The sequence below is a fragment of the Guyanagaster necrorhizus genome (genome assembly GCF_019112545.1).
Source record: "Guyanagaster necrorhizus MCA 3950 unplaced genomic scaffold BT62scaffold_20, whole genome shotgun sequence".
Taxonomy (NCBI): domain Eukaryota; kingdom Fungi; phylum Basidiomycota; class Agaricomycetes; order Agaricales; family Physalacriaceae; genus Guyanagaster; species Guyanagaster necrorhizus.
The window spans coordinates 318,874-446,755 of NW_025064899.1; the positions used below are offsets into that span (position 1 = coordinate 318,874).

General features: G+C 47.0%; 44 protein-coding genes across 44 annotated transcripts in view; 23 read left to right on the forward strand and 21 right to left on the reverse strand.

Moving 5' to 3' along the window:
- Positions 1-8,122: 8,122 nt before the first annotated feature.
- On the forward strand, positions 8,123-8,977 carry BT62DRAFT_921547 (uncharacterized protein; the record flags this gene model as incomplete). Its single annotated transcript, XM_043184316.1, has 5 exons — positions 8,123-8,167; positions 8,338-8,408; positions 8,437-8,508; positions 8,589-8,691; positions 8,726-8,977. 5 exons carry the CDS (start codon positions 8,123-8,125, stop codon positions 8,975-8,977), a joined length of 543 nt encoding a protein of 180 aa, XP_043037389.1.
- A 3,691-nt stretch (positions 8,978-12,668) lies between these two features.
- BT62DRAFT_303826 (uncharacterized protein) lies at positions 12,669-13,324 on the reverse strand. Its single transcript, XM_043180435.1, has 2 exons — positions 12,869-13,324; positions 12,669-12,814 (listed from the first exon to the last, which is right to left on the reverse strand). The coding sequence occupies exons 1-2, from the start codon at positions 13,215-13,217 to the stop codon at positions 12,777-12,779; spliced, it is 387 nt and encodes a 128-aa protein (XP_043037390.1). The 5' UTR covers positions 13,218-13,324; the 3' UTR covers positions 12,669-12,776.
- A 1,166-nt stretch (positions 13,325-14,490) lies between these two features.
- On the forward strand, positions 14,491-16,398 carry BT62DRAFT_1008571 (uncharacterized protein; the record flags this gene model as incomplete). Its single annotated transcript, XM_043177458.1, has 8 exons — positions 14,491-14,852; positions 14,907-14,929; positions 14,982-15,090; positions 15,148-15,259; positions 15,319-15,727; positions 15,976-16,025; positions 16,087-16,288; positions 16,340-16,398. 8 exons carry the CDS (start codon positions 14,491-14,493, stop codon positions 16,396-16,398), a joined length of 1,326 nt encoding a protein of 441 aa, XP_043037391.1.
- Positions 16,399-16,701: 303 nt separating this feature from the next.
- On the forward strand, positions 16,702-18,560 carry BT62DRAFT_901367 (WD40 repeat-like protein; the record flags this gene model as incomplete). Its single annotated transcript, XM_043183454.1, has 4 exons — positions 16,702-17,185; positions 17,235-17,932; positions 17,984-18,123; positions 18,173-18,560. The coding sequence occupies 4 exons, from the start codon at positions 16,702-16,704 to the stop codon at positions 18,558-18,560; spliced, it is 1,710 nt and encodes a 569-aa protein (XP_043037392.1).
- A 987-nt stretch (positions 18,561-19,547) lies between these two features.
- On the reverse strand, positions 19,548-21,216 carry BT62DRAFT_1078088 (uncharacterized protein). The gene is made up of 5 exons (XM_043179357.1): positions 20,533-21,216; positions 20,454-20,476; positions 20,293-20,401; positions 20,129-20,240; positions 19,548-20,070 (listed from the first exon to the last, which is right to left on the reverse strand). The coding sequence occupies exons 1-5, from the start codon at positions 20,892-20,894 to the stop codon at positions 19,633-19,635; spliced, it is 1,044 nt and encodes a 347-aa protein (XP_043037393.1). The 5' UTR covers positions 20,895-21,216; the 3' UTR covers positions 19,548-19,632.
- Positions 21,217-24,271: 3,055 nt separating this feature from the next.
- On the forward strand, positions 24,272-25,344 carry BT62DRAFT_303877 (uncharacterized protein). The gene is made up of 4 exons (XM_043180436.1): positions 24,272-24,638; positions 24,696-24,826; positions 24,882-25,026; positions 25,080-25,344. Exons 1-4 carry the CDS (start codon positions 24,522-24,524, stop codon positions 25,272-25,274), a joined length of 588 nt encoding a protein of 195 aa, XP_043037394.1. The 5' UTR covers positions 24,272-24,521; the 3' UTR covers positions 25,275-25,344.
- Positions 25,345-29,517: 4,173 nt separating this feature from the next.
- On the reverse strand, positions 29,518-31,044 carry BT62DRAFT_921553 (alpha/beta-hydrolase; the record flags this gene model as incomplete). The annotated part of the gene is made up of 5 exons (XM_043184317.1): positions 29,518-29,567; positions 29,616-30,098; positions 30,150-30,223; positions 30,255-30,348; positions 30,396-31,044. The coding sequence occupies 5 exons, from the start codon at positions 31,042-31,044 to the stop codon at positions 29,518-29,520; spliced, it is 1,350 nt and encodes a 449-aa protein (XP_043037395.1).
- Positions 31,045-36,148: 5,104 nt separating this feature from the next.
- BT62DRAFT_303987 (uncharacterized protein) lies at positions 36,149-38,536 on the forward strand. The gene is made up of 7 exons (XM_043180437.1): positions 36,149-36,433; positions 36,487-36,630; positions 36,680-37,498; positions 37,556-37,651; positions 37,705-37,833; positions 37,880-37,981; positions 38,033-38,536. The coding sequence occupies exons 1-7, from the start codon at positions 36,218-36,220 to the stop codon at positions 38,417-38,419; spliced, it is 1,893 nt and encodes a 630-aa protein (XP_043037396.1). The 5' UTR covers positions 36,149-36,217; the 3' UTR covers positions 38,420-38,536.
- A 662-nt stretch (positions 38,537-39,198) lies between these two features.
- Positions 39,199-40,105, forward strand: BT62DRAFT_1008579 (uncharacterized protein; the record flags this gene model as incomplete). The annotated part of the gene is made up of 3 exons (XM_043177459.1): positions 39,199-39,481; positions 39,534-39,789; positions 39,847-40,105. The coding sequence occupies 3 exons, from the start codon at positions 39,199-39,201 to the stop codon at positions 40,103-40,105; spliced, it is 798 nt and encodes a 265-aa protein (XP_043037397.1).
- A 220-nt stretch (positions 40,106-40,325) lies between these two features.
- BT62DRAFT_304104 (uncharacterized protein) lies at positions 40,326-41,488 on the forward strand. Its single transcript, XM_043180439.1, has 3 exons — positions 40,326-40,458; positions 40,522-40,964; positions 41,013-41,488. Exons 2-3 carry the CDS (start codon positions 40,679-40,681, stop codon positions 41,402-41,404), a joined length of 678 nt encoding a protein of 225 aa, XP_043037398.1. The 5' UTR covers positions 40,326-40,458; positions 40,522-40,678; the 3' UTR covers positions 41,405-41,488.
- Positions 41,489-42,104: 616 nt separating this feature from the next.
- On the forward strand, positions 42,105-43,270 carry BT62DRAFT_303991 (uncharacterized protein). The gene is made up of 4 exons (XM_043180438.1): positions 42,105-42,668; positions 42,724-42,899; positions 42,954-43,096; positions 43,144-43,270. The coding sequence occupies exons 1-4, from the start codon at positions 42,365-42,367 to the stop codon at positions 43,208-43,210; spliced, it is 690 nt and encodes a 229-aa protein (XP_043037399.1). The 5' UTR covers positions 42,105-42,364; the 3' UTR covers positions 43,211-43,270.
- A 1,842-nt stretch (positions 43,271-45,112) lies between these two features.
- On the forward strand, positions 45,113-46,004 carry BT62DRAFT_934479 (putative thioredoxin). Its single transcript, XM_043186738.1, has 4 exons — positions 45,113-45,298; positions 45,354-45,530; positions 45,584-45,658; positions 45,710-46,004. The coding sequence occupies exons 1-4, from the start codon at positions 45,254-45,256 to the stop codon at positions 45,734-45,736; spliced, it is 324 nt and encodes a 107-aa protein (XP_043037400.1). The 5' UTR covers positions 45,113-45,253; the 3' UTR covers positions 45,737-46,004.
- A 725-nt stretch (positions 46,005-46,729) lies between these two features.
- BT62DRAFT_921557 (lectin) lies at positions 46,730-48,063 on the forward strand (the record flags this gene model as incomplete). Its single annotated transcript, XM_043184318.1, has 5 exons — positions 46,730-46,742; positions 46,784-46,858; positions 46,911-47,103; positions 47,158-47,658; positions 47,712-48,063. The coding sequence occupies 5 exons, from the start codon at positions 46,730-46,732 to the stop codon at positions 48,061-48,063; spliced, it is 1,134 nt and encodes a 377-aa protein (XP_043037401.1).
- Positions 48,064-49,306: 1,243 nt separating this feature from the next.
- On the reverse strand, positions 49,307-51,405 carry BT62DRAFT_934482 (uncharacterized protein). The gene is made up of 3 exons (XM_043186739.1): positions 51,285-51,405; positions 51,189-51,232; positions 49,307-51,127 (listed from the first exon to the last, which is right to left on the reverse strand). Exons 2-3 carry the CDS (start codon positions 51,203-51,205, stop codon positions 49,465-49,467), a joined length of 1,680 nt encoding a protein of 559 aa, XP_043037402.1. The 5' UTR covers positions 51,206-51,232; positions 51,285-51,405; the 3' UTR covers positions 49,307-49,464.
- Positions 51,406-51,691: 286 nt separating this feature from the next.
- Positions 51,692-52,207, reverse strand: BT62DRAFT_971708 (uncharacterized protein; the record flags this gene model as incomplete). Its single annotated transcript, XM_043189036.1, has 3 exons — positions 51,692-51,884; positions 51,945-52,033; positions 52,058-52,207. Coding segments are annotated over 3 exons (432 nt in total), but the record flags the coding sequence as incomplete, so codon positions are not given.
- Positions 52,208-52,523: 316 nt separating this feature from the next.
- On the forward strand, positions 52,524-53,208 carry BT62DRAFT_934484 (uncharacterized protein). Its single transcript, XM_043186740.1, has 4 exons — positions 52,524-52,627; positions 52,738-52,799; positions 52,850-52,887; positions 52,941-53,208. Exons 2-4 carry the CDS (start codon positions 52,775-52,777, stop codon positions 53,085-53,087), a joined length of 210 nt encoding a protein of 69 aa, XP_043037404.1. The 5' UTR covers positions 52,524-52,627; positions 52,738-52,774; the 3' UTR covers positions 53,088-53,208.
- An 818-nt stretch (positions 53,209-54,026) lies between these two features.
- BT62DRAFT_934485 (PLP-dependent transferase) lies at positions 54,027-56,046 on the forward strand. The gene is made up of 8 exons (XM_043186741.1): positions 54,027-54,228; positions 54,290-54,538; positions 54,595-54,941; positions 54,990-55,048; positions 55,107-55,201; positions 55,250-55,437; positions 55,489-55,647; positions 55,699-56,046. The coding sequence occupies exons 1-8, from the start codon at positions 54,105-54,107 to the stop codon at positions 55,774-55,776; spliced, it is 1,299 nt and encodes a 432-aa protein (XP_043037405.1). The 5' UTR covers positions 54,027-54,104; the 3' UTR covers positions 55,777-56,046.
- Positions 56,047-56,190: 144 nt separating this feature from the next.
- BT62DRAFT_934486 (uncharacterized protein) lies at positions 56,191-57,615 on the forward strand. The gene is made up of 2 exons (XM_043186742.1): positions 56,191-56,913; positions 56,971-57,615. Exons 1-2 carry the CDS (start codon positions 56,462-56,464, stop codon positions 57,209-57,211), a joined length of 693 nt encoding a protein of 230 aa, XP_043037406.1. The 5' UTR covers positions 56,191-56,461; the 3' UTR covers positions 57,212-57,615.
- A 568-nt stretch (positions 57,616-58,183) lies between these two features.
- Positions 58,184-59,277, reverse strand: BT62DRAFT_1078097 (uncharacterized protein). Its single transcript, XM_043179358.1, has 4 exons — positions 58,997-59,277; positions 58,876-58,943; positions 58,701-58,819; positions 58,184-58,653 (listed from the first exon to the last, which is right to left on the reverse strand). Exons 1-4 carry the CDS (start codon positions 59,246-59,248, stop codon positions 58,397-58,399), a joined length of 696 nt encoding a protein of 231 aa, XP_043037407.1. The 5' UTR covers positions 59,249-59,277; the 3' UTR covers positions 58,184-58,396.
- A 1,906-nt stretch (positions 59,278-61,183) lies between these two features.
- On the forward strand, positions 61,184-61,444 carry BT62DRAFT_851115 (uncharacterized protein; the record flags this gene model as incomplete). The annotated part of the gene is made up of 1 exon (XM_043182473.1): positions 61,184-61,444. A coding segment is annotated over one exon (261 nt), but the record flags the coding sequence as incomplete, so codon positions are not given.
- Positions 61,445-62,913: 1,469 nt separating this feature from the next.
- Positions 62,914-63,358, forward strand: BT62DRAFT_1008586 (uncharacterized protein; the record flags this gene model as incomplete). Its single annotated transcript, XM_043177460.1, has 2 exons — positions 62,914-62,967; positions 63,020-63,358. 2 exons carry the CDS (start codon positions 62,914-62,916, stop codon positions 63,356-63,358), a joined length of 393 nt encoding a protein of 130 aa, XP_043037409.1.
- Positions 63,359-64,057: 699 nt separating this feature from the next.
- On the reverse strand, positions 64,058-64,570 carry BT62DRAFT_1008587 (uncharacterized protein; the record flags this gene model as incomplete). Its single annotated transcript, XM_043177461.1, has 3 exons — positions 64,058-64,282; positions 64,332-64,376; positions 64,442-64,570. The coding sequence occupies 3 exons, from the start codon at positions 64,568-64,570 to the stop codon at positions 64,058-64,060; spliced, it is 399 nt and encodes a 132-aa protein (XP_043037410.1).
- BT62DRAFT_304441 (uncharacterized protein) lies at positions 64,566-65,674 on the reverse strand. Its single transcript, XM_043180440.1, has 6 exons — positions 65,570-65,674; positions 65,345-65,518; positions 65,197-65,260; positions 65,102-65,136; positions 64,713-65,050; positions 64,566-64,641 (listed from the first exon to the last, which is right to left on the reverse strand). The coding sequence occupies exons 2-5, from the start codon at positions 65,400-65,402 to the stop codon at positions 64,806-64,808; spliced, it is 402 nt and encodes a 133-aa protein (XP_043037411.1). The 5' UTR covers positions 65,403-65,518; positions 65,570-65,674; the 3' UTR covers positions 64,566-64,641; positions 64,713-64,805.
- A 1,780-nt stretch (positions 65,675-67,454) lies between these two features.
- Positions 67,455-69,558, forward strand: BT62DRAFT_304506 (uncharacterized protein). The gene is made up of 15 exons (XM_043180441.1): positions 67,455-67,598; positions 67,658-67,790; positions 67,839-67,891; positions 67,945-67,959; positions 68,021-68,059; positions 68,114-68,156; positions 68,212-68,225; positions 68,289-68,302; positions 68,357-68,367; positions 68,412-68,483; positions 68,546-68,723; positions 68,774-68,944; positions 68,996-69,029; positions 69,084-69,460; positions 69,514-69,558. The coding sequence occupies exons 1-14, from the start codon at positions 67,581-67,583 to the stop codon at positions 69,258-69,260; spliced, it is 972 nt and encodes a 323-aa protein (XP_043037412.1). The 5' UTR covers positions 67,455-67,580; the 3' UTR covers positions 69,261-69,460; positions 69,514-69,558.
- Positions 69,559-69,833: 275 nt separating this feature from the next.
- BT62DRAFT_304616 (uncharacterized protein) lies at positions 69,834-72,080 on the reverse strand. The gene is made up of 17 exons (XM_043180442.1): positions 72,065-72,080; positions 71,821-72,010; positions 71,722-71,760; positions 71,642-71,652; positions 71,525-71,589; positions 71,420-71,474; positions 71,305-71,362; positions 71,201-71,254; positions 71,127-71,152; positions 71,013-71,072; positions 70,949-70,960; positions 70,882-70,897; positions 70,662-70,830; positions 70,550-70,612; positions 70,443-70,500; positions 70,149-70,390; positions 69,834-70,099 (listed from the first exon to the last, which is right to left on the reverse strand). The coding sequence occupies exons 2-17, from the start codon at positions 71,847-71,849 to the stop codon at positions 70,046-70,048; spliced, it is 1,011 nt and encodes a 336-aa protein (XP_043037413.1). The 5' UTR covers positions 71,850-72,010; positions 72,065-72,080; the 3' UTR covers positions 69,834-70,045.
- Positions 72,081-75,289: 3,209 nt separating this feature from the next.
- Positions 75,290-77,608, reverse strand: BT62DRAFT_901451 (cytochrome P450; the record flags this gene model as incomplete). The annotated part of the gene is made up of 14 exons (XM_043183458.1): positions 75,290-75,467; positions 75,519-75,586; positions 75,616-75,724; positions 75,773-75,939; positions 75,996-76,194; positions 76,246-76,312; positions 76,366-76,592; positions 76,638-76,710; positions 76,765-76,870; positions 76,925-77,022; positions 77,081-77,216; positions 77,269-77,328; positions 77,396-77,433; positions 77,491-77,608. 14 exons carry the CDS (start codon positions 77,606-77,608, stop codon positions 75,290-75,292), a joined length of 1,644 nt encoding a protein of 547 aa, XP_043037414.1.
- An 888-nt stretch (positions 77,609-78,496) lies between these two features.
- BT62DRAFT_981859 (uncharacterized protein) lies at positions 78,497-80,362 on the reverse strand (the record flags this gene model as incomplete). The annotated part of the gene is made up of 11 exons (XM_043189637.1): positions 78,497-78,771; positions 78,825-78,848; positions 78,906-79,066; positions 79,130-79,230; positions 79,331-79,383; positions 79,439-79,535; positions 79,658-79,760; positions 79,817-79,908; positions 79,963-79,995; positions 80,111-80,239; positions 80,303-80,362. 11 exons carry the CDS (start codon positions 80,360-80,362, stop codon positions 78,497-78,499), a joined length of 1,128 nt encoding a protein of 375 aa, XP_043037415.1.
- Positions 80,363-82,287: 1,925 nt separating this feature from the next.
- On the forward strand, positions 82,288-82,865 carry BT62DRAFT_304976 (uncharacterized protein). Its single transcript, XM_043180443.1, has 3 exons — positions 82,288-82,463; positions 82,523-82,621; positions 82,685-82,865. The coding sequence occupies exons 1-3, from the start codon at positions 82,432-82,434 to the stop codon at positions 82,812-82,814; spliced, it is 261 nt and encodes an 86-aa protein (XP_043037416.1). The 5' UTR covers positions 82,288-82,431; the 3' UTR covers positions 82,815-82,865.
- A 623-nt stretch (positions 82,866-83,488) lies between these two features.
- On the reverse strand, positions 83,489-85,963 carry BT62DRAFT_988068 (uncharacterized protein). Its single transcript, XM_043190095.1, has 13 exons — positions 85,643-85,963; positions 85,423-85,576; positions 85,275-85,339; positions 85,115-85,206; positions 84,956-85,058; positions 84,888-84,899; positions 84,738-84,834; positions 84,638-84,686; positions 84,580-84,589; positions 84,418-84,524; positions 84,190-84,353; positions 84,107-84,130; positions 83,489-84,037 (listed from the first exon to the last, which is right to left on the reverse strand). The coding sequence occupies exons 1-13, from the start codon at positions 85,766-85,768 to the stop codon at positions 83,745-83,747; spliced, it is 1,296 nt and encodes a 431-aa protein (XP_043037417.1). The 5' UTR covers positions 85,769-85,963; the 3' UTR covers positions 83,489-83,744.
- A 946-nt stretch (positions 85,964-86,909) lies between these two features.
- Positions 86,910-87,516, reverse strand: BT62DRAFT_981862 (uncharacterized protein; the record flags this gene model as incomplete). The annotated part of the gene is made up of 2 exons (XM_043189638.1): positions 86,910-87,364; positions 87,432-87,516. The coding sequence occupies 2 exons, from the start codon at positions 87,514-87,516 to the stop codon at positions 86,910-86,912; spliced, it is 540 nt and encodes a 179-aa protein (XP_043037418.1).
- Positions 87,517-89,047: 1,531 nt separating this feature from the next.
- BT62DRAFT_934502 (cytochrome P450) lies at positions 89,048-92,083 on the reverse strand. Its single transcript, XM_043186743.1, has 17 exons — positions 91,748-92,083; positions 91,623-91,693; positions 91,543-91,572; positions 91,456-91,492; positions 91,344-91,403; positions 91,263-91,275; positions 91,068-91,203; positions 90,613-91,015; positions 90,501-90,556; positions 90,299-90,452; positions 90,214-90,238; positions 90,140-90,154; positions 90,016-90,084; positions 89,904-89,959; positions 89,736-89,851; positions 89,506-89,682; positions 89,048-89,452 (listed from the first exon to the last, which is right to left on the reverse strand). The coding sequence occupies exons 1-17, from the start codon at positions 91,857-91,859 to the stop codon at positions 89,426-89,428; spliced, it is 1,557 nt and encodes a 518-aa protein (XP_043037419.1). The 5' UTR covers positions 91,860-92,083; the 3' UTR covers positions 89,048-89,425.
- A 1,334-nt stretch (positions 92,084-93,417) lies between these two features.
- BT62DRAFT_988070 (uncharacterized protein) lies at positions 93,418-95,117 on the reverse strand (the record flags this gene model as incomplete). Its single annotated transcript, XM_043190096.1, has 8 exons — positions 94,586-95,117; positions 94,440-94,525; positions 94,312-94,384; positions 94,189-94,258; positions 93,927-94,141; positions 93,678-93,871; positions 93,521-93,622; positions 93,418-93,474 (listed from the first exon to the last, which is right to left on the reverse strand). The coding sequence occupies exons 1-8, from the start codon at positions 94,620-94,622 to the stop codon at positions 93,418-93,420; spliced, it is 834 nt and encodes a 277-aa protein (XP_043037420.1). The 5' UTR covers positions 94,623-95,117.
- Positions 95,118-95,268: 151 nt separating this feature from the next.
- Positions 95,269-96,522, forward strand: BT62DRAFT_934504 (uncharacterized protein). Its single transcript, XM_043186744.1, has 4 exons — positions 95,269-95,724; positions 95,779-95,846; positions 95,900-96,018; positions 96,073-96,522. Exons 1-4 carry the CDS (start codon positions 95,473-95,475, stop codon positions 96,327-96,329), a joined length of 696 nt encoding a protein of 231 aa, XP_043037421.1. The 5' UTR covers positions 95,269-95,472; the 3' UTR covers positions 96,330-96,522.
- A 2,016-nt stretch (positions 96,523-98,538) lies between these two features.
- On the forward strand, positions 98,539-101,462 carry BT62DRAFT_305330 (MFS general substrate transporter). Its single transcript, XM_043180444.1, has 21 exons — positions 98,539-98,746; positions 98,804-99,023; positions 99,077-99,093; positions 99,152-99,162; positions 99,213-99,281; positions 99,329-99,357; positions 99,411-99,448; positions 99,510-99,542; positions 99,594-99,636; positions 99,690-99,739; positions 99,793-99,873; positions 99,924-99,969; positions 100,028-100,058; positions 100,123-100,141; positions 100,196-100,239; positions 100,293-100,453; positions 100,504-100,587; positions 100,638-100,946; positions 101,002-101,060; positions 101,107-101,272; positions 101,325-101,462. Exons 2-21 carry the CDS (start codon positions 98,875-98,877, stop codon positions 101,335-101,337), a joined length of 1,452 nt encoding a protein of 483 aa, XP_043037422.1. The 5' UTR covers positions 98,539-98,746; positions 98,804-98,874; the 3' UTR covers positions 101,338-101,462.
- A 2,052-nt stretch (positions 101,463-103,514) lies between these two features.
- On the reverse strand, positions 103,515-105,023 carry BT62DRAFT_901401 (mitochondrial carrier; the record flags this gene model as incomplete). Its single annotated transcript, XM_043183456.1, has 8 exons — positions 103,515-103,584; positions 103,636-103,864; positions 103,918-104,065; positions 104,114-104,288; positions 104,343-104,479; positions 104,536-104,657; positions 104,708-104,747; positions 104,796-105,023. 8 exons carry the CDS (start codon positions 105,021-105,023, stop codon positions 103,515-103,517), a joined length of 1,149 nt encoding a protein of 382 aa, XP_043037423.1.
- Positions 105,001-106,621, forward strand: BT62DRAFT_995712 (uncharacterized protein). Its single transcript, XM_043190537.1, has 8 exons — positions 105,001-105,107; positions 105,168-105,334; positions 105,390-105,552; positions 105,609-105,939; positions 105,999-106,023; positions 106,086-106,306; positions 106,365-106,419; positions 106,474-106,621. Exons 1-8 carry the CDS (start codon positions 105,037-105,039, stop codon positions 106,518-106,520), a joined length of 1,080 nt encoding a protein of 359 aa, XP_043037424.1. The 5' UTR covers positions 105,001-105,036; the 3' UTR covers positions 106,521-106,621.
- Positions 106,622-106,758: 137 nt separating this feature from the next.
- BT62DRAFT_1078113 (uncharacterized protein) lies at positions 106,759-107,741 on the forward strand. The gene is made up of 3 exons (XM_043179359.1): positions 106,759-106,979; positions 107,034-107,421; positions 107,473-107,741. The coding sequence occupies exons 1-3, from the start codon at positions 106,849-106,851 to the stop codon at positions 107,503-107,505; spliced, it is 552 nt and encodes a 183-aa protein (XP_043037425.1). The 5' UTR covers positions 106,759-106,848; the 3' UTR covers positions 107,506-107,741.
- A 218-nt stretch (positions 107,742-107,959) lies between these two features.
- BT62DRAFT_971744 (uncharacterized protein) lies at positions 107,960-108,902 on the reverse strand. Its single transcript, XM_043189037.1, has 2 exons — positions 108,792-108,902; positions 107,960-108,735 (listed from the first exon to the last, which is right to left on the reverse strand). The coding sequence occupies exon 2, from the start codon at positions 108,673-108,675 to the stop codon at positions 108,037-108,039; it is 639 nt and encodes a 212-aa protein (XP_043037426.1). The 5' UTR covers positions 108,676-108,735; positions 108,792-108,902; the 3' UTR covers positions 107,960-108,036.
- A 109-nt stretch (positions 108,903-109,011) lies between these two features.
- Positions 109,012-112,587, forward strand: BT62DRAFT_934510 (uncharacterized protein). The gene is given in 23 exon segments (XM_043186745.1): positions 109,012-109,457; positions 109,478-109,479; positions 109,510-109,662; positions 109,718-109,871; positions 109,929-110,099; positions 110,159-110,329; positions 110,382-110,422; positions 110,468-110,544; positions 110,593-110,663; positions 110,715-110,729; positions 110,758-110,760; positions 110,790-110,824; positions 110,841-110,844; positions 110,868-110,871; positions 110,896-110,958; positions 110,970-110,976; positions 110,989-111,321; positions 111,376-111,545; positions 111,597-111,956; positions 112,004-112,075; positions 112,134-112,274; positions 112,332-112,349; positions 112,406-112,587. 23 exon segments carry the CDS (start codon positions 109,275-109,277, stop codon positions 112,543-112,545), a joined length of 2,388 nt encoding a protein of 795 aa, XP_043037427.1. The 5' UTR covers positions 109,012-109,274; the 3' UTR covers positions 112,546-112,587.
- A 955-nt stretch (positions 112,588-113,542) lies between these two features.
- Positions 113,543-114,590, forward strand: BT62DRAFT_995715 (uncharacterized protein). Its single transcript, XM_043190538.1, has 3 exons — positions 113,543-113,861; positions 113,931-114,000; positions 114,050-114,590. Exons 1-3 carry the CDS (start codon positions 113,829-113,831, stop codon positions 114,553-114,555), a joined length of 609 nt encoding a protein of 202 aa, XP_043037428.1. The 5' UTR covers positions 113,543-113,828; the 3' UTR covers positions 114,556-114,590.
- Positions 114,591-115,443: 853 nt separating this feature from the next.
- BT62DRAFT_934513 (uncharacterized protein) lies at positions 115,444-116,347 on the reverse strand (the record flags this gene model as incomplete). The annotated part of the gene is made up of 2 exons (XM_043186746.1): positions 116,277-116,347; positions 115,444-116,220 (listed from the first exon to the last, which is right to left on the reverse strand). A coding segment is annotated over exon 2 (460 nt), but the record flags the coding sequence as incomplete, so codon positions are not given.
- Positions 116,348-119,014: 2,667 nt separating this feature from the next.
- Positions 119,015-120,869, reverse strand: BT62DRAFT_305530 (polygalacturonase). The gene is made up of 15 exons (XM_043180445.1): positions 120,777-120,869; positions 120,591-120,717; positions 120,468-120,535; positions 120,344-120,414; positions 120,259-120,292; positions 120,140-120,208; positions 120,040-120,087; positions 119,895-119,989; positions 119,720-119,842; positions 119,605-119,661; positions 119,456-119,548; positions 119,360-119,395; positions 119,248-119,298; positions 119,121-119,190; positions 119,015-119,066 (listed from the first exon to the last, which is right to left on the reverse strand). The coding sequence occupies exons 2-15, from the start codon at positions 120,643-120,645 to the stop codon at positions 119,046-119,048; spliced, it is 891 nt and encodes a 296-aa protein (XP_043037430.1). The 5' UTR covers positions 120,646-120,717; positions 120,777-120,869; the 3' UTR covers positions 119,015-119,045.
- Positions 120,870-124,227: 3,358 nt separating this feature from the next.
- On the reverse strand, positions 124,228-125,800 carry BT62DRAFT_921582 (uncharacterized protein; the record flags this gene model as incomplete). The annotated part of the gene is made up of 9 exons (XM_043184319.1): positions 124,228-124,307; positions 124,384-124,420; positions 124,468-124,500; positions 124,561-124,777; positions 124,990-125,050; positions 125,075-125,144; positions 125,334-125,411; positions 125,478-125,497; positions 125,596-125,800. The coding sequence occupies 9 exons, from the start codon at positions 125,798-125,800 to the stop codon at positions 124,228-124,230; spliced, it is 801 nt and encodes a 266-aa protein (XP_043037431.1).
- Positions 125,801-127,764: 1,964 nt separating this feature from the next.
- BT62DRAFT_1008613 (uncharacterized protein) overlaps positions 127,765-127,882 on the reverse strand; it is a gene marked incomplete at both ends in the record, with an annotated part of 849 nt that continues 731 nt past the window's right edge. Inside the window, one exon of the mRNA XM_043177462.1 lies at positions 127,765-127,882. This exon is cut by the window's right edge and continues 262 nt beyond it. Coding sequence (XP_043037432.1) covers positions 127,765-127,882 — 118 coding nt within the window.

The following is a 127,882-nucleotide window of genomic DNA, read 5'->3' on the forward strand; positions in this document are numbered from 1 at the left end:
CAAGCATTCCAGCATATCCAACAAATTCTATGCAATGTAACCCCCGACCTTCCTTTCCATGACATCCCCCCCTCCACCAGAATGTCCTTCTTCCCACAAGGGGGACCCATACCAGAAACCAGGAATAACGACTCGGATTCGAGGAGCCTTCATGAGGAAGAAGGACCTCAACATCTCTGACGAGACAGCCGAAACCACCACCCTGCTCTCACAGGGTTCCAGAACCCATGGACGATGAACATCGTTCAGGAGCCTGCAGAGGTCTCCAACTACGTCACTCCAGCAACCTCCCCTGAGCATCCTGCCTCCCCAATTCCCTCAGGGATTGGAAACCGTGCTCGGGACTCCCTTGATGCCACTCGGATGGCTACGAGACCCCATGAAAGTCCCGACTCCCCCCAGAACCCCCCCGAGACCCCCACCGAGCCTGACTCTGGCTCCAGCCCATCCGTCAGCAGGCTGGGGATCGACGACCCGCATGGAAGGACCATCCACCCCGACTATGCAAATGCAGAGATTGCCATCTCTGCAGCAGGAGATCCCTTCCGACATCTCCACATGGGGAGCGAGCCTGAGGTCGGAACCGCCAGTGAAAGGGGAAGAGCTGGACGGGACAGAATTATACACCGAATATTCCCAGACTGGGATCTTACCGTTCCCTTCGATTATGACCAGGCAGTACAGCAGCAGCAGCAGAACCAGAACTGAGAAGAAGAAATTAGGCAAACTCAGGAAGAGCTCGCCGACTATGTACGGAAAGAAGCCCGAGAGCAGTACAAGGCGGCAGAATACGACAGGCAAGGAAGGGCACGAAGAAGAAGAGAAGAGATCGAAAGAATGGGGTCAGCCTCCCCTAGGGAGTATGAGCTCCGTACCAATTCAGGATCTCCCTTCAGGGAGCCTGACTCAGAGGACGACCCATGGACAGGACCTGCCAGTGTCGTCAGCTGGAACGAAGCCATCCGACAAGGAAGGGCAGAAGAGCCTCGAACCGTCGACCTCGAATACCCTGCCCGTACTGACACCATCTCCTCAGATGCCGACTCTGTCCTCGGGGCCTACGGGCTCCGAGTACCCGACAATGCCCACGTCCCCGACAGGGCTCTCCAGCGATTCCTGGGCAGCAGGGTCGCTCGGCAGTTTCTTAATCCCGAGTTCCAACGACACTTCAGCCTCTATAGCCGAGAACTGGAGGAGACGAGAGCACACGGAGGGACGCGCTATAGTCGACTCAGGAGCCCTCCCATCGCCCGAACAAGTGACCGAGGGGATGCCGGACCCAGCACTCAAATTAATGGAAGGGTCCTCGACGACCCTTCGACCAGTCGTACCGTCCATCTACGACCAGCCCGCCCGTTTCCTCCTCGAGGAAGGGGACAGTGGGGACAAGGGCGACGAGGAGGACAACGACAGTGACGACCCATATCGACAATGACTGGAATGAGCAGGGGAGGACACAGACGAAGAGGCCTTGAAAGAAGAGATAGGAAGAGCAAGGGACAGGGAGTATCAGGAGCTGTACGAGCAGGAGAGAAACTTTTTATGGCAGGATGCGCACTGGCAAGCGACATCATTAGGACTGGAATATCGGTATGCAGGAGATACTGAAAAAAGACGTATTCTACAGTATGCGGTGACAGAGTATGCATGGAAAGAGTATGGCCGGCGGCATCCAGAAGACCCGCTCATGCCGATACCCCCATATCACTCCCCTCACGAGCCAGAGATGCCGGCACCAATGCCGCGTACCCCCCCCTGTACCACCGAAACGAGCCACCTATATCGCACCCTCGATCCGAAGCCAGGCCGACATTAATCCGTCAATCTGAAGCACGGCTTCACGGCTTGTCCAAACCAGAAACCGGCCGGCATGGCAATCTGCCAAGGTTCAAAACCCCTGGACTGGCAGGGGAAGTCGACTTCTTAGAGGGCAACCACCTCCGGATCAGGCAGAAACAAGTGGGAAGGACCCTGTTCGGGACGACCCCGAAGCGGTCCACCTCGGATTCACAGTACAGAACAGGGTCATCGTCCGAATAGTCACCCTGAAGGGAAGCCCAGTCACCGACAACAATTCGCTACACTCCTTCCCTGGACCACCGGCCGAATGGCATCAACCACCATTTGACGGCTGGCCCAACCCGATGGGCCTGCTACCGCATAATGCTAACATTCTACAATGTCACCCCGACCTTCTCCGAAAACCTCGCCCCTTTAAAGAGGCCTCTGATGACATCGACCGATTCCTGGTTGACTGCGAACAGTATTTCGAAGTCTACATAGGGTATATCAGGACTGACATGAACAAAGTCGCATTCGCCACCTCGTACCTGGAAGACAAGGCCAAAACGTGGTGGATCCTAATTTTCCCTAACTTTCGATCCTCCACCAGGGAGCACTATCGTTATCCCTCATGGCCGGTATTCAAGCGGATGCTCAACGACAAATTCATTGACCCGGCGGTCCAGGAAGTACATAAACAAAAGATCAAGGAATACAAGATGGGGGACAAGGCAGCCACCGATTACTTCAACGAGTTGGAACGACTCGCCAAACTCGTGGGAATCCGAGATGACACTGCAAACGATGGAAGGATGGTGGAGGCACTCAAGCGAGGGGTCCCCTCCTCGTACCTCACGATGATTTCGGCCATGGGCATCAAAATGCTGATGCCGGTGGGATACGATGAATGGAAAGAATGAATCATTGAGATGTACAAGGAGCGACAAAGGCAGAAAGTGGAGGCGACAACGCTACAAGAATATTCTAAAAAGCCAGCCCCGCCAACCCCGAACAAGCCAGGGCAAACTGCCGGAAAACCATTGGGCTCCTCAGCAACCAGCACTCCATCATACAGCGCACAGAAGACCGGGACTGGCACAACCTACACTGGGACCGGAAAACCAATGGACATCGACTGCATGAAGAAGGAAGGAAAATGCTTCAATTGCGGACAGAAGAGGCACATGGCGAAGGATTGCCCGAAGAAGAAAAGAACCTGAGAAGACATACGGGCGCAGATCGCCGAACTTCAGAAGGAGGAAGAAGATCTCGGAAAGGAAACCAAAGTTGAGGAGGTAAAAGACGGGGCCAGCCAGTGAGCGATTCCACTGAACTGGCCAAAGAACTTGATGGTGTGTCAACAGTAGCCACTAGTCGGACTGATAGTACTCCTGTAGCTACATCTATGCATTTGAATATACTCAGGTCACTTGAAGAACACACCATTGAATCGCAAGAAAAAACTCAAACGCCTACGGGCCGAACAGGGACAGAGAGTCCCACCACGTGGCTCAAACCATTCGACACCGAATGGACATGGAGAGCCATCAGGGATGCCAAGGACGAAGCAGTGGCAAAAGCTGTGCTTCGAAACTGGATCCACCGGGCAAGGGCTGAAGAAGTGGTGGATGAGTTGGTTGAGGGGATCAAGAAGGCCGAATGCTATCGCGCCCTCGAGTGGCTAGACGAACTCCATGGACCAAAAAAATACATCCTACGAACTAAAACCCCTGGACGAGATCTAACCACAAAAGGACAAATCGAGGTACTAACCTCCTGGGCCACATACCAAGTAACCGCCCTGATCGACAGCGGCTGTACAGGGAGCTCAATTAACCGAGCCTTCGTCGACAAATATCAGCTCCCGACCAGAGCAACGGCGGCCCCAATACCAGTATACAATGCCGATGGAACAAAGAATCAGGCCGGTTCCATCACGGAGTTCGTCGAACTCAGACTGACCATCAGAGATCACTCCAAGCGAATCGACCTGGCAGTAACAGATCTCAGGACAAAAGAGCTCTTCCTCAGCCATGATTGGCTGATCCGCCACAACCCGTTGATCAATTGGAAGACCGGTCGGGTCACCTTTGCCAGATGCAGATGCAGAAAAACTCCATTCAAACTATCAGATGAGGACCCTGAAGACCGGTGGGATGAGGAGATGGAAGACGGGGAAACCATACTCGCGGTAGATCTCCAGAAGGAAATCCACATATGGGCCATTCACCATGTGAATGACTTGGCCACTAAGGCGAACCAAGGGAAGGGCAAGAGGACGTTTGAGGAGATGGTACCCGAGTGGGCAAGAGACTATAGGGATCTCTTTGAAAAAGAGAGCTTCGACGAATTGCCCACTCCAAAACCCTGGGATCACGCAATCGAACTAATCCCCAACACCAATGCCAATTTAGATTGCAAGACTTATCCACTCGGCCACTACGAGCAGCAGGAACTTGACAAGTTCCTGGATGAAAACCTATCCAGCGGCAGAATCCGTCCCTCGAAATCCCCCATGGCTTCTCCCTTCTTCTTCGTCAAAAAGAAGGATGGAAAACTCCGACCAGTCCAAGATTACCGAAAGCTCAACAAGATGACCATCAAGAATCGGTATCCACTGCCCTTAATCTCGGAGCTGATGGACAAACTCCGAGGCGCCAAATACTACACAAAACTTGACGTACGATGGGGATACAATAATGTCCGAATCAAGGAGGGGGACGAATGGAAGGCTGCATTCCGCACCAATCGGGGACTATTCGAACCAATGGTCATGTTCTTCGGACTCACAAACTCCCCTGCTACCTTCCAATGGATGATGAACGATATCTTTAAAGACCTCATCTCCACTGGGAAGGTAACGATCTACCTCGACGACATCTTAATCATATCCAAAACAAAGGAGGAACATCAGGGTCTAGTACGGAAAGTGTTGTCCCTGATGAGGAGGCACAAACTATTTCTCAAAGCAGAAAAGTGTGAATTCGAGGTACTGGAAACAGAATACCTTGGGGTGATCATCAGTGAAGGAAGCATCCGAATGAATCCGATAAAAGTAGCAGGGGTCACCGAGTGGCTGGAACCCAGCAAAAAAAAGGAATTACAGTCATTCCTTGGGTTCACAAACTTTTACCGATGATTCATTCACGATTACAGCAAGATCATCTGCCCAATGACACAATTAACAGGCAATGCCCCCTGGGGATGGGGGCTCCCTCAAAAAACCGCTTTCAACAACCTCAAACAACGACTAGTGGAAGACGTTGTACTGGCCATCCCAACCCAGAAAGGAAAATTCAGGGTAGAAGCCGATTCCAGTGAGGGGGCAATAGGAGCCATTCTCTCTCAGGAACAGGGTGGGAAATGGCGCCCCGTAGCCTTCCTCTCCAAGGCCTTAACCATCACGGAACAGAACTACGAGATCTACAACAAAGAATTGCTCACCATCATGCTTGCTCTAGAAGAATGGCGACATTATCTCATCAGAGCCGAGGAAATATTCGAGGTCTGGACAGACCATCAAAACCTACGATATTTCCGGCAGCCGCAGAAACTCAATCGACGACAAGCCTGCTGGGTAACAGAGCTCAGCCAATACCAATACACCCTACATCACAAAGCAGGAATGGCAAACAAGAAAGCCGACCTGTTGAGCCGATGATCGGACCACAATCAGGGGGGAACAGACAACAAAGGAGTAACATTATTAAGGCTGGAACATTTCCGAGCCATGATAATGCCAACAGAGGAAGATATACATGAACGGATCAAAAGTGCAATGTGAGACAGTCACAAGTGGGATCAACGGATGGCCCCTTCACTCAACCATGAATGAGGAATGACAAAGGAAGGAGGTTTAATCTGCTATGACGGATGCATCTATATTCCCCATGACCAACAACTGCGTGGTGAGATCATCGCCACCTGCCATGATCACATAACGGCAGGCCACCTGGGCATTGCCAAAACCAAAGAACTTGTCCTACGAGAGTACTGGTGGCCGAAAATGGGAAACAACATAGCGACATATGTAAAGGCTTGCGAAGCCTGTCAACGGGAAAAGTCCTCGACACAAGCCTGAGCAGCGCCTCTACACCCTAATGAGGTACCCTCTCTCCCGTGGACACATATTTCAGTCGATATGATCACTGGCCTGCCCGAATGTAATGGCTACGATGCAATTCTCGTCATAGTAGATCGATTCTCCAAGGCGATCATCCCAATCCCATGTTCCACGGAATTAAACTCGGAAGGATGGGCCAAAATCCTACGAGACGAAGTATATGCCAAACATGGCATGCCCCAAGTCATCATCTCAGACAGGGGTCTCCAATTCGTTTCAAAATTTATCACCGACTTGTACCGCATTCTAAACATCAAACAGAACGCGTCCACTGCCTATCACCCTCAAACAGACAGGCAAACGGAACGCGTTAACCAGGAAGTCGAAAAATACTTACGGCTTTTCATCAATTACCATCAAGACGATTGGATGGAATGGCTTGTGCTCGCAGCCTTTCAGCATAACAACCGCGTACACTCCGCGACAGGGAAGACACCATTCTTCATAAATCATGGTTGTCACCCATACATAACTCGATCAAATCATCTCCGAACGACTACACCTGCGTCATCTGATTTTGCAGCCAACATGGAAAAAATCCATAATGAAACAAAGGCAGCGCTGGAAAAGGCCAGCACAACAATGAAGAAGAACTACGATAAACATCGATGGCCCAGCCATACATACCAACCAAACGATAAAGTATGGTTGGACACAATAAACCTTCACTTACCATGTCCAAAAAAGAAACTCGACGACAAGCAAACAGGCCCCTTCACAGTCATAAAAACCGTCGGTCTAAGCACATACAAACTGCGCTTACCACAAACTTGGAAAATCCATGATGTCTTCAATGAAACGCTGTTACATCCTTACATAGTGCCAGCCTTCCCTAACCAGGAACAACCACCTCCCCCGCCACCAGATTTAATCGACGACGAGGAACACTTCAAAATTGATCATGTCCTAGACCACAAACTCCATCGGGTCAAAGCAAAAGGGGGCGGAATGACAACAACGGTCGACTATCTGGTCAGCTGGAAGGGATATGGCCCAGAATCTAATCAGTGGGTCAACGAAAAATATATGAACGTGGAGGCAGCCATACACGAGTATGAATTATCCCTTAATTAAGCCATCGGGACGATGGTCTTAACGAGGGGGTAATGTTACGATTTTTACTACTTTTCTCACTTTAAACCCCTATCTGTGCTTAGTCACGGCGCTAAGACAAGCGTTTAGGATCATGGGGATCTAGTCAGCACCACTAGCCATATCCACCATTGTCTTTCGACAAAGAGACAGCACTCGACAACGCACAACGAACCTTTTATGTATGGTAGTAATGCCCTAGGACAATGGGCACAAAGGACACAGCAACACACAATAAGTAGTTGTATATATTTAGACATTATCCAGTAGTATTTAAGGAGGTCAGCTCTCGCTGGTAATCCCCAGCTTCGAGCTAAAGTTTATCCATACCACTTTCACTCTCGAGCCTACTTGTCTTAAAAAGCCTTGACAGCACTTCCATTGATATCTGTGGACTTGATCGTTATACCCAAATACGAGGTAGCAATCATTTATCATGTGTTATTAGTCACGTGCAACTGAGGTCAAACAGAGAAAGCAATCATCTCTGCACCTGGCAAGTGATTAAGTAAGTCATATCATTAGGTATGGGTTATGGTCCTGGAGCTGTATTCATAGGAAGGTGATGCTTTTCAGTGGCATAAGCTGCTGAAGACATTTCTATATGAATGGCTTCTGCTTTGACAATGGTGTAGCAATAAGTTCATACAAGAAGCAATAGCTGACATTGTACATATCTGAGTGGAGTTCATCTAGTCACAAAGCTGAAGAGACAGAGAGTAGCTCACATCATCACCACTTGATGTTGATCCACTAGATAACAGAAACAAAAACTACACATTAGAGAGCTCTAACTGAGCATTCTACATTGTAAGTGATGGACAAGACTGCAAAACCAAAAAGCAAGAAGCTCACTTACCTTGACTCCCACATTTGGACATGAGCTACTCCCCTCAAAATGTCCACCACCATGACATAGGAAAGACCTCAATCTGTCCAGTTTTAAAAACAAAATATACACAATCTAAAATGCAGAATGCTAGTTGTAGGAGGAGATAGCCATATCTTGTTTTCCAACTGTGCAAAAACAAAACAAAGAGAGAGGCATTCAGAGCTGGTTATTTGTCATCCACCATTGCCACACAATTTGAGATCTTGCTTTCAAGGTTTATGAGACTCCAAGCTATGCCAGTAGAAGATATAGAACTTGACTACATGGAAAGATCCTCAGTGAGTACATCATTTTATTGTTGAAAGGAATGTGGAACTCAATAAGAGCAGGTGAACTGCACTGTGTATAAGCCACTCCATGAAACATCTTTTCATAACATCTTCAACCTGTCACAGTCCCTTCCACATATGAATGGTGTTGCTGATCTGATTCATGACACTCTTGACAGCTTCATAGCATAGATGGCCTCACATCCAAGTTAGAATTTGGAGAAGTTATACCAGAACACCCTGCACCATGGTAACTCTGTCAAGTTTGATCTCTTTAGTCTCAAAGAGGAGGCTGGTAACACAGAGGCTCACTGGCAGCAACACAGACTCTGGAGCAAAGATTCCACCAGGTACATCTACTAACAATCAGAGCATCAGCTGTACAAATATGAATATGTCCCACACTATGATGTCTCTGGTGAGTTTAAAGCTTGGATAATGTATCTCCTGGAGCAGAAGAGAGTCAATGGTGCAGAGTATTACTGGAAGTCAATGGTGCTTTCATGTGTGGACATACCCAAAGATCCCATCAGGTTTGACTGCTGGTTTGACTCTCTTGTGTTGAAGGCTGACAAGACCCTCCATTGCAGCACTGTTCACAATGAACAAACCAACAACACATTCATAGATGCACTATCAGCCAGTCCATTAGGGTCAATGATGGTGATGATAGGATATCTATACCCTCAGCACAATCTCTTATGGCATCCACCTCCACCAGTCCTCTATGCTCCTATTTCCAAAGTCATCATCATGGTGCCCAGCTGGCTTGGTGAAGAGTCATCATTCATGCTTGTGCCTCATGCACATGTATCATAATCAACCATGGGAAGTGTGCAAGGAATATCTACAAAATTCTGTTTTATTTCTTTTCAGAATGAGAACAGCATTCCAAACTCACTTCTAAGATCAAGAAGAACTGAAGATATGATTGACTGACTACTAGGCTCAACAATATTTTGCTGCTGGCTTCCTTGAGATCAACAGTTCTTCATTGGTGAGCAGGAGAAGAGCAGTTCAGTAGAAATGGTGAGGTGATAGAGAATGCTGTTGCTAATGGTGATGGTGGAAGAAAAGAAAGACAGGAAGGTATAGAGTGGTGCAGGAAGGATAACCATCATGGCCCCATCATGACCTGTTCACCTTCAACCCCTTCAACTTTGAGCTTGACATCCATGATGGTGTAATTCCTTCTATGAGTTTCTTCCTCTCTTTTAATGGGTTCACCTCTTTCAGCTAGTAGTGCACAGGCTTGATCTCAAAGGAACTGCCTGTGTATCATTTGATCCATTCTTATTGCTCTTTGTACTGACTGAGGAAACTACAGAGTTTCTTCTTCATGGCCATATTTCATTCTCTAATGCAACTGATTCACCCATACATCTCTGAATTGAAAGGGACACAAGCTATGGCTGTGGAATGTCCTTCTATATGTCCTCAACACTGAATTGTGTTCTCACTCACTGTCAGATGCCACAAATTCTGTGAGGATGCATCTATCTCATGATGGATGACAGCTATACTGTGCCAGTCACACTATGAATGCTTGCTCATCAATTTGGATAAATGCCATTCCAAGTAGTGTTGATGAGAGGAGGTGGAGAGTTATGTTCCTTTTTGTTTCCATCTTATGCAGTGACATGCCTGTGTGCCATCAAGGCTATGGCTGCCCTTGCTAATGTCTTGCTGCAGTGGAGGATTGTGCTTTTCCATCTTCCTCCCAAGGAGAGATAAGCATTGGGCTTGCAAGACAAGACTGATAATGTCTGGCAGTGAGTGTAGTGCACCAATCAACATGCTAGAGTGTACACTTGTATGTATGGAGAGGATAGTGTATCATTCAAAGTATCCAACAGAGAGTCAGTTGTGCAGATAAATGTGATGAATTCATCTTGACTGTTACTTTCATTATGCACATTTTTATCTCCAATCTGAATGTGCCTTTCTCTGCAGCTGACAGAAAGGCCATTAAATTTGTACCCTAGCTCCATTTCAACTGGTCAGGCCTGGTACCACTGTTGAATGCCAGAATGACAGCACACAGAATCCTCATTTGGAAGTACTCCTTTTGTTACAGCTCCAAGTCTTGTTATTGCCTCCAAGTTACTTGGGATGTGGAATCAATCTTAGATACAAATGAGAATTTTATCTGAGTTTACAATGCAATAAAATAGGGTTGTTCATTTCATATACTTTGTCTTATATATATGCTGTTTGCTTGATTTAGGTGTCTACTATGTATTCTGGATTCAAGTCCTGGTGACAGGCTTAAGTAGGGGAGTGTTTATATTTCCTCAAATATTGCAGTCTAGCAGGTGCATTTTTGCAGTGTTGGATTGCAGTAGTATGCTTTGAGGTAATGGGACATACATGGCATTCATTGAAGACATGAATGTTGACTGATGCCCTGCAGAAGATCTCAGAGGAATACTTGTCAATATTACCTCATTATAATGACAATAACCTTGCAAGACAATGTATCCAACAGAGCATCCCCATTGACATGAATGATTGTGCCCTTCTCTGTGATTAAATGTTTACCCTAGCTCCATCTCAACAGCTCTGGTGTGGTACCACTGTTGAATGCCAAAATGACAGCATGCAGATTTCTTGTTTGGAAGTTTTCTTTTCATTACAACTCCAAGTCTCATTGCTGCTTCCAAGTTACTTGGGATCTGGACATGAACAAGGTCTTTATCTGAGCTTACAATAAACACAGTTGTTCAGTTCATATACTGTCTTAACTGTTGCTGTGTGGCTTAGATGTCCACAAATAATTCCGGGTTCAAGCCCTGGTGGTAGCCTTCTTTGTGGGAGTTAGTTGTTTTTCTTGAACAGTGCAGTCTAGGGAGTACATTTTTGCAGAATTCAATTGCTGTGTTATGCTCGATGTATCTAACTTTCTAAAGTTAGATCTTGAATTTGGATGTAAAATGTGTTGAGGGATCTCATCTGATGCAATATTGATTTATTCATTGTATATCTATAAAGCCACACTGCATAGAAATGGGGACAATTTTGGTCAACCGAGGCCAGTTAAATGGACAGATGATAAATCAAGTCTACTCTACTGATGTTGAACCCCAAATCTTGGTGTCAATAAACAGGTCACTGCTGCCCTCCAAAGCTTTGAGGAACAAATCGAATGCCTATGAAAAATTTGTTTAGCTCATTCAAAGCCTCGTAAGGCATGATTTTATGGATAATGACTCAATACTATTCATTAGATCCAGTAGCATTAATCTGAAAGGCATCAGAATGTACAGATATGGATAGAGCTGCAGTCTAAGTAAGCACATTTACATTGTAGAAACGAAGCCAAGTCTGATCCTATAACAATATCGCCTTTCACTGAGATGACTACTTAGTATTCTAGTTGGTTCCTACCCATCCAAGGTATCAAATCCTGCACCCTCTAGTCGAAAGGATGATCCCACGATAAAGGATTAAAGATCAATCTACCCTGCAGCAGAATTTAGACACCAGTTCTGGCGTCCTGCGGTCTTTCTCTGGGAAGGATGAAAGACGAATCCGGAAGACGAAGTAGCATAACTACGTAGTCACTTCACGATTCGCAGTTGTAAAATCTCATTCGGCATAGCTGATGCTCCAGGGTTCAGAGATGCTTACGGTCAAGCCCGTACGGAATGGACAATGACGACCGTCTTTTTCTTTGTGTCCTCATATCTTTCCGGAAAAAAACCCAGAGAAAATGGATAGATACGAGCGGTGACGTCTGCACCATCTCCAGCTAACACTAAACTCCCTCCTCGTTGTAAGCCCGTCAGGACAACCATTTTTCTCTGTGGACAGACTATGCCTTGGGAACGAATTTGTATATTCTCTAATAACCTGCGATAAAAATGGTTAGACCCAGCACGAATGAGCAGCCCGGAAATCTTACCTTGATCTGGTCTCGTATGAACGACCCGTCCCTCGTCAAAAGTACCCCTCAACTCCTCTCTAGCATCATGAAACCGTAGTGGGAACTTGTTGATGCACATAAATCGAAGCGATTGGAGAGCAGGGACGTGCATTCATATTAATCTTATGAGGACAGTGTAACCGTACGGTGTAGCTATTGTAATCATTAGGCGAATACGTCCTCGTAGGACCTATACCATCTGGAAACGCGAGTCAGTGTAGCAGTGTGATAAGACTAATGGGGATATACAGGAGAGCATCCCTCATGGCTATTGCCTTGGCAATCCAGAGATTCAGATGCAGTAGAGAACGAAATATGGCCAGTACAACGTGCTCGCTCAGTTACAAAAAGCAACAAGAAAGGACCAGAAGATGCATGGGTAGTTCCTTACCAGTCTTCTTTGAATGCAAACCCATACACGGGGAGCTGAAAAAGGCGGTCTCTGTTAGAAGGAATAGATATTGCGTCATTGTTTGAAGGGAGGACGAGGTTGTCACGATGCCGTGATGGTTGTCCATCCGTTAAGGCCTTTCCATCTTTCTTTCCTTCCTTCCACCACCATCCCGGTACTCAGTCCCTAGCAGCAGCATCGTCTATCACCTCGCCATCTCTATCAGATAGTGCAATGTTTATCTTCCGCTCACTGATGAGGAACCACCACTCTCGAGGAAGCCAGCAGCGACATTATCAAGCTCAGCGCTCTGTCAAATGTACCTTTGGTTCTTCTTGGTCTTAGAAGTGAGTTTGGAATGCTGTTCTCATTCTGAAAAGAAATAAAACAGAACCTTGTAGATATGCCTCGATATTCGGACCGCGCTTCCCTTCGTCGACTACAATACATGTGTGAGGCACAAGCATGAACAGTGACCCTCCACCAAGCCAGCTGGGCACCGCGACGATGACTTTGGGAATGGGGGCATAGAGTACTGGTGGAGGTGCATACCATGGGAGGTTGCATTGAAGGTACGAATGTCCCATCATTGCTGTCGTCGACCCCGATGGGCCGGCCGATAGCACATCTATGAATGTGTTGTTGGTTTGTTCATCGCGAACGGCGCCGCGATGGAAGGTCTTGTCGGCCTTCGACACAAGGGAGTCAAACCAGCGGACAAACCCGACGGGATCCTTGGGCATGTCCACACGTGGAAACGCCACTGGTTTCCAGTAGTACCCTGCGACATCGACCGTCTTCCGCTCCAGGAGATGCGTTATCCAAGCCTCGAACTCGCCGGGGACATCGTGGCATGGGACATATTCGTGTTTGTACAGCTGATGCTCTGATTGTTGGTGGATGTACCTGGTAGGATCTTTGCTCCGGAGTCCGGGTCGCTACCAGTGAGCCTCTGCGTTACCGGCCTCCTCCTCTTCCAGACCAAAGGGATCGAACCCGGACGGGATCACTGCGGTGCGGGGTGTTCTGGTATAACTTCTCCGAATTCTGACTTGGATGTGAGGCCATCCATGCCATGAAACTGTCGGGAGTGTCCTGAATCGGATCAGCATTCGTATGCGAGAGGGACTTTGACGGGTCGAAGATGTTATGAAAAGATGTCGCGTGGAGTGGCTCCATACCCCATCGCTTCCCTCTTTCCTTCCTCCATCATCATCATCTTCCGCGTTCGCCTGGAGCAGTGAGCGTGCGACTGTGAAATCGTACCAACCTCATTCCCGGTCTCCGTCACGCGCCCACGCACCTGTCTCCCACCAGCTCTCCCCCAGCGCGAACAACATGCAACCCGTTGAGTTGGGTTGGATGTATGCGGCCTGGGCATGACGTTGATTCTGCACACTTAGCCATATATTCGCGGACCACATACACTCTTTTCGCATCACGTCACTGACATTATTTTCTCCCTTTGACCCGTGGAATAACCGGGCCGCTATGGGCTAATGGGTTCTGACCTGGTCCTTGAAAACAGCTATTCGACAGACAAACCTTGTATCTTTGTGTCCTGACGGATTTGCGAACAGCTTTCGCAGGAGAATCAGTTGCCCGCAATTCTGCTGCCACGAGATCAGCCGACGTCGGGGCTAGCCACCCGCTCGACATCGGATGACTTACATGTTCCTTCGGGCGATGCCGGCCGACAGTTCTGCGATCAACGTCGCGGAAATTTGCATTGTTAGTAACGCGTTAATTATCGGAACGCTCGACTGACTAACGCACCGGTTCTCTACGCACGAATTGACCAATGGGCGTTTCCGAAGCAGCGTGCCTGCGCAGTTTCTGCCTTACTGACAGCGCATCAGATGACTGAAGCATAAGTCCCGCCTGACTCAAACCGCGGCACCAATCATACGCATGACTGACAAACAGAACTTTGATGCCCAGAGCTATAACCGTAGTTGAATAACTACAACTGATATAAAATCAACGCTCCGAAGAGTTTCTAACATCGTCACCATCATGCCTTCATCCCTCGACCTCGGCATTCCATCTTCGCAGTCGATTGCGACTGTCAAAGCCATCAATGTCGGCGGGCCTTCGACGCTTCTTCCCGCAGCGTTCTTTCTTGAACCCGTTCGTCCGGGTTATGAAACAATGACAGCGCCTGTCTACGCTTTCTTTATTGAACATAGCGCTACGGGAAAACGTCTTATGTTCGACTTGGGAATGCGCAAGGACCAGGAGGGTTTCCCCCCCGCGATTCAGCAGATGCTGACGACGTGGAGAGATCTTGGGTTTGGAATAGTAGTTGATAAGGATGTTCCCGAGAAACTCCAGGAGGGCGGTGTCGACCCCGCCACTATCAACGCAGTCATTTGGAGGTAACTTTTTTACTGTTTAAATGTTACAGCTGACTCTCGAATCTCCTTTTCTAGCCATAGCCATCTCGATCATACTGGTATTCCTCTTTAACTCAGATATAAAAGTATGTTGATTAACAGGGTCCGCAGGTGACATGTCCAAGTTTCCGAGCACCACAGAACTTGTCATTGGTCCCGGTATGGATACCCGTACTTTCCCCACCACTCCCGAGTCTCTCCTCCTCGAAAGTGACTTTGTGTTAGATTATCCAATCTCGCTCGTTCTATATCATGGCTGATGTAAATCACATTATAGAGGCCGCAAAGTAACGCAACTTTCCCTGGACAATTTCGTGCTGACTATTGGAGACTACGACGCCCTCGATTACTTCTCCGATGGTAGCCTCTACATTCTCAATTCTCCGGGGGTGAGTACCCTCAAACCCTGCTTTTATAAAATTTTATCATTGACCATACTTATATATAGCACCAATCCGGACACATTACTGTCCTCGCCCGAGTCACTCCTACGACATTCGTGTTATTAGGCGGTGATTCGTGCCATCATATGGGTCAGATCCGCCCCACAGCTGACCTCCACAATCACTTCCCCTGCCCTGGGCGCATCCTCGAGTCCCTCGAAGACCTCTCAGTTTCCTCGCGTACCACCCCTCTACTATCCGTTCCGTCCGGACAATCGGCCTATGCTGATCCGAAGATTGCTACCGAAACAATCACCAAGCTAGGGAAGCTTGACGCGAGCCCGGACATCCTGGTTCTGATTGCACATGACTGTACCGTTCCCGGTGTGATTGACGAGTTCCCTGAGAGCGTGAACGATTGGAAGGCGAAGGGGTGGAAGGAAAAATTGACATGGGCGTTTTTGGAGAAGGACAGTCCGGCGTTTAGATTTGGAAAGACTTGAGGGTTTTTTTTTTGGTTTTATGGGAGTTTATTTATCTTATCTTTGGCGTACCGAATGCATCCACCCAACTTGATCTTATTGCTTGCGTCCGCTCTGGATAACCATTTGGAAATCTGGGGGTCTTGCATCAACCCTGATTTTCTTGAGCTCAAGTCAGGTCCTGTCTAATGCGCGCTCTGACAGGATTCAGATAAATGAGTGGAAGCTAATCAATCCCAGATGTTGTATCAACAAGGGTTCTGACGGCGGAGCGCTCTCGACTGAGGATCGTAAGAAACGATTCCAATCTTCACATGAAACGGGGTAGGAAGGCGTTTGATTCGGGGTCAGGTTACTACTCTTCTCATTTCTCCGTTGATGTTGGATAAGGTCAGAAAAGGAAACCAAATAATCGGTCTTGGCATCCGAACCCTAACCCCAGTTTCCGTTACACTTTCATTTCAACCCTTCACCATCGGCAGGAGGGACTTTACTTTCTTTCCCTCTTCTTCTCGCCTTCGGTGGGCGAAAGGGGTGTATAATAGTTTTCTTGGTAAGATAGTACTCAGAGCGGCGATACTCGGGCTAATGTGACCCTATATAGGTTCCTTCCGTGTCCTCCCTGGCTCCACCATCGTTTTGGGGCGTCCATATACCATCTAATTGCCCACGGATCCCTTTTTATATATCTATCAGTCCAATAGACTTACAGGATACCACTGTTTCCCTCTGTTACAGGGTACCACCAGCTCTTGTTGTCGTCTAGTCGCGGCAAACGATTCCAATAACCCCCGAATTTAATCGCCACGAACGTTTTCTGTACGCCCTTTCTTGATTTGTGGATCAAACTGACTGATAACAGTGGCAGGATTGCTTAAATCGTTTGGCATGGAGTCGAGCAACGACCTATACGATGCAGCCTACTCGGGATTCATGGACAGTCAACCGACGAGTGCGACCCTCTACATGCCTATAGCGTCGCCACCGACACCAGCACCATCGCCTGGACCATCTAACGTTGCGCTTTCCTTGTCCCCGTTTCCACAAACGCCGACTCTCCGCCGCCAATACATATCAGCGCTCCTATCCACCTGCACTCCCACGGAACTGCTGTACATCTCCACGACGATCGCGCCCTTGCTCAAGCGCGATTTTCTCTATTCCCTCCCGCCAGAGCTGGCGCTACACGTTTTGAGCTGGATCGATGACCCGAAAACGCTAGGAAGGGCGTCACAAGTGAGCCGACATTGGAGGACGCTCGTGGAGGATGAGGCTGTGTGGAGGAGGATGTGTAGGCTTTGGGAGTTTGGGTCCCCGGTGCAGAGAGCTTTTCTGGATGATGGGGATGACGATGATGATATATGGGGGCAGGGAAAGAAAAAGCAGAGACATCGTTTCAGCACGTTGCTCTTTTCCTACAAATCCCATTTCAAGTACTCGTACTCGACCAGTGAGTTCGTCTTCCCCTCACGTCTACTGCACAGCTCATAATCATCTAGTGATGAACTGGCGCTATGGCGGCCGCCTGCTTCGTGCCCACCGTGTGCCGGTCGTCAATCCAACGAACGGCGTTATCACCTCCATCGCCTTGGATGATGATTGGGTGGTGGTCGGACTCGCAAATTCGCGAATACATGTGTTCAGTACTCGGACAGGTGTTTTGGCTCGGACTCTTGTGGGCCACGAATCCGGCGTTTGGGGGGTGTGCTTAGTCAGTTGCGGAGGAAGAAGGAGAAAGAGGGAAGAGAGCCTGGGGATGGAGGAGGATGGCGAGGAGTGGAATATTCCTCATTCGCTGCGAGTTGCCCTTGGTTTAGAGGGCGAAACCGACGAGGAGGATGGCGAGGATGACGACACTGAGAACCCCCATTTCGGGATCTGTGGTGCGTCTGAAGGATGGGGCCAGCCGAATTCTCTCGTCGTCAGCGGCGGCTGCGACAAAGTCATACGGGTGTGGGATGCCAAGTCCGGATACTGCATATACGTCTTGCATGGACATACGTCGACGATACGGTGCATCAAGATGCTGCACAATCGACCGATTGCAGTTAGTGGGTCTCGGGATTCGACGTTACGCGTTTGGGACGTACAGAGGGGGAAGATGCTGAGAGTGTTGGCTGGACACCATGATAGTGTGCGGTGTCTGGATGTCTATGAGAATAGGGCGGTCAGTGGGAGCTATGATCATACCTGCCGGGTTTGTACAAAACTACGACTCTCTCGCCTTCCTGTTCTGATTAATATCTAGGTATGGGACGTCGATACGGGCCAGTGCATTCATGTGTTGCGAGGGCACTATCATCAGATATATTCTGTCGCGTTTGATGGTGTGCGTATCGCTTCGGGAGGTCTGGACACCACTGTTCGAGTATGGGATGCTGAGACTGGGTATGTTGACGGCTCCTTCATTGGCAATGACTGACCTGTTCGCGTGCAGCGTCTGCATTGCGCTGTTGCAAGGACACACGGCGCTCGTTTGCCAGCTCCAGCTGTCTCCTACGATCCTCGCGACGGGGGGCTCTGACGGGCGGGTGATTACATTCTCATTGTCGTCGTACGGTGTGCTGCACCGTATCGCTGCGCACGATTCGAGCGTGACGAGTTTGCAGTTCGATGGACGGTGGCTCGTGACGGGTGGGAATGACGGGCGGGTGAAGTTGTTTGAGACTGATACGGGGATTCCTGTGAGGGATCTGACGGAGGCGAGTGAGAGTGTGTGGAAGGTGGCGTATGGGAGGGATAGGGAGACGCTTGCGGTTATGTGCCGGAGGGCGGGGAAGACTGTTATGGAGATTTGGAGTATGAAACCTGGGAAGGATGTTTAGGGCTGGTGCGGTGGTTGGTTGTTTTTTTACGGTTCCCGGCACTGATATGGTAGTTTAATGGTCGTTTATAATGCACGCATTGTGAATACATTCTTTTCATGGTTTGCCGAGAGAGAATAAAGTACATACGGCCTTTGAGTATTGTGCGATCGGGAGATGCTGTTGGGAGATTCATAGAGCAGTTCGTTCAGTATGATTCGAAAGATGTATAATTCGACCAAAGTCTTAGCTTAGCATGAGTGCTGGTGTTACGCTTACGAGGGTCTATTGGGTTTCGGATTGACAAGTAACCGGTGAGCAACGGTACTCGGAACCTCAGGCTGTGGGGGGCATGGGGACTTGTGAGCGATAATTTCACTGTATGATGATCGGCGCGTCAAAAACTATGAAGTGGATTCAGCTGCAGCATAATAAAGTTATCGCGGCAAAAGAACCATGTCCGAGGTGAAAGAGCGAAAGCGCTTGGCTCGGTGTGTCTCCGAAGAGAGCCACTGTTTATTTGCGCGGGTCGAACTCGTGGTCTCTATGAACAAGCGAGCAAGCAGTTCAACTCCTGTACCTTGGAAGTTATATAAGTGATGGGACCCCTGACGCTCAGGGACTAAGCATCTTTCGTGAGAATGCATTCTTTGGATCACTGGCAGGTTATTCTCGCTTTCTTCTGGGTTCTGACGAATTGAAAACCAAGAACGAAGCCAGGAAAGGTGGGCCATATCCTACGTGTTATTACTTTGCTACAGACCGCCGCAGGGGGCCTTTTCTGACCTTATCCTACATCGACGGAGAAGTGAGAAGAGTAGTAACCATTTCATGTGAAGATTTGAATCGTTTCTTACGATCCCCATCGAGAGCGCTCTGCCGTCAGAACCCTTGCTGATACAACAACATCTGGGCTTGGTTAGCTTCCACTCATTTACCTGACTTGAGCTCAAGAAAATCAGACTTGATGCAAGACCCCCAGATTTCCAAATGGTTATCCAGAGCGGACGCAAGCAATAAGATCAAGTTGGGTGGATGCATTCGGTACGCCAAAGATAAGATAAATAAACCCCATAAAACCAAAAAAAAAACCTCAAGTCTTTCCAAATCTAAACGCTAGACTGTCCTTCTCCAAAAACGCCCATGTCAATTTTTCCTTCCACCCCTTCGCCTTCCAATCATTCACGCTCTCAGGGAACTCATCAATCACACCGGGAACGGTACAGTCATGTGCAATCAGAACCAGGATATCCGGGCTCGTGTCAAGTGTGCTTAGCTTAGTGATTGTTTCGCGTGCAATCTCTGGATCAGCATAGGATGATTGTCCAGACGGAACGGATAGTAGAGGGGTGGTACGCGAGGAAACGGAGAGGTCTCCGAGGGACTCGAGGATACGCCCAGGGCAGGGGAAGTGCTTGTAGAGGTCAGCTGTGGGGCGGATCTGACCCATATGATGGCACGAATCACCGCCTAATAACACGAATGTCGTCGGAGTGACTCGGGCGAGGACAGTAATGTGTCCGGATTGGTGCTATATAACAGTATGGTCAATGGTACATTTTATAAAAGCAGTATTTGAGAGTTCTTACCCCCGGAGAATTGAGAATGTAGAGGCTACCGTCGGAGAAGTAATCGAGGGCGTCGTAGTCTCCGATAGTAAGCACGAAATCGTCGAGGGCAAGTTGCGTTACTTTGCGGCCTCTGTGATTTACGTCAGTCATGATATAGAACGAGCGAGATTGGATAATCTAACACAAAGTCACTTTCGAGGAGGGGAGACTCGGGAGTGGTGGGGAAAGTACGGGTATCCATACCGGGACCAATGACAAGTTCTGTGGTACTCGGAAACTTGGACATGTCACCTGTGGACCCTGTTAATCAACATACTTTTACATCTGAGTTAAACAAAAATACCAGTATGATCGAGATGGCTATGGCTAGAAAAGGAGAGTCGAGATTCAGCTGTAATACATTCAAACAACAAAGAAGCTACCTCCAAATGACTGTGCTGATAGTGGCGGGGTCGACACCGCCCTCCTGGAGTTCCTCATAAACATCCTTATCAACAACTATCCCAAACCCAAGATTTCTCCACATCGTCAGCATCTGCTGAATCGCGGGGGGTAAACCCTCCTGGTCCTTGCGCATTCCCAAGTCGAACATAAGGCGCTTCTTCGTTGCCCTATGTTCAATGAAGAAAGCGTAGACAGGCATTGTCATTGTTTCATAGCCCGGAAGAACTGGTTCAAGCACTTGCGCTGCAGGAAGGATCGTCGAAGGCCCGGCGACATTTATGGCTTTGACAGTCACAATCGACTGCGAACATGGGATGCCGAGGTCGAGGGATGAAGACATGATGGGTGGAGTGTTAGGAACTCTTCGAAGGGTCGAATTTATATCCGTGGTAGTTATTCAACTACATCAAAGTCTGGTTTGTTAACGGCAACCCATACGTATGGTAGGTGCCGCGACTTTAGAACTTCAAGCCCACAAACTGCAGAGCCACGCTGCTTCTGAAGTGCCCATTGGTCAATTCGTGCATGTAGAACCGATGTTTTAGTCAGGCGAGCGTTTCGATGATATTGACACGTTAATAGACATGACAATTCCCACGACGTCGATCGCAGAACCGTCGGCCCGCGACGCCCGGAGAACCGAAGGAACGATGAAAGTAACGCTTCAAGCCGATGTCGAGCGGGAAACTAGCTAGAGATCACCATATTGAGTAAGTAAATCTCCACGAAGGCTGTTGGCACATCCGTCAGGACACAAAGATACAAAGTGCGTCTGTCAAATAGCTGCCTTCGAAAAGCCAAGTTAGAACCTGACGTTAGCATATAGCGGCCCGGTTTTTCCACGGGACACTTCACAGTTGAAACTTAAGATATCGATGTGAAGGTGTCTATATGGATCACGAACATATAATCAGTGCGCAGAATCAACCTTGTGACCGCGCCAAATACGCCCGGCCAGTTGAATCGGTTCTCTAGGTGTTAGTCACGTGGGGAGAGAGCTGATGGGGACGCGATGCGACCTGGGAAGGATTGGAGAAGGGCGGAGAGGCAGGTTGGTAAGACTTCACAACGCACTGATGGGAGAAGGAAGAAGGGAGCGATGGGGTATGGTGAGGATCGTGCCTTTTTATACTCGTTGAGTGGTCCTTGCAAGGCCAATTTTTATGACGGTTGACGGCCGTCCTCTATACGGCCGTACACCGTATACGGTACGTCTGCGAAGCCCTATTTGAACTGGGCCGCGGTCCGTCATTTCGTCATATATCAACACCGCGTCATTATCAAGCGGATGACGTCGTCGCTATTGTTGGTAGTACTGGCGGCGTTGCACAGGAAACTCCGAACTAGACACTGCAGAAACTTAAAGTAGTGATGTGCGGGCCGGGCTTGAGCTTAATGGGCTCGGCTTTTGCGGGCTCAGGCTTCGAGAAAGTACGAAGCTCAGTCGGGCACAGCGGTGGTGAAACGGCTGAGGTACATGGTGTGAGAATTCACTTGTCTTCTCCTGTCTCTTCTCCAAATATAATGTGTAAAATATACCAGAGAGAGTTGGGTTTAGAAGCTGGCGAGGCTTCATTAGCCAGCTTACAGCTACTTAAATACAACCAATGTACCTATGGTAATAATTAAGCTGTACGTAGTCCAGGAAATGCATAGCTAGTGATGGCCGTCCATGTGGCAACGTTCCCACTTCTAGTCGCTACGGGGCTATGAATCAATTCCAATTCCAACACACGGGTAGCTACGGTTGGACTATATAGTCGATCGGGAAGGGACAGGAGGCATATGTATATATATGGTAAGTAAGAACGAGTGACGATCGAAAGAGTGATAATCAACGAAGTAAAACACACGGGTATATGGACGGATATCCTCCAACAATAGCATACATATTTGATTCCTCCTAAATCATAGAAAAACACTCAGTAAATGTATGGAAAAACCACATACAAAAATCCCAGGGCTTTGGGCTTTCAAAGCAACGAGCCGAGCCCACCACAGTGGGCTCAGGGCCGGCTTGGGCCCAAGCCAAAGCCCGCACATCACTAACTTAAATAGTGTCATTCCCTTTGTGTGAAATATATGGAAACGGGAGATAAGAGATCCAGGTCGGCGCTAGCGTTCTTCATCTTCTTCAACGTCGGCCTATACATAAAAATTCAGATGTTTCATCCAGAGATAAAGGCGCGATAGGCAAGAGTGAATGCACCCATGATGGCCGGCGTCATGACTGATAACGGATATATCAATCAACCCTTTTTTTTGGAAGGCCTGTACACGAAGATTCAGATGTTGCATCCAGAGATAAAACATACAAATATGCGTGTGACCAGAAGTCCAGGGATGGTCCGACGTGAACAGACTCCTTTTTTGGAAGCGTATGGAATCTTGACAGGTGCGACCACCAACTTTGTTTCCCAACTGGTCATTAACGCGAAATTGCCTTCTTTGATCACTGCAGGCTGCTCACAGCTCTTCGGAGTTCTTCAGAATCAAAAATCAAGATGGCGAGGGGAAATGTGGGCCCGTCTTACGCTGTTAATTATTTAATATTTATTGACAGTACCGAGGACTTCACAGACTGCCGCAGGACTCATGGCCCGTATCAATACCTGCCTCTCCCTTTCACCGTACTATCTCCTCTTTATCACAATCTCTGTTTCACGCTGATGCTCATATTCATCAGCATGACATTAGTATACATCGTCTCCTAATGCTTAATGCTTCTCTATGTTGTCAGTATTGGAATTCTCTCCAGCAATATTCACCTTGCTACTGGTTTAATTCTTCTAAATGCATTCGAAGAGCCCAGTACGCATTATTCATTCACACAAAATCTTCTTCTCTAATTTCAAAGGCTCTTTCCCAATGCATACGTGAGGCAATGGGTGTGATTTTCTCCATAATCCCGGGTACGTGGTAACCGATACTTTATTTCAACACAACTTGGAAATATAATTCCGAGTAATACTTGGCGTGGTAAGGACTCTGTACATCGAACGTTTGCAATCTTGTATTGACGGTTTACTCTTTGGAATCCAGTGAGCATCTCTTTCCGTCGTATCTTCCTAGATACGAGACCATTGAGCTGCGCTATAAAGACGACCGCTTTTAGCCTGTAGATCACATGGGTGATGGCGTTGACCAATATCGACCTCACTCAGTCCGCTCAAAGAGTCTTGAAATGGCAGACCATATCAGAAGCGTCTTCCGATGGGTAGTGATCATATAACTCCGAGAACGTCAATGCCGCAACGTCACATGAACATGAAATGGCGCGCAGCAGTAGTCACGACGTATACTTGCAGCATGCGACTTCCCTTCGTTCTCTTTCTTATATTATTACTTATTGAGGAGATTAACCTCATTGGTTTCCAGAAACGCCGCCTAGAAAATTTTTCCGTGCTGTGCTTCTTACGACATCTCAGTAAGTTTCCGCCATGCTCGGGTTATCATCCCAAACTATACACTCCAAACGGTATTACGCCCGTATGAGCACCCCTGTTCTTTCGATTTCCATGCTGCTGCCATGCAAATCTGTTGCGTTATGTACGGAGGACTCGGCGCCTCTGTTCATCCACAACTTATCCGAGTCCGACTTGAAACGGTCGCAATCAAGCTACCGTCACGACACATACCAATATGTCTGTGGGTCTTCACGATACTGAGTGAAACTTACTATATTGCCGATCTCTGCATTCACAGGCGTATCGATCTCTCGAATGGTGATATTTTCCCACTTGCGCCCAAAGGTATATTGATATGGCCGGAGTTTCACCCCAATAGAGTAACAGAGACAACGTTATCGAATGTATTCCTGTCTCGTCCGCTCCACCACCTGACTATCTCCATGACACCCATGGCTCTTGAGTGGGAATCCCATTGACACTTGTCCCGCACCCAGCCATTATAAGATGGTACATAGATAACTCCCGACAACTTCTACGCGCCTATTCAAAGGAACCACATGCTTAACGAAAGTGCTTTACCCGTTGTAATGAAGATGACTTATATTGCAACACTGACCGCCGCGCCCCGTGGCTTTATCATTTCCCAATTGATAACATTATTCAGATCATTATCAGTGAGCCGCTACTCTACTACCAAGTCTACCGTTTGCTCATCCTTCTCTTCTTACAAGATCGCAATGCGCCGCGTTACTACCCCCCAAGACGTCACCAAATTGTTACTACCAATTACAAACCGCATTCTCATTCATATGTCGCTCCTTTGGTGCTCAAGATATTATACGGACGGCACCTGTATCCAAGTGCACGTATCTATCCTCTTTAGTTTAAAAATCGCCATCGCTCACTTCTTGCCTCAGATCCCTCAAAATTGTGAAAGCAAAAATGTTAGCTGTGAAAAGAGACTTTGGCGGATATAGAAAGCTCACCAAACGCCGGGTCTTTGAAGCTTACCTTCGGGAAATGGCCGAAGACATCAAGGATATGATAGACTCTTTCCTAATAGCAAGACTCCCCTGTCTCCTTCAAACGTTGCGTCAAGCTGATGCGTTTTCTAGGCCTGGACTCGTCACCCAAATGAATGCAGCTTATCGACAATTTGTCTTGAGGAAACGACAATACACAGTCGCGTGTGGGAACTCATGAAGGATTGTACTGTCTCTGAACCAAGGAAACGGCGATCATCATTTATTTCAGAACGGATCACAAATGCTCTACTGCGTAAACGGGGCTATGAGGCACTCGCAGGATAGCGAACCTTCATAACAGAGATATTTAGGTATAAGAATCAAGCTGCAAATGTCTGGAAATCGGAAAGGTGAAATGGTAAATGAGGAGAAGATACGGCGTCACTCGAGCAGTGACTCATCGCGCTTTCTTGAGTACTTCAAGATTATCGATACCATGCCTTTGGCTGATTGCGAAGGAGGAATACTGTGGTCCTTGAAGTTGGACAGATTGGTATTGGGACCGTAAAAGCACCGCTTTCGCATTCTTTATTCCCAGCGACCCTCAGGCCGAATGAGACAATTGTTGCAATATAATGTGCTGTGCCGATGATAATACTGTTAAAGACAAGGATCGAAGGACGATGGTCCGGTTCGGGATCATGTATACGTTCCTGCGTATTGAATACATAGTCAAAATGCTCTTTCTTTGAAAGAAAAAAGAAATATATTTGGAGCTCATACAATTCTCAGAATATAGAATGCTCGCGAATGGTCAACACGCAACCCCGCAGCTTGTAAACGTGGGTAAAATCATATCTAGCCTCTTTGAAGTCTAAGGATTCGGCTCATAGAATCCTCCCCGGATTTCTCGGGTTGCCATTACGCATCAGAAACTCGGCCATAGGATATCAGAGTAGCGAAGCTCGCTCACAAGGCTGCTCCTTGACCTGCAGAATACCTCGCTGCCGCAATCTAGGCATCTGCATTCGAATACTCTCTGCTCGATTCAGGCTCCCAGGCGGGCAGGTTCTACAATGAGAAGGCCACGAACAAAGCGGGCGATACGTCACTTCGAACTAATGCGACTTTGTGAAGGATGTGGCTTCGACTGCTATACAGAAACGAATGAGCTACTAAAGAGCAGGCTCTCAGCGCTGGTGTATCATCGTGATTGAAGCTTATTATGTGCTCCAACAGCTCTTGGTAAAGAACAGGCAACGTCTTGTTGGCGCACATGAGCTTCGCTGTCGGTTCGCAGATGACAAGTGGAAGAGAAAGTCGGTGCCATGTCGACTCGGACTCATATCCGATTGCTTGCTAAATCAGCTTGATATGGGCGTCGATAGGTGCGATATTCCGCAAACCCTTTATCAACGACGTGCTGCAAGCTTGGAAGCATTTCCGCTAGTGATAATTCAGAGAGATTACGAGAAGGCCATAATTCAAATAAGTAACTTCGCAATGCTACCGGTCAGGATGCCTGGCGGCCCGTTGACCCTGGTGGTGACAAGATACCGACACGCAATTACTTATTGGTTGCCCATTCATGAGCCAACAAAGCTCAAGGACCAGTGCCATAATAGCCATCGAGCACGAGACGCATAGCTACGGAATGTCAGTACACTAGGCCGCATCCAGTTTACATTTGTTCCAGACATTCCGAAGGTGCGAAGTGCGAAGGTTCCCGATGGTGGGAATATTGTTGATCGCTCCGAGAGCACCGGTGTAGGTGAAGTTACAGTACACTGGGCGATGTGGATCAGCCAGGGAATTGATGATGAAGTCGGCGACTGTGGCTAGAGTAGCGGGTACCGTCCTGGAAGAGTATCTCAGTAGCCATTGTTCTGCCAATGTGTGGTGCGTCAGCTTCAGAATGACAGAGTTGCAAGAAGTCCTACTAACGAGTAGCAGTCGAGGATTCGGGTATATCTGTTACGAGGAGAAAGAACGATTTGAGATATCGAGGTCGTAAGAAGCAACCGCCTTCCTGGTAGATATATGAAAGAGCAATGTTCACTCGACATAACACGAGGCCTACCGACGAAAAAAGAAGAGAGCAAACGAGGTGCGAAAGTTTCTTGCATCAAGGCTGATCGTCCAGTCACCAACAAGACGTAAAAGCATTGCCACGCTTTTCTATAGTTTATATTGAAACTCTTCCCACAGTTTCTAAAGGAAGCAGGAGAGATAAAACTTCTTGAAAACTGTTTCAGCGTGGCATGCACTTCGGAAGGGGGATCCAAATTATCATGTTGGTTGCGACATACAATTCAACTCTACACGAAGAATGTGCCACGGGAGTGATTCGTAATTAAGATCGGCGGAGATTTTGCAACGTCATTTAGGCAACCATTGATAGTGCTCAGCCTAAGCCTGCGATTAAGGTTGCGCAGTTTATAAGATGAGGCTCAGAACATACTGTTACGTTATTATCTTTCTCCATAGACTACCGATACAGAAGAAGCGAATACGGAGAATGTCGGGACAAGAAAGCGTGTTGGCAGTTTTAATGGTGAGTCTTCCCTTCCTGATAGGCTGACATTTGGCCCCGTAGTCGACGTAAACCTGGAGGGAAAATGGCTTTCCCAAGTCAGCTAATACATTTTCGCCTGCCAGACTTTCTAAAATTCTCACAAATCTTGAGTAGCCGAAGCCATATGGACATTTTCAACGAAGTTTTCTGCTTCTCTATTAGCTTCTTGGATATGATCGAAACTTCTATCCTATCGGTATCATTCGTGAATCGCGATCGCCTCCGATTGACCTGGTGCGTTCCTTCCTGTGAAGAGAATGCATTTCGGGTGCCTCGAAGGACGAGAGACTGGAGAACGTCAGGACATATACGAATGACCGCGTCATAGTATACCTCTCAACAGTATGCCAATAAGATCTGAGAGAAAAGCTATGAAGATAGGGAAAGACAGTTATGATAGACTCACCCTTGTCAATAGTATAAGTGTGAGAGTACCGTCTCGAAAGAAAGGGTGGCGGTAATTTGACACCAATCATTGCTGAAGAAGGAAAATCAAGTCTCGGGTAGTTACTGGCATAAGATCACAACGCACCATAAAGAGTTCAGCTTGAGGACAACTTATTAGCAATGCCGTATTGCCCTACTCCTAGTATATGACACGTTAAAAAGTCGGTGTCGCATACGAAGATATATGCAAGCAACATCGTGCGGGAAGCTTGATATGCATCCTTGATTTTAGGAAGGCGATATGGATTCGGGAACAATCGTCCAGGCGCCGGGTTCAGACGACAAGCTGAGAAGCAAAGGGAGCGGCCAAATTCGTTTGAGATGTTGCGAGGGCTTGGACAGGACACAGGCTACGTCTGATTAACTGTACGCTGATTTCAGAGGGCAGAGCGTCGCCTAGAAAGGGCAGGTTAGAAGCGCAGAAAGTCAAGACAGAGCACACCCACCGATGACAATAATCCATTTACATGCGCCCTGATACTCCGTACACCATAGCATTTCGGCCAACCTAGAAAGCCCCGCCGTGTTCACCCGCAAAAGAAAGCACTACCAGTTCTATTAGAATAAGCTTTTCGATATAGAGGCAAGCGGTTACCTCGCGCAGCATATGGTGAACGAATCGACGCAGTGAAATCACCAGGGTATACCATAGAGATGATGACGATACAGCGACGACAACAACGGTCAAAGCTGAAAGCCAGGATGTCAGAATTCTGATGATCCCTCGCGTCAGTAGAAGAAACACACCATAGTGCCCTCGTCAGCATTTCTCCGCGACAGAACTATCCTGCATCCGTCAGGCTTCACCGGCATAATTCCTGTCGTCTAGTAGGATTCTTCCATGAGTCGAGCCCATGGCCAATGTAGTTTTGCATTCGCAGAGCAAACTGCCCCATCAACGTCCGACGACGCTCATTACCATATGGCAGTCAATAAACAAAGAATCAGAAGGTGTAGAGTCGAGCTACTCACCATCACCCCACGGCAGAATACTTTCTTGCATGTTCCAAAGGTGTTCGAGGAACGGAGATGAACGAACGAGGACAAAGTGCGGTAACTAAAGGACTTGATAGCCGGCCCCTCGGTCCGAAGTCTTTTCCCGAGAAAGTTGAATTTTGGTCCCGATCATTCGAAAATCGGTTGAATCAAGGCTGAAGGAACATCGTAGGAATCTCGATTTTCATTAAGACCATGAATTCTTGTTGTAAGTAGAGAGCAGAGTAATGTACAGAGGATTAGAATTAGCCTCTAGAGAGAGAGACGTTCTACTTAAATACATTTTGTATTACTTCGAGATCTTTCTACGAGATACTAAATAAGTCCGGATCACGATCCAAGTCAGCTGCCGCTGACTGGCATCGTATCTTCGAGTACATTCTCGTACTCACTCGGGATTGCTATCCCAACAATTCTGATTAGATTTCTTCTCAGATTCGTTCTCAGGACAGTAACATAAATATCTCCCGACTCTTCGCTTCATCATTTGAATACCATCCTTGGCCAAATAAATGACAGCAAGCCTTCAGAAAAGTAATAACGACAGAAACAAAATAAAAAATCAGACCATTAAGCTGAACATTCCTGCTGCCCAAAGGATATTCCATCAAAGTATGGTCCTATATCCAAATCAGTGATCGCTCCCCCCTTAAGTTGGACGGACCCACCTATATGATCTCCCACTCCATCAGCGATAGCTAACAGCCCCACCCCATCTGCACAAGCATCCGAGTCGTTCTCCTGACCCTCGCATAGCGCAGCTCCCGCATCCCCAAGATGCACCTCTCCCTGCGCATGTACGAAATCCAAAACCAGTGGCGGCAAATGCGGGACGGGGTCGGCCCTGTTGGTTATCCTCGCAACCCCCCCCCCCCCCCCCCCCCCACTTGAGAGCGAGGCATCAACCAAGTCCGCGAAAGCTTGGTTGCCCACACGTGGAGATCCAAACGTGGTGGTTTGGATAGATACGTTAGTCAAGGCATCGTTGAACATGAGCGCGTCGAGCGTGGCCAGAGCAGCGCCCAGAGAGTGGCCTGTGAGGACTATAGTTTCTGCTCCGGTGCTGGCGACGGCGGATTGGACAGTAGAGAGGACCGTGGATGCAGTTCTAGAGAATGTTTCCTGGAATCCTGAATGGACTGCGATGTTTTCTGGAGGGAAAAAGTCAGCACTAAATGACGGAGAGCAAAAAAATTACATACTCCCGGCTGCCGAAGGGAAAAATTCAGTGTCGATTGGGGTGGGGACGAACTCGGCGTCGTTAAGGATGGAGAGTCTGAAAATACGTTAGCTTTTCCACTCGGTACAGAGCATATGCTAGTAGGACGCGCATATTTTCCGGGTCTGTGCCTTGATGTGCAACGACAACCGAGTTAGTCGACTTGTCGTGCGCGATCACAACTACACAAGTGTCAGAGACAATCTACCAAGTGAGAAGAGCGGCATACACCTCGGTACCGTTCCGCCATCACCACCCGTCGCCAAGATCTCGACCGATTCTGCATTGAGAGCCTCGCAAGGTGCGCCGCAGCTAAAATTTGTTACGGAAGCACTGGAGCAGTAAACCATACGGCTGAAAAATGCTGGGCGAGAAAAGACAGTGGTCAGTTCAGCTGAGCTGACGCTGATGGTACTTGACGCGGTGGTAGAAGCAGAGTCATCGTCTCCCAGGATCCCTCTGAGTAGATCACTCGCACCGTCTGAAATTGCATCTTCCGTCTTTCCAACAAGTCCGTCAAGGACCCCGTGCGCGTCCTCATCATTAGAGGCATTATTAGAATTTTGTATGGAGCCAGAATCTGTGTCGTCACTGCTGAGGGACGCATCCAAGGCATCATCTAACAGCCCGCCGTTGTCTTCAGCGGGATTGTCTCCACCGCTCAGCAGGTCATCCACAATCCTGCCCAGCCCAGAATCGTTGCTATCTTCATCATCGCCACTGAATACGCTACTTAGGGCCCCGCCCCCGCTGGTATCGTCGTCTTCGCCACCAAAGACGTCATCGAGAAGACCGCCGAAATCAAATGGCACCGGTGCTGTCCTGATAACAAGGAAGGACTGAAAAAGAAAGACAAAAATGAGAGTAGATGTCAACATCGAGAACGAGGTAAAAAGATCCACTAAGGATAAAGGAAAGGAAAACTCACCCTTCTTCAAGGGGACGTTCCTGCTTTTTTGATCGTGATTGTATAGCCCATCAGGGTTAATGATTGACGTCGAGAGAGATTTTGATTGATGGAAAGAACCACTACAAAAGAAGTGTCATTGATGAATGATCAAATGGTCCCACATTAGTATTAGCGTAGCTGCTAAAATGGTCTGCTGGCTTATCCACGCGGTCCAAATCATTTCACGACAAGGGTAAAGTACCCATCAAGATGGTGTGGAAATGTTCATCAGGAAAAAGAACCACCATGAGGCATCTAGTTTGAGATCTCTGTCAGTATTTACGCTCGGATGTCTGGCGTCATTTCACCATAACATGACATCACTTAAACCTCGAAAAAAATGAGAAGATTAGACCACATCGACGTGATATCTCAGGTGCACCAGCTGGTGAAAAGACAGCATGTGTTGGCTCTAACAGTCGGAGAATGTAGACAAATTGAATCATCGCCGATATTTCTGTAGAAGTGTCAAGGAATCCCCACATCAAATGGATCGACAAGGATCTCAGTCCTAGGAGAATGAATGTACATGACTGACCAACATTGTCCTCGTCCATCTTGAAGAGTTGAAGGAGGTGGCATATCATGAGCAACAGCCGCACCGCAATAGACTACTCAACGGGTCCTTGATACCTGCAAACGAAAGTTCTTCGGCCTGAGGAGCAAATACTGTATTTGCGAAAGGGCCCGCTGAAAAATTCCTGAGTGCGAATGAGAATGATGGCGAAGTTACGGTATTATTGGCAGGGCGATGCACGTACTGTTGTAAAACGTCAAGGCACTATGGCAGGCATAGGCAGCGTACAAGCGATGAGCAGATAGATGTGGTATTGCTATGGAGAGCATTGTCATATCATCACATGGATCTAGAAACCGCGGGCATCAACCCTGGCGTAATGCATCAAGGGCCATGATATAAGTCGAAGATCGGCTACTACTCACTCAGTTTTGGTCGGTCGGTAAGAAGATTGAGAATCGGAACGACTCAGAGCAGAAAGTGAGGGCGAGAGCTTAGCTTTGGAAGAAACAAGTTGAGACGGGAGGTAAAGGAGCTTTACGTATAAACTAAGCGTGCGGTGTTCTTCTGCAGGCTCTTATGTCACTGGATGACATAGGCAATAACAACACTGGGACTGGTTACATCTTCGAAGGCTCTGTCGCCCGAAGAAACCGCAATACCCCCGTAATTGGGTCGGTAGCTCACATAGGGCAGTCATGAGAAGGATATGCTCATATAGTCAGAGTATCGCATACATTCCGGTGACTTACTGCTCCCAGATGGACCCTGCCACGTAACAGCAAATATCGTATATGTGAAGAGGTCTATAGGAGCCCGAACACAATCTCTGCGCCCGATTCAATGATAATGCCAAGCTTTGGATGCGATCTCCAGGATAGGCTACTGTCGGGTCGATCTCAGCCCATGGCTGCTCGTAGAGTTACCTACGCTTGTATACAAGAAGTGGATCTCATGGTCCAAACCTTCCCGTGCAGAAAAAGGACAGTCATTTTCACAGCAGTCAGTCCCGGTAAATGATAAAAAAGATGTCGTGATTCCTAGCTGTCATATAAAATTGGAGCGCATGCGCGACTTCCTAAAGACATGAAACTTTTCGTTGGGATGAACCGTGATTCAGGGACATACCACTGCGAGTAAATGCCGTATATAATAACCAGCTTGGTATTGTGTAGGCACTGAGAACTGTTGGAATTGAGGTGCTGGTGGTTCGGAGGGAGATGTATTGGACTCGAAGGAAAGGTATATTTCGTCGTATAGAGTAAGGACAGTGGGGATTCCGAGTCAAGTCAATAGGTACGAAAATGTCAGAGTATAAGGTAAGCAGTAAAAATATATAAATAGGATATGACATTGAAGCTGTGAAAACAGAATACCAACAAGAACTGATTTAAGACTTTACGTTTACCTTACCAGATACGATCCATTGCCCAAAAGAATTTCTGGCCTGACATAGGGTTCTTTCTTAGATTGCTGAGCGCTGTGCTGTGTCAACCATTGTCCCGGAACCCGAATGGAATTTTTCATGGAGAAGGTCACGGTGATTAGCCAACAACATTTGATAGATACATTAGTTTGTAGCAGCGGCGCTTCATGATGTGGTAAAGAGGAAAGCGATGTTATTCACAGGGCCGTCGGTCGCAGCTTACCAATTTGATCCCAAAATAGTTACGGACCGGATAGCCCGCCGTTCTCTAGGACTCTGCGCAACTTGAATGCTTGATCTTAACCGCGCTACTTAGGAATTTTGTTGATCATGTCACTTCTAAACAATCTGGGAAATATTTCGCATATGAGCCTTTTCTTTCGTCAAGAAAACATTTCTACAGGCGAATTTTATCGAGTTGTCCTGTCAGACGCCGGTGAACATCATCGCTGCGTTAATAGTCCTAATACTGACATAACTATAGGGAAAACATGGAATATATGAACTGTGGACAGGAATCTGCTGATCGCACGTTGTATGTGCATGTTCCTAGTGATCTGTGATAGTATCAAAGATGCCAAAGTACGCTCCGCGAAGATATCAAGCCTTATATCATACTTTCGCATCCCTCATGCTCGTCGCCTGGAACGACACGTCTCAACGAGGTTTAAAGGTGCGAATATAATATGTGGCATGAATCAGCCGGTGAGAGACTATTATTTCATTGCTTTCTATCTTAATTCCCGTGGTCTCCTGCCAAGGATTAAACGCCTCGTGGAGGCGGAAGACACTCATAATTATAGAATTCCCTAAGACAGGCTTTCATCACACTATGATATCTTCTGTTCACTTTTCCACTGTTGCTAGAGACTAAGTGTTGAATCAACGGTGACTCAGAAACCATCGAATTTCGGCCTATGTATTCAGGTCTCCTACTTAATTCCTCAGTCCCTCCAAGGTAATTGGATAATAACTGGTCGATTATCGATCTACAAGTGCTTGACATTCGTAAAACAAAGCTGCTAATAATATAGCTGTATCTAAAAAATTGTAAGTAAGAAACAAGCTAACAAAGTGAGTAAGGAAAGGTCTGCACCATGTTTTGGATGTTGTGGGCCTTCTCCATATGTTTGAGGAGACTCTGCTGATTACAGTACATTCTGTAGCAGATAATACACATTTTCTTGTCTTCTAAGTCTTTGTGTTGTTCGCTCCTCATATGAGACTTCAACTCTGTCATATGTTCTGTCTTGAAATCGCATGTCTTAAGCGGGCAGACAAGCCCAGCGAATAATCTTGCGTGAGTCGATGCGTGGGCTACTCCGTCCTTGACCTTCATAAAATGCTTGTCACACTCATAATATGCACACCTGCAGGGAAGTGTAGGGTCAGTAGATATTGATCGAAACCTGAATCATATAAGAATGGTGTCGAAGGCAGAGGTGATGATGAGACGTACTTATCTGTATTTTCTGGTTTTGCTACATTACCATTCCTCAATATCGTCCCCCCTACATTGCGTTCTGCGTTCATATGCATTTTGTTGTGTCTATTCCGTACTGGGCCAGTGAATGGTTGCATCTATAAAACACCATTACTCTCAGGGTGAACTCTAGAAGAGCAAATGCTAATACTCCATACATTGCTATCAAGTACAGATTGCATTGGTTTAGTACTTACTGAATGGAGAGAAGATCAGTCTGGGTGGAAAAATAATAGAGAACTCAATGAAGGGATGTATGGAACTGCACAGCAGCACGTAGGAGAACAGGTTTAAGTTATTGGTGGGCATATTCATGCCCGTGCACAAATTTTATAGCACCTTGAATGACGATGTCTTGGGTGGCAGAGCTGCGTTCTCCATTGTCAGGGCGAGTTCGCTTATTGTTAATCTTGGTAGTCCATTGTGTTGTGACTGTCACACCATCATCTTGAATGGTGGCACGAAACCGCGAACCAAATGCCACCTAACTCAAGACAAACTAGACAATGTAAGTGAGACTTGTTATCAAATTACGTTGCGCCAACATTAATATTGACAATTTGGTACGTACCACCGTAGTAGCTTCTCTAAGTTTCGATATGACTAGGTATAGAACGGACGTCGTCGATAGTGAAGCGACCATGAGAAGCTATGCGAAAGTTGTCCTTAGCTCAGGAAGATGCAAATTTTTTGAAGGGCAGAACGGTATGAGATTAGTTGTCAAAGACTAGTTAGCATAGCAAGAGTATTCGTCTGTATAATAGGTTTTTTTCCTCGATTATCGATTGAACGGTATTCAAATGACGTGCTATCCACGAAGCTTGAAGTGAGACACGTCAGGGAGGCATTCAAGGAGGCGTGTTTGCGAAGCAAAGAAGGCTCTGTAGAGATACAGTGTGAACGATGTTCATTTGAGGATCGCCGTAGCGAGAGCACCGAGGACCGGGACAGGTCGAGCGTTAAGTTCGAGATTAAGAAGTGTGTCGATGCGGAAAAGAAATACTCAGATATAGCCAAAGAAGATGAGAACGTAGAATATCAGAGAATGGAAGGATTCTGTACATGAGACAACCATGGAAAGGCGATGGGGACAGAGAAATCTTGTCGGAAGTTACACTGGCAGCCGGCCGTATATATATAGAAGGTGGATCGTCGAGGATACCTCATGTTGTCGAACCCCCGAAAGCTTCGAAATCTAGGTCAACATTGTACTGTCATTAGAATGGGTGCGTACAATGGATACTTATTCTGCATCAGAACCAGCGCAGATCGGAGAAATCAGATTGTAATATATCTCAGGCCGGAGAAGAGTGCCTCAAAGTCCAAAATCCTTGGTATTCAAATTCAGGACAAGATAAAGGATGATAATAATGTTAACCAGTCATGGTACGGTCTGAGATTTATTCGGAAGTGACTTTGTTCTCTCTTACATCGCAAAGAGGAGTCGAGGTGCATTTTTGTCATTGCACCAAAGGCCGTGAGATAAACAATTAAATTATTAGCCCCAATCTTTTTTTTGACGAAGCTTCAGCCTAGTCGTATTTCCGTTGGAGGTGAATTCCACAAAAGGAAAGGTCGGCATCTGCCGAATGGAGAAACAAACATAGCACCGCCCCTTCCGACATCATCCATCACCATCGTCATCTTGCAGCAGCCCTTCGAGCACGGCGACGGGGATGTCGCTGCAAATCAATCTATCGAGCACAGCGCTCAAGACTGCCTATCTCGACGTACTCAATGGTCCTAACAAAGACTGGGTAATCTACACTTACGAGGCGGGGTCGAATGACCTCAAGGTGCAGGCCACAGGCGATGGTGGACTTGAGGAGCTCGAGGAAGAGTTCATCGACGGGAGAATACAGTATGCCTTTGCCCGGGTCATAGATCCCAATGTAGGCTTCCGATTCCCCATCGTTTCGACGTGGCTGACGATGAACGCCCGCAGAGCAACCTTCCCAAGTACGTTCAGATAAATTGGTGTGGCGACGGGGTCCCAGAAGCGAAGAAAGGGCTTTTTCATACCCACTCAAGTGCTGTTGGGCGGCAATTGCTCCATGGGGCTCATGTCGTGCTCAGCGCTCGCAATGAGGTGCGCGTTCGTTTTTTTCCTAGCGAGCTGATGCTAAAGTCTGGTACAGGAAGACGTGACTCCAGAACTCATCATGAAACGCGTCGAGGCCGCTTCGGGTGCAAGATATACTGCTCAGAAGGAAGCCCCTAGAAAGTACGAGCCGATAGCGCCGGTGGGATCCAGCTATACCCCGGTAGGAAAGATCGATATTGCTGCGCTCAAGGCAACGAAACCATCTCCGTCGCCTTCTGCTGCTCCTTCAAGGCCATCTCTTCCCACTGCTAGTAGACCGGTATTTGGCGCGCCGAAGCCCCCAACAGCTTCTGCAGCATCACTTTACGGACGTACAGCAACGGCAAGCAAAGGACCAGCACCAGTTGACGCGTGGCCTGAAGAAAGCCCTGCTGCAGCATCACTACCGCCACCGCCACCGCCAGCAGCGTCGCGTCCACCGGTCCTGCCAACAGCACCGCGTCCGACACCCTCCACAGCTTCCGTTCCAGTTTCAACAACACCCACCAAACCCACTGCTGATGATCTTATCGCTCCCGTTGGGACGGCTTATACACCAGTCTCTCTACCTGCGCCGAAGAAGCTCAAAAACCCATTCGAACGCCGGTTCCAGGAAGAACCACAGAGGGTGACGCCAGTGAAGAAGGGATTGACGTGGTCGGAGAGACAGGCGCTCGCCAAGAAGCAGAGCGAGCAGGAAGAGTCTAGGAGTTTGGCTGCTCAAGCTAGTGTGCGCACTCCCTCACCAGCCAGGAGGTTTGGTGCGGGTACTGCTACCGCTGTAGGAAGCGCTGCTATTGGTTTTGGTGCTACTGCTGTCGTCATCGCCCATGAACCTGAACCTGAAGTCGAGTTCGAGCCGGAAGCAGCACCGGTACGCTTACAGTCCCCTCATAGATGTTTCAGTTATTGACATAATTAATTGTCATAGGCACCTCCCCCGCCTCCTCCTCCGCCGCCACCACCACCACCACCACTTGTGGCAGCAGTTTTGGAAGAAGAGGAAGAGGAAGCCCCGCCTCCACCTGCACGTTTTATGTTCTACTGATGTTGTCTTTTAGCTGATTTATGCATGTTTAGCCTCCACCGCCGCCTCCACCGCCACCGCCACCACCGCCGGTGGTACCTACTCAAAGCTTTGAGGAAGCAGCACCGCCTCCGCCTCCGCCTCCGCCTCCGCCTCCGCCTCCGCCCCCACCAGTCGCCCAAGTAAGCTATTTCTCCCCTTCCGAAAGAAATTGCTGATCATCTATAGATGCAAATTCTTGCTGTATCCGAACCGGAGCCTGAACCTGAACCTGAAGCAGCTCCCGCTCAAGGTCAAGGTATTTGCGCTATCGTGCTATACGAGTACGAGGTACAGTATTTTTGCTTCCTAAGCTCTCACTATAATCAAATATTCTTATAGGCCACTGAGGACAATGAAATGACTCTCGTCGAGGGAGAGCTCATCGAACAGATCGAACAGCTCGACGAAGGCTGGTGGAGCGGTATTGGACCCAGAGGCGAGACAGGGATGTTCCCCGCAAATTACGTCCAGATCGTTGAACAGGAAGCTGCACCTGTTGCTTCACCCTCTCCGCCTCCGCCTCCGCCTCCGCCTCCTCCTCCCGCGCCGGATGTCACGGCCATTGCATTGTATGACTATGATGCCGCCGAGGACAATGAGCTGACATTCAAGGAAGGCGATAGGATCACAGAGATCGTGCCCGCGTCGGAAGACTGGTGGAACGGGAAGGGACCTGGAGGTGAGGTTGGGCTGTTCCCGGCGAATTATGTTAAGGTGCAGGAGTGAGGGCGGAATTTCACCGTTCTCACGAGAATGTAATATGAAAGGTAGAGTAGTTCAATTTGTATGGATAATCATTTTCGGGTATTCAAAGGTTTACACCTGTCGCTCGAGGCTCAAGGCCAGGTCAGAAGGATGATGGTTCTGACCGTCAGTGTTTGCTTAATCTAATACCTGGTTACTTTCGGCGGGTCTGTGACAGGTCGTTAAGGTAAGTCAATCTTTTTAGTGCCTTCCTGCTAATCTCAGTTGTCTTCCCAGTGCATAGAAGCTGCGTCAGCGCTAAGATCGTTCTACCATCGGATTGCCGTATTCCGTTAGTTCATGAGATTGAAGATCAGCACGACAGCAGACGTAGCCTGATTTGGTGTGAGTTTGTCGATCTCTGTTATCATATACGTATACAGTCAATATCGACTGTTCGATTTGTTAGTCCGCCTATTGTCGGGGCCGATCTTATATGACAGCCCCTTAGCATGGCGTCGTGGATTGAGAAGCCTCAGAGCTCACCCTCCTACCAATCTTTTGGGGTACTTATCACAATCATGGCGGTATCCATGATCAGGTATCCAGGTCCACTGTAAAATGATCATCACTTAGTGCTCACCGCGAACACCGAGGATGACATCCAATTCGATGTCTGCTCCAGGATCATGGGTAAACAGGTGTGTTGATTTCATTATCGTCTTGTTTCAAAAGACCCATTATGACTTCTAAGTGAGCTGAACAGCATGCCACTCCCACGCACTTGAAACGTTACTGAATCCATCCCTCCTGTCACCCTCATGGCTATCCTCCATCTTACTATCTTCGTCCTCTTCATCAACCTCCTCGTCGTTGGAGAACTGACGAACCACACCATCGATGATACACTTGGAGACCAGCTCACCGGGTTTCAAGTTGATTATAGTCCCGCTTCGAACGCTGGTGCTCCCGTTTGGAAGAACACATCTCAATGTAATAATTGCGCTATCGTTCCTAGTCCGTCGCTCGCTATGTACAACACATGGACTAGCGCGACGTATTACGCAGCTCTCGGGAATGTAACGGCCCAGATGATCTTTCATGGTACGTTGCTATGGGAGTTTCGTCCAGCTTCGGCTTAGTGGTGATTTTGCAGGTTCTGCAATATACATCTACCTGATTCTTTCCAATTATCCAAAGAGTACAGGGCTTGTCAGTGATGTCCTCTGCGATTTCAGGATCGATGGAGAGGTTGCGGGGAACTTCAGGCATGATACGGATGGCACGTATCAGTTCGAATACGATGTCCTGGCGTACGGCAATGTATCATTGGTCGATGACGATCATACGTTCTTGATAGAGATTTCGGGGCTGGAGCCATCATATGTCATTTTCGATTATGCCGTGTATACGTACGTTCCATTCCTTTCTTTGATTCTGGATGCTTGAAGCCTAACTGTTATTTCTAGGAACACGCAGGTATCCATAACATTTCCGGCGGCGGAGTCCTCAACATCCACTACTGCGCGAAACCCAGCTACCACGAGTTTGTTTGTATCGACAGTCGGACCTTCCCCTTCATTCCCTGCATCCTCATCTTTCAGACAACCTTTCAAAGGCGCCATTGCTGGAATAACAGTGGGAGTCTCGGTGTTCATCGCCTTGATCGCATCATCCTTCCTATACTTTCGCCGGCGACATCAAAATTCATCACCACCGGCGAAGTGAGGCTGTAGCTTTCACGAGCCATCCGGTCAGACTTCTGAGGCACACCATTTAAGAGTGTTTCTCAGTCATCCAGATCTCTTCTCTCAAAATTCAATCACAGCGATCTAGAGCATGGTAGTCCGATGAAGCATTATACCGTTTACACCGGAATCTGAGCTGTTCGAAGCGAATACAGCATTTCAGTCATCGAGCTATGGCCACGATTATGATGAAAGGCGTTATGGTACAAATTATCGTATGTCGGTCACATGCTACTATGGGATGATCAGGAGCATTCGAAGTTTTGATTGTGGATGTCACAATTCGTGATGATCATACTCATGATGATGGACCTAAGTTCTCCTGATACGAGGGTAAGTCTTATTGTATTCCGCTCATCATCGTTTTGATGTTGATCCTTGGTTGATTCCAACTAGGCCAATAGAAGAGCGGCGTTCCCAAGCCGTATTATCATGGTTTGGGTGATGGCGTGACTACCTTGACTGAACAACGGTTACCTCACCTCATTTGGTTCTCTTTCGCCCATCTGCCCACATTCTTTGCTTTGTAAAGTCCATCTCATTTCCCTCCTTCATGAACAACTTCTTTATCTCCCTCCTCTTGCCGATATCGCTCTCTTTCGCAGCTGGTACCAATCGTACTATAGACGATGGTCTCGGAGACGTCGTCACTGGTTTGCAAGTCGAGTACCTGCCATTGTATAGCCCTAATAATACGGCGGAGCCATTTTGGAAGCACGAAGACCAATGCGACGGTTGTGCAATCATGCCAGATGTGACTAAAGCCTTTGACGGAACGTGGACTGCGACGACTTATGTCCCTGCAATAGAGTACATGTCGGCCGGGCTTCGCTTCAATGGTATGATATTCATTGTTCTATGTGCAGGCGCTCATCCTGATTTTGTAGGAACGGCGATATATATCTACCTCATCCTCTCGAACTATCCCGCCAATACGAGTCTCGTTAGCCGGACTGTCTGTGACTTCAGGCTTGATGGGAGCGTTGTCGGGGCATTCGACCACGAGATGGACGGGACGAGCAACTTTGAGTACAACACCCTTGCGTATAGCAATGAGTCTCTCAGTGATGAAGAGCATATATTTCTTATTGAGACCACGGGTTCAGAGTCCTCATATGTCGTATTCGACTACGCTATTTATACGTCAGTAGTCTCCGAGAACACAACTTTCAACCTGTTCCTGACATTGAGAATAGCTCCAACGACGATTCTCAATATTCCTCTCATTCTAGAGCGCTCTCCAGTCATGCAGTCGCAGGCATCGTCCTTGGCGTGCTAGTATTCGCGGTATCTATCACCTGTGGAGCGTACTTCCTCTACCGCCGCTGCCGTCCACGCAGTTTAAATAACACTGAAAGAAGTACCGATACCGGGATACTAGTACCATTCAACATCTTTCATCCTTTCGATCGCAGTACAGCCACTAAATATACCACGACAGTGCCCATGTCGTTCGATGTCGATCAGGAAGTAATCGAAAGCAGAGCGAGCCTCCTAGGAGAGAAGCATTTGGCAGGACAAGTCGTCGCACTGCAGGTCCAGGTGCAGCGCCTAGAAGAGCAGCATCATGGGGGTTCTCAAGGTTCCAGGGCAGCGGGTTCCTTTTCTCCTATGGATCATGACGGGAGTGTTACACTTCAGCCCATACGGAGAGAGGACGACGATGCACCACCCAGATATATGGAATATCATCCCTATAACCCCAGCGGAGGCACTTGATCATCCTGGCCCAGAATCCCGGTGTGAGAAACCAGAAGGCGAATAAATTTGATATTGAAAGAAGACCATGATCCACGCGGGATGGAGGATTTTCGGTCCCATGATTGTTTTTATCCATTCGAGTGCCTGGAGGATCCGCCGCCACATAGTAACATGCGTTCTCTCTCAAACTCCGGTGTAAACGGAATACACAAGGCCGATCGTCTCTGCGGACCACTCTTCTTTGTATCTTATGCTGCTGGGTCGTTCAATTTCAAAGATTACGAAGGTTTCCATGTGCTTACATGAATTAAACCGTGTTGGGGAGTATGCCTCGACGGGCTTGATCAACGCGTATATTCTCTGTCTCTTTAACTTTCGAATTTCGAGCGGCTTACCATTGCGCCTGCTCCTTCAAGTCGACAGTAGCCCCGACTGTTAACTACAGAGAGCAGAAAGTTCTGTGGACACCAAGCCGGAAATCTTGACTTATAGCGGAAAGACCATCTGGGACACCAAGCCATGTGTTGCCGCACAGGGTATGCACTTGCACTTTATCTATCACCCCGCACTGCTGTACTCGTTCTATTCGGATTCACTGCCTCCGTATTTATTCCTTAAACTACGTTCAATATGGTATAAAACACCTTCAAAATCGACGGTAAATATCAGCGTTCAATCTCTCTCTCTCTCTCTAACAATGTTCTTCTTGCGACTCACCATCTTCGCTTCGACTCTCGTCTCGCTCGTCACCGCGACCCCTGCCCCTCGGGCTGAAGCCAGTAGCATTGAGGGGGTCCTCCAAGGCCTGAAAAGCACCACTGATGCTATCCTCCCTCAAATCAGTAAGCCATCTTGGTTTTTTTTTTGGTGTGAGCAAAAGCTGAAAGATTTGTCTAGATGCTCTCGTGGCGAACAAGACTGCCACGGAAGCGTCGGTCTCTCCTCTTCTCAACCAGGTCGTCTCGGCCGTCAATGCCGCCACTTTGTCTGTTACTTCCCTCCAAGTCGGCGGTGTCGTGGTCAAGAGGGACAGTAATGGCGACGTCGCCGCGCTCGCTGCTAGTATCATGACGGTATGTGCGCTCAGGCTCCCTCGTCATGAAATTGGCACTAACGAACCATGGTAGGATATCAATACCACCACACAAGGTCTCACGACCTCAGGATTAGGCCTGGGCAGTCTTGTAACGGTTATTGGCGTGGCGTTGAGCCAGCTGCTCGTTACTCTGGAGGTTATCGTTCCTGGGTTACTTGCACTCGTTGTGGCATTGTATGTGTTTCTCGTCCTTCCGATCTCTTCCTGCTGATAGTGAACAGGCTCGATGGGGTTGTGGGGACGCTTGTTTCTCTGCTTTCGGGGCTGTTGGGGGTTATTCTAGGATAGGATTTTCCATTGTTGTTCTGCAAACACTCTCTAGTGTTTTTTGTTTTTCAGTCGCTACTTGTTCTTGCAACCTACTCGAATTGTGGAACCATTAAGGAAATGATATCATCAAGTTTCTTACTAAAGATGTGTGCTGTTATGGGTGGGTATTCTGGCTAGACTCTTTCCGTAGTCAGAAGTACATGGGGAACTATTGGGGAACGGTGCATCTGAATCTGCAGGCAAAGTAACGAGATAGATAGATGTGTATATTGCGCGGTATAGGTAAGACTAAAGTATCATCGCGTGCATCCTATCGGCTTCTTTACTCGACGTTGACATCCGCCCTCCTTCTCGCCTTTCTTTTTCAGTTCTTCCTCTTTATCAGAGCTGAACCGGGACCCTTTGAGATTATGACAGTTTCCTCAACAAGACTGGCGAACTTCTCGGCAAGGTAGGAGAGGTTATCGCTGCTGGGGCGACGCCGTTGATGATGTCGTCGGAACTGCTGGGTCCAACGGGACGACTAGCGTTAGTCCTTCTGACTTTCTTCCGCTCTTTTTTCTTCAGCCGTGTTGTGTTATACACTGTGCTAGCCACTCTGTGAAGAATTTGACCTGCGGCGCATCATGCGATGCTCTTGGCGCAGATTCAGTCATGATTTTGGTAGCCGGTGGTCACGGCGCCTCGGTACCGCGGTGTAAGCTGTCTTACTTCCGTTCATCATCATATTCTGACAATGATTTAGTTCTAATCGTGCGCGATACTTTATCCAATTCGACCGTTATGGCGCACCAAGGCTCTAACCCTCATAGTCTGTATGTTTATTTGTTCTACCTATCTGGTAGGATCGGAGTAGTGAGCCCTAAGTCTGATCCTCTGAAAGATCAAAATTGCTGATTCGAGTGTACGACCGTACTTTGATGGGATATCGTTTGGTCAGGAACCAGTGTTCCTCTTGACGTTTTTGTTTTCTTTTGCTTTTGCGGTTATTGCATTATGGAAGGGTTTGTGTTTATCATGTCATACATAGCTGGGGTTCGGTTGAGTTTATCGGGTTAATGGTTAGTTTATTCAATGTTAACGAAATGGCGTGGCGTCCAAAATTCATAGCAAAGAGATGAAAGATGACCTGACCACCTGGATGCAGGTCCAATGCATAGATAGAACACTGAAATCCAAACTTGACTTTTTTCGCCCACGATACTTTGTTTCCTCCCTTTCTCTTTCGTGTCATTTATACGAGCTATTTTTTATAATAGATGTCTGTTGATTTTTATCGTCCTTAGCAGCATCAGTGTGTTCTCGTCTTGCAAAGAGTCACTTAGAGCTAAATATTCATTCTTAGGGCAGGTTCTTTATGCTCTTGGCTGATCCCTCCGTCTAAACCATCGATGTGACGTTTCTCCAAGCTGTAAATGCTCACATATTGTGGAACTAGCTGATCATGTCAAGGATTTTGTCGCCTGGCGCCCCTTCTTTCTACTTTAGCTGTCGCTTTAGGACCGGCTTCCACCACGTAATTTCTTTTGTCATTTGTACAACAATGGCTTTGCTCATTTTGCTGAACGCCACGCCGGACAACGCTTGAAGCTTCTTCATTCAGCCCTTGTTCACTTCGACGTAGCTTTTCAATCACGGATCTTGAAAAGTGCGACTTCCGATCTTCACTTGGGATTGCATCAAACACTTAGTCCGATGACCTCTTGAAAGATCCGAGTTGGCCGGTAGACTAGAACCGCGGCTAGATAAATCAACAAAGCATCCAAGAAAGCACCATTTCTTGATCACCTCCACGCCGGACATCATAAATTCCACGCTAGTATGTAACTTTTCCCATCATTTTTCCTTGTGAATTTTCTCATACAAGAAGCATATTACCCGTGGTGGAGATTCAATGTTTAGTCATAAAAGCATGATAACGTGATCGTCACCCTTGCTTTACAATCTATCGGAACACAGTTAACAGCGATCCGTATAAAGCCTGCGGCATAATGTTTCTCCCATCATACGCTGCCATTGCTCTTACTTTCCTTCAGAATAATTGTCTATTTTGATTGAAAAATGCCCGTCGAACCTATCAACTCATACGACGACTTCCAGAAAGCGGCATGCTTCCCTTATCAATGGTCCATTTATCCTGACACTGACCCAGTATTCTCAGATAAAAGGGGATAAAACCATTGTCGTTGATTTCTGGGCCTCATGGTGTGGTCCCTGCAAGGCGATCTCTCCAATATTCCAGCAGCTCTCTGAGATTGACGACTTGGATGTACTTGGCTTCTACAAAGTTGACGTGGACGCGCAGACCAGGATTGCTGAAGAGATGGAGATACGAGCTGTAGGTTTTGTTTGGCGCCATCACGACCCGCGGTAGTAATGGTCCTCCACTAGATGCCCACGTTTGCCGTCTTCAAAGATGGCAAGAAGATCCAGGAAATCGTTGGTGCCGACCCAAGAAGTCTTATGGTACCTTCACTCTTGTATTGTTAACGCCTATTTTTAATCCACGAACCTTAGTTGATGTTGAACTCGGTAATTCCTTGAAGTCGACGGTTCTCGCAATAAATTGGATTGTACAATAATAGATTCGCACTTTGCGCAATTGTATCATACCTGTTGCAATGCGATCTCTTTCACGAAAAGTGATCTCCAGTGTCCAACTTTCCTGTCTTTTATTTTTTTTCGCCTCGCCTTCTTGAATGGCACTTCCTGGTTTACGCATCTTAGACGTTAGAGGTCGAATTTGAAGCTGTTGCGATAGTATATACCACGCGTATAATAATGATCATCGCTTTCATTACGCCGATAGTGGCACCTCTAAATATCCTCGACGCGCTGAATGACATACAAACTCGAGACAAAATGAATTACGAGGTAGTATCCCAGCCGATTTTCCCTATATCCATGGCCTACACGTATAGGCTCATACGACGGATGCTTGTTCTCCCACCTCAAGCTCAGTGGCGCACACCAACCAGCCCTCGCCATCTTAATGACAGCGAAAATTTTGTCAGGAAGCCTCATTAGTCTGAATCACAAGGCAGGAAATTCTCTATCCCAAAGATCAATGAATTCAGTCTCGCAACTTCTCATCACTTCCGAGTCCGAACGTTGATGAATCGAGCTTCTTAGCTTCCTTCGTTCCGGCTGTCATATCATGAGTTGCTGTCTACTCCTTCTGGCGCTAAGCAGTTCATACAATATTCCTTGCTACACTGTAATTAATAGGACTCAGTCCTACGACAGCTGTTGGTGACGAACAACTCGCCATTTCGCCCACAATGGCTCCCTCGTCGGACACTAATCCTATCCACTGCATACAAGTCAACGGCCCAAGCGCACAAAAATGATTTACATTCATCATTCAAACAAAAATTTGTTCGAAGACGCCTTTTGGTCCTTCCATGCATCCTGTTAGAAGTCTAGCACGCTCACGGGAACGAGTCACGACGCGGTGAACATACCACCTCTGCGTATAAAACGAGGTCTGAACATCGTAAAGAGCATCCGTCAACCGGACCTCCTCTCTTTTACAACATGCTCGTCCACGGTAGACATTCCTTCCCTAACCTTGCTACGCGTCTAACGCAGCATCCATAGCACTTTCCTTAATCCCCGTCCTGCTCTCCGCAATCAGCACAACGGCTTTGCCAACGACTGAACCAAGTACGGCCTGCTCGTTATTCCTAAAGATACCGTTTCTAAGATAGGCGTATAGGTCTCGCCGTCGCTACCTCCCTCGTAGCGCGAGCAGAAATTCAGCCCCTCACTTTCACGGACTCCAACTGGATCTGGACTGGGGAAACCGCGAGTCCAGGCGGTGACGCTCCCGATGGTTCTCGTCCGTTCCGCCTGACTATTCCTCACACCTCCACCAAGTGTCCCGTATGTGCGACTATCATAATCATCGCGTAAGTTTCTCTTTCTCCAAACACCGGAGGTAGCTTACCTATCTGTTCGTCCAGCGACAACCGCTACACGCTCTACGCCAACGGTGCTGAGGTCGGGTCTGGCATAGCATACGAAGGAACAAGCTCCACTTCCCAGGTATACACCGTCGGTCTTAACCCCGAAATTGACAACGTCATTGCCGTCAACGCCACCAACACCGGTGGTCCGGCAGGGTTGATCGCTACGCTCCTCGTCGATTACCTCGACGGCACCACTGAGACGTTCGTCACCGATGCGTCTTGGAAGACCCTAAAAACCCCCACTGTAGACGGTTTTGAGAACCCCAGCTTGGATGACTCCGCTTGGATCGCAGCGAATGTCCAAGGACCGGCAGGGATGGCGCCGTGGGGAGCGATCTCTCTCCCGCCCGCCTTGGATTTGACGCAGAGCGACTGGATTTGGACAAATGAGACTGACTCGGCAGGAAATGCACCCATCGGGAGCAGGGCCTTCAGAAAGACGATCATTTCACCGTATGGGAAGGGTGCTGTCTGCGCCAAAGTGGTCATGACGACGTAGGTCAACTTTGCGAGTTGATCTCCACGGTACTGACGAGGACCGCGAACAGAGATAATGCATACACCCTCTATGCCAACGGACAGTCCATCGGATCTGGCAGCGATTATACCAGCGCCCAAGCATATAGTGTGCCGCAGCTGGATCCCGATGAGAACGTATTCGCCGTGAATGGTACCAACGTTGCTCCTGGAGGGCCCGCTGGGGTAATTGGCACCATTCTTGTGGCATACAGCGATGGAACGTCGGCGTCGTACATCACAGACAACACCTGGAAAGCGTTCATTGGGGTTCCAAGCGGATTCGAGCTTCCGGCGACAGACGATGATGCTTGGAGCGATGCCACAGTTGTGGCAAAGTATGGAGGCTCACCTTGGGGTGACATAACAGTGCCAACGGCTTGATTGCTCTTCGTTCATATACCCTTATCCAACTGGTGACTATCTTTCATGTCTTAGTCTCATAGGCCTGCTGTCCTTTCTTTAAAAATAATACAGCCATTGCCTGATTCAAGGAAGAGGAGGATCAGGGCTTACCCTAAGTGCAGCGGTTAAGCCCCAGATAGCCGTAACATTGGTGTGATATATGGTACTCATTCTGGATAGTCGTATGGTCTAGGGACCACCGCATCCTCCCATGTTTTTTGGGATGATTAATGCTAATCAATCAGGTATGCTATCGGAAACGCAAACAAAGTACAAACGTCGAGAGCCAGTTCAGATCAATATATGCATCCATCATCGGTGGTAATTCCATCGCCAGTCCTACGCACCAAGCGGGCGCGCGCTCTCTGACTATTGAAGGATTTCTTGGACTGCTAATGAGGCAAATTGGGCACGAAAATGACCCAGGATCTTGATTACCGCCGTAGACGATGGTGGAGATAGCGACATTGCTCTGTTGAGAATACAACAGCGGTAATTATTGCTGAACCATGTTAATGCCAAGACATTGGAGCGCTCCAGACGCGTGAATCGTCGCAGCACGCCATCTGATTCTCGTATTGGAGTAGGAAGAAGAGAGAGGCCAGGCAATGTTTACCTTCGACATGCCCGGAGAAACATCCATCCATTCCGGTCCGGTCGCACCGGCCCGAGACACACTTTACTATGTTTGCAGTGCTTCGGTACTGGGAGTCCCTTCCCTCTGGCCCTGTGTCTCTCGCGGGGGAACAATCTATGTTTTAGGTGCTCCAGCCTTGCAGTCCCTTCCCTCTCATCCTGCTTCTTGTCATCTTTCCTTGCTTCGTCCATTGACTTCGGTGGTCCTTCAAATTCAACCTCACCGCGGACTTGGGAAGGTCCCAGACAAAATATAGGCATCAGATGGGATCGATATTGTGAGACTATATGGTGCTTTACGAGATAAGATGGGCCCAGCTGTATTGGGAAAAGCAAGAGACGCGTCGCGACGCATCATGTGCAACGGTTTACATCTGAATTGTACTTAATCCGAACTCGGGCCGTTCTACACTTCCTCCCGGTGCGGATTCGGGGACAAAGAAGTGTTCTTGCTCTGGAGGGTGTCTTTTTGACGATTCGTGCATTAGAGGATCTTATGGTCTCATTAGTCATCGGCTTCTCAGATTCTTGCACGTCGTGGAATGTGCCATAATGGCCCAAGGTAAAATTGAGGATGAAAAGTCAACACGATTTATCGACATTGTTTCACATTTAACCTATTGCGATTGAGAGCATTCTACATCATAAACCCAGCAGGTAGATACGTCAAGGACATAGCGCAACTTGAACACCTGGTCCAAGTGCCTTATATCCATTCAGGTATTCTGCGCTCCTTTCTTCGCTTCAGTCCCAACAAATATTGACAGACCAGTCGCAATTCTTTTCGCAGAGCTCCGTCAAGTCCCTCACGTAAAACAATATTTCATCTAACTTTTCGAGCTCGTCCTCAGTCACCCCAATATCGACAAAGACATGAGATAGAGATGACGACGTGGTTGCCCGGGGCGACCGGGACAGAAGCATAGGTTTCAAACCATGAACGAGCACATCGACTTCCTCACATAAGAGCTTTATGTCTAGCTCAAAGCTGAATCGTTCGAGAGATGGGCAGAGATTGTGGCCCCCCGGTCCCGCCGCCGTCATTTCGTGGAATACACGCTGTAAATTTTGAGGATAGTCGTCGTTCCATAGAGTAGCGAAGTTGATATCAAGATCTCGCAGGCCTGGTGATAATTTGAAGATTTTCACCCATAGACCAGCGTCGCGGACTGCGATGTCATTTATAGTGAGGCTGGTAAGAGAACACCTTGATTTCTCCAACAGCTGAATTAGCGCTTCCGCGAAATCATTGGACGTATTGTCGTCCTCAGGCTCGGTTAGTGGCCATGCTTCCACGGTCGTCAACGAAGGCAAGGTGAGACTTTGTAGAAATGAACTGTCTCTTGTCGATATGTCCGTCAGAGATGTATGCAGTATCGGTGGTGAAAGAGCACGCCAGGTACTGGAACTGTTCGGCCAATGAATAGAGTGAAATCTCTGTAGACGTGGGGAACATCGAATGATACCCAAATATTCGGCATGGAGTTCGTCGATTTTAACGTCTCCGAATCTGGAATCATCAAAATAGACGAGGTTTGCGGCACCGATAATGAATCGAGTACTGGCTTTAAACCCGTCAAGCGTCAGAGACTCCAAAGATGGGGAGTGTCGAAGAAAATCTATGACTGGCAGGCCAGTGCTGTTGTCCAAGGGATTAAGGAACAATGAAGACAATTTCGGCAGGCGATATCGCAACATCTGCAGCCTTTGTATGGTGGAAGCGGAAAAGTGCAGGTTGACCTCTCTCCACCGTTCTGAATTCTCCAATAGCCGTTCCAGCAAGTAGAGATCAGAAGGACCGGTGTGCCTAGCTTCTGAGTAAGTCACAGTCAAATGTTGACTACCCGAACGGGTCAACATCGCGTCCAAAATGGGTCGAGTTATTCGGTTTGCGCTGGTCTTCGCGTTATCAATGTAAATGCGTGCCCAGAGATGTGAATCGGACAAGGCAAGGCATCTCCACTTTCTGCAAACGTGGCTCAACTTCCAAGGAACATCGGTAACACGGTAGGCAATTCGTAGGTCGACGGCCAACCGGAAGATTTCCCCCAAAATTTCTGGGGGAAGAACCCTGATAGGAGCCAAAACTTCCACGTATTCGTCACGTATCCGGTTTAAACGGTCACCGCGACCACGTAGCCTGGCCTGATGTTCAGGCGAAGTCTGCCCAGAGGCGCCAATCTCCACATTTATGCTATGGAGTGCAAGGAGGACATTGTTTGCGACTAGCTTCATCTTTTCCCTTTCAGCGTCGGAAGGGTATTCGTTGTTCTGATTGAAGACAAAGAAAGAGGGTGGGTGGTCGAAATCGCTATCGCAGGATATCCACCCGGAAATGTAGAACAGGATGTGTAACGACTCCAACCAGACTTGTGGTGTGATGCTAGAAGGAGATGCAGCAGAAATTCTAGGTAAGACGTATCAGGACCAGATCTGATGTCACAAGAATGTTGTCCTGGACAACTGACCGCTTTTCTATGGACATACTGATTGTAAAATAATGATGGCGGGTCTGATCCAGGGATTGGTCAATAGGGAATAGCGAAGAAAAACTTGATACCCACCAGCTTTGTCGTGAGGATGGATGAGAGTAGAAGGAAGAGAACGAAGTGGCTGTTTATATGGTGGGAACGGAAGAACAATGGAGTCCAAGAAGCCTTTGTATTCTGTTCGACGGACATGAGGCGCCAGGCTGCAAGAACAAAGAGACGCATATCAAAGTTCCGTTGCAGTGATGTCACCAAATTCTTGTATCCCCATAGAGATAACACTGACAGATTACTGCGGTCCTGCGATGACGACGATAACAAGCAAGCAACAGACTGAGCGATAACACCAGAGCGACACGATCCGTCGCTTCGATGATTAGAACACTTTTGCTAAGAGTAGGAACGGATGTCATGTTCACATATCATGTCACGCCACTGATAACCACTCAGCAGGAAAAGAAGTCATACATTAGTGCTCCATGCTAACTGATAATCGGGGGGAAAGGTAAATCATCTCCTACGAAAACCTTGATATCGCTCCAATGATCGATCTGGCGCTCACGCACCCAGTCTCGCAACTTGTCAAAGTTCCGGCACCTATGGGCCTGCGAGCTGTATCCAAGGACGAGAGAAAGATCGTCGCTCCATTGCCAGACGTTCACCGATGCATCGGCGCTGCACTTATTAAAAGTTGTAAATGTACCGTCTGTATTTGGGCAAGAAGGCAAGTCTTACATTAAAGACTGGCGGATCTCATCGATGCAGTGAGATACGTGGTCTGTGTCCGCATGTGGGTCATCGTAATGTTCTTTATAGACGGCATCCTGCACGTCGCATCAGAGAGGCACTGTGCCAATGAATGGTAATAGATAACCGACAAGGCAATGGAGCTGGTGGAAAACATCGAGACTTGCGAGGTAGTATTCTCGGCCGTGGTGGATTGGATATGTCTTGTTTGGGAGAAAAGCAGCCTGGTTCTTCGGAATTTTGAAAATGGAATCTGCGGTATGATGTAAATAACTTGTCAGTCATGCATTGCTCATACGCACTCAGGTAATGGCCACTGTCATTCTACGGACTTCTTGAGCAGGTACGTCGTCTCTGGAGCGGCCAAGACGGTTCTCTAGATGAGTATCAGTGGTATCCCGAACTCTGGGCCGGAAATTAAAGGTGGCTCGCAAGAACCCTAACTATAGATGGAAACAAGAGATCAACGTCCGGGAACTTCGGCCCGTGTCTCAACGTGTTTGGATTTTTGCCGTGGGTGTCTACTGTGACAGCCGCTCCCTAATTTGCACCTAACGAGGATATCAGCCTTCATTTACAGCTGGGGTCCTTGTGGCTGGATTATCGTCGCTGAAATCTTCCCTCTGAATGTTCGAGGCAAGGGCCTGTCCATCGCTGCCTCCTCCAATTGGGTATGGCTGACGTCCTCTTTATTACTGTAATTTTCTGATGAGTATTCTTTTAGGTATTGGAGAGCGATAAATTATTAGTTTTTTGTTTGCTGATGCTTATAAAATTTCAGTCGGTCAGGTAACGCCATCGATGTTGGAGACCATAGGATGTGGGACTTCCGTTTTCTTCGGAGTGCGTCTGAAGGTTTCTTGATGAAATGACCATACTGAATCGTACTGCAGATTTTCTCGTTCCTAGGCGGCTGCTTTTTCTGTTCCTGGTACTTATATTTCCTTCCTGTGAGAACTCGTACCCTTGATAACATCAACTTAGGTCCCAGAAACGAAGGGTGTAAGTTTGGAAGAATTGGAAGAATTGTTTGGTGATACCACAAATCACGCCCTAGAGGATTTTCGCCGTCTTGAAGACATCCATCAGCGCCTTGGCTTGAGTACTGAACCTATTGATGAGAAGCCATGATGAAGAAGGTGGCAAGGCATCCTTTGAAGAGAAGGTTGGCGAGTGAGCGACACTTACGATCACAGTGATACTTTGCTTCACGTTGTATAATAAAGAACTACTTAATATGAGAGACTACGAGACCCATAATTCATCGAATCAGCGCTCGTGACCGGAACCTGTATCTTTCTAGTATCTGCGTGAGGCAATGCGGCAAGAAAATGGGAGAGTCTGACGTCGCTCCGCAGGAAAAGTGAATATTATCTTTGTTTGCTCTCTTATCTTAGTTATCTTTGTCATTGAAATGCCGATCTGTGTTCTCCTATCTGATGTTGATTATTGGTCGTTATCGTCGTCAGGCGCCATGTAGGTAGGGATAGAACACTCGCCAGAAAACATTCACATAGATCAATCGCATCAGTTAAAGGCAGTCATCTACAGAAACGTTTATTCTGTTCCTCGGGCTGGCTGGGAAGATGTGACAAGCATTTTCCGGTGAAGCTCGTGTTTATAATGCCTATACCCCCGTCCTAGTTTACGTGTAAAAATCTAGTAATTCCCGTCGTATACGTTAAAAAAAAAACCTTGGCAGTTGCTGGTATTTCTCAACAGCATTGCTTTATTTTACTCTATTTGTATACTTTGGTAGTCGCATCCATATTTTTCGAGCCGAAACTGTGTCAAAATGAATTACCTTGGAGTTGCCTTAGAGAGCGGGTCCTCACTTCTTACAGGGTTTTGGATGGGAAGAATCAGATTTAGACGACAGAACAGTGAGAGAGTGTGAGATTCAACACCCGAAGCAGATCCGTGAAGAGCTCTATGCCGTTCGATGTTCGACATTCAACTTCAAGATCGAGAAGACGCGTGACGCGACGTCGAGCATGTGACTCATTAGCCGTGGCATGTCAAATAATTTATATTGGCCGGCTGTTGGTGACCAAGGTAAGATCGGCCGATGTTCTTTCGAAATCATTCACAGAGCTGTTATAAGGCAATTCTTCTCGCGTTCTCTTCCTCCTCACGTTGGGAATCACCATGACTCCCCCCCTCTCCTCTCAATCTCTGGAGCCACTAGTCCTCCCAGCCCAACCGCCGGCCTTTGGACATCAGATGAAGGAGTACTTTCATTTTGATCCCGAATACGTGAACTTGAACCATGGTTTGTCTTCCGATCGTCGTGATGAAACAATATGGTTAACATGTACCTGTGATTGACAAAGGCTCTTTTGGATCTCTTCCTCGGCCGGTCAGTGCGTGGTGCAGTGCTCTATCCGACAAGATCGAAATGAATCCGGATCTGTTCATGCGAGTGACGTACCAGTCCATGCTCGTCACTGTACGCGAAAAAATTGCCAGCTTTATCGGAGTCAGTGACGTGGATGAGGTGGTAATAGTTCCGAATGCCTCGCACGGGATTAATACCGTCCTGAAGAACTTTATCTGGGAGGCGGGGGACGTTATTGTTACCTGTAAGAACTCTTGCTTCCCTTTGAGCTATCCGCCCAGGTGGCTGATCAGCGCTTAGGCAATACGACGTATGGTTCCATCTCCCGAACAGTGCAGTACATTTCCGATGTCCCTCCCCATCCGGAACGTGCGCTGTTCACCATCCTCTTTCCTACTACAAAGGAGGATATCATCTCACGATGGAGGGACGATTTACGATCGGTCCGGGAGCGCGCCGGAAAAAATGCGAAAATAGTTGCTGTTATAGACGCGATTGTATCTAATCCAGGAACTCTTCTTCCTTGGGAGGACATGACGGATATTTGCCGTGAGTTTGATGTATGGAGCGTTGTAGATGCAGCACATGCTATCGGGCAGCAGCTCGGAATCAAACTCGACGAAGCCAAGCCAGATTTCTGGATAAGCGTAAGTAGCGCTATACAGCGAGGAGCTTTTTGACTGACCATACGCTAGAATTGCCACAAGTGGCTGTTCGCAAAGAGGAGCGCTGCGGTGTTGTATGTTCCTAAGAGGTGGGCAATGCGATCGTACAGCTGTTAATTTGTATCTACTGATCGAGCGTCCGCATAGGAACCAGCATATTGTCGTCTCTAGCTTTCCGACGTCGACTTTTTATATATCGCCTAAAGATCGTACAGGACCAAACTTCGTGAAGCAGTTCGAATGTAACGCTCCTCTGTTCAGTCTCAAATCTCTTTTTTATTCCTCATTAGGGAACGGGACCATTGACTGGGCACCGTACCTCAGTGTTTCTGCGGCCCTCGATTTCCGCAAGTGGCTGGGCGGTGAAAGTGCGATCAATGAGTATTGTCATAATCTTGCCATCGAGGGGGGTAAAGCGCTTGCCAAAGTTTTGAACACGAAAGTCATGGATGAAGATGGCCAGTTTACTGCGCATATGGTGCATTTCGTCCCCCTCATTTAGAGCTGCTACTGATTGCGAAGTCTGTAGGTTAACGTCGTCATGCCGCTTCCTGGTCACATAAAGCCGACGTTGGAATTAGATTTGATGATGAAGAATAAATTGTTGGTCAAACACAATGCCTTCGCCGCTACTTATTATCATAATGGAATGTGGTGGACGAGGTGCAGTGCCCAGATTTGGAACGAGGTATTTTTCGTTTATCGAACGATGTCATGCCCCTTACTGAACTTCTGGAAGGTTGGGGATTTCCAGAAGCTTGGGACCGCTCTCCTCACTCTATGCAGAGAGATCGAAGAGGAATATAGAGACAATTGAATGCTGGTATTACCAATCCGTAGCAGACAAGGTGTGCGGTAAGGAGCGCTATGCTAAGCGTAGGCTCCCCGATGCACATCGTACGCGTCTTCTATGGCTGTAGGCGTGAAGGAAGTCATTCATCAATGCAACCGGGATCTGATATAGATATTCGTACATGTACTGTCCTTTCGTTTTTGAAGCCTCGATGTGGGTTCCTGAAAAGGTAATATTTAGGCAAGGAAAAGCTGTACAAGAAATATCGCGCGACGCGCTCAATAAAATTTCCCAGTGGTTACGACCGTGTGGTGTGACCTGTTTCATCCCATCCCATGGGTAGGAACCTGATAGTCTAGTTTTAAAAATTTTCTTCTCCTCTTTTTTTGCGCTAATAAATGAATCAGAGTTACAACGGTAAGTTCTTCATGGCCAGTTCTTTTTTGAAAGCTAGGAGCCGAACAAGAAGGTGAGGATCTGTGCGACCGTCGGACTTACCTGATATATTTCATTTTGCGAATATCGGACATGGAGACCCGAGAGTCGGGACAAGGGATCCGAAAACGGATACGTATTTGTCGTTGCTATGGCTTATATACGCGTTGTTATGGAATGGCATTGTTCGTATTTGCAACGTGCTGTCCTTCATCTTCAACCATCACTTTTTTTACCGCCCCCGCCGTCCTTTACCTATCCTTCGACATCGACCATGACGACGTACTCTGCATTCTTTTCTTCTGGTCTTCTTGCTCCTCGCCACATATTCACGGCCAACCTCAACGTCAATTCCTTCATAGACTCACCCTCTTCACCTCTCTTTGACGATGCTAGCGACATCGAAGCCGACGACGAGCGGGGCCGTATAACAGTACCGGAGATGACAACTGCTGTTAATGCAGCCTTGCGACCACACCTACGGAAACGTCGGTCGAGTCTGAGCATCGGAACGTCCATTAATGCTCTCAAGTCGCCTTCACGTAATGCGAGCACTGCCCTGCAGTTCCAGATCCACATTCAGGCGTCCCCTTCACGATCCAGGAGTGGAAGTCTCAGCTCAGTGATGGGCACTCTGGTGGAGAACGAATTCCAGGCCAACGTTGCCAGTGAGGGGCCGAGCCTTGTGGCACGGATGAGAAGTGGCAGCGTTGGTACTTCTCTTCGGTACGCTTCTTTTTCTTCTCTCTTCTTTGTCGTCGCTGACATGTTGTTTGCTGTCAGTCCCCGCAGGCCCATTCGAAGGACACATGCGCCCGCACCTTCACTGCCGCCACCTACTGCTCCTCTACCTGATTTGCCGCTCTGTGAAGCTGACAAGCCGAAGCATTTGTGGTCCTCACAGCCGCTTGATCATGCCAGGCACCCGCTTGTACAAAGCCTTCAGCCGGCCTATGCAGCTCTGCCGCAGCCCTTCCGTGCAGAGCCCAAAGGGGCCGTTGATGAGGAGATGAAAGAAAACTAGGCCCCCCCTTCCATGGCGCCACCCAAAAATTACCGTCTTGTCTTTGTCGAATCGATCCTCTATTCACGAATATCCTAATATTAACTCTCGTATATTATTATTTAATCGGTATTCCTTCTTCGGCTACTTTCTTCTCCTTTGGTCCTGGTGGCCGCTTTGGGTTTATAGATGGGTGTGGTTTGCATAATTATTCTTTCTGGCTATTTAACTACCAGATCACTATCCGGATTCCCCGCCGAACCATTGTCCCACTATGGCTTACCACGTTGCATCATTGCTTTCTCTTATACGCTTGCATCTTTTACCCACATCATTTCTTACGAATTGAACGAATTTGTACGATCACAGTAATAGATTCATGTTATGTCTGTTCGTAAGTAGCTGGCTAAGGTGGAATTTCTCTGACTGATCTGAATTGCGCGATGGGGCCGGTTTCCTTGCTCTGCATTAATTTATATCCTAAACTGACTAGTTTTCAGGAAAGCTCTTTACTCGAACATGTGCTCTCAACGCTCAGCTTTCAAACGTGTATTTCAAAACTGTACCAGTGTGAGCGAAGCGAAAACTGTTTGAAGGAACACGCGTAATGCGCCTGGCTTTCAAAGGCAGCCAGCCATTGTGGCATTGTCATCTTAGAGCTTGTGTTCGCTGGCATCGGTACCTGTGAGGTTCCATCCAGTCCTCGTCTTTTCAATCGAACCGTAACGGGTCGGGCAAATGTTTATTACACTATCCATTCATTCATAGGTGGGAGCCCTCGTGCTACGCACGCTCGTTCTCCGAACTGATTATATGGTGCGGCTATGACAATTGACCCTATGATTTACAGATTGATCATTAGGCCAGTGTAGATCCGGCCTGTCGTCATGGATATTATCCTCATCTACGAGTCTGGGCTATCTTTGGCAGGAATAAAGTCGCCTTCTGACTTCCTTTCTGTCTGCTTTTCGAGGGGCATGCCAGTTCCTCGGACCGGAATCAATCATAGGCTTAATTCTCAAAGATACTTGAACTATCTCCTTGAACTATGTAAGCGGACTAGGAATGACCTAAACGCACTGCCATCTGCGGAGATGGAGTTGACGTCGTTTCGAGTGATGGGGCCAGGATCTTCTGAGTCGGAGAATCGTCATATATACCTCATGTCCTGTAGGCAACGACATCTCGTAATGTACACTGTCCGAACTACGCTTCGATATCGGGGATCTCGTTTTTCCACTGCACACCAGAGGCTCGGGCGACATCGAGGGCAATCTGACGCACTGCTCTGACTTCGTCCAAGGTCGCGCCATTCCTCAGCGACCCCTTGAGGTGCCAGTCAACCTGGCGTGGGGTATCATTCGCTATAAGAGCAGCCACCATAGTGAATGAAGTCTCCGCAGCGGAGAGCGCACCAAAGTAGCCGTAGGTATAACCATACCCAAAGGTCGTCGAAAAGAACTCTACAGACCTTGTTAGGCGTGTTTCGATGATGACGGAAACCGCTCACCGAAATCCGGATACAACTCCTTGAGAAAAGGCTGTACCGTTGCTGCCGTGTCTCCATATGTGCGATCAAAATATTCTTGTCCAATTTTAGTCCAGGTTTTGATTGGCAAAGATAGATCACTATGCAGCAGACCGGCGAATCAGCGAGGGATTTGGCCCAAGAAATAGAGGTATACCGAAGGGGCTTCGTGTCGCGCAATTCAGTAGGAGTGACAGGATGGAGCTGAGAAAGAGCATTGATAGCCTAGAGTAGCGGTGCATCAGAACAGTCAAGTCAGAACGCTACATAAAACGCGCCTTAGGATATCCAGACAACAGCCCCGACTTGAATAACGCGTCCTTCAACTTCCTAACCAGTAACTGCCTCTCATCATGCGTGTTTACCCCTTTAAGAGCATATTTGAACACCTCTGGGACAGCCTCTGGGAGATTGCTGGCGCTAAACGTTGTAGCTGCTACGAGAGACCATGGACTAACGAAACCCCTGGCCTGCATAGGATAGAGAGCCTCCAGCCTAGTGAGGAATTCATGAGTAGCGACGGCGGCCATCGACGGACATGAGGTTGAGAGAAGCTTTGGGAGACCGAATATCCGGATCCGATGACGGTCATAATAAATAATATTGAATAGAATCTTCCATTCATAATTTCACTCGTTGATTAGCTCAGTTGGCTAGAACCCTATACAAATATATCTTGTGCCGGGAAGGTATTGAGTTCGATTCTCACGTCCGGTATTACTCAAATGAGAGTGGAGTGTCATGTTGTTTTTCATTAAATTACTCTGCGAATGGAGTGGTTGCGCATGAAAGGTTCAAGGGGACAAGTTATGGTGTCATATGGATGTTGTTGAAAAATTGCAGTTAATGAAGGTCTTTCTTCCTATTAATTAGTTCTGAGTATTTTTTATTTGAATGGATATGAGCACAGTTTCAGAATCATATCTGAAAGTAACTGGCAAGTCAGAGATTTGTAAAGGCTTCACTTCTACTATGTTACTGGAGGATATGCCTAAAGCATGACCAGAAAACTGGTGAGCAACTTGAAGCAGAGAATGCTAGAAGACCATAGACTATTACTGGTTCACTGCTATGGAGGCAGAAAATAGGGTCTACACTTCAGTCTCCATTGTATGATTGAACAGTGGTACTGATGTTCAAGATTATCACTGTGTTGGAGTTGGTAGCACATAAATGTTAGGGCAGGATTCTGGGACATTGTCATAGTTCTCTATTGTTCATACCATAGCTTTGCACAATTATTTTCATTTGGCCAGTGAACACCATGATACAGTTTCAGTGTATCATTTAACTTATTATACATTGAGTCATTATGATCTGATTGGCTTTCTCAGATGCAGAACCCTCTTACAGGCATCTCAGATTTCATCTTCCTCATGCTGTGTTCTTCTTTTTATTCTTTGCTCTTATGAACAAAGTATCCTGTTCAGACTATGCTGTTTCAATCACTTTCTGAATCACAGAATAGAAATCATATGGGCAAGAGATCTTATCAACTTTAAATTGTATATTAGTGTTTCCTTTTCCTCTGCTGAAATGGTTTAGCTAGCCTCCTTTATGAAGGAATGGAAAGATCAAGAGACTAACTGCAAAAGTTCTACATGATCTCAAGAAAGTGGGTGCCTTCCTGAACCTTGTTTATTTTTTTATATGCTGTAGCCTCTCATGCTGCTATCTGTCTGCTTTGGCATGTGCAAGGCAGATTTCTCTCATGGGGATCTCAAGCTCTTATTGTCCCACATTTATAGAGTGTGCAAGCTACATTTTCAGTTGTCTGAGTGGAAAACTTCAATGCTGATCATATTTGAGATGCTTTTGGCTTTGGGATGTTATACTTCCACTAAACACTCACAAATGCTCTGCATAGCTTCTGCTGGAGTCTGAGTCCTGGTTCTGGTTCTAGGTCTGTTGTTGGTATAAGAGTATAATAAGGATGATGAGATAAGCAATAAGGATTTTACAGAGGGGAATGAAGGGGCATGGCTGGTAGAGATAGTCTGCCATGGTGGCAAGAGTATTTGCACCAGGTAGTCAGAGAGTATAGTAGGTGTATTAAACCTTAGCTTGAGACTGGAGCACATCAAGATATACTACAGCCTTAAATACTGTCTAAAGAACTCTATGCCCTACATGCAACTATTGTCTGCTTTCCATGCCTTCTGCTCATTGTCTGAGATAACAATGACTGTCCCCTTGCTTTTGTTTGTCATTATTACTCTGCTATACCATTGCTATGGTGAGTTTCCCATATGTCACAGTTTCTATTATGACAAAGGCATGGGTTGATGCTGGTTGCTGCACTGTTCTCTGCTGTCTATTGTGCACCAATGAATAAGGCATAGCTATGGTGTCATCATGTCTTCATCATCCTTTGTAAGGTCAGCTTTGGGTCAGGATTGGTAAGTATCTGCTTACTAAGCAATAGCAGATCATGATTTAGGGGCAAAAATCATGACATGGGAGCTGCTCCAGAGCTTGTCAGTTTGACTATTGACATGCTCAGCACCATTGATGCAGAGAGTCATCTTCTGGCACTGTTTAATGGACATATGCCAAAATTATGGAGGCTGTGTCTTGAATATTTCTTGACCTGGCCCAGTGGTTACTTTACCTCTCTTATGCACATCTGCTTCCATCATCAGTCTGTACCACAGTCCACCTGTCCTACTACTTCACAGTTTCTTGATTTTCTTGAAGCATGTCCCACCTTTGAGATGCTTGTAATGGTTTTTGCCAGACTCTCATGCATGAAAGAGGAAGATGTTTCAGCACCTCCTCTGGATCAGCTCATCAAACTTAGTTCACTCTGAGAACTACACTGGGGAAAGCTCAGCAATCTGACCTATGTGAAATGACTGCTTTTATATCTATCCCTCCCATCACATACAAGCATGTATCTCTGGACAGATCTCACACAGAGTGATGATTCTGTGAGCAGAAATATGAATGGGAACTTATTCTACCTCCTTCCCTTAGACTGCTCCAATTTGAAGAACCTTGATCACATCACCAAATGGCACCTTTCATGCATGCCTTCCATGATGTACATAATTGTTATATTCACCTGATGTGCCAGGCAACCATACCAGGTAGAGAAGTAGATATATTTATCATTTTTCTATCAAGTTAGCTATCTTGTAAGCTATCTTGTACCCACCATAGTAAGATATAATAAGCAAGTAATTATCTGGAGAGGGCATAGTTCTCTTGAGTGTGACATCTCCATGTCTAGCAGAGACCAGAGCACTAATGGGCCTCTCTGTTCAGCATGTGAGATTCCCAGATCCAGGAACAGAGACCCAAATAATCAGCATGTCAGTAAGGACTGGAGCCTAGTCTGATTGATCAGGTAGCTGTGCATGAGCTCATATCTGTCAGGAAATGAGTTTAGCCTACCTGGTTGGGTCAGCAAGTATATTAGTCAGTAGTCAATTATGTTAGTCAGACATGGGTAGCTAAAAAGTATAAATACCAGATCATGTATAGAGAAAAAGGAGGTTTCTGACCCCCTCTGAAATGCTATCAGGTGAATAGTATGGGAGGTGCTTGGTTAAGAGCTTCAAGTTGTAGACTCAATCTGAATAATATTATGGTGACCAGGTCACTTTGTTTTGTGCAAGAACCCTCAGAAAGCAACTGAAAGTTTATATCAGACAGTCAGAACAAACCCAAGGCAGTTCAGAACAGCCAGTATTTGTGTATAAGTGACAAACAGGTGCATCATATCAGTCTAGAAACTGCATCAGGCAGACTGTTTGAGATAAGTTTTGTTGTGTTCAGTGACACAGACAGCTTTGTCTGAGCAAACTGCAATATACATCCTTGAATTACATTTTATGGCACCCCATCCATGTTACATTCTCTACATATTTGGAATCCAGGTATTACCATTCCTCCCTTGAACTGCATTGTGATTTGGTGTTAGTGTTTTGGTGGTGTGCATCCTGCACATTGTTGATTCATTTAGTGCCACTTCTCAGCATTTCACACCCAAGGTGTTCTCTACACTCATGGCATCTTCTCCCATAACCATTATGAAAAGATTCCATCCATGTTCCCTCTATCTGAAGTCCACACCTTCTATATTCAAGACCAGCTCACTAACCCCATGATGATGACAGTGCTGTGGAACAATATGTTCCAGCACTTGCCCAGCCTTGTTGACCTTTGCATTCAGCCACCCACTACATTATGGATGTCCTTGAGGGTCATTCTTGGGCCTCTTAAACCAGACAATGACAATGGCAAGGTGGTGAAGGGACAGGTGGTGGTGTCCTCTGCTCTGATCATTGTCTATCGAGGGACCGCCAGGGGCGATCCAGGCGTTCTATATCAGTGAGCTAGTGTGGGAGAGGAAGCAGTGGGGGAGTCCTCTGGAGAGAGTGGAGGTAAAGCAACTTCTCGCTCCACAGACGGATTCGCCAGAGGCGACTGTCCCTTCACCGTTCCCTGATAATACGTTTGTCGATATGATCGTGGACGACGAGGAGCAGCTCGGTGAGCATATCGAGCATGTGGAATATTCGTATGACCAGAGGTCGACGGCGTTTTTGCCTCCCGGGTGGCCGAATAGCGTTCATCTCTGGACGACGTCGACTTTTAGCGACCTGAAGCCTGCGATAGGAGACATTTCTGCATGATTAGAGAAAAGGGCATTCCGTCCCAAAGTAGAATACGATGCAATATATCATCAATGTGTAACATAATACAAGTACTTTGGCATATATTATTTATCTAACATTTGCTCACTTATGTTCTGTTCGGTGGAATGTAAACCCACTGGCATTCTCTATTGTTGCCGAATCTTTTCGTGTGTACGACGGACCAATTAATGGACAGATCTGACAGAGGACGGAAGCTTATTCACACTGGAAAGATGAACATTTTTGACAAACCTGAATTTTGAGCACAACCTTAATGTTTTAGGAGCATGGTTTGGGAGTCAACAAACTTCGTGTTCTGGAGGATCTCAATCCCGTGCCGCCCGCCAGAGATCGGGGGCACACAAATTTCATGTAAAATCTGTACCGAGATCTATCTCCCAACATGTCACCTTGTTGCACAGATTCTGGTCGCCCTCAAATTCTCATCTTTCCGATGTGATCATGTCTCTGATGGCTTTAATGAGTTGACGTGTTGCCCAATTCCAACCAGTAACTTCGGTATTCAAACAGAGCTATTTTTTGATATATTTAAGTTCAAGAAGAAACAATCCATGACGATGAAAGCGGCGAGCGGCATCGTGTTCAGTAGCAAAAAGAATGCTTTATTTTGACAAGGCGAAAAATATTGACAATCTAGACACGAAGATAAGGCGACATAGTCCCTCTCTCACGGCTTCAGACTTCTTCGACCGAACCAGATAGCTCGAGTCGTCCTGTAATGAGCATAGTTCCTTCCATATTTCCCTGTATCATATCCTCCTCTACATCGTCCATCTCTGCTTCAGTAGTGCTTCCACGAGATGCCTGAAAGTGTAAGGAAGATTGAGTTTCATGTGAAGACTCTACGGGACGGGCTTGTCCCGAGGCAACGCGGGCGATGATCAAGGTAGGTGCGATACCCTGAGGCTTGTTAGGCAAAAATGATGCGAATTGAAGTAGAAAGACCCACAGTGATAGGATAAGCCAACTTCTGGGCATATATATATCCATTACCCTCGAGAGGGTAGAGTATCATCAGGACCACGTAGAGATCAAAGAATACAGTGCGGCCGATTCTACGAGAATCTCAATAATACCACGATAAGTCCGGATGCCGCCCATGATGCCACGATGTCCTCTAGCAGCATAAATGATACGTCCAACAATCAGACCGGTGCATAGAATGTTGGTTCCCAAGGTCATAGCCATGGTGGGTAGAGCCAAATCTATCGCAAAATCGTCGGCCTTGATCTGATGAACTATAAGAATGCATCCGCAGACTGCAAAAAAAAAAAAGGTAAGTGCTTGCAAGATGACATCGATGAAGTCGCAAGCGATGTAAGCAGCATACCTATTTCGGTGATGACGAAAAAAATCGGAGTGGTCACTACTTTCCAATCGTGTCCCCATACAACCCAACAACGCCAGATCTAAAAGGCGACCATTAAGAAGTAAACAGCCACATCATAATACAGTCTGCAATTATAAAGTTCAGTGCTTCTGCTATCTCACTCATAGTGTCCAACAACACAGATGAAACCACCAAATCGTATCGCGCCCGGAAAGATGTTCCAAAGACAAAAGCCTCCCTAAAAGAGATCCATAAGGCAATGGCAGCGATTGTGGCAAAGATGTATAGAGCTGTGATTATACATCCCATGTATATTCGTGCCCTGGAGACGCTGTTAACTGAGGGGAAAAGGTTTAAGACTGGTTGACGAGCTGAGTCAATATTCATACCCAGTAGTAGCCATATTGACATTCCAAAAATGCCCCTATAAACACCTTTTCAACGGTTAGGACAGGTTCGGAGATGTCTGATCTTGACGTCTGACCATGAGCGAAATGTACAAGAAGGTAACAATTGAAAGTGGTGTCGAGCCAAGCTTGAAGCTCCATCTTAGGGAGTATTGCGTCCGCGGATGAACACATGAAATAGCGAAAGTCAATGTCAATGTCCTAGAAAAGAGAAGCCCGATGTACCGTGTTGGAGAACGTTTATACGGCGCGTTATATATAGAAGAGGATCACGCTGTATCATGTTAAACTGATGGCGGAGTATAGTTTCAAGGAAACCAACATGATGCTGAACTGTCCATTAAGATGGCCTACCTAAATCATAGCACAGAATCATATTCTTTCGCCCTAAGCCATTTTCTAGCGAGTTTCAGCAATTTATGAGTATGGATGAGGGTCGAGTGCACTTACCGCTCGGATAGGAGACGCTCGAATGAGAACAAGAACACCATTCATCCCATGTCACTTCATAAATAGACATATAATATCTTGACATCGCAGATCTGATGTTATGAGTTGTTGCGTTTTGTCAGTTGATCCCGCCAGAAGAATCCGTCTAATAGGCCGAGAAGGGGGGTGATGTGTTAATGCTGTGAATCTTGTCAATCGAGGCACACACTCACGAGCTACAGCCTCTACTGCAATATCGAACCCGGCTTCCTCCCAGCATTCCAGCGAAAGATAAATGAAACGGCTGCAATCTCCTCAGTTGTCACCCTTTTCCCTACATCATCGCCATCATTGGAGCGCGTGACAGTGAGTGCTTCATTTCGCGCAGCCGGTAATCTATGAACGGTGTTTTTACTATCCCAATGTTTCGCGCCAGTGCAAGCGTCGTCTAGCCATCGTCGCCCAATTTTGGAAGGGGGTCTCGTAAGAGTGACTCAGGGATACGTATGGGGAGAAGTCATTCAGTAAATGTAAAGTATATATTCTGGTTAAGTTGCTTGAGGGGCGGAGGGAGTATGTGTGGGCGGGATTACAGTTGTGATCGCGGGACCGAAATTTGCAAGATCGATCATGTGATCCCAACGCGACCTGAACCCTGGACAATCATATTACTGCCACTTAGCCACCTCACTTTCGATTGTGGAGACTTATTGAGATTTCTGGCTCAGGATATAAGTTTTTGGGTTTCTGTCTGTGATTAGATTATTTTGTTCACAGAGGCCAGAGTGAAGGACCAGCTCAGAAAGTCTTCATTCTGTAATAGGAGCTTGAAATTGAGCCACCAGATGGATTGGTATTAGACATAGAAATTACAGAATATGATATCTAGGGGTGGAGCAGATAATGCACACTTCATGAGAAAGAAAAGTTCATCATAAATGTGGGTTCCAAGGGTAAGAAGCATTTCTGTAGACCTCTGCAACATTATCCAGGCTGATTGGCTTTATCAATTAACTCAATCATTGAAGTGCTGCTTCACAAAGAGGAGCAAGATCATTGTTTCATCTCACTTTCAGTGTTGGGTTTTTTACTGATTTTTTCACTCTTCCATCTCTCTCTGTATATTATCTTGTGTCACTTCTTTCCTTACTTTACATCTATTATTCTGTGATTTTCTCTATCACTCATCACCAATTCATCTTTTTTTTTTCCTTTCCTGCTTTAGCAAGGTGTTGCTACCTTATTGTTTGATCACTGTTTCACTGTGATAGCCTAAGCAGAGATGAGGGGCACATGATGGTTTCATATGGAACTCTCTTCAAAATATATATAATAGAACTGAATATAATACTCAAAATAGTGTCTATGCATAATCACATGATAGATAAATTTCCTTGACAAAAGCGGTGGGCCCTGTGCCCAAGTCCAGTGATAGGACAGATCTGTCGTTGCCGCATGAAGACCTAAAATAAGAATACACGCATCAAGGGTTGCCGTATAATCTGATCTTTGTCGCCATGGTAGAATTTCGGTGACCCAATTCATCAAACATGAACCCCGATGTTTCCACCAACGTCGGAGTCGCCTGCCCAGATGTATCGGCCTCGTTCGAGTATTTCTTGTAGGAGCTATGCATGCGGACTAATCTACATCGAAAATAAGTCTAACAATCACGGAAAACACAAAGACTCACTCCGATTGATAACCGAACCGGCAACGACTTGGTCATTTTCAGTTTCCTTCTTGTTGGACGGATCTACTAGCATATCTCCAATTTGAGGTTACCTTCAAGTTTGGGAAGCGTGACCATCCTTGTCCATTTGTGCGTCTTCGTCCGTCCTGGAGGTACAATTTCAGGACATCACACTACCCGTTCCTTCAAGTCGGTACTTAGCCTACTTCTCATACTCGTTCCCCTTTCATTCAACAAGTTCCTCGGGGTGGATTTCCGACCAAGGTTTGGGCCTGGGTAGTCAGCAGAGTATATTACCGACTGCGCAACGAAGCGATGTAAGCTTTTCGCACTGCAAAAATGCTGCTTGCTTTTTTGGTTGTCGTTTCTCATGAATTGTATGCGTGATCAAACGAATGATGTCTCTATTGGTTTAGCAGCCCCTTCATCATAGCACTGCCATAGTGCCTATCAGAGAAGATATAAAGACCTGGAGCGATCGTGTCGGTCTCTCGTTGTGTCCACATCGTGACGATATGGATTCATACTCCCCTGAGGAGGTTGCGAGATGTACGGTCCCATAATCCTTTTTCCGATACCTTCTCTAATAAAACACAGATATAACAAGGTCGTTCATCCTATGGGACTACCTGATCAGCATTGATGATGAGGTTGGCACTTCCTGACAGTCCTGGCGTGCGCGCCCCACTGACGAGTCTTGAAGATCAACTTTTTCTGGGCACGTTTTGATTTCACAATACGATTAGTATGAGGCTGTTCTAAACATGAGTTGGGAACAGTCCTCAAGAACGTCATGGATTAAATTTCTGTTTTTTGTGGTGAGTCTGTTGTCCAGCGTCAGCGATACATGGAGGTGATTACGGCATTATCAGAACCGCTACCTTGGACTTTCCCTCCGATTTTGGGATGTTCTCGGTACGTCACCTCAGAGCTTCCAGCTTTCATATTACCTGATCCTTCAATTGTAAAGGAGAACGATACGAGGTAAGTCGTTTCCTTCGTTCGGTGATGATCAAAGCATTCATTGATGTCTTTCCGATTTCGAAGTCAAATTATTCCACGTACATTATTTTAACCCAGCTCCCTACCTTCCACTGATTCGCGTTATTATTCAGATGCAGAGTAGGTGCGTATTGAAGTTTAGTATAAGAGCTCCACAACGTGATGCAGTGTGGCCAGAAGAAAGCCTATCATCGAAGGAAGTGTACTGTCTGCTCCTTTACCCCGAGTCAATTATATATGGTCCGCAGAATTGTTTACCCTTGCATTCACTATTGCGATTACTTCTCACGTACTTACATCAGTGACGATTCAGCTCGTTATCATAGGAATCATACTGGTTCTTCGCATCTGGGTAATTCTGGGTAAGAAGCGCTGCATCTTGTGGATTTTCTCTGGATGGCTTGCTTGCACTGCAAGCACGTCTGTGTGGCTTTCCTTCGTTTTCAATTTTGGAAATGTAGGGGGAAGTGTGTTCCACTTGTGAGCTACGACGCCGCCGCACTTGTACTTTATCGTTGCAATTTTTTTAGCATACCGACCCTACTCTTTGAGGCTTCCATTTTCACTGCCGGAGCACAACGTGGGATGAAACACTTGCGCTACTGGAGGACACTGCCATCATCGAATGGGAGCACGTTTCAGCTTGGTCCAAAGCCAATGATGCAGGTTATGTTGCAAGATTCGGTCCTCTACTTCATGACGTGGGCTGCCTCGGTGTCTATTATAAAGTCTGTATGTTGAAATCTGATCAGTGTTCTTTTTGCTCTCCCTATAATGACGTTTGTGGTACTGCATCAGCATAGCAATGTACAACTCAAGTTAATGTTGCCTTTCGTACAGGATATCCAGCTGGGGTTGACGATTATAAGCGTCACAGTCACTCGCATGCTGCTTCGGCTCCGTAGGCGGGCTCGAGGCACCGATGCCGCTGGGCAGAGTACTGTCCAGGAAGAGCTGACGACGTTCAGAGCCGTGTCGCGAGGGACAATTTCATCAGAGGCAGAGGTAGCAGGGTAGATATTCATTGTTTGATGGTGCTAATGTGTTGAATGAGACACGTGCTACCCGACACTTTCCCTCCTTGATTATCTATACTGTACACTGTTCCTTACAGACTCTTTCTTTTATCCGAGCTCCTATACTTCATCCCGACAGTATATATTCCTAGTAGTTACACCTGCATCCTCAGTCGTTTCATCTATACTGCGCTGACTGAGGTATGTTACTTAACTCATATACCTATATGCACTTTACTTACTTATCCCGATAGTTCTTACAATGCCATTCTTATTACTTTCGGTATGGTACACTATCAATACAGTCGTTTCACCTATACTGCGCCGACTGAGTTCTTACAACGTCGTTCTTATTACTTTATAATGCACCACTATCAGATCAATTGGCCACGAAGGCTGTCAGTGAACACGGCGTCGTCTTCAGCTGTTTTGAGGGCCGGCATGACCGTGCTGGGAACAGCTTGAAAGCCAAGTATTGCTCTCCATTCTTCTTACCCTCTCTCACTGTTGCTGTTTCCTGGTCTCACCTAGAATCTACCAAAGACACAGGTTCGGAAGACGTAGCAACAAGCCAGTTTGATTGAGTAATGAACCGGTCAAAACTACAATTTGTCATTAGAAACTAATAACCGTACGAAATTAAGACTATTCACTTTTAGGGATCCTTTTCCGGCTACTACTACATAAATGGAATGTGAAAGGAAAGCAGAAACTTAAAGCGTGAAGATAGGAAACAAAAACGATGGTAACGCATGAAACAGCGTACAAGAAGATCCGCCCTCAATCTTAAGCAACGTCAATCATCTCTTGAAAGGCACAGCTCGCCTTGGAGCTCAAAGTCTTTCGTAGCCATAAGCCGAATGTTCAAGAATAGTCAGTGACGACATACATCCGGCAATCCATTTTCCGTAGGCGGTCCAGCCAGGACAACATTATGACCCACATCGCTCGAGAACTCTTTAGTCGTGTCAATTTTGATGGATATACTCGATCCACGATGAGACGAGAACGTGGACACTTTGGAGATGTCGTTTAACGAGAAGCCGATTTCGCCACAGGTGTTGATACCTTCGGCAGCGGTGCGGATCCGCTTGCGGGCGTTCAGCGTCGCGAGGAGGGAGTTTGAGTATACTGTCAAGAACAGGTGTCAATACGGGTCTGATGAGCTTAGAAAATAACTCACATCGACCCATGCAGAAGAAAAACGTAATGTAGATGAACGTATTGGGCGCGGTTAATATCTAGACATGATTAGTGCCCATACAAGGAGGAAAAGAGAATATAACTGACAGAAATTAAGGACGCAACGGCACAAAGACTTGTGAGGAGGCCGGTGTTGACCGCGAAAAGGATCTGCTTAAAGGTGAGTATGTTCAGAAAACAGAGGAGAAAATGAACAAACAAGTTTATTGATCATGGTGTCACTATTTTGGAATCCAGTCCTGGAACGGTGGAGAAGAAGACAAAGAGTGCCAGCAATGAAAACGTCTCCAGCAGCGGCAAGGGCATTGACGCTGATGGAGAGGTACTTGAGACGGGCGAGTTCAACAAAGGTATGGACGTGGATCAGGCTGATGGTAAGTTTCAGCAAACGAGCGTGGAAAGGTCATGAAGATACATACGCTAAAGTTCCAAACGCTTTACAGAGACGATGAGACCTTGTCATTATGGCAGACTGCGTTAGCTCACCGATAATGCACCCTAGAACGGAGAGTTAGCAAGGTGAGGAACACTACGTTAAAACAATTCCTACCAAATTCGGCGATGACCAATAACGCGACGATGGCCGTGACAACAAAATTTTCGCTGCTCACTAAAATCTTGATCAGCTCGAATAGCAAGGAAGAGCGTATATTAAACCACGCACAACGCCAAACACGTAGAGCGAGGAAGCTAACAAAAATTCAGAAACGACACAGTCAGAGACCAAAAACAAAAGACCTCTGAACAAGAAATGCCGTGAACCCATTCAATAAAACCTCAGCCAGGAGACTCCTACGAACCCATTAACGAGATCAGAAACATAAGAGGAGTGGCTAGCTCACCAAACGGTCTTTTGAAGTTCGGTTTCATCGCCATAATGACCGACAAGATACGAATAGACTACGCAGTTAGCTCAGTGGCACAAAAGCCTGCCGTCGACCATATATAACACCTCACCGGTATGAAATATAAGCACCTGATGCACTGTATCAAGTACTATAACAGCCGTAACCTAGGACATGCGGTTAGCAAGAGCCAAGGGAAGAAGAGCGTCAAACATACGATCGACTTTAGTGGCCACTGGTCATGTTGGTGCGTAAAATAATACCAGGCTTGGACACATGAGACTGAAACACCTCGTTGAGAATACAGAATGACGCAGGCGCGAAGGGCGCATACCACCATGCAGACTATCCAAAAAAAAAAGGAAAAAATCAGACACGGAAGGACGGGAACAAGTGACAAGAGACCTGACATACATTGCTGCAACGACGACACCGATGAACGCCGCCCCTATCCTGTTCAGAGAAAACGCTCTTCAGCCGAAGATCAGTCGAAGAAAGACGTCAGCCACTCACGTCTTATCAAGTGAAAAATCAGGTATCATTTTTTCAGCGAGGGGAAGGAACGTGAGTGACGGTGAATGGGTGGAGGCTCGAGAGGTATCCGCGATCGAGCGTTAAAAACAGGAACGCAGGCCGTTTCTACTTTTAAACTTTCTGGGGTTGTGCAACGGAGCACGGGAAGGGACACTTCGAATTCCGGAAGCTAATTGGGCAGAGGATCAGCGGTGCGATATGTTAATGCATACTTGATGCGAACTTGTCGATAGCAAGAGAAAAGAGGACGGTAGTCGAGTTGGGACATCTGGACAATGTAGATAACTGAGAGCGAGTAATGGAGGGGAGTGTTCGTTCACTTACAGAAGGGAAAAAATGAAGAAAAGGTCATGCTCCGAGCCAAGATCCACCCAAATAGGTGTCGGGCAGCAGACCTCTAGACAGCAGCTCCGAATTTGCACTTGGGCGAACAAAAGGCAACATCTGACGTCAAGCCTGCCGCGGTAATTATTCAGAACAAGCGGATCCCACCCAATACATCGTCTGTCGACCGAGGTTTACGTGCAAGCAACATCGCTGGGAACATTTCCTGCATGATAAAAGCTTCAGTGGTAACATTTGAAGAAGGCAACATACCGGAATCAATGCACTCAATCTGGTGGCTTCGAAAAAAGATGGATGGATCGTCGTTTGCGGCACCGATACAGAGACTCAGGCGGGGAAATGAAGTCCCATGCCCTTCCAATCACCACATCAGGTCAAAGGATTCAGTTTAGAACCTTGTGCCCACAAGAAAATGTCGCACTCATGTGCATCGCCGTTGTATGAGTGATAACCGCCTGACCCAGGTTACCATACTCTCTGATTTTCCCCGCGTGGGAGTTGCGCGAAGGTTCTCTGGAAGGTGCCCGTCTTTCACGTTCCCTCCTTCCTTGTGCTATTGACGAAGCACTGGCTTCTTTCTTAGCTTAAATGCACATCGGTCAAACATGTCGATTACATCGATAAGCGGCTTTGGTGAGGCCGCAAAGCAGAACCGATGGTCGAGAGCAAGCATGTACTCGACTGAAGAAAAAAGTGAGAACAGAGCTAAGAATGTTTCTGTAACGTTAATGAGCGCGACACAAAAGAGGATAGAATATCATATCATATTATGACTCACGGTCCCTGCTAACAATTCCAGACGCAACACAGCACATATACAATTTCCCGTATGCCTTCGGAGATTAAGCTCAACCCCAGAACCTAGAACGACGAATAGGCCGTCAACGTCAACGCAGACCATATCTCCAGAAGAATAGAAATGCGCCTCTTTTGTAGTGTGCTTGGTTAATTCATCGGGCATCGGCTAGGATTGAGCATTACCATGATGATGCGACCTGAAACAGAATATCATTTGCTCTCTTTTTTAAGAGGTGTTATCCTTAAAAGAACGCGTCATATCCGGCATGTAATAATCAGGCTTTGTCACAGTTGCCGCTACTGACGCTTCAGTCGCTATGAACATCATCAGTTTGTGCCTCTAGGACGACCAGAAAACACCCACTTCGTCCTGACCACCAACGGCAGCAGTGAACTCAATATACTCTTCGTAAGTCGTTCCATTAGCATTCGCAGCAGTTATCACATAGATACACACCTATGCAAGGTCTAGATGAGCAATCGGTGAAGAAAAATTGCGCATATACGCACCTCAAGGTTTCATCGTCGCCGGATTCCTGCCCATATCCTAGTAAAGGGGACCAACTACTGCATGTTGCCTTAGAAGCGTACCATCACCCATCCTGTCCTATACTGCGAGCTTGAGAGGTCATGCTTGTGTATTTAATGTTCCTTGCTGGCAGTTTCGTTGAGATATCTGTGTCATTAAAAGGACCATGAGATTGCAGTCTGTATTAGGTAGCGTGTCCATCAAGACAGAAAGAATGTAGGAACAAATTGTTCTCCAGAAAGGGCCACAGGGCAGAAGGACAAGAAGTGAAAGAACAGATTTGGAGGCCGCGACACGATCACGTTACTGTCACGGTAGCCACAGCCACCCACAGCCACATTTCAAAGTCACGGCCACGTGTTCTGGGCCAGCTTTTCCCCTCGGCCAGTGAGCCACTCTCGTAAGTTACCGCAGGTTTCAATTCTTCCCGATAAAAGTCACACTGATACTGCAAGCTGATCCGTGCTCCTTTCACCCGTTACAGCGAGATACATGACGCTTCATACTCCTATTTTGTGCCTTGAACAAGAGTGAAGCTAATGCCTAAATAAAGACTTGAAAGCCTTTGGGAATTTTGTGCTCGGCCTCGTTTCCTTTCGTCATGGATTCTTCTCTGATATAGCATGGGGAAGAATATCAACCCGTTCCCGTGAATCGTCGCATTTCTGCAGCCGGTCCACAGTCTACTAGAGCCAAGAATATCGCCATGTATATATTGTCGTGCCTTAATGCAATGACGAGGACTATGTTTAAGTAGTATACCCAGGCTGCATCTGCTGAATGTGACCGTTCCGCGATCGAGCTTGTCATTGTCCCCCGCCCAATCTGAGGTAACACACGTTCCTTCAACCGAAGCTCCAGTGAAGGAATCTATCCTTGACTCGGATAACCCCATCAATTGTTTTCTCTATCTTGATAGCAAACCCGTTTATGTCGTCGAACCAAATGATGGTGACAGCAGAACAACTTCCGGTGTACCTCTCAGCCTAACGCAATATGCGATATTCGCTGGAGCACATTCTCCCCGGACAATATCACATTCAAGGGAGAAGAGAAAGTGAACAGCAAGTGGTTGCATTCTGAAAGCCTGTTCGCCAAGCTGAAGACGTCTTGAGTATCCATATTGTGTGTCCTCCTCTTGACACAAACAAACTTTTTCGATAACTGACCGAATCACTTCAGCCCAGTCAGCCTGCCAGAAGAGGGCCGGCAGTACGTCATTCACGGGTCTCCAACCGGTAAAATCTTGGTAATGCCATCATCTTCCTTTCCAATTGAAATCAAACCTAAATCAGAGCTCATTCACAGATGCTCATTGGGGACTATCCGATAGCATGGTTCACACCCTTTCGCACAAGTCTCGCTGAAGGGTAGCTTCGTGATATTCCTGCCACGATCTCGCTCAGCATCGAGGCCGTGTATATACGGGATCTTGTCATAGTTGCATTGCTTGTGCTGGAAAGCGTTGGAGAGCAGCTGGTAAAATATCACTTAATAGCGGACTTGCAAGGGCCCATGCGGTGGGGATTAGTCCTGAACTTGGAAACGTGTAGTTGGGGCTTTCTCGATCGTCCTGAATCGATCGATCGATCGTATACTGTCAATTTGAAGGACAATTTCAAGTAACGCGTACAGTATCATTGTCATCACTATTGCATGGCTCGCTACCAGACAAAAGTAAGGATACACGACGGCACTACTCTTCACCATCCCTTACTCACTAACCTACTGCATTCTAACCAAGCATCAACACAAGCACCGCATGAAGTTGGTCTCTCAATCCTCCCTCTGCGCGACCTTGATCTGCAAACGCAACAAAGATCCTTTCTCAATCTCGCCTTCCGTTGTAGGAGTCATAACAAATGTAGCCTCTCGACGGATATCCGTATCCTCAGCCAGCGAGAACTCAAAGGATCCAACGAGTTGGATCAAGAACATGTGCATTTCCAGGACACTTCAGCATGTAGTGAGAAAATGACCCAGGAGCAAATGGAAGAAAACCCACGCGAATCTCCAACCGATGCAAGACCTTGCGCCACCAGTGAATGTGAACCTGTATTGAATATTCAATATCTTAGCAATATCAAGTCCATATTGAGCACTTGCAGGCTCCCGTATACACCCAATGACGCGGTCGTTTTGGGAACGTACTCACGCAACCACCTCTCGGGATTGAATACATCAGCGTCGTCACCAAAGATTTCTTTGTTCCTAGGATATATAAGTGTCGCTTGAACTTGACATGACAAAGAGACCGACCTATTGTATGCTGCAACAGAAGAAACGATCTGCAGGCCTTTCGGTATCGGTAACTCGTGAAGAACTTTGCCCGATATCGTGGTAATCGGCTTGCTTAAGGGAAGAACATTGTCCTGGCTGGAAACCCTGAAAACATTGTACACCACAGCATGATAGCGGAGTGTTTCCTTGAGCATACCATTAACTCTCTATGTACACGAGCGACATATAAATTTACACATACCTTGACAACAGCAGAAAGATACGGCATCGAATCCAGATCTGAGGCTGTGAACTCGGTACGACCATTATCGCGAATGGCCTGCTCGGCGGAGTGAATTTCTCGACGAAGCTTTTTCTGTATCTCTAGATGCTTGCAAAATTCCAAAAGACCAAAACAGAGCGTATTAGATGTCGTCTCGTGCCCTGCAAGAATGATTGTACTGGAAGCCCCACAGTATATAAGATTCGACCAGCAAATACGATACACTTACTTCATCTGAGCCAGTAGTTCACGCTCTGGCAATCTGGTTTCCGCATTTTCAGAGGCATTCGCTTTGACTGAGCATTCTCTCAGTATTGCGAAACAGGATATGAAATATGGACGGACGTACCCAACAAGCTCATGACATCTCTACGGCCTTTTCCTTCGAGTTGGGCCTCAGATTTTTCCTTGACGAGGTCTTTCGCAATGGCAGTCGAGAGCTTGTTGGACAACATCGCGTGGGATAGACGTCCAGGAAAATTCCACATCAGAAAAGCGACGACGGCAGGAGGTAGATGATCCATGATCGAGAGGGCAAGAATCGCGGCCTTTGTTGGTATACCAAAGATGTAAAAACTGCAGTGCTGAGAGAATTAGAATTTCTGAACGGGAAGGACTCACAATAAATTGGAGTACGCCTTTGTTAGTTGGTTACCGGAGTCATCCAGGGCGCCAAAAGAATAATCAAAAGCGGCTAGATGCTCAGTGAGTATTTTGCAGTTACTAAAAGGCGGACACAACAGCACACCGTAACCAATAGCGTCCAAAGTGGCCCTAGATATCCAGGAAGTGACGTCCAAAACGACGGATTGGTCGGTGCTCAGTTCTATTTCCTCCTCCCATTTGCGGCACATCTGGACCAAGCATGAATACCATTGTGTGCAAACGTAAGAGAGTTTGATACAAACCTTCTCGGCACACTGAGAAAATATCGGAACAAAAGCTCTCGATTCCGGACCGCCAAAACCGGGAAGCATGACTCTGCGCTGGCGTCTATGGACATCGCCTGTATAATCACAGTCGGCCTGGCATCATGCTTTTTTGAAGGTTTCAAAGCGGCCTACCATCTACGTTAGATAGGCCAGGTCCGAACAGTAGGCGAGAAATTTGCCGCCTTCCTTCAGGTTTGGGGAACCTGTAACTTGCTGTATGATAGATGTACTGAATAGCTTTCGGGTCAGCAATGAAGAGGCGGTCCTCCTAAAGAAATAATGAATGAGACCATCAGAAGCCAATGCCATAGAGTACTCACGCCTAACGGCGCCCGAATCCTGAATACATCTCCGTATCTATCCCGCCATTTGAAGTCGGTCTAACTCGAATTGATTGAGGGTGAGTAAGCTCCTTACTAGGCAATAGTAGACAGAAGAGACCCCTACCTCGCCAGCTTGACCTCCAAGGAATTCAGGTAAGTTTCCTAGAAGGCGATTACAGTGATTAAGATGTAAAGAAGGGGGAGGGGGGGGAAACGAACCGTATAAAAACGACCTGCATTCTGGTCCGGGGACATCAGATATTGAGATTCTTCTCCATCGCCTATAGACGGCACAAGCTAGAGAAAAAGTGACAAGTGCGAGGACGGATATGAACATCTGTTTGTAGACTACTTATCCTACGACACTAGTGAGATTAAATCCTCATCACATCCGCTCCATCACGGCCCAGACAAAAAATATCCACATAATGCGACTCGATAGCGAAGGTCGGCCCTTTGTAGGGTCAGGTAATAAATCCATGCGAGGATTACCCCGATCCTTTAAAAACCGCATGGCAGAACAGGAACAAAGACCAAGATCAGCTCGACCAGTATATAGTGAAACAACGTATTTCCCTAGCCTATTATATATGGCTTTTCCGATATCTTTGGTGAAAGTTACTTGGTGAACGAATCAAAAGAAAGAGGTCGAAGAGAGCAATCTAAGACGTATGGTATGGAGCAAGATGGCGGATTTAAGCTCATCAGATTACTACGGAGAACTTGCCAAGTGCTCTAGAAAACGGTTTTTGCAGAAATACCGACACCAAAGAGACTGACACAAATTTGTAGATGAAATACGAGCGACTCCGTCGGACGTCGGTGATAGTACTGGGTCAACGGCCCTCAGATCGCAGCATAAATGTTGAAATCCCCGGCCCGATCCTCGAACCGCTTCCGAAATCAGCTTCCCCTCAACGAGGTGCCAATTTCTCAAGAGGTTGGCAGAGAAGAGAACCTGACAGGTAAAAGAAGGTCGTACCGGGGGAAATGTGAAGTGGGAAGTCTGTCATGTTTACAGAAACAGCAGGATTAGCTGGAAGACTCCGAAAAGGGAATGCGAATGCGAGGTCGAATTAACATCATGACGGCAGCAAAGGAAGAAATTGGGCACAGCCACTTGCAGTCTGATCGTCGTCTGATTCGCCAAGTCAATGTAATCATCATATATACAGAGAAACTTAGATAGTACAAAAGCAGATCAATAAGTATGTGGGGATAATGTTCACACAGTAATTAGTGTTCGGCTGGAAACCTCCGAGAAATGTGTAGAAACCTGAGAAGGGATCACTGACCCGGGCGCGCTTCGCTCTTCCGTTACCTCTCCTTCAACCTCTTCACCCGACTTCAATATCCTCCCTTGGAAGAACGCGATGACCGTGAAGGTGAATAATAACAGCCATGTAATGCACATGACGATCGTCATAACGAGGTGGAATGTAAAGAACCCCTGGATTTGAAAAATGTCGCCTAGGGAACGTGTAGCGTTTATCCATCCCACTGAGAGAAAAGAAGCTTTTAGCCTGAGTGATTACTTATGCAACAGAGCGTACCATTCGGAAATGTCAGAGCCCAACCTGGATGGTGCGATAAATGAAGGTGGGGGCGGCGAAGAGCCAGATATGAGTACGCACAGTCAAGAATACCGTCCATATGCTCGCACGAGAACCGGTAGGAAATAACACCCAAAATGAAGAAAAACAACGCTAGACCGTAAAACAGCAGGCTCGCCATCACGCTCGCTGAATACCAGATGTCGCCTGCGATGTCTGTGATGTATCCGCGAGCAGCGAGGCTGTACAAGCTCAAAAGTTAAAACACGAGACATAATATATGAGTTCGCAGTACATACATTGACCTTGCGTGATCGCCGAGGCTAATTAATGTAAGCGCCGAAAACCCTGGCGGACTACACGCGACGAAGGCGACATTTGACTGTTTGCCAGACATGAACCCGATCTAAGTATGGATGTCAGCCCAATGCCAGCTCCTAGAACTGTACACACGGTCATAACCCTGTGGATAGTTAGGAACGACGATCTAACAAAGTATTGAAAACATACCGATGAATGTATATAGCAAGATAGAAGAAAGCCATGAAGAGCCCGAGACCTAGCATAGATGTCGTCAGTTCAGGGAGCTCCGCCAGATATTGGGTGTACTTAACCGTGAACAACGTAGCCTACGAGCAAAATGCCCAGAGCCCTTGTATCGGACGCATCGATTACCCTCAAAGTATTAGCTGACACCAGGCCAGTAAGCATCTGCCAGAGCAAAGGCCATCATATTACGACACCCCGTGAACCATATTATCGTCACCCACCATGGGGAACACCTAAGCAACTGTTTGTCCACCGTAAACTACGACATAAGAATGGGCGCTTACTGGAAACGCGTATGATGGTGCAAAATTCGACAGTTCGTGCGGCTTGCTGAAGGTTATTTTTATCATGGGAAAACACGTTGCAATCGCAATGGCGAGGTATATCCTACAGTTTCCGATAAGCATGCCACGCAAAAGCATGCATGCGAACGCGCTACTGACCAGAACAGGGCGTATATTAGGTTTGAGCTGATGCGGCCGTAACTCATGTCGTAATCTATGGTGCCGACAACTATGGTAGCGAAAGAAACGACCTAAAAGAATGATTTTAAAGAGGACTCAACAAGACAGAGGGAAGAAATGTTCACCATCAACGGAACGAATATTCCTTGTATCGGATCCTGAAGACGGGTCCAAGCAGAGCCAGGAAAGACTGTATGAACACAAGCATGAGCAAAGAAGCCATAAAGCGTACAAGGAGAAAAACGCCCAAATAGCTTGTAAAAAGAGCATGACAATGTTGACAAGAAATAGAATAATGCTGAAGAAGAAAAACACCGTCTCTATGTTTGACACGAACGCAGGATGGTGCTTCAGGTCCGAGAGCGTCATATATACGGCGCTCGTACCCATCAGAATGGGGAACTAAAAAGATGAAGGATCCTAGTCTCGAGTTGAAATCCCTGGATAGGCTACCAAGACACTTACCGCCTGCCATGACCATCCATGTATGCGCCGTGCGATATCGCTCACGGGTGGTGATGGCATGTCGCTTTGCATATTAGACTGAATCGATGCGCTGACTTGCTGTTGATTCAAAGTGGAAATTGTGAGCATAATTTGGAGAAGAGGGACCGTGTAGGAGGGTTACGGAGGAGGATGTGGGTTTGTAGACCAAGAAATCAGCGGCAGATCAAGCTTTAAGGTCGCCCTTTGGCTACGGGATCGAGATTCGACTTTATGCTTTTAAAACAAGAGACATAAGATATGAGTTTGTTAACCTTGGGCATCGTAGACGCCCATTAACGTAAGTGCGCAGAGACTGCATTTGATAGACTAATCTTCAGGAGCCGTGCATGTTCACGTTGTCTTGGCTAGGCTGAGAAACGCGTTTCTGTTTTGTTGTAGTTGACTATTCAATGTTTGTCCATCAGTTTGGGCTAGGATGAACGGGGATGATACATACTTATATCTAGATGTGCGAGTTATAACTTGTTGGCTGGGTTCGGCTAGGCTGGAGCTCCCGGCACATAAATTTGATGTTCGACGACAAAATTATATGCACCATCATAAATATGGACCGTGAGTAATATTAATCCACTCAGTTTGTGCTGCTTGCCACGAAGATTGCCGGATAACAAGTAGAGTAGGCTAGCATCGGATATTCTGCAATATATATGAAATCGACATAGTTCTATATTTATGATTTAAACGGCACTTACACCGAGGATGAATACTAAATAGACGAGCACTAAGGCCCAACTGCAAAATGGATTTGGGAGCCGGATCTTGCGGGAGACAGTATTGAACAACATATGTTCTACGCATTCCCGATCAACAACGAGGTTTAAGGTGATTTTTGTGAGAAATCGCTGAAGGAAACAAGAGACAAAGGTAGGGCGAAAGGGGTCCGGAGTCCGGACTGATGAAACTCAATGGTTACTGACGAGGAGTTCGGGAAATAATAGAGCCAAATACTTGCGCCGACTCCTGGCCGTAGGTTGAATCTTTGCCTACTGCAACTCCGGTACAGCATCCCATCAATCGTCCCGGCTCCACGCCCGTAGACGACCTTCTTCATCCACAGTGCCTCAGCGATGCCTGCCAACGACCACAACGATCTCTATTCCTGTTACCCCAGAACTGCACGGGCGCGAATCAATACTGGCAATCTCCGCTAATATCAACATTAAAACCCCGAACGACACGGAGGGGGAGGGTACTGGCTCATGACTGTAGGCAGCACATGATGTAAGGCGATCCGAGGACGGGCGGCCGACGACCAACGGCGACGCCTATTTGTGTGTCAATTCTGCGCCATAGGACGCCAGGATGGTGTTGGATTAGCAAGCAGGAGCTCGATACCCCTTTATGTTGGGATGGACAATATATACCGAATGCCGTCTGTCGAGCACCCTCACCGCGTTTCTGCCTATCGCTACGCCGTGTGAGGGTGAGTATCTACTTGTATCACTTCATATATCTTACTGATCAATATCCTGTAGTCTACGTTATATCTAACAGTGTATTCTAACAGGTGCTACAAAAGTGCGCCATTCTCTTAGAGATGGCGGAGCTAGCACTATCTGTATCCATCGCCATGCCTGCCGATGTCCGCAGACCCTCATTTCTATCCCTCTCAAGGCCTTCTGCCCACCATCCGACCATCCGACCATCACGAGTATGCGTCGCCGTTTCGAACTTCGGAAAAGTTTCACGGCGGCATTCATTTCCTCTAGCTAACCTCCTTCTTTGATACTCTTCTGCGTTGCTAGGCCATGCTTGAACTCCGTCCCTACCACAAGGCAACACAAACGAGAGGCCGTCTGTAATGACTGGTGGGTGTCCTTCATGCGTATATCCAGCATCATTTCACCTGTTAATTCAACATCATATCTGGATTCGGCAAGTTTCAGTAACACAGTTGAGTTCAGCTCAGATTCGTATCTGCCGTGCTTAGACGCCCAACCGGGTGGCCGTTTACGGTCCGCCCTTGCCACCTGATGCGCTCACAGCACCCGGGCACGTTGTCTATGTCGGGAGCGATCATCGCAGATCCCTTGGCCGGCTAGCTGGCCCACTGGACCAGGATCCAATCGCCTTGGAAACCAGCCTATATGCATAAGATTTATTCCTCCTTCATACATGCGTGAGTGCTAGTCTGGCCCAATCGGCATATATCTGATTCAGAGTCCTTATTACTATGAGCCATGATAATCGTCGCAAAGTATTTCCAACCAATAACGATGACAATGTCTCGCACCATCGGCACCACCACCACCACCCTCCCCACCACTCAAATCCCGCGTGCGTCATTATTTTTTAGCTAGGTCGTTGCCACGGCTGCTGATGGGGATCGGTCCATCACAGCACCCCTCCATCCTATTTTTACATTGCGACCAACACGAGAATGCTTCATTGCTTTTTCTATTATGAATGGTCGATGAATTCAACTGCGGCATCCGTTTCCTTTGACTGTCCTTCCTTGATGCTCTGTTGATTTGCTGGCTCATACTTCAGGTCTATGTTGTTATTGGCACCTCCATGCGCCCCAATGTGTCCGTTGCGCCATGCTTCCCGTTTTCGCTCAATAAGTCATGGTTAGAGGACACGAATCCGTATGGGCTTAGCATCACGCAGTTCATTAGGGATTGCGCCGACATGCAGCTGTGCAAGAGCACTGATGAATGATGGGACCTCGACACCCAAAAGGTACTCTGAACCAATGTACCTTGGGAAAGCCAGATAAGCATCCCAGACTTGAAAAGTGGGACCCTTAGCTTTCGCGCAAGCACTAGCCGCTCCTCGTGAGTTTTCAGGCCATACTTGGAGAGAGACAGCCAGCATCTACTGTTCAACCTTTCCCGTAGGAGATCTCTCCCGATTTTTTCTCAACGCATTGAACTCGTATAAATCGTATCTAACCAGATTTACCCCAAAGTCGCCACAGAGCTCTTTTCGACTACTTTTTTGCGTACGTGTTACACATGCAGCTTTTTCGATGGTGCTGAGACATCGTTCGCCGCCAGCCAACGATACATCGACTGGCACCTTCAGTTGTGCTACGCTGAGACGAAATGAAAGCGGTTCGCCGGATTACCATCGAGGTCGCCAACGCGTCAGGCATATAACGTGGAAGGATAACATCCCTGATATCAAAGAATGAAATTGATGGCATATATAAAGATATCTTTGGCTCTTCAGCATGATCGATATCGATCACTAACGACTAGTAACGGCTTCGTCACAACATTGCGGCTTTTTCATAACCGCTTGAAGGCAGCTTCTTCTCATCATGACAGCAGAAGGAGAGTCGGCAGAGGTACAGCCCACACTGAATGTGGCTCCTCGGAGTCTAGTCCACTAGATCTACTATATACAAAACAACAAAGCAAACAAGAAGTAGAATCCGTATGCGAAGATCGCGCGTTCAAATATTAGCTGTCCGACTGGAACTCTCAGAATGGTGTGTAGAAGGAGGATTCATGGGGCCGTCCTTGTCCTCCGTCATTCCCGCAGGTACCCCTTCTTCAGCCTGAATGTCCCTGATGACGTCCTCTTTCTTCGACTTGAATATCCACCCCTTGCAGAATGCGATAACCGTGAAGACGAATAAGAGCAGCCAAGTGATACACATGAGGATCGTCATGACGAGGTGGAACGTGAAGAACCCCTGGATATCAAAGATGTCGCCGAGAGACCGTGTGGTGTTTATCCACCCCACTAGGGAAAAGTGATGTACTCAGTCACCCGTCCTAGAGGAAAACAGCAAGCAGTGCATACGATACGTACCATTTGGGAACGTCAAAGCCCAGCCTGGAAGGGTTATCAGCAAGGAAGACAGACGATGTAAGGAAGGGTTACGGGGCACGCACAGCCAAGAATCTCGTTCATATGTCTCCGCAGGGAGAACCGGTATGGAATCACGCCAAAGATGAAGAAAAACAGCGCTAGTCCGTAAAGCAGCAGACTCGCCAACACGCTCGCAGAATACCAGACATCGCCAGCGATGTCCGTAACATATCCATGGGCGGGTAGGCTGTAAAAGTATTATTAAACATGGGGTTGGGGGTGGGGGAGAGACGTGAATCGATACGACGTACATTGTCCTTGCGTGATCCCCAAGAGTGATTAACGTAAGTGCGGAGAAGCCAGGCGGGCCACATGCGACGAAGGCACCGTTGGCTTGTCCGCCGTGCATGAATCCGTTCTATGTATAGCCATCAGATCAAGGTTGCAGTCCCAGTTTCCAGCATTGTACGTACAGCCATGAGCCTGAAAATGATAGATAAGATTGATATAGCAAAACGATCAGGAACTTACCGAAGAATGTAAATAGCAAGGTAGAAGAAAGCCATGAAAAACCCAAGACCTGTTTATCAGAGTTAGGAGCAGTTTCGTCAGGTACCATAATTTGCTTTACCGTGAACGATGTAGCCTACGAGAAGAAGGCCCAACGCTCTGGGATCGGACGCATCAATCACTTTCAGGGTATTAGCCGCCACGACTCCCGTTAGCATCTACCCCGATAAAGAGCCATGAGATGATCCAACAAGAGCCACGCACCACTCACCAACGGGAACACCTGTCCAATGCGTACATATTCAAAGTCGGTTTCCCGCAGGATACGGAGAAACTTACCAGAAACGCATATGCAGGGGCGAAATGCGCCAGATCATGCGCCTGGCTGAACCATATTTTTAACATGGGAAAACACGTTGCGATTGAAATAGCGAGGTATATCCTGGGACCACCGGTAAGTCAAACACGCATACACCTGCACGCAAGTGCGTGACTCGCCAAAACAAAGCGTAAATGAGGTCGTGGCCAACGTGGCCGTACGTCGTGTCATAGTCCACAGTACCGATGACTATAGTAGCGAAGGAAAGGACCTGCGAAATGTGGTTTTTTTTTTAAAAAAAAAGTGCTGAGCAAAAAGACAGAGGAAACAAATGGTCACCATCAAGGGGACAAATATTCCTTGCATTGGATCTCGAAGAAGAGTCCACGCATGGCGAGGGAACACTACACGAGTTACGCACGTATTCAGCAATCGAAGACAAAAGGCTGTCATAAACCACAGAGGGGGCGAAAAAAAAAAGACGCACAAATAGCTTGTGACAAAAGCATGAAGATATTCAAAAAGAACAGAACAATGTTGCAGAAGAAAAACACGGTCTCTATCCTCGACACAAACGCCGGATGGTGCTTCAAGTTCGAAAGCGTCATATAGACAGCGCTCGTGCCCATCACAATGGGGAACTACAGAAAAAAAATGACAAATTCTAGTGTCGAGTTGAAATGCCGGGGACCTGCCAAGACACTTACCGCCTGCCATGACCATCCATGGATGCGCCGCGCGAATCCGCTTACATGGACCGGTATGCCCCTTGCGTTGTGAGATTGGGAGGATGCGCTGACTTGTTCATGAAGAAAAGCACGAATCGTGAGCATGAACTCTAGTGGGGGGTATCGTGCAAAAGGGAGGGTATGATGTTGGTTATGATGCAGCGGCGGACCCAGGTGGCTATTTGATTACGCCATCGAGGTTCTACTTTTGGCAAAGCATCCACGGACACGTGATATTTGCGCGTCTAATTTGAAATTATTGCCTTCCAGAAGGACTGAAGTTGGCTCTGGTGGCGGGTCTGAGCACCCCAGGTGCACAGTTTTCGACCAGACTAGAACTGACGGTTGACGTATGGCCGAGTATTCTTCGAAGCGAGGCCCTGTCAAGATCCTCTTCATCACTGAGTCAAGAGAGGTGCGGTAAGAAAGGAACCAAGTCCCACTGATACAGAGGTCCAGAAATGATGTGTACGAGCCTAACGGGATAAATAAGGTTAAACCTCTAAAACTTCCTTGCTCCTCGAACCCGCAGAAGCCATTTTTATCACCGGTTGCGCTCTAGCACCGCATGCATTCCATCTGACATACAGTGACATACCGCCTCCATTGCTAGGGTGATACTCCAAATGATGATCTATGTCAACTTACTTATCCCATGAACACCAACTCGGATAAGAACCAGTGTCTCCCGCCAAAGTAAATAATCCCTAAATGCTTCAGTGTCGTCTGAACCTTGGCCTATGGGTTGTTCAAATACCTACCAATCTCTGGAATAGGTGGCGTGTACGACATCAAGGTTATCACAGCCCTACGTAATTACAGAGAGTGCCACTTTGGGACTACGGTGATATGATAGCGCAGGCAGAAAGCATGGCTCCTACAGTAATTCCGAGTTTCTGTGCGGAGGTACGTAAGTTCCCAATAATACTGGACGATAAAGAGCGAGAAACGTACGAGCTTAAAGGTGTTGAGAACAGCAATGCCAGCAGAAAGCGGCCGGGTATGCAGGGATGGACCTTGATTGCGTCTCAATGGATAACTTTACAAGCTGTGCGCTTGGCCATGAAACAGCAACGTGGCTTATTCCTCATTCTAATCGAAGGGGGCCAGCGTCCGGGGGAGGGTTACTCTATTTCTCGAAGAAGATCAACTCCTTCACAGCGCAGCAACAGTCTGGCCAGTAATGCTCGCGCTTTCTGTCTTATGAGTAAAACAGTGACAAAACCAAGGAAGGTGACAACATACCTCATTGTAGAGCATGCTGCGTGAAATGGGCATACGCCTCCAAACAACCCTCCCCGGCCTTCAAGGTCTCTAAAAATGCATCCCAGCTCCCGAAAAGAGTCCGCAGTTCGACTATCTTGACAATTGCCTCCCAATCCACGACAGGCAAAAAGCACAGGCCATTATCGATATAACATTTGGCGTGCGTCCCGAATGCCTTGTCCTCCAGCACACTGCAGGTTTCGGCGGAACCAAAAGCATCCGGGACGAGCGCCTCTTGAAGACAATGCATCGTGTCCACCATCCATGTCTGTCCTTTGGCGCTGAGCAAAGAGCGATCGTCGCTGAACTTTGTGCAGAACTTCTCTCCGTAACCAATGGGGTAGCCGGCTGGACCGCAGTGGTACTTCATCTCCAAGCATGACGCGTAGAAAGAGCAATTATCAAGGATAGGCGCCGCACAAGGATAGGTCGAACCTTGACTGCCAGCTGTTTGTCGCATTCAATACCGCAAATCAAGCGCCAAAAAGTGAACGAAACGTACTCATTGTGCGGTACCATATCCACCCTACAGCAACTAAAATGCAAATTGAATGAACGGTGCGTCTGCTGATGAATAGAGCGGGCATCATATGCAAGACCGAGAACACGAAGTAGGGGAGGTTACTCCGAAAACTAATCAAAAACGGGCACTCTGTTGGTGTAGGGCCTTTGACGCCAATCAGGGGTGATAGGGAGAGAAAAAAAGGACAGGCAAGGCAGGTTGGTGGTAGGTGGTTCAGAGAGAGAGATGAACTAGTCCCAAAGCGCCTCATCGAGGACTTCCTCTTTCAGAAAACACGTGGCGGCTGTGTAGGCGTATCACATACTCCGGCGCAGACTCCTTCCCATTGGCCTATGACGCGCCACAATTGTTGCCAGGGAAGAAAGATCGAGAGGTCACGTGCTTAGATAAGATAAGACAGGACTATTATACATAAGTCAAGCAGCTTTTACCTAGGGCTGCGCACCGTACCGTATTCTTGTCGGCGTCGGTACGGCCGTTAACGGCCGTGCACCTGAGTACAAAATGAATTTAGTTATATAGACTTACCAGAGAATTCATAGTATGGCTTGACAAGTTGAGAGACAAAGAAGATAATCTACACCAAAGGGCAACAGAATTTAGAGGGAGAGCCATATCAGATGCGTCTAAGATCACAAAAGAACCGTAGACTGCAGTGACCCATGTTGAAACTTGAGATAGGCCAGAAGTATCCAAGGGAAAGCCACACTTACTGCTCTCCCTGAACGCGAACAAGAAATTGATGAGACAGCCGCGGAGGAGAGAATGTGACGAAAAGTGATGCGGTAATTCCATGATTGGCTGATGGCTGCATGACGCACAATTTCCTCGAAAAAAAAGCTTTAAATTAAGATCAGAAGTCAAGCCGTATTATGACGTCGTACGGCCGTTGACGGTGACGGAACAACCATATACCGTACCGTACAAGGGCACGTTCGGCTTCGGTCCGTCTTCCGCCAAACGGTTACCGACAGTACAATACAGTGACGGCGCGCAGCCCTACTTTTACCCCTCCCCCCCCCCCATTGATGAGAATGGGAGGAAGTCTGACTCTGGGGGTTACTATGGGTAGCCGAGATACACAAAAAACCCGACAAATCATTTTCTGTAGCGTAGCACGTTGACTCATATACCTAGAAAATTTAAAGCGCTTCGTAAAAAGGATGGCATAACCTTTTCGGTCAAAATATCTTGTTTCGGGTTCATGAGCGAGTTATGACTGGTTTGTGAGGTTGCTGCCGTAGTACCTGGCTCCGATCCAGCCCCCCAGTGGGCCAACATGTTACATCAACCAACAAAATTTCACAAAATGTTTTGATTCGTAAAGACATTACCAATCTTTTTGCAAAGCGCTGTAACCATGGATTAAGATGCCTCTTGTTAGTCTTTTTCTTTTTTCTTTTGACGGCGTTGGGAGCAAAGGTGGTGGTGTCGGCCAGATGCCGAATGAGGGAGCCAAAAGTTCGACATGTGGAAATTGGTGGTACGAATTGTCACAGTGAGGTTTGGAGAGACATCATGTCACATTTTTGTTACGCATTTTCTCTTCTTTCTTTTCATTCAACAGTTTCCACACAGTCTGCTGCCCCGAAGATCTACCCAGAGCATTATATTATGATGTTGATTCATGTACTAGTCTTCCCCAGCCTTTATAATCCCGCTATATGCAGTCATAGGGTTCTGCAACCTCATACAGTCACCCATTTTCCGAGGCCTACGACCGAAGGGAATGTGTCGAGGAACTTGACTTGCATATCCCGGCTCAGTTGCACATGCCGAATCACCTATACTAGTACCGAAGTAAGGGAATGTTTAATGTACCGAGTTCCCCGGCGCATAACGGGCTGTAACAACCTTTGTACCGATAGAAACAGAATTGATGAGCACCATTTTCACCCCCATCCTTCATGCAGATGCAGCGACGTTATTAGCTGCGCGCTAGTAGTACACCTGGAGAAATTGAACTATAACACTTATTCCATCCTCACCCACATTCCTTCCTAAAATAAAATCATTAACACGACAAAAATCCCGACGATCCTGAACGGCTGACCTTGGCAAACATAGTAAGATGTGTCCCAAACATTATTTTATCCCTTCCCTTGACCTGATCCCCTGCCCAGCTTACCGGCGGCTTTGCCTCCGGTGCTTGTGCGTCCTGCGCAATACTGAAGGACGAGAACGTCTGGAGCAACCGAATGACAAAGTACGACGCTTCATTGTACGCGAACTGGAAAACCAAGCGTAAGACGAGATGAGACCGACCAAACCAAACTAACGAACCTGCTGGCCCAGACATATCCGAGGTCCAGTGTTGAAGGGCAAGAAGATGAACGGGTTAGGCGTTAGATACTTGTGTAGGCGGGAATCAAGGAACCGGTCTGGGTCAAAATCAAGAGCTATTATCGTACAATGAGTCAGTGTGGATTGCTGGTGAGAGACAGCCCATACCATCGGGACCCCACAGGTCAACCCTACGGTGCATCCAGAAGACTCCCCATAGCACTCTGAGCGGACAGAGCTTTAGTAACGATATTTGAGACGACCTTAAATGAATACTCACTTGGTACCGCTTGCTACATAGTATGGTCGACCTATTGTGTTGGGCAGCGTTGTGTCCACATTGGCAGTTCTAATTGCACGACATTTAGCTGATTTCGAATACATGCGAATGTCAAGTTCCCTACCGAGAATCAAAAGGACTGCCATAATTCTATGTGATGAGTAATGACAATAGAAAGGAATCAGTAGGAATTCTTACACGGGAGGATAAAGTCTCAACGTCTCTGCGTACAAGTCGTCAGTGAGTTATTGCTCGAAATTCTACGAATCCAAGATGTATATACCGTTCAAAAATGCCCTCAAATATTTCATATCGCGAATGTCCGCATACGTTGGCTGTTTATCACCCAAAGCTTGGGCGATCTCTTCCCGTAAACACTTCACGATGTGTGGGTTCTCCGTAAGCGCGTACACAGCAAAGGTAAGCAGAGATGCAGTCTATACCATATTGTTAGAACATTAGACACGGAAATGCACTGGACTGACCGTATCTCTCGAGGCAACGAGAATGTTCACGAGCTCGTCTATGATTGCGCGCGTGTCTAGCACCACCAATGATAAGCAACGCTCCGCAAAAGAAGACCCAGAACAAGACTACCTTCGGTATCCTCGACCAGATCGTCTAAAAGGGAGGTGACTTCTTTCTCCTTATCATCAAGAGCTTCGCCGGCGTCTGCCTTCTGCTTCTTCCTCGCGAACGCATCGTCAAGCAGAGGCTGAACGATCCCCTCTATGACATGTCTGTGCGGCGTAACCTTGTTGTGCCAGAATTCCAACAGTGGCCACATGGTCCCCGTCCTAGATCTTCGAGCGATCAATTCCTGTCCTTTCACGAACGCCCGAACGAAGATATTCGACGGGTGATCCGCAGCAAAGGCTGTGTCCCCCGCCTGCGACTGCGACCACCCCGATGGGTACGGAAGCCGAGCGGATAGCGAACAAATATCCTCGCCGAAAAGGAACTCGGTGGCCGAATCCAACGTAAAGCGTGAAACGACATCCTACATGACTGCGGTCAGTCATCATTCTCAGCGTGTTTGCCGATGTAATTACCTGAAAATCTACTGGATATCCTTCTTCAAGTCTATCTTTTATCAGTCTAATCGTTTCGACAGCGTGTCTCTCAAAATTATCGAAGTCACTGATCCTGTCTTTACTGAAGAATGGACGGGTCATGTTGCGGTGATATCTACGGAACGGTCATCCCGGGTCAGTGAGATGTCGTACGCCTAATTGCTGGGCGCTCACTTCCACATGTCACCTAGGCACGGGCGAAATGGTGATGAGTATGGATTCAAAGCCACCCTTATATAGAACGTGCGGTCATACCATCCGAATTGAATACACCGGTGCCAAGAAGGTCCGCCCACTGAGAAAATAGCCTGGGTCCTAAACGCTTATGATGAGGGAGATATCTAAAAGTCGAAATGACTGTTCGCACCCTTCTCAAAGTCTTTGAATTGCGTGGCCAAAACCGCCTTGGAAATGATCAGAAAGGCATTTCCTTTGATAATAATTGCAAAATCACCTTCACATGTTCGGGCTCGATAGTAATTATCTTCGCGAAGTCAATGGCAAGCGAATAGACCCAGTCGGCTACTGACGTACCCGGCTTTCTGAAAATATGTTGATGCAATATGTGTTTCCATACTGTCGATGCCATTCGAGAAACATTTCACCTGCGTCTGATGGTGAGAAGCAGCGCAAAAGAAAATATTGTTGCAGATACGCACCAGGATACATGAGCGTTTTTGTATGCCTCATGAGCGCGCGCATGATAGAGAAACTACTCTGCTGAACATCCGGGACAAAATCCGCGCCTTTGAGGGCAGCATCTTGATGCATGTGCGTCCACCTCCGTAGATACGACATCAGCTCCCCAGTGAGGAACCACAGCAGCGCAGCAACAGGGTATGTTATCCACGAAAAGCGATCAACAGTAAATCGTGAATAGAAGAATCCGGACACGACATAAATGAGAATTAGCACCAAGAGAAAGTGGATTACCGGACGCAGCAAGTACGATGGTCCTGGTGGTAGCTGCATGGCCGAGAACTAGGACATCGATTGCAGAGCTGAGGCTCATTTATATGGCATCGGCCTTGTGACCGGATCACGTAACAGCACGTCTCAGACATATCATCTTTTGTGGCTTCCTCCCCCCTCTGTACACAGGAGAAAAAACGTAGATGATAGATCGATGATAGGAGATGAGATGGAAGAGGAGTACAGCCAATGTTATTCAGCTTATCTTGTCTTTTCTTCCTTACGATCTGGCCCCGTGGTAGCGGCACTAATTGCATTTTGGAGATAACGGAAGACGGATAACCGGCCTCTTAAACGGATTTGGGAAAGCAGACCGGGATGATATCACAGAGGCCGTGTAATTGATGGGGCATCAGTAATGCAGTGTGATTCCGAGACTTGCTCGGAGAAAATCAATTTATTGAAGGAGTGATGATTGATTGGGCTTCACCGTCGATCTCTCGATGCTATCTCTCGAATAATAATATATGAGAGATCACGCTGAAAAACTGAAAGATCATGAATAACAGCATCCACAACGCCATTTTTCTTCACAAACTTAGGACTCACCAGCAACGAATCTGTCAACGATAAATTGGTGTGCGTTTCCCGAGGGGGTAGACGGACTGGACATTCAACGCCGCACTTGAAATCATTGGGAGAATCGGTAGGCCGTCTGAACTGATACCGCCTCATCGACATCACCGAAGGATAGAATGTTCGAACATACTTAGGCCGGAAATGCATCCAATTTCGCCCAGTAGGAATGCAGTGATCGCAAGAAGCGAAGAGGCACAAAAATAGAAATGGAAATTGAAATTGAGGCCCGCTCATACACGTGATCGCGGACCGCCTACTCGGGCGCCGGGGGCAATCCGATCCCGCACCTTTTGCCAGAACTATCGAAAGAAGTTGGAGAAGTTAGAAGGACGATGAAAGGGTGAACCAGACACGTATATTCATAGCGGAATAAAATATATCTTGAGATTAAGTACCGTCAATTGTGGCTTTCGTAGCGGACAAGATATTCCATAAATTTAGGACCTTTGCCCATGGCTCGGTGGATGGCAAATAAGACACAAAAATAAGATGGATACAGCAGTACGTACATTAGAATACAGGGGAATATGTTAACTTCCGATAGCAAGATATCGAAGACCATAATAAGCAGATATATCGGTAGTGACGGATATCGACAAATGTCCCGAATCCAATCATACGTGGTAACTTGACTCAGACGAAAGTCCGTATGGTTTGTCCCAATTATGATCCGTACAGGAGTCGAGCCCAATGGGTGCACGCACACCTGGCTCACCATCCAAATCCTTATTACTACGAGTCATTATAGTCGTCATCGAAGCTCCCGTCGTCCCCGTAATTATGTCGTCAAGCCGTATCGTCGTGACTTCCCTGTGGGGGTGAGTTGCCGCCGTGTCTTTGTGCGTGAGGATGCGTGAAGCGAAGTGCAGGAACGTCGATACCAGCTGTCCTTTCTGGGCTGCGCTATGCTGCGACTCTTCTCGAATCCTTATGGCCGCGGTAACGACCACAGGGATGTTACACACAATTAGGGAAACGCAATCCTAATTCATCATTAGTCCTCCTGGCAGCGACGCTGCAATTAAGGAGTCCACGCACTTCGACTATGGCCGAGATGACCACCTTTGCTTCGCCAAAAGTGAGGATGTAGGCCGCGTGAACGAGGGATACAATGGTCGTCACGATGCAGGTCGAGAAGATGACCATGAGGCGAAGTCGAAGACATTTGTCTTCTAGCCCAGCAAGGAGTTTTAGCGGGGCAAGAATCAATATGAGATCCGCAATCACATCAGCTGTCAGCGGGGTTAAACAGGCATGTCGATGATACTGGAAGGATAATCGACTTACAGACTAGTTGGGAGATAGCCACTTGCTTGTTGAGGGTACACTGCGGGCTCCGCGTGTCCCTCCATCCCAGCTCTGGTTCACAGACCCAGAACAGCTGAGCTATAAGGATCGCGAGAACGAGGATGAACAGAGCGGCGATACAAAAGAGTCTACGCCGTCGGGTCTCACTAGGATCCACCCGGATCATCGAAAATAGTATTGAAAGCCGGGCTGTCCTGCTCCAGGTGTTAGATAGGTAATGATAAGATAGCACTTCGCTCACCAGATAATAATATAAAAAGTGACAGCCATGAGGTAGTAAGCTGCTATACGCGTGGACCTCGAGAGGACAGCTGGATAAAAGATTAGAAGCAGAAATACAAGATATCATTGTAATAGCGCTCACTGGGATTGGGTAAGTGCATAAATACTGCAGCAATCTGCAAAAAAAGAGCAAACATGGACACCAGCGCCCATGCCTGCGGCAAAAAAGAAAACCGTTAATGGTGTTCATCTCCAAAAATGAGAACTTACATCATCGGCCCAATATCGACCCCTTCGAATGAAGAGGCGATGAACAGTTGTCGCAATAGCAACCGTGGAGCACACCGCACAAGTGACTGTAAAGAACACATCAATTACTGCCCACCCCCCTCCTTCTATCTAAAACGGTTACTCACTCTTCAATATAACAAGGGGATTGCTTGCGTCAAGCATGACGGGAAAAAACTAAAGACAGACCAATGGTGCCACAGGCCAGCCTGGGTGGACGTTATAAAGCAAGGTGGATGGACACTACCAGCAATAGAAGGGTGAATGAAGTTGCGCATGGCCTTCCGAGACTCGAAACTGAAGGAAGACGTGCATTATCTGTCATGCTTCTTGGATTCAATCGAAGGCCCACGTTATGCACGTAACCGCGTTTATATTGGTTTAAAGTCTTCGGCCAGATCAGACGCCGTATCGTATAATTGATTCGTTATCGTCGGAGGGGCATCTCCAGGAGCAAGCGACCGTGAGTCTAAACAGCGGTAGACGCGGAGAATGGAGATCGCAAGAAAGGTAAATTGAAACCTGTTAGTTGAAAGGGGAATGCTCGTTGTCACGGTTTGTACGGAGGAACTGGAGTTCTTCGGTAAATGAAATGAGGCTGACAAGGATTTTGATTTTTCTTGTCACTGGGTAAATAAAAACTATGAATGAACTGATCAGTGCCAGAGAACGTTACACGAGTGGATCGGCATATCTGAGTTTCAAACAAATCTTCGGCATGTCATCGGCCCGTCACACGTCATGTTAGTCCGCCTTAGTGGCAGACATGGCCACCCTTGGACGTTTTTGAACACAGATTACCCAGTCTTTCCTTCTTCGCTCCCATGCTCCCTCCACGCCTCAAGACCTCGAGGCCAGTCTTGCGCTTCCGAATACATTTATAGATCCGCTATTACCAAGGTATCTCATAATATTAGCAAAATCTGCTTCATTTAGAGCTTCTTTCCGGGCTCGAGGTCAGTGGTAAAAGAAGACGTCTGCAAGCGTTCACACAAGTTCTCTTGCCTCACTCGCAATGGCTGATATTGCTACTCGTGAATTTCTCGCCCATCTTGAAGCGCTCTACCCCAAGCAGGCTGAGGGAGTTGTCAGTCCCTGGTCTCTTGTCGCTGTGACTGCCTTTAGTTCCGGAAATCTACCAGAGGCCGTTCCTGAGGTCTTCAAGTATGCGCTTGAGGGCCTGAAGACTCACGAACAACGGCTGCTCCTCGCGCGGAAGTTGCAGGACGCGTTGTTCAAGTCTGGATTGCTGTCAGGATTTCCCAAGGTACGTCGGTTCAGGGTAGCGTTTCAAGGTCCCATCGTTGACGTGCAGTGCTAGGCTATCAACGCTCTTGGGCAGCTATACACCGCCGTTCCTAACGAACTGCGCGATACGAAACCCCTGCGGTAGGTCGCATCGTATTTTCCTTTGTTTTGACGCTCAGCTAGCGTCCTTGCAGTGACGTGTCAAAGTCAGTAGAAACTTTGACAGAGAACGGCCAACATTACTTCGACCAGACTTATGGGGAAACCGCAGCTACTGTTCAACCTTATCTGCGGAAGATCTGTCCCGATCTTGGTCAGTCATTTGATCCGTGTAGCCAATCAGATTTAATCCGCAAGCACACCACAGAGTTCTTTTCCACGACTTTTGCGTACGGTTACACGTACAGCTTTTTCGACGTTGTCTCGCCTGCTGAGACTTCGTTCACTATGGTGGCGGCTCTGATAGCCAACGACACACCGCGTCAAATTGACTGGCATTTGCGGGGATCTCTGAGGAACGGTGCCACGTTGGATGAAGTGAAAACGGTTCGCCAGATTGCTATCGAGGTCGCCAAGGCATCAGGCGTAAAGTGGAAGAATGACATCCCTGATATCCATGAGTGAACTTGTTGCTGTACATAAGTGTATTTTTCGCTCTTTACCTTTCCGAGTATGGTTGCCGAGCTGATTTGCGTAATGCGAATCGGTTTGAGCGGCTATAAGGAGCTCTAAGCCACGGCTCCGTTTTCGGATTATAGATCTATTTTTAGTACTTTCTCCGGTATAGTGGTAATATTGAAGTACTTTGAGAGCTGTCCATAACACGTTAATGATGGATAATCTGCATGATGTGGAGATTATATAGTGTAGAAAGTTAATGTGAAGATATTGCACTGACTGTTGTTTCCCAGGCTGCAAAGTCTGAGACAAAGGCTGTTAGTGCTTGAAGTGAATGTAGACTTCAACTGATGCCTTGGATCTTCTTTCTGGAATGATGTGCTGTATCTCCACCATACATCTGATAGTCTGATTTAGATTCCAAGAGATTTTTTTGACAGTATATGGGTCAGATAGGCTCACATGCTCATGGTCTGAGGCCTTTGTGCTTTTGAACTTAGTCTTAATATTTGTTCACTTACTGATATACTTAGCCACTGTGCTAGTATGGGTTTTCATGCTCATAGACTTGATATTTCTGGCCATCTGACTCATACTTCTATTTTTGGTTTGCCATATGCCTTTAGTCTCTTGTTCTGTCTCCCTACAAAGTGCCCTAGTTTGTTTGTATTTCCTTCTAAAGCCTATGAACCCTGCCCAACCTCCTGGCTCATCCTTATCTGCCTCTGTCTACTCCCTATTTTCATTATGACTTGTCTTTACTTTGTACTGTACTTATATGACCTTATTTTGACCCAGAATACTGTGCCTATGATTCACTCTATTCATTTCCCTAATCCTCCAATCACCTGTACTTCATTACAGCTCTGAAATATTCTTTATATTAGCATAAAAGATGTAGGGACATCAATACACTTAGAATTCTCTTGTTGCTATTCCCTCTGAACTGGCATCAGACCTAAGAGAATAGGGCAATATCTCACTCTCATAGGTAGACAACAATATCAATCTCATGACAGATAGGATGGACAGTTGACATGTAGTCTGTTTTTAAACTTGATTGTTAACTGCATAAGCTAGGCTATGACCAATCAAATACCATCTTTGATAGATTTCCTGTCCACTGACTGCAACATGTCCCTTCCAACCTCATCTGGAACCTCAAAAAACAATACAACAGGATTTCTGCCACAGAGCTTCTAATTCCCATAATAACACTATAATTACAGCGAAAATACATCATCATCATACACTATTGGCTGGAAAAGAATCAACACATATTACTTGATACTTTGTGCAAGAGGCACTAGCTTCTGCAAGGTTGATACTAGTCCTTTGAGCTTTGGTAAATGTGTTATGACACAAGCTGATGGTGCAAATATTGAAGTTCAACAGCTCTGAGACCTGAAAGACATGGTAATTTTACATGAATCACCAGCATAATAAGTTAATGCATAATATTCCCTACCAAACCAACAGTCAGTGTCACTATAATTTCCACTGGAAGCTTCTTTGCCTCAAATCATTTATACCAGTCAGGGCTGTTGCATATTTTGAGATGAGGAAGGAGAGAAACTGTAAAAAAGCTCAATTTTCAATTTCCTGTTGCTGTGCAGATGAGTAGGTTGTTGCTGTTCACTGTCTACAGCCAGCTGATCTGCCAAACCATCTACACCTGCTTTGACATACACTGCAACCCATGCAGTTGAATATGACATTAATCTAGTAAGTTACAATATCACAAGGAGCTTATATTGATTTTAATGTGTTAGTTTTCTGTGTTTGACCTTTAATCAGTGAACAGATGCAAAATACTTACTCTTAGGTATCACAAGACTCTACCTGTACTCGATCTCAGTGCAAGCAGAAGAGTATCACATAGTAGATACACCAGGTTCCTGACCTCATCGAGTAACCCCGGACATGGACCACACAGCACGTCCTGCCAATTAAACTTAACGTTATTATATAAAAGCACTTACAAAGAGATGTGAACATCTCACTGTTCTGAGGCTTTTCAGGACAGAAAACATGTTTATGAAGGTAGGTACTGTATAAAAAGGTGTTTTCTTCAATAAATTACGCACATTCCCTGCCAGAAACTACGAAATGTCTATATTTATCGCCGAGATGGAAGCACACTTCTTAGCCGAACGGACCGAGTTGCTTTGCTCAAATCGAAAACCTGCCTGAGACAGCTCGGCTACCGTAGGCACCGGTTCATTCTGTTGTGGCCACTGTTTCTCCCAAGGCACTATCGATTCTTATATCTGATCCTGACTTCTCGTCGCCGAGATCTACCAAGTTTGAATAGGAAAGAAGTGGTGCCTGACGACTTGAATGCCCTGGCTTTCGGCGTTTCTCAGCTACAAAATGATTCTCAATTTCGGATCAGCGTGTACGAAGAGAGCGATAGTGGTCTGGTAAATTTCGTACTATCCGCGCTCGTTTGACCGTCTCCTTGACGGTTGCACTTTAAGAACCACACAACCTTCGATCATCAGCGGACTAGTAGTCTTACCTTGATATCCGCCCTTCGTCTCAGCGCACCATGTCGCCGACAAACGGATGTGACAGCGAGAAGAGCGTAGCGAGCCCGGTTTCAGAGGGCGAACCACTAGCCGTAGACAAAAGTATTCGACGGAAGGTTGATCTGAATTTGATTCCTATCATTGCAATCCTCTACCTTTGTAGTTTTTTGTGAGTTGCCCCTCTTTTTTTTCTTCGCTTCAGATGCTTATCCCTATTTGAAGGGATCGAGGAAATATCGGTACGCACGCTTTGTTATATGCTGTTCCGCCTGTGCCAATGACTTGAATAAACTATAGGCAATGCAAGGGTACCTCCGATTTCACACTTTACGATATGTCTCGTTGATATTGGTATCAGGTCGCCGGCATGGCGGACGACCTGGAATTGACTGGTCTTCGGTACCAGCTGACGGCGGCTGTGTTCTTCGTGCGTTTGAGCTTTCCAAATCCACTTCAGGGTTAACAACATTGTAGATCCCGTATAGTCTGCTGGAGATACCATGGTGAGTGGTGTGTAGGCCGTCCATCTGATTCCACAGAGCGAATCATTGCACAGTAATATTATTATGAAATTGATGCGACCGTCAATCTGGCGTGAGTAACCTCCCCTGGTCCCCCGTGCTCAACGGCCTCTCATTGAATTCGCCCCGGCTAGTCCCCGGAATTATGCTTGCATGGGGGCTCGTTAGTAAGTGTGGACCGTAGACCATGGAGACTAATCCGAAGTTCATTCTCACAGTGTTCTCGATGGCTTTCGTAAAAAGTTACCATGGCCTCATCGTGTGATGTTTCTTTCCTTCGTTTTTTGTGGAGTTTCTCACTTATCATTATGTAGTGCCCGGGTGTTCTTGGGTCTGGCTGAAGCAGGATTACCTCCTGGCGTTGGTGTGTTCCTCTTAATCCTCAACCTGTACCCGGCATTATATGGTTTTCTCCAGCATTTCTCATCACCGTATGGTATCGCCGCGAGGACCAGGCGCGGCCCTTGTCATTCTACTTCTCAACGGCAACTCTGTCTGGTAAATTAAGCTCAAGCTCATTTTCTCACATGAGCTTACCTTCTGTTCAGGTGCATTTGGCGGCTTACTCGCGTTCGCTATCCAGAAAATGGATGGGTCGGTTAACGTGAACTTGTGTAATATCCATGTTTAGTTCTGATATGATTACTTGTAGACTTGGTAACCTCAGAGGATGGGCCTGGATCGTGAGTCAATATTACCGCTAGATTGTCATACAATATTCTGAATATTGATTCTCCCGTGCTCTAGTTTTTGTTGGAGGGATTAGGTGTGTAAATTTTCACTCGACGCCTTAGCTGACGGCTCACCTGACTAATACCAGCAACTATCGTCGCTTCTCTACTGGCATTGTGGAAGCTGCCTGATGTAAGTATGATCCAATAACAATCCGCCGTCGTCGCTTAGTACTAGCATGATAGTACCCAAGCACAGCCAAATTTCTCACCCCAAGTGAAAAGGATCACCTTGCGGAAGTGCTTCGTCGTGATAATGAGGGAGAGCCATCCCATTTCGAGATGCGCTTCGTTTGGGAGACGTTACGAGATTACAAGTCATGGCTGCAGACTGCCATGTACATTGGGTACGCTCCAGACTTCCTGACGAATAGCTCAAGCTTATCTCGATGTTCAGCATGGTAATGCCCTTATACTCTATCTCGATATTCCTTCCCACAATTATCAACGCTCTTGGATACTCCGCTTCTCAAGCTCAACTGTATGTCTTCCCCTCCAACAGCACTAATATATCTCACTTTTATTCCACAGGATGACAATACCACCTTACGCCATTGGCTGCGTCTTTACCATGCTTCTTGGTACGTTGTCTGACCGGTTCAAGGTACGCGGACCCTTCATCATGGGATGCTCGCTGCTCGCCATCCTCGGATACGCGATGCTCTACGCCACGAGCCCGACGGACCTGCCGGGCGTCGGATATGTAGGCTGTATTTTGATCACATGCGGAGTTTTCCCGACCGTTCCTCTGATGTTGGTCTGGGGATCAGGGAACGCGGGTAGCTCGCTGAAGAAAGGCGTGATTATCGGACTCCAGAGCGGCGTCGGTAATCTTGGAGGGTAATGATTTGTCTTCTCAGTGGACAGAAAGAGCTGCTGAGATTCTTTCCTCCAGGATTTGTTCCTCGTTCATATACAGAACACAGGACACTCCGAGATTTCACTTGGGTCATGGTGTGTAATGTTCGTGCTTGCTTCGATAAGGTAATGATGGTGATAGGCTTCGTGCTCGGGTTCTTGTGTATGGCATTCGTCGTCTCTGCATTCACAATATGTCTCTACCACAGACTCAACCAAGCCAAGGAGGTGTTTTGCGTGAAAGAAGGCATTCAAAGGGATCGCAAAGCAGATTTCGCCAATCTAGGAGCCGACTCCCCTTTATTCAAGTGAGTCATTGCACTCTTAAGTGCTCTTAATGTATTGATCATCACGATGAAGATATACCTTGTAGAGGGGATGCATCATTCTTGGGAGGTATCATGATACAGACTTCATTTAGCCTGCTATTCCATGTACACGAAGAAAGGTAACCATCACTATTTACCTATGATTGATAGCTATAGATGGCAAACCAATTTCTTGAACCTCTGCTCTCCCTTTAATTGGGTAACGTCGATTTTCTAATGGTTCCAACATGAGTCGAGAGTAAACGCTGCCTAACAGAAGCTATTTATCCCCCAAAGGACCTCTGCTAGCCCTGTAGCGAATCTATTGCTAGGCTGAGATATTTAAGGCCTTTTCGTTCCTCGCTTGTTTTTCCGCAGCATAATTAGGGTGTACATATGGTAAATTAACAGACATCTAATATCGGAACGGTGTCAATGGAAGCTTCATAGCGAGTTCGCAGCCTCTTGTTTTCTGTACATTAACCGCATCCCAAAGCACAGCGCGTTACCGCCTTGGTGCATCCCAACATACAGGAGGTTATACAGGTGACCGGGTCATACATAGGTTGTCCGGCCTGGGAGTAACCATGATCGCATGAGGTTTGCATGTGAAGCAGAGCTAAAGGGTGAACTTACGCTGGATGACAACACTCTCTGAAGAAATACGCTGCCTTCTTCCCAAAGTAGAGCCTAATACATGGTATTCCCTTCCCCTAAACATTATGATGTTCAATGGCGGAATGGAAATTGTGATCACAAGACTAACCTTGATTTTCTCATTTGGATCCTGGCCATCATCGTACCACCCCAAACTATTCGTGCCATCTGAATAAACTGTAATCCTATCATGAGGATTACCAGCGAAGTAGCCGACATATGAGGTGCCGTTATCATCAACGTATGCGTAAAAGGTCATGTCGAGTGGGTAGTTGTATAAATCAGTGAGCAGGATGCGAACATTAGATACCAAGGGCTTATATAGACGACGGAGAAATCCAATCAATTTATAGGCAGTGACCTGATATAGCTTGCTGTGACCGTGTAACTTCACAGCACGGCGAGGAAGCGGTGCAGTTGTCCCCAGAATAGGAATATCAGTGCAGATCGGTTGATCTGACAACAGCCCCGGTACCTCACCGTGAGCCACACTCGGTCATGAACGTCATTCCGAAACGGGGCATTCTGTCCCCCTAGTCAGAGGCATCAGTTTTTCCGGACGTTCCACATGTTCCATAGTCGGGCTTCGATAGATTTCTCAGCAGGGGTGATACCAAACATCGAGAACCGATGTTTGGCTTGTTGATGATCAATGGTCGGTTAAGACGATGGGAAGGACAAGACTAAAGAGACTGAACACAGATGTAATATCGCGGCGGTAAACTTGGCGTATACGTTAGGAAGAAAATAGCCCCGAAGGATATGTCTAGCACCCGTTGGTACGTTGCTATAGACCTGTGCTTATGAAGATCTATGAGTTACCACTCTGAGGTGGTGGTAATCGTCATGTACACTGACGTGCATCGCACTTGTGATAAGAGAATGTTAGGAATTTCGAAGATTCGGAAAAGGGGCAGCGGACGATTAACGGTAGGTCCCAATTCCAAAGTTTGAATCCTGAACCGATAATCGAGCGATCAGAATTGAGTCAATGCGGTCTTTTCCGCGCTACTAACAGCATTCTCGAGACCAAATGGTCGTACGAGTACGCCTGCAAAAGCCCGGACAGATGGTACGGAGATACAAGAGGGTATCCGAAGCTGGCTGTCGACTCGCAAACTTAGGAGTGATGCGAGCCTGAAGCTCGGCTCAGACACTCAGGAGTGTCACAATACAATTCCCCCAAGTCAGGCTTGGGGTTAGAAAAGCCCGCCAGCGAATCTTGATCACATTACTGCACTACGACCAGCCAGGTGAGGATTTTACATTAGTTTTAGAAAATGCGGTACGCACAAGGACAGGGAGGTGCTTCCTGTGTAGTCCGTGTGATTTCATGGTTTCAATAGGACATGCTGATGCAGTTTTTCCCTAGACATTCTTCACCCTTGATATCAGAAAGCCTGAAAATGATGTGTGGCTGGCCGACGACCGTTGACCAGGTAGAATAATGCGGATAAGAATGCAGAAGTATACTTGCTGATAAGATGTAAATAATACACGTGATTTAATTGCTTGGTTTCTGAAAAGGATGTGGTTCTGATCGTCCCTCTATAATGTAACAAATGTCAGGGCATCAAGCATGAGCTTACGCTTGTGAGAAGCCATGTGTGATCGCCTCGAACGTGGCAAAAGTTGCCATATTCACTGGTACCGCGCTGATGAGACATAAGATCAGACCCTTGAAGGTGAATTCAGAAAGACATTACCGAACGAGAGTAGGCGCCAATCCTCGAAAGAAGACAGCCAGTCCTTCAGCTTCATAAGATGCAACAATTGTAGACCACACGGTCCGATACCGATTTGATCCTGGCAATAGCAGAGGAGAACTGGGACTTGACCTCGTGTCCGGGCCTAGTATCGAACTTCTGTATGAACTTTCGGTGCTTTGCATGCGGGTCTTGACGACATCGAGAGGGAAAGTTGTCACCCAGCCGGCTGGAAAGTAATATAACATGAACGACAGAATCTTTGGTATGAATGGAACATACCTATTCCCGCCACACCACCAGCCAGTAACATAGCAATCCATGAGGGGGTGCGAACCTGACCATCGACTTGTGATAGCAGAAGCTGAATCTCAGAGGGATGGAGAGACGATCCGGGAGTTGGTGTGAAATATCGGGAAGTTGCTTCGTACTATGGTTCCTGTTAGATACTCATAAATGATGAGAAATGTAAATGTACTGCAAAAAAGTAGGAACCGTAACCCAAATCTCTTAATGCAGTCGCCGCAATGCCACGATACAGTCCACGGATTCCATTCTTTCGTAGAATATCAAGAACCACATCATAAGTCGAGCTTGGGACAAGAAGGGATTGTTGACGAATCTTAATCAATTCGGTGGGTGTTGTCACGATGCTGCACGGTTGATCGGTGAGAATTAGATACAGTTTGTAGAGATATAGTACACACGATGACACAATACCACTTCCAGCGCCAGCGAGAGCAATCTGAGTAAGCGTAGGAATTGAACTGTTGTTCTCTAATTGAATCTTCATAAAAAACCGGTAAGACGCGAATACCAGGCCGTTCATGAGGGCGGCGGTGGCCTAAGGTAAATATTAGCATCTCAAGAGTCAAATTCATTCGAGCACAGCTGACAGACCAATGGCGAGGTGATCCCTTTATACATTCCGATGAATCGTTCCTCCTTAATGATCGTTGTGAGCGCGTGCATTGTCGACCGATACTTTCCGGTCATCTCAGGATTCTGGAACCGAACTTTAACTGAAATGCAATAATAAGGAAGCGCGCTATAATCCATAGCGATAAATTACCAGTGTCGAAGGGGTATCCAACAACAAGACCAGCTATGCCCTTGAGAGATAGTCAGTTGCGTTGCTCCATGCCTAACGTTCCACTTACACCGATGGTTCCGGCCAGGAAGTCCAACAGCGGATTCAGCTCGACTAGAATGATAGATAGTATGTCGCATAAAGGAAGGAGAAGAAGAGCAAAGGAGTACCTTTGCTCATGGTAACATGAAGAGATAGTAGTAATACGGTCCGATCCGGAACGCGGATGATTGGCAGTCCCGATTCTCACGCCCCTGAGTTCACCCTCGTTACAATTCGCTTTTACGTATCCGTTCATTTTATTCCTGACCATGAGGCGCTGGGGTGCTGAAGGGATGTTTGGACTTTATGGCGGTGCTCTATCCCAGGAATCACAGAGGAAGTGTGTTCCTTCTTATCATGAATTGACTTTATTCTTGATGCTAACATTCTGCTAATCCAGCTTGGATAAAGGACAGGAATGGATGAAGAAAAAGAAACCTGAGAAAGCAATACCTTTCCTTTTGAAGGCCATGGAAGACCCCCAGAATTTGGATGCATGCGTCACCCTCGCACTAGCAATGCCCAACGAAATGGCTATCGAGTTCCTGAAGAGAGGGGAACGACAAGGTTCCTCGCCACTCTGGTCCTATTTTACATCATCTCTGTATTAAAATCTGTCTAGGACGTGATAGGCTGAAGAGGACGCTTGGAGAGGATTGCTTTGAAGACAATGCGCAGTACGGTGCCCCTGATTTCTGGGGCATTCTCGAAACTCGGCCGTATATGCGCCTTCTTGGCACCATGACGCGTATGTATATTCACCTTGAGAACTGGACCAAAGCCATGTATGCATACCAGCTGTCATACATTGATCATCCACTGACTGCTATCCGATGCCCAGAGAAGTCTCGTTCGAGGTTCTCCGTATCTGCCGCTCCGATAACATGGGACAGCGATATTGGGTCGGGTCGCTGCTCTTGCAAGCAGGGCGACCGGCTGATGCTCTCTACTTTACCCAACAATGGATTAATTCCACGGATGGGACTCCGCCTGGAAGTGGAATCGACTTTAAGGAGCCTTCTTCAACTCCCTTGACTAAGAAAATTAAATGGGCCCAGGACGAGATGGTCTACCCTGCAGCTTTGGCAGCTTTTACTCTTTGGGGCGACTGCGAGCTTGCCCGACAATATTTACATGCAGCCGTCGAAGCAAACCCTCAGGTGCTCATCAAAGTAGGTCTTTCTCTCGCATAGTGATATCCGCTTACAATGGTGTCAACGTTTCCATAAAGGTGCTTGCGAATTCTAAGAGACCATGTAATGGCAAATCCGTCATGAGTTTTTCATCGATCACTGACTGGATTTGTTTATGAATTTAGCCGACCTCAAAGCCACTCCATCCCGCTCAATGAATGGGCGCGAAACTGCCCATGATCATCTATGGCTTACACAGGATTTGTGGGCGAAGCCAGAGGTCGTGAAATGGGTTGACAGTGACACTGTCGTCAAGCAGTACGTATTGAGAGCATGCAGCGAGCCAGGATGTGGGAAGAGGGAAGAAACCGTAAAGGAATGGCAGCAATGTTCTGGCTGTAAAAAGGTGACCAATATATTTCCCTTACCATTCGACAAATGCATTGATGGGGTTTGTACAATAGTCATATTATTGTAGCGAAATTTGCCAGAGGGACCACTGGAAAGCGCATAGAGAAGGTTTGTTCTATGCCGTCACCTCACATTCCCCCTCAAACTGATCGATGATCTTAGCGTGCAAACGCGAACAGGAATATTCTGGGCTCTCAAAGCTATACTGAACCAACTCCGCCAACCGCCGACTTCTCGAATTTTTGTCAATACTAATTGGTTTATTGCGACTCAAATATAATAACTGCGGCGCTTGTGTGCATAAGTGACTTTGAAGTTCATGAAATCGGCTGAGTTTAATGCTTCGGTCTAGAGTCTGAACTCGAGACCATTCACGATGTGCGCGGCTTTCCGGCCCGTAGTCCCGTGATACATCAACAATAACCACGTGACAATACATAGGCGTGTCATTTTCTGAATTACCAGCTAGTTGTTTCCGATAAGCTGGTCGCGTTTCACACCAGCTACCACCATCTTGTATTTCTTGCGGCCACAAAAATGTCGAGCAGCGTCTCTCTTCATGTAGGCAACGGAGTTGCATGTCGCTTCTATAACCACGAGGGCTGTAACAAGGGCGACGAGTGTACATATTCGCATGCTGCCGACACTGATAGCATTCAAAATTCTCTGTGTGTGGCTTTTAATATAAAGGAAAAGTGGAGCTGCTGACCTTGATGTTATAGTGGACAGAACGTCTGCTTGCACTTTCTGAAAGGCTACTGCCGATTTGGCGATTATAAATGTCGTTACTCTCACTCGCGCGACCACCTGGCACTGGAGGACATAGACGCTATCTCTTCCACTTGCGAAGCCCCAGAAAAAACTGTGCATGAAGCCGCCAGCGTCTCTTCCGATGTGCCAAAGACACAGTCAAAGAAGAATGGGAAGAAAACCTCCCGTGGAAAAGTCCCGGCCACGGGGGAGAACCGTTACCGCCGAAAATTTGGAAGTGGCATTGACTGGGATATAGAAAGCGAAATGGAGGAGAGAATGGACAATTGGGGATTCACTGAGGATGAAGTGCAGGAGCTGTTGTGCCAAGGTGTGAAACCATGGGACGATGATGCTAGGGTTAGTGTGAATCCTTGATATCCCAAACATACTGACTTATGCGTGTCGTAGGATGTTCTCAATTTTCTGTACGATTGCTATTAGGTTCTATATTGCGACAGTGCTCTTAGGTTATTCTCTGGTACCTGACACTGAACTCGTTTGATATATGGGGTTCATGTTAATGAACAAATGTTTAAAGATAATATACCCATTAACTCATGGCACGTCCCTCCGTTCTGGTACCATATTGTTCATAACTTTGTCGAATGTTTACAATTATGATCAGGATGTATCATATCATTACTCTATCGTGATCATAAGTAGTACGCCAAGGGCTGACCTGTTATTGGGAGTCCTTTCCACATGAACATCTGGCCGGCGCGAATGACGGTACCGACACCAATCTGTGGCATCAATCTTGGTACCATAGTTTTGCGTGCTTATTTTTCTCAGCGACAACCGGCGTCTGGTGGCGCGAGCGAGGTAGGGAGTTAACAAGGTCGACATACGTCGATCCTTCTCCGAGCTGACCAGACGTGAGAGGGGGAACAACATCCTGTGTGAAAATCCCATTGAACCCGTCCTTCCCGCGTTTCTCCTTTGCAAACTCGTAATCCCTACACGCTGCCATCACTACATGAGAATCCATATCCGGGAGCCAGTCCTCGGCGACACGGACTTATAACGAGGGAAGCACTTCAAACTCTCGTCCGCGGCGATGAGCATGTCCTCGAGTGACGCGAGTGGGAGGACAGTGCGAACTCCTGGCCCGGATAAGTCCTGAGTTATGCCACCGGAGTGACAACAATCTAGGATCAAGGTGATTCGATTTCCCTTGATGCGACAAATTTGGAAAAGAATTGCATTGATCTCGCGATCGCTGATGTCAGGAATAACGGTGCCGTTGGTGTCTCGAGTGTTACGGTCCATTGGACAGAGGGCCTCTATGGATCCACTCCCTGCAACAGAGACTTGTCCATCATCAGAGTTCGAGTCGCAATTGTGGGAGCACTCTGAACAGGAATAGCGCGAGCCGTGGCCAGAGTAATAAATTATGATGTTATCGCCGTAGTCGATCTGTGGGTTGGTCATGACACTGAGAAGGGTCCGAATAATGTTGGCACGGGAAGGAATAGAGGGACCTGCTGGGTAGGTATATGGCTGGGTACCGATAAGGCGTTGAATCCGTCCCTTTGGCACGCCAAGGCACTTTGTAAGGTAATTCTCCATGAACAACGCGTCTGACACGCAACCGCGCAGTGGGGAGGACATGTACGCGTCAATGCCAATGAGGACAGCCCAAAATCTGGAGGCGTGAACGCGGCGCAGCGCCTACAATGTTATTTGTTGATAAGTATCGAAAAAGACAGCTAAAAATATAATCTTACCGTGTCGCCTGTTACCAAAGGTGGCTCACGGTTCACTCGAAAGCGAAGCGCACGCTGCTTGGCCGCGAGGTTGCATAAAATAACGTGTTGCGTTCTTTTGCGAGTCGCATTTGGAGACGTACCGGCCGAGTCAGTCGGGCCGGCGAGCTGCACAGGATCATTGCAAGAACACGTGTCCCCTGCTTCTGTTTTGACTGATCAGGGAAGAACAGTCCACTACTGAAAGAGTACTAATGAAATTGAACTTTTAGGCTCTCAATTTCCGCCTAGTGGTTTATTCATTACCAGGACTACCCGCCGCAAACCCTATGCACTTAACCTTTTCCTTCTTGAAAACCACGAACTTGAAAGGACTGCTGTGCTCTGGTGCGGTGTACACAGCAACAACGATGCTGGACCCGCGTGGTGTCTTCGTGCCCTTTCCGTGCAGTGCAGGCATGTTCAACTCTTTCGGCACTTAACAATTTCTTGTCCACTTCTACCATGAACAAACTGACCTCTTCCTCGAAAACAACCATGACACCCTCCGGGAACTCGAACGATGCAATAACAGTTTCCCTCCAGCTCGCAAACGGTATTGTTGCGGTCGGTGAGATGGTGCCAGTGGTTGGGGGGTTCTTGAAGGGCCTTGGTGGAGTTGCTGTAGTTTTCCTAACGAACTTGGAAGTTAGTTGCGTTTCCGTGGCCTTTCTGCACCTCTAACAGTATCTCGGCAGCGATATCAAAAGAACAAGGAGGACGTGAAGGATCTCGCCAAGGATATCACCGATATCTTGATAATTGTCCGCGACGCCGGTATCAAGATATCTGCCGTACCTGAGGGTGTCACATATATCGAAGATCTTCGAAAAGCTTGCTTTGGGTTCCAGGAGTAGTTATCCTTCCAGCCTTGAGCGAATATCCAGTTCTAATGTATATTGGTGCAGGTTTCTGTCCAAACTCACAACTCAGGTGCGCGACATCGAACGAAGTCGAAGGGGCCCTTGGAAGGCCATAAGAGAGTTTGTAGCTTCACAGAACGTCAAAGGGGAAATCGATGGACATCGCCAAGCCATGGAAACCGCCAAGTCGAATCTAATGGTTTGCTTTCGCGGTTCAATAAGTTCACTCCGATATTCTGATGGAATACTCTCATAGCTGTCTCTGACATTGAAATCCAATGCATCGATTTCCCAAATAAACCATGGAATCTCTTCTCTTCAAACTTCGCAAACTGAGCTTATGGCCGTCACACATGATATCCATGATATCCGGCGTGACGTATCTCACATGAGAACAAATACAAGAAATCCGGTGGTCAACAACAAGGTTCATTTCATCATATCCTTTGTCCTTCCAGCCCCTACGGCCGATTAATGATCCCTTAGTTCCACAGTCTACTTTACGGCGATATTCAGCTTCGGGAAATATGGGCCAAAAATAATTTCAGTGAGTCGTACACGAGAAGGACGGGTGAGAGCGTCACCTTCGTGGCGGATGTCTCCACATCGAACAGAGTCATGGTCGTGAAGGAGTATTCTGGAGATCTGGGACTCGTGGTAAGTCCATGACTGCTCGAATCTCCTGTCGATGAAACTCACACAAACCAAGGAATGGAAGAAGCAGTTGGACATTCATAGTGTGGCTAAAAGGTAAGTGGCTTGCTTCTTCCTCCTACTGAAATTGACTAGTAAAAGACATCCAAACTTGCGCCAACTATACGGTGTTGTTGAGTCCGGATCTACTCCTTGTTTGGTATTCCACGGAAATGCCGGTATGGATTTTGAGTGGTCTCACATTGACGTGGCTCATTGGGCTCTAGACGAAATGACATGGACCGAGTTTCTGAAGCTCTTTGACAAGCGTCTCGAGCCTCTCGCATATTGTCTACTGGTATGATTCATACGAAAGTCAGCTGCCGTCCTCAAACTGAACCGTCCACAGACTTGTGGATTCTATGTACGTCTCGATCCTTCAGCTATAAACCAGATACCCGTTTGACCAGCAACCCTGCAGAACGCCTTTATATTCTCACTAACAAATCTTCAAGCAACCTTGGTGAGCAGCGGCCTTTACCTCAGCTCATTCCATAGTCAGCACTGAATGTATCAACATTACAGGAACCCGAAGACGCGCGCTTTACCACAGATGGGCGTCTCTTATTCGATGACTTACAAGTCGATGACTTTGGCGTCTCGCCGATAAGAAAAATGCTCTGCACAATTTTCCTCGCTGACATGTACCGACCGGTTTCACCAGAGATACAGCGTTCGTTCGATCTCTTTTTGCGATGCCGGCAGGCGCCTTTGATTGTAAAGGAACATCTCTTGTTTTACTACGACGTGATTTCCGCGGGGGTATCACGCTATCGGAATGTTTCTTTCCCCCTTGATCTTGACACCCTGTTCGGGAAGATCGTTGTAAGTGATACCCTGTCAGGTCGTCATTTCATGGTAGATTTCCCTGAGGATAAACCACTGTCCGTTGGAATCTGGATGTTCGAACTATCGGAAACTGGGAATCTTCTCGAACTGCCGAATGGCCTGTGGCGGTACGTTCGATTACATTGCTGATGGTGAATCTGCTGAAACGAATCGGGTTATAGATATACGTTGTCGGAAAATATCAGAACTATCGACTTGGATTGTCTCTTACAACTGACAACTGCAGCAAAACGCGAACTTCTCTTCCCCTGGTTCTCACAGGGCCCACGAATTTTGGCTCAGATCGGCATGGGTTCCGACGATCCCCTCCCGCAGCTGGTCGTTTCTCAACGTATGTAGCCCTAGTCCCCAAAGCGACTGAGGTCCTCTAAATCTTCTCTAGTTACGCAACGGCATTTCACAATTTGTGTAGAAGCAGACCCGAAGGTCCATCGGCCGCCCACGAGCGATCTGTACTTATTCATTGGCGCGCCCTTTCCTACCAACAATCAGCAGGTGTATGTTCCGGATGTTTACCTTTCAAGCGATCCGCATGGTGCCAAAAACGGAGAAGAACACGCATCGGATAATGTTTATACGTATTCCGTGGAAGATTTCGGCCACGACGTGCTGTTCCACCCCTCTCGCACCCTTGGCAGCACCACTCTCCTCCACGAGACCTGTGGTTTTCATCCTATGAGCCTCGACGTTGCGAAATACTTGGATCAATCGGAGTTGAGCATACATCTGGTCCAAGACGAAGGTAATGTAGACGCCGTTGCGTTTAATAACTCATGACACCTCCTTCAGCAATGAAGACGGAGATAACTGAGCGTCTTGCCGAATGTTCTTCAAGCGTTGTGAACGAAAGCGTTGTGCCAAGTGAGTAGTGCCCACAGCACGCCTGCCTGGATTGTATTAGGCTAATTTCACTATGAAGGGGAACGACTCGAAAGATACATTGACATGCTGAAGGACTTTGAATCAAAGTACAATCATGATGCTTCGTCGGGGGGTGATCTATCACAATCAGAACTTCGTACCTACGAGGTCGAATCAGATGGAGTTATTACCCCCGAAGGTGAGCGGGAGCGTCACATTTATATGCCACATAGAGCTGACAGGACTACACTTGCAGATACGTCGGAATCTTCTGGTAAGTGCTACTTGTGGATTGATTATCGCTTGATGTTCTGACACTTGCTGTCGCAGCAATCCGTTCGCCGATCCCCCGAATATCTCTTGGAATTTTTATTGTCGGTAGTATTATCGCAGTTCTAGTTGACTCGATGCTTATCCGAGTCACCGTACTTATTGGATTCTGTGTTTATGCTTGTGGACATCGTTTCTAACATGTACTCAGTATCGTATCAGAATGCGGATTTCCTTGAAAGCACAACATGATTCACGTCCCTTGAATAACTGTACAAGCGGTTATCTGAGGGAAAAAGAGTAGGATAATAAAATTGCCAGTGTGCTGGCTTCGAGACTGATGAGGGAAATTATCGCTGTGGTACACGATACAGTTTTTCACATAAATGGCGGACGGCATAGTATGACATCAACATTCTCTATCCCATACGCGATTCACGTACACAAATGCGTAAGGACTAGCCCGCTTATGATTTCTCTGTTTGCATGTTAATTAGTATCCTTTCTGTAACTCCCCCACATACAAAACATATCAACAGCCGCACGATAATCGGCTGTTCAATGGGACCATGACTAATTGAGATCTGCCGGCCTGTCCATATTAATTATGTATCTCGGGTTTGTATCCCACCCTGCACTGCAGAAGCATCCGTGTCGCTAGTTGTACTACAGATGATCACCACCAATAACATTAGACTTAGTGGTCCAATATGTAAATCGCCCATCGATTTTGCGACCGCATATACGAGGCGCAAAAGGAGACCAAGGATGCTGCATATCTGTGGATAGAAATTGGTGCTGGGACCCCCAAAGCATCATCGTCACGACTAAGTTCATGAGCTCTGCCCACTACGTATCGGTTTAAAGAACCACGATATCTGGATGCTTGTCGATCCTACCAGTAGAAAGTTGTGGAAATGGAGGGTCCTTTCAATGGCAGAATGTATGCGGTGGAAGGAGAGGTAGTGATTGCTTTGTTAGCCGTTCTTTGGCCCTACTATGCAAAGATGCGTTCCCCAGGCTCTTCATTACCTCCAGCTTGTTGTAAGTAGAGAGCAGAGTAATGTACAGAGAACTAGAATTAGCCTCTCGAGAGAGAGACGTTCTACTTAAATACATTTTGTATTACTTCGAGATCTTTCTACGAGATACTAAATAAGTCCAGATCACGATCCAAGTCAGCTGCCGCTGACTGCCATCGTATCTTCGAGTACGTTCTCGTACTCGCTCGGGATTGCTATCCCAACACAGCTAATGCAGACCATAGAAGCCGTTTGATGATAGATACCATGTTCGTCACTCCGACCCTACTACACAAGGACCCAGCGTCAGTCTGTTTAGGCGTCGTTCACGGTTCAAATAGCTCATTGGCCTTGAACGGCGAACGCCACAAAGTCAAAATCGATCATCTTGATGGGTAGTGTCGCTCAGAAGGTTTAGAGAGAACCCGTCGCCGCCGACGACACATTCCGCCGTCCATGGGATGTCATCTGCTTCGAGGATACCGGACAGCAATGTGCGTCTTCGCCTCTATACCGGTTCGAGGGCCATCATATTTACTCGCAGATATTGCCCGACCTCCCAGAGAGCAGTGCTAATATCTGATCTCCAAGCAACTTTGCGGATCACACAAACTCATCCCTTCCACGCAAGAGGTGAGTCCATCCATACTACCCTTAAAAGTATGTATTGAAATCTTTGCAGACAGAACAAGAGCGCGCAAAGATATATTTCGTTCCTTTCAATATCCTCTCAGAGCCATATTACCATTCGCGACAGGTCCTCGTCCTGGGCTTGTCCGGCTCAGGCAAATCGACCATTCTCAAAGTTTCTTCCGATTCATCAATCTACCACATCTTTCTATGATTTACATGATTAAGAACATGCAGGTTTCATCCTTCTCGCCGCAAAATACTAGTGTTCGTTCCGGGACCAAAACAAACGATAGCTTCAAGGCTAAAACTAAGGACCTCCCTTCCGTGAGCAGTGAAGTAATTTTGGATCTCGGACAGAAAGAGATACTTTTGGTCCAGATGGGCAATCGGTGGAAAGAGGACGCGGGTGATTTAACGGACTTGAAGGGTATCCTGTCCGTCGTTGACTTGAGCGCATATGACCCACTTTCTCTGGAACACTTCGTAGTTTTGGCAGCCCTCTCTCTCTCTTCATACCCTTACGCCGCTTCTAGAATGTCATGGGAAACGCCATGAGAGATTGGAATTTTATAAACCATTCCAAATTGTTCAAACACGTCCCTTTAGTGATCCCACATTCGTCCCAGTTCGAAGCTCTAATAATAAGTTTCTCGGATCCTGTTCTTCAACAACAACGATGTCTTTGAAAAAAAAGTACCTCTCTCAAATATCCCGCGTTTCTTTCTTTTTCGTACTTCCCTACACGTCAATGCTCTATGAGTGCCACAAATGGCTATAGGAATTCGATGGGGTGCCAGGCATCGGTGATGCCCAGGCTGGTCATGAATACTTCACGGACTGCTTCGCGAGGCTGGCTGTCACCACATTCGGTTGACATGGGGATCGGACGATATACATTCAGTAAGTGGCTCATCAACACTAGCAAGGTAAGGCAACGGATGAGAATAGGCGTTGTTCCTGCTACAAACTCATAGTAGGTCAGCATATACTCAAGTTTCGCCCTCTTTGACCAACACTGTCGATAAATCCAGCACCGTTGCGGCATTACTGAAGGAAAAAACGCCAAAGAGAGAGTAAAGAGGTAGTAATGAAAAGATCACACTAGGGAGGCGGCAGGGGCTTGCATGGGCTGTCGTGAAAGAAGATCAAACTCAAAACAGTTATCATCAGGACGTATAATATCATTACTCTATCGTGATCATAAGTAGTAAGTCAAGGGCCGACCTGTTATTGGGAGTCCTGCTTTCCACATGAACATCTGGCCGGCGCGAATGACGGTACCGACACCAATCTGTGACATCAATCTTGGTACCACAGTTTTGCGTGCTTATTTTTCCCAGCGACAACCGGCGTCTGGTGGCGCGAGCGAGGTAGGGAGTTAACAAGGTCGACATACGTCGATCCTTCTCCCAACTGACCAGAGTTGAGAGCGTGAACAATATTCTGTGTGAAAATCCCATTGAACCCGTCCTTCCCGCGTTTCTCCTTTGCAAACTCGTACTCCCTACACGCTGCCATCACTACATGAGAATCCATATCCGGGCGCCAGTCCTCCGACAATACGGACTTATAACCAGGGAAGTATTTCAAACTTTCGTCCGCGGCGATGAGCATGTCCTCGAGTGACGCGAGTGGGAGGACAGTGCGAACTCCTGGCCCGGATAAGTCCCGAGTTACGCCACCGGAGTGACAGCAATCTAGGATCAAGGTGATTCGATTTCCCTTGATGCGACAAATTTGGAAAAGAATTGCATTGATCTCGCGGTCGCTGATGTCAGGAATAACGGTGCCGTTGGTGTCTCGAGTGTTACGGTCCATTGGACAGAGGGCCTCTATGGATCCACTCCCTGCAACAGAGACTTGCCCATCATCAGAGTCCGAGTCGCAATTATGGAAGTACTCTGAACAGGAATAGTGCGAGCCGTGGCCAGAGTAATAAATTATGATGTTATCGCCGTAGTCGATTTGTGGGTTGGTCATGACACTGAGAAGGGTCCGAATAATGTTGGCACGGGAAGGAATAGAGGGATCTCCTGGGTAGGTATATGGCTGGGTACCGATAAGGCGTTGAATCCGTCCTTTTGGCACGCCAAGGCACTCTGTAAGGTAATTCTCCATGAACAACGCGTCTGACACGCAACCGCGCAGTGGGGAGGACGTGTACGCGTCAATGCCAATGAGGACAGCCCAAAATCTGGAGGCGTCAACGCGGCGTGGCGCCTGCAATGTTATTTGTTGATAAGCATCCAAAAAGACAGCTAAAAATATAATCTTACCGTGTCACCTGTCATCAAAGGTGGCTCACGTTTCACTCGAAAGCGAAGCGCACGCTGCTTGGCCGCGAGGTCGAGGCGGAGCTCGTAGAGAGCATTGAGAGCCCTCAACGTTGATACAGATTGCACGTCTCTTCGCGATAATGCTCTGGCCTTGGTCTCTTGGAAGACCTCTACGGAGTCGATAACGCCAGTCATGCCGTACTGCTTAGTTAACCGAGTCTCCGTCCCTTGGAGCGGGCGGATCTGTCCCACAATTTTTATCAGCTCCTGTTCTAATTCGGCCTGCCCAAGAGTTAGAATACAGAGAAATATGTTTACAATACCAATACATACATGAGGTCCTGCCCCCCCTGCAAAGGAGCGCGCTGGGGTGGTCGAGTATTGATAATATGGGCCATATTGAGCATGGCGAGGATTATATAAGTCGAGGCGTTGCAGATTGAAGGATAACGGCCACAGGGTCGGGTACATTCACTCGGCTTCGCAACAAAAAAACAAAAAAGGCTGTGTCACGATTAGCCAAGGTATCAGGCTTGCAATTGTGAGAGAACTGCCACCTGAGGGAAAGTAAGAACAAGAAAGATGGGAAGGGCTAAAGATATTTGTCGTATGGCTCAACCAGCTATGGATTATAAGGACTGCTGGAGGGGGGCAGCCATGACTCGAAGACAGGTTATCGAGCATCTGATAACCGCGAGGACTGGCGGGCTGTACATAAAACAGTTCGCCATTGGCTGATGGACTCGTCCTAACAATGTGCCTTGCAGTTTGCCTTTGTTATCGGATAGAGATCCATGATACAGTGTCTTTTCCATGCGCAATGAGTGAGGCTTTTCAGGGGTTGTTCTGACTCGAAGACAACGTACAGAAAGAAAGGTGTCGGTATTTGCCGTCTATTCATGTCCATAAACGGAAGTAGCGCTCATTGCCAACAATGTCTCTCGTGCTCGAGGTGTTGGAATCTGCGAGAGAATTCGAGCCATCCGGCATTCCGGCATGCCGAGTAAGGAAAGAATCTGAGGGAAATTGAAGTAATTAAGTAGAAATTACTAGAAAAGGTGTAGTCTAGTATAAATATGAGAAGTCAATGGGGAAACTCCTCAGGAGTTTGTAACCTAAAGACTAAAGGTCTTACAAGCATGTACTCTGGATACAGTCTAAATCTCAACACAAGGGATGGGCGGCCTTCCATCCCTCTTTTCCCTGATCACCATCGGAATTATGTCCCATGTTCCCTCAACTTCAATTGGTGCATCATCAGCCTTGCGTCTGTCTTGTGGTACTACAGTGATTATGGAACCATCATAAGTCCAGTTTCTAGGATCTATTCAATATTTTTGTAGACAGTAGTGGTGCTCCGAAATTGTTGTCTAGGCGTCGTAATGAGTTGATATATGCGTCAGCGAGCCATCTTTGACAGAGATCAGGGTAAAAACGTTACACACATGCGTATCCCAAACACTGATGACTGAGCCTGTGTTTCATTTCTCTCCATTTTAATTGATTACCAAGCTGATCCAGTTGGTAGATCATTGTAACATCCCCTTACTGGAACGCGAGAAAGTAATCTATCCTTCGCACTGTTATTTCCCTCAGTAGCTGCCAGCCGTTCGTTGAAAATTTCCTGGCAACATTCCGTGCTTTACCCTAGCTCTTGGGTGCTTAGTACCTACTTAAGTTTCGGTATTTTATTCCTGACGACACAAATTTCAGGCGGTGCAGGAGGAATCAACGGGACAAGGAACGTACGACTGACCTTCTCTCTGCAGGATTAGTTTCATCGACGTTGCTGCGGCGCTGTTCATGACGGTGTGTCTCGGATTATCCGGTTGTAAAATTCTCTGTATAAATGCTCTTCCGAAGACGCGTCGCACATATCTAGATAAGTCTGGAGTATACATTTATCGGAAAATCCATATCTCACTTGCCAGTCGACATTAGATCATAACAGGCGCTCCTCCAACCCTAGGCCCTGATCTGCCAGTGCAGAGCTCATCTCAGTCATGGTGTTCTCTGTGTTAACTGAATTGCGTTATCAACATTCATGTTGCCACCCAAAGGCCGTGATTCTAAGAACTTTAACTCCGCGTCCTCGAAATCTGTTATGTGGATCAAATCACTCGAGACTGTACAATGAACACGATGAACACATAGCCTTCTTGGAAACCTGCGTCTCTTGAATTGTCAGTGAACAGCTTGCGGACAGAATGTTAAAACACCATTACCTCGTTTTCAAACGGCTTACTCTAATTCATTCTATTTTGAACTATCTCGATGCGGGTCCTTTCCTGGAACTTCCTGTTACAGCAGGGCGGGCCAACGCTGACGCCGCTCCACCGCCACAGTCACTGTCATCTCATCTCCACCGCAGCTTATCAGTATAATCATAGCAGAATCGAAACAGCACGAACGCTTTGAAACCTGGTCACGTGGAAAATACTTCAAGTCTGGCTTAAACTGACATGATCGCATTTATCACCAGGCAAGCAATCTGGATCAATGAGCACAAACGGGAAGCTATGCTACAAGATATTCGTGAGCCTGGCGGCCATGATTTTTGGAAAATACCCATGGACACAGTCATTATCGCTTTACCGCCAAAGTCCGATGCGGTACGGATGTCTGAGCTTCGCACCATGTTCCCAAAGAACGGGATTACGGATCAAATATCCAAAATCAAGGACCTTATCCGTCATTATGCAGTATAATCGAAAAAAATTTTGGGCATAAGAAAGATTAGTCACAACTAAATTACGGAATGAATCCGCCCTAGTACGATCCACCAGAGATCTGAGGGCAGCGTCAATATTAAGTTCCCAAGAAGACGCGAAAGAAAAGCCATACAGTAGCATCATCGCTGGAAACTGTTCCTTCTGAACCACCAGTTATCGTCAGCTCGGAGAAATCCCAAGTTCTAGCGCATTATAACGTCAACACTGCGGGGAAAAAGACGCACAAACACGATGCTTACCCAGAGCAGGCACCACAGTTGACGACCAGTCGTTGAGCATCGTCTCCGACCCTGGAGATTAGGGTGAAACACATGAGCACACGACCTAAGGGACCCGCTGCACGAGACTCACTTGATGGTAGTAGCGCTTCCAGTGAAGTTTACGTCCCTAATCAAAAGGTATCAAACATCGGCTCAAATTCCCCACATGAACTTAAAGCCCACTCACGAAATAGGCGCGCCAGTTCCGGGGGTACCCTCATCATCGGGGTAGGATTGTGTAATCAGAACTCCATATTCGTCAATGCCGCTGAGGGTGTTTCTGTAAACGTCGTCTTTAGTTTGCCATGAGGCCATCAGAGATTGAGTGGTCCTAACCCAGAGTATGTGATACTGGACACGGAAGCATCTGTGGCTGAGGCCTTGACCTTTATTCTATACGCGGCGAGTGTTATTCAGAAATGGAGTATAAATAGACAACGAAAGGCCTTACCTCAATCCATACATTGAGTCGGTGACTGTGTTTCCGGAGATAGTAACGTCGGAGACGGACTTGTCACTAGAGATGGAACCGATGGAAATGCCATGCCCGCCAGAGCACTGGTTGTTCTCGAAACTGATAAATTTATCGGATGAGGAACTGCTTTCACAAATGGAACGGCACGTACACGATGTTCGAGCCATCGTTGATTGCGATACAGTCATCCTGGTTTTTGACGACCGAATTTTTGATAGTCACGTCGTCAGCCGAAACGTCGAAACCCTACAGACTATCAGTTTCTTCGCGGCGAGACCAGAGTTACTTCTACTCACATCGGTGTTATGACCGAGGTCGTCGGTATCACCATCGCTGTTGTCAACCTACAAGGTCAAGTCAGCTCGTTAAGGGGCAAAAAAGAGGTGTTATATGTACAGTGATGCTGTCAAATACGAGGCCGTCACTGTTACCGATGGATATAGCCTGAGCAGGGCTGTTCAAGACCTATTGTCCCTCGTTCAGCAGCATTCTGTAGGAGAGAAAGATCGATTTACGGTGAAATCGGAGTATGTGCCGGAGCCCTTGAACCTAAGGAACACATAAAATCGCGGCACCATTGACAAAGCGAAAAGGTTCTACTTTAAGAAGGGATGAGGTTTGTCGACACCGCCGTTTGTACCTTCACCATCCCAGTAATCTGCGCCGTTTCCCTACGAGATCCAGTTAACTACCAAAATACAAGAAATGATTTGATCCTGCTCACGTCAAATGAGAATCCTGCGCCATCGAAAATGATGTCGTCGCCGTCAATGGTAAATAGCGGGCCATCACCTGAGGTGTGAATCCGTTAAGCACTGAACTTAAAAATTACTGCTAGGATACGAACTAGTGGTTTTGGCAAAGGTGATGTCACCAGCCATGGTGATAGTCGCGCCCGACATGGGCTAATGTTATGTATAAAACGACACACGTGTAAAGGTAAAAACAGCCACGTACGGAGAGGCTCAAGGTACCTAGGAAGTATAGTCGTTAGCAAGAAGATTCATAGAAGGGAGAATAGACATAAACATACTTCCACTGGGAACGGTGAAGGCCTCAATAGTGACAGTCGAACAGCTCGAAATGGACGAAGCCGTGGAGACAGAAGAGATTGTGCAGCTGGCACGCTCCTCGAGCTCTCCAGTCGGGATGGCCGATACAAGTGCAAGCGCGGTCGCGGTAAAGACAAATCGATAGAAAGCGAGGTTGGACATTTCGTGCAAGATGGAAGGGAGAGAAAGTAGGCAGAGCTTGCTGCTTTGACCTCGCCATGTCCAGGTTTATATACCATTTAGAGGGATCGTGCTGGATTAACCACGGAGGAAAATAACGGGAATACGTATTCTAAGAGAAACACGCAAGGGATATCTGTGCTGGAAGAAAATTGCCAAGTAAAAGCCATTGCGGTTGCGCATGGGACCAATCGTATTGACCCGGCCCGGTTGACTATACAACCTGCTCGCCGAAAATGAAGTGCTTTGGTTTTGTCGAACATCTGGAAAAGGAGGAAGGAAGGGGGAAGGTCACGGTCGCAAGATGACGCTTTTGCCTATGCCGTCTTGATGATTCACAGCGACAGAAAGGCCTGCAAAAATGAAAATTTCTCCTATGTGTCTCCTACGTGGTAGGAGAACTCAGGTCTTTACACGGAGTAGTAAAACATCAAGCTCACGTTGAAGCACCGTCAAGACGTCGAAGTTCAGAGCGTTGGAGGATCTTCTGAATTCATGTCCTATCGGATGGAGCTGGACATTAGGACCTCCTTCTCTTCAAGTCTTCTGGGCCATCCTAGCAGTTGGATGATGGGGTTTTTCATCTCCGTCAGAGAGCGGCGGTAGCTATTGCATCCAAATTTGAGCAAGTCCTGCATCGATCACCGATAAATGACCGATACTTATGAGGGCCGGGGATATGGCCCTGTTGAGATGCCGCGCCATGCGGAACCGAATGTAGTCAAAAAAGGTTTAGAGAAAGATAATTGTCGGTCTCTGAAGACTGCGGCGCGTAGAGTATGTAGAATCCGCCGAACATAAAAGTTTTTACCTAGCCGCCACGTAAAGGAATGGACAGGACTGACTGCGCAGGGCGATCTTAAGGAGACGTTGGAAGAAAGTCGGTAGATCCTCACCAAATATTCTACAGGGATAATTGGCGAGAAAATAATTGATAGACTTTCAAAACGCGCACCTTCCAAGCCGTCTTTGCATTTAAACCACATCCTACGCCAACAAAGCAGAGGTCTCCACCAAGCTCTGGAGGTCCGGCACCATCCATGATTCCTCCAAGCGCTAATGGTAGGTTGAGAGGTGGGTCGTCCGTTAGTATGCGCATACAAGCCTAAAGGGCTCCAGTCGATATACACATCGGGTGATGTGGGCACAAAATTGAGTGCCAGTGAGCAGGCCGACAACCATTGCTCTACCACATATGCCACGAAAGTATCCTACCCTCGATATTCGGCGACGCGATTCTACCAGAGGTCAACGTCAATGGATGACAATACGAACCCCGCCTTACCTCGAATTCCATGCTGCCTGTGTGGCGTTCCGAACGCGTTTCATCCAAGTTCAACTGAATTTTGAAGGCGAGAATGCCAGTCGGTCGCCAAGGGCCGTAGAGAGAAGAGAGACCGAGTTTGAACGATGGTGCTAAGGGGAAGGCTGATCGGCTCTCAGCTTCTTACCATCACCATCACATCCCTTCCTTGTTTATTTCATTAAGCAAGGAAGAACGATAGAGCCCACATCCAACCTGTTGTTGCTGTTTGAACCCCTCGTAAGGACTGAGAGATGGGATAGATTGTGCCGCAAGACTAGCTACTATAAACCGGGAAAACTGCGGTTGCCCTAAACTAACACGTGATCCGGCCCGACTCCGCCTTGGTCTCCCCTCGTCTACTCCCACTGTTAGGAAGAGCATTGACGATATGCAAGCGCTGTAGCTCAAAAACTTCACTCTGCTCGCTGCAGAAACGCAGCTTGGACTTGGGGGAGAATTATCATGGGAGGACTGAAGAAACGAGATACTTCCAATGAAAAGATTGTCAAAGGTGCGGATTACGCCTGTGCTAAGCATGGCTCCTTGCTGACTCTCATTATCCTCGTACTAGGTTCCTCTCAACTGCTGCCGTTTTCCGAAACGCAGATATCTATAATACTCCCAGAAAATACTTCTGGTTTCATGCCGGGCATGCTCGAGGGCATCGCTAAATGGCTCAGGTTCATTCCGCCGCCATCGGTTCCGTCTATATGGAGTATTTGTAGCCTTTACATTTTCGCCAAGGATATCTATGCCTTCCATTGCCACTGTTTGGACCTTATCCGAGAACACTGGCGCCGACTGGATCTCTAGGCTGTCAAACAAATCCGCAGCAGTGACGCCGCACAGGGGAAAGGGCCAAGAATTCAGGTCCGTGTCGTCACATGTGCTGATGAACCCGGTGTGAGTCGCTGGGCGATGAGCAGTTCAACAGTGGCAGTACACGCTCTTCGAGACTTTTGAAGACACGAGGCGCATAGCCAGGTGAATCATTGGAGCAATGCAGTTATCGATTAAAATGCAAGTCTACCATTAAGGGCTGCTTGGGACAACATCCTAAGAGAGATACGTAAGATCGAGTCAATCACAGATATAGGAAACAAACCATGGTAAAATGGTACAAGACTTAGATCGAAAGAGATAGTACACATAACCATTCAGCAGTCTCGGGAGACTTACCGAGCTACGTACATTGCTAGTCATGAACGATAGAGTTTGCCGTCCCGGAGGTACTTGAGCACAGCGACGTTTCTCAAATCCCGATGAATGACGAATTAAACGGAGTTTTACCATATCGCTCGCTTGGCGAGTGGTAAAAGATGGCGTTTTATCTGCTCAAATAACACCGGTTGCCAGCAGGAGGTCTAGCACAGGAAACGCGGGTAATTATGCTCCCTACAATGACAGAGAGTCAGTTACTTTGCCTGTCTAGAAGAGTGACGCCCGTGCGGCTTTGAAGCAACCCACCTACAACTGTCCTAAGCGAAGCCGCTCGGATGATGCATTGCCGTACCGTGGCGGAGATGAAGAGGTGACAGTGGGCAATAGCTCTTTAAATTCTGTACTGACTAGTGAGAGGCAAACAAGAAATAAAATATAAAGGATTCCGCGCATTCGAAGCCATCGTTGTCACAGAACCACCCGACAAGGTACCTGGACGCTCTGTGAAAGACAGAGATATCCAAATTGAGGTCCGCTCGCTGACCGTGTACCGGAAAGCCATCAATCGTACGGAGACCGTCGAGCTCTCGTGGCTCTAATCATGCCTGGCCACACCGGTTCCGAAAGAGAATGAAAGGTAGGCTGATACACAGAGTGCCAGGCTAGCCCAGAGCAAAGCTCAGTTTTTGGCTTTGAAAGTAACCACTTCAATTTGTTTTAGAAAGTCACAGCAATCATGGTATTGGAACGGTGGGTTTAGTTAGAGAAAACTGAATGCATGCACATCAGGCTTTCAGGATGGAGGGTTCATAGATTGTTGTGCATGCAGATGCCAAGATGGAAAGATAGACCAGTGACCAAGAGTCTTTATATGTGCATGTGCCAGAGTATCAGTAGAAAAAATAAGATTAGAATGAAAAATGAATAACACAGTAGCTTACTCAGTAGTTGCTTATCCTTGAAATGTGAGAATTTCACCTGAAAATTCTTAGTGAGAGCTGCACATTAATGAGATGATTATTTACATTATTGCTGGATAATTTGATGACAGAGTAGATCTGTGGGTGGTTGTCAGTGCAGCAAGAGAAAAGGACAGGCTGAAGCTGATGTCTTTTAACCTCTGGCTTTTCTTTCTCCTGCTCATGGTGAGCTTCTTCAGTGGGGGTCTTATTGGATTTAGCTTCAGAACTCCACTGGGGGGCAGGCATGAAGGAGAAAAAGAAGGACATGATGGTGATAGTGGAATCAGGAGAATTTGCAATAAACAACTTGACTTTATCCTGCTCACTAACAATGTGCTGATTTACACCATCACATTTCTCTGTTCCAGATATTCTGTGAGTCCATCAGGTGAGGCTTTTTTTGCTCTATTCCTGGATGCTGAGTGTCAATACTGAATTTTTCAGATATGTAAACAATTCATTGCACTGACAAGACTACCAATCATATGGATCAATGCCCATGAACTTCATATTCTGTCAAATGACTATCCTTTTCTGCTTGATAATAGATATTGAATAGCACATGCCATATGTATACTGACTCACATCACAATGGCTTGCTGACCTTTCTTATCATCTAAAACTGAGATGATGCTCACTGGATTGCCTGTATTAGAGATCAAATTCATACCAGGATGAGGACACAACATATCCTTATGGTTGTTGACCACATCCAAGGGGATACAGTTAGTCCTAATGATCTGAAACATCATGCAGGCATACAAGTGCTCAAAATGGATCTCATGTTGGAAAGATATTGGATTCATGAATGTGAAGATTAATGGTAGCCCAGAGTCTGAAGCTATTGTTACAGTTGTATTGTGAGCAACCTGTTAATCTGGTAAACAAGCACTGATTTCTATAGATCATAGAAAATTGTGCTCCTGCACTTGAATGATAGTAGATAATTGCATGAAATCTACTCCATCAAGATCAACCTCTGCCTCATCACTCTTGTCAGTGATATCCTAGCATTAATCCATCACTGCTCTATCATGCTCTTCTACAACTTGAAGGTTGATGAGCAAACATACTTTGACATGCTGTTTGACCACTGCATTCAAATCATCTTAACTCCATCCACTATCCTCATAGTGTGTGCCAACTCTATCACTTGTTATTCTCTCACATCTTCCACTTGTCTCTGCACACACTCCTTTGGCTGGGTCAATGGTGCCAGCACAATCTCTGCATCCATTCTCATAACCTCTGACTGAATTTCCTCCGGCTCTATACCCTCTCCTCCTTTCCACCAATGCTCATCAGCAAGATATCTTACAATCATAGCTTGATCTAATATCCAAACATGTTTCTCAGCAAATGGGATATCACAGTTTGAATATGCCTCTCTGAGCATGTCTTCATTTTTAATTGAGAGAACTGTTGTGAGACCTTTATGGCTGTCTTTTCTAGTCTGCTTAATAATCCAAAGGATGTCCACATTCACAAGATCTGCCTGAATACCCTTGATATAGAATACAAGACTGGTATGCTCCAGTTATACACCAGTTATATCAATATCCAGTATTTACATATATTTGTTCTTACTATATAAGATACTATGACACCAGAGACAATGTCTTTGACAGATAAGGCAAATTCAATTTTTATTATTGCTATTTTACCAAAAAGTGACTTTTGTGTTATTTTTAAAAATCAGAAATCAACTATCTTAATTGGGATTATCAAAATCCATTGACTCTGTGGAAGCCTTTCCAATGTGCTGATACAAATGTGTATGAACAATCAATGATTGAAGTTGTTCATTTTTCATTGAACATCTTATTTAAGATGGTAATCAGGTGGAAATTATTTTACAGACACTTGAGGCAGTATCAGCCTTATTCTCTAAGCACTGACAGAGAAGTAGTTGCTAAAGGAATACCATGTATAAAAAGTGAGTATTACAAGCATGATTACTATGTAACATTAATTAATAGATACATACAACACATACATATAGTACAAGTCTCCAATAAAAGACTGAACAATCCTGAACAAATGTGAAAAAGAATTTCAGCTTGAAGGGCTGACACAGATGCTGACTTTGCTAGTATCTATGGAACATGTGTAATTGGTTCTGTGACAGTTAGAAGTCTATTTCTATTTTGAAATGATAGCTTGATGGTGAATTTCAAATATGATAACAAAGCAGATCATTGAGCTTTGATAATGAGCTTAGTCAGGCTATTGCCTAAATAGATGAGGAATGATATTAAGGGTCCTTTGTGCTTAATGTTGATGAGTTTGATTGTTTACATTCCATCCATTTTCTGTACACTTACAGAATTGCATCACAGGCTCTCTGTGTGTGTGGTTTCCAGGGTACTTCTGCCATGATTGAGGCTCCAATTTTGTCCTTTCTTTTGTACCATTCCTACCAAAGGAATTGAGACAACAATACCTGGTTTTCAGGTCAGTTACTCCTTCATTTCAGATGATTATATGTCTCACTTCTGGAATGCAGAATAGCATACCTTGAGAAACTCAGTGAGCTTCATATGGTGTAATTCCCTGTAAATTGATACCCTTTCACATAATGAGCTTCTCCAACTCACCATAGATCATTTTAGATTGTATATCTGTATATTGGACTAATACAAACCACCATATCTTCAAATCTTCTGCATGTGCTCCATGACAATGGACTGAGAGACAAGAACTCAGTTCTGCTGCTTGAGGAACCTACATTCCGTCGCAGCGTGGTTGGCGCTCCACTCCATAGGCTTAATTCAAGCACCTGCGATCCCTTTTTATGTTCAAAAGATAAGTTCTTTTCGATACCACCTAGGAGTCAGGTCGGTTGATACGTGCCGTGCATGCCTGTTTCGGCACGGCGTTCATGCCCTGTAGTTATATTGATGACCTTGGATCCTCATTATGCGAAGAAACTGACGTATGCATTGGCAAAGCCCATATAAACGACGCGCTGCAGAGTTTAGATGCTGGGCGTCACGAGTATATTCCCTGTGCAGACATACTGGTGCAACGTTAATACGGGCTCGTAGCATCCGCCGAATTAGCCAAAACCTTCATGTTTTCAACCTGCCTCTGGTCTTGCGATAGTCGGGATAACAACATTGAACGAGTCGCTCAGGTTCAAAGATGTCTTACAGTCCCACGCATTGATAATATAAGGGAAATATCATCCACAGCGGGTAACGCCATAGGCCAGATATTTACCGCTCATTTTCAACCTCAATCATATTGGCGGCATAGAAGAATTCGTGAAAAAAGGCTGCTTCGAATCGTTGCTCTGAACGAATGGGTACCTAAGACTAACCAGCCGCTATATGGTAAATGCTCTGATTAATGTTCTATTTAAGAAACGAATGAGGGACCGGGACAACTCATGAAAAATCTTCTGAAAACGTCCAAGTGACGCCATTCGAAATTTGTGTACTTCATCCCAAATGGATCTCTCAGGAGTATCAAAGCA

Coding starts and splice junctions, on each gene's coding strand:
- BT62DRAFT_303826 (XM_043180435.1), bottom strand. CDS start 13,217: ATGCCCAAGGATCCCGTCGGGTTTGTCCGCTGGTTTGACTCCCTTGTG. Junction 12,815..12,868: donor TATCGAGGCATATCTACAAG/GTTCTGTTTTAT, acceptor CTCACTTCTAAG/ACCAAGAAGAACCAAAGGTA.
- BT62DRAFT_1078088 (XM_043179357.1), bottom strand. CDS start 20,894: ATGTCTTCATCCCTCGACCTCGGCATCCCATGTTCGCAGTCGATTGTG. Junction 20,402..20,453: donor TAGCCATCTCGATCATACTG/GTATTTTTGTTT, acceptor CAGGGTCCACAG/GTGACATGTCCAAGTTTCCG. Junction 20,241..20,292: donor CTCCTCGAAAGTGACTTTGT/GTTAGATTATCC, acceptor CGTAAATCACAG/AGGCCGCAAAGTAACGCAAC.
- BT62DRAFT_303877 (XM_043180436.1), top strand. CDS start 24,522: ATGCTTAACGAAAGTGCTTTACCCGTTGTAATGAAGATGACTTATATT. Junction 24,827..24,881: donor GACGGCACCTGTATCCAAGT/GCACGTATCTAT, acceptor TTCTTGCCTCAG/ATCCCTCAAAATTGTGAAAG. Junction 25,027..25,079: donor TGATAGACTCTTTCCTAATA/GCAAGACTCCCC, acceptor TGCGTTTTCTAG/GCCTGGACTCGTCACCCAAA.
- BT62DRAFT_303987 (XM_043180437.1), top strand. CDS start 36,218: ATGTCGCTGCAAATCAATCTATCGAGCACAGCGCTCAAGACTGCCTAT. Junction 36,434..36,486: donor CCCGGGTCATAGATCCCAAT/GTAGGCTTCCGA, acceptor GAACGCCCGCAG/AGCAACCTTCCCAAGTACGT. Junction 36,631..36,679: donor TGCTCAGCGCTCGCAATGAG/GTGCGCGTTCGT, acceptor AGTCTGGTACAG/GAAGACGTGACTCCAGAACT.
- BT62DRAFT_304104 (XM_043180439.1), top strand. CDS start 40,679: ATGAACAACTTCTTTATCTCCCTCCTCTTGCCGATATCGCTCTCTTTC. Junction 40,965..41,012: donor GGCCGGGCTTCGCTTCAATG/GTATGATATTCA, acceptor CTGATTTTGTAG/GAACGGCGATATATATCTAC.
- BT62DRAFT_303991 (XM_043180438.1), top strand. CDS start 42,365: ATGCACTTGCACTTTATCTATCACCCCGCACTGCTGTACTCGTTCTAT. Junction 42,669..42,723: donor TGCTATCCTCCCTCAAATCA/GTAAGCCATCTT, acceptor AGATTTGTCTAG/ATGCTCTCGTGGCGAACAAG. Junction 42,900..42,953: donor TCGCTGCTAGTATCATGACG/GTATGTGCGCTC, acceptor GAACCATGGTAG/GATATCAATACCACCACACA.
- BT62DRAFT_934479 (XM_043186738.1), top strand. CDS start 45,254: ATGCCCGTCGAACCTATCAACTCATACGACGACTTCCAGAAAGCG. Junction 45,531..45,583: donor AAGAGATGGAGATACGAGCT/GTAGGTTTTGTT, acceptor GTCCTCCACTAG/ATGCCCACGTTTGCCGTCTT. Junction 45,659..45,709: donor CCGACCCAAGAAGTCTTATG/GTACCTTCACTC, acceptor CACGAACCTTAG/TTGATGTTGAACTCGGTAAT.
- BT62DRAFT_934484 (XM_043186740.1), top strand. CDS start 52,775: ATGTGGGACTTCCGTTTTCTTCGGA. Junction 52,800..52,849: donor GGACTTCCGTTTTCTTCGGA/GTGCGTCTGAAG, acceptor ATCGTACTGCAG/ATTTTCTCGTTCCTAGGCGG. Junction 52,888..52,940: donor GGCTGCTTTTTCTGTTCCTG/GTACTTATATTT, acceptor ACATCAACTTAG/GTCCCAGAAACGAAGGGTGT.
- BT62DRAFT_934485 (XM_043186741.1), top strand. CDS start 54,105: ATGACTCCCCCCCTCTCCTCTCAATCTCTGGAGCCACTAGTCCTCCCA. Junction 54,229..54,289: donor ATACGTGAACTTGAACCATG/GTTTGTCTTCCG, acceptor TGATTGACAAAG/GCTCTTTTGGATCTCTTCCT. Junction 55,202..55,249: donor CTTCGTGAAGCAGTTCGAAT/GTAACGCTCCTC, acceptor ATTCCTCATTAG/GGAACGGGACCATTGACTGG.
- BT62DRAFT_934486 (XM_043186742.1), top strand. CDS start 56,462: ATGACGACGTACTCTGCATTCTTTTCTTCTGGTCTTCTTGCTCCTCGC. Junction 56,914..56,970: donor AGCGTTGGTACTTCTCTTCG/GTACGCTTCTTT, acceptor GTTTGCTGTCAG/TCCCCGCAGGCCCATTCGAA.
- BT62DRAFT_1078097 (XM_043179358.1), bottom strand. CDS start 59,248: ATGGCCGCCGTCGCTACTCATGAATTCCTCACTAGGCTGGAGGCTCTC. Junction 58,944..58,996: donor TGTTGTCTGGATATCCTAAG/GCGCGTTTTATG, acceptor CCGCTACTCTAG/GCTATCAATGCTCTTTCTCA. Junction 58,820..58,875: donor CGCGACACGAAGCCCCTTCG/GTATACCTCTAT, acceptor TCTGCTGCATAG/TGATCTATCTTTGCCAATCA.
- BT62DRAFT_304441 (XM_043180440.1), bottom strand. CDS start 65,402: ATGATACAGCGTGATCCTCTTCTATATATAACGCGCCGTATAAACGTT. Junction 65,137..65,196: donor TCTTGTACATTTCGCTCATG/GTCAGACGTCAA, acceptor AGGTGTTTATAG/GGGCATTTTTGGAATGTCAA. Junction 65,051..65,101: donor GTCAATATGGCTACTACTGG/GTATGAATATTG, acceptor TTTTCCCCTCAG/TTAACAGCGTCTCCAGGGCA.
- BT62DRAFT_304506 (XM_043180441.1), top strand. Junction 68,060..68,113: donor TTAAATTTCTGTTTTTTGTG/GTGAGTCTGTTG, acceptor CGGCATTATCAG/AACCGCTACCTTGGACTTTC. Junction 68,484..68,545: donor CCCCGAGTCAATTATATATG/GTCCGCAGAATT, acceptor TACTTACATCAG/TGACGATTCAGCTCGTTATC.
- BT62DRAFT_304616 (XM_043180442.1), bottom strand. CDS start 71,849: ATGATACCTGATTTTTCACTTGATAAGAC. Junction 71,255..71,304: donor GAACTTCAAAAGACCGTTTG/GTGAGCTAGCCA, acceptor ATGGGTTCGTAG/GAGTCTCCTGGCTGAGGTTT. Junction 71,073..71,126: donor CGCTCTACGTGTTTGGCGTT/GTGCGTGGTTTA, acceptor TCAAGATTTTAG/TGAGCAGCGAAAATTTTGTT.
- BT62DRAFT_304976 (XM_043180443.1), top strand. CDS start 82,432: ATGCATAAGATTTATTCCTCCTTCATACATGC. Junction 82,464..82,522: donor TATTCCTCCTTCATACATGC/GTGAGTGCTAGT, acceptor TATTACTATGAG/CCATGATAATCGTCGCAAAG. Junction 82,622..82,684: donor CCCCACCACTCAAATCCCGC/GTGCGTCATTAT, acceptor GGTCCATCACAG/CACCCCTCCATCCTATTTTT.
- BT62DRAFT_988068 (XM_043190095.1), bottom strand. CDS start 85,768: ATGCTCACGATTCGTGCTTTTCTTCATGAACAAGTCAGCGCATCCTCC. Junction 85,340..85,422: donor GCTTTTGTCACAAGCTATTT/GTGCGTCTTTTT, acceptor TAACTCGTGTAG/TGTTCCCTCGCCATGCGTGG. Junction 85,059..85,114: donor CTCATTTACGCTTTGTTTTG/GCGAGTCACGCA, acceptor CGGTGGTCCCAG/GATATACCTCGCTATTTCAA.
- BT62DRAFT_934502 (XM_043186743.1), bottom strand. CDS start 91,859: ATGCATCAAGATGCTGCCCTCAAAGGCGCGGATTTTGTCCCGGATGTT. Junction 91,573..91,622: donor ACATATTTTCAGAAAGCCGG/GTACGTCAGTAG, acceptor GACTTCGCGAAG/ATAATTACTATCGAGCCCGA. Junction 91,016..91,067: donor GATATCCAGTAGATTTTCAG/GTAATTACATCG, acceptor GCAGTCATGTAG/GATGTCGTTTCACGCTTTAC.
- BT62DRAFT_934504 (XM_043186744.1), top strand. CDS start 95,473: ATGGCTGATATTGCTACTCGTGAATTTCTCGCCCATCTTGAAGCGCTC. Junction 95,725..95,778: donor TGCTGTCAGGATTTCCCAAG/GTACGTCGGTTC, acceptor GTGCAGTGCTAG/GCTATCAACGCTCTTGGGCA. Junction 96,019..96,072: donor GAAGATCTGTCCCGATCTTG/GTCAGTCATTTG, acceptor AGCACACCACAG/AGTTCTTTTCCACGACTTTT.
- BT62DRAFT_305330 (XM_043180444.1), top strand. CDS start 98,875: ATGTCGCCGACAAACGGATGTGACAGCGAGAAGAGCGTAGCGAGCCCG. Junction 99,970..100,027: donor GCTATCCAGAAAATGGATGG/GTCGGTTAACGT, acceptor GATTACTTGTAG/ACTTGGTAACCTCAGAGGAT. Junction 100,454..100,503: donor CAGACTGCCATGTACATTGG/GTACGCTCCAGA, acceptor CTCGATGTTCAG/CATGGTAATGCCCTTATACT.
- BT62DRAFT_995712 (XM_043190537.1), top strand. CDS start 105,037: ATGAGGCGCTGGGGTGCTGAAGGGATGTTTGGACTTTATGGCGGTGCT. Junction 106,024..106,085: donor TGCGAATTCTAAGAGACCAT/GTAATGGCAAAT, acceptor TTATGAATTTAG/CCGACCTCAAAGCCACTCCA. Junction 106,420..106,473: donor CTGGAAAGCGCATAGAGAAG/GTTTGTTCTATG, acceptor CGATGATCTTAG/CGTGCAAACGCGAACAGGAA.
- BT62DRAFT_1078113 (XM_043179359.1), top strand. CDS start 106,849: ATGTCGAGCAGCGTCTCTCTTCATGTAGGCAACGGAGTTGCATGTCGC. Junction 106,980..107,033: donor GATAGCATTCAAAATTCTCT/GTGTGTGGCTTT, acceptor TTGATGTTATAG/TGGACAGAACGTCTGCTTGC. Junction 107,422..107,472: donor CATGGGACGATGATGCTAGG/GTTAGTGTGAAT, acceptor TGCGTGTCGTAG/GATGTTCTCAATTTTCTGTA.
- BT62DRAFT_971744 (XM_043189037.1), bottom strand. CDS start 108,675: ATGTCCTCCCCACTGCGCGGTTGCGTGTCAGACGCGTTGTTCATGGAG.
- BT62DRAFT_934510 (XM_043186745.1), top strand. CDS start 109,275: ATGAACAAACTGACCTCTTCCTCGAAAACAACCATGACACCCTCCGGG. Junction 110,423..110,467: donor ATTCATAGTGTGGCTAAAAG/GTAAGTGGCTTG, acceptor GACTAGTAAAAG/ACATCCAAACTTGCGCCAAC. Junction 111,957..112,003: donor ACATCTGGTCCAAGACGAAG/GTAATGTAGACG, acceptor CACCTCCTTCAG/CAATGAAGACGGAGATAACT.
- BT62DRAFT_995715 (XM_043190538.1), top strand. CDS start 113,829: ATGTCATCTGCTTCGAGGATACCGGACAGCAAT. Junction 113,862..113,930: donor CGAGGATACCGGACAGCAAT/GTGCGTCTTCGC, acceptor CCGACCTCCCAG/AGAGCAGTGCTAATATCTGA. Junction 114,001..114,049: donor TCATCCCTTCCACGCAAGAG/GTGAGTCCATCC, acceptor AAATCTTTGCAG/ACAGAACAAGAGCGCGCAAA.
- BT62DRAFT_305530 (XM_043180445.1), bottom strand. CDS start 120,645: ATGTCGGGCGCGACTATCACCATGGCTGGTGACATCACCTTTGCCAAA. Junction 120,209..120,258: donor GCACATACTCCGATTTCACC/GTAAATCGATCT, acceptor GAGGGACAATAG/GTCTTGAACAGCCCTGCTCA. Junction 119,662..119,719: donor GACTCAATGTATGGATTGAG/GTAAGGCCTTTC, acceptor CGCCGCGTATAG/AATAAAGGTCAAGGCCTCAG.